The sequence below is a fragment of the Dendropsophus ebraccatus genome, chromosome 11 (assembly GCF_027789765.1).
Source record: "Dendropsophus ebraccatus isolate aDenEbr1 chromosome 11, aDenEbr1.pat, whole genome shotgun sequence".
NCBI lineage: Eukaryota > Metazoa > Chordata > Amphibia > Anura > Hylidae > Dendropsophus > Dendropsophus ebraccatus.
In genome coordinates, this window is record NC_091464.1 from 51,035,204 (window position 1) to 51,144,030 (window position 108,827).

Below are 108,827 nucleotides of genomic sequence, written 5' to 3' on the forward strand. Positions count from 1 at the left end.
TATTCCACGGGCCGAGCAGGGCCCGATCAACGATGTAAACGAGCGCGATCTGCTAGATTAGCGCTCGTTTTTTTGGCCTATTCCACGGCCCAACAATTTTTTAGCGAGGGCTGCAGGGACATTGTTACCGATGTCCTTGCAGCCCTTGTTTAATACATTACCTGTCCAGGCTGCAGGTCTTCTCCTTCTCCCGGTCACGCGCCGCAGCAACTTCGGAGCGGCCTGTCTAAACTGACAGACCACTCGGCGGTCCTGGCCAGTGATTGGCTGAGAGGTCTGTCAGCTCAGACAGGCCGCTTCGAAGCTGCTGCGGCGCTGGACTGGGAGAAGGAGAAGACCTGCAGCCTGGACAGGTAATGTATGATGTTTTGAAATCATCGGTTGCCCGCCGCACACTGCTATTCCACGTAGCGATGCGCATGTGGCAACCGATGATTTTAGGTTTAAACCTAAAAGAACGATCAGTCGATGACTCGATCATCGGCTGATCGTTCTCTCTATTCCACTGAGTGATAATCGGCCGAATTGGGCTGATTCGGCCGATTATCACTCCGTGGAATAGGCCCCTAACTTTGCACCACCCCTCCGTTCCTCCTCCCCACCTTCTTCATCATTAGGAATGCCACTGAAACATTTTCTTCTGTCTGAACATTGCTCAGGTGATTAACAATCCATCCTATGTTCAGTATTCACCCAGCTGACAAATAGGAGACAATCTGCCTGGAGCATTCCTAATTATGAGGAGGGCGGGGAGGAGGGACAGAGAGGTTGTGCCAGCCTAATGCATATGCAATCTAGGCCACGCCCGATGAGCACGGGGCTGCCAGTTTAAAAGTTGATTTTTAGGACAATAACTGCATCACCTGCTGAACGGACCCCAGGAGAGATCTTGGATTAAAAGCAGCTATCCGAGGGTATAAGCAGTTTGGGGGTGGTCAGATTGTGGGTACAGAGTCGCTTTAAGGATTTGAATCTGTATAGTCTGGATGAAACAATGATTGAAACCTTTAAATATGGTAAAGTACTAAATAAAGTTGAGGAGGGAAGTGTTTTTAGAAAAAAAAATGAATTTAAGAACAAGGGGACAAAGTCTGAGGTTAGTTGGGGGAAAGATCAGAAACAACATGAGAAAATATTACTTTACTGAAAGAGTAGTAGATGCCTGGAACAAACTTCCAGTAGATGGTTGGTAAATCTACAATAACAGAATGTAAACCTGCCTGGGATAAACAAATATCTATCCTAACATAAAAAGAAAGAAAATATTAATAGGGCAGACTAAATGGACCAAGTGGTCTTTTTCTGCTGACAATCTTTTATGTTTCTGTATAGAAATATGCCTTTGACACACGCTACTGCATAGACGTATAATAGCCATCACCTATAGAGTTCCCTTATAAAGTTGACAAAATGTATCTCTTATTGATAAAATTTTATAACTGGCCTTACAATGGTTTTCTGGGGGGTTTATATTAATTACCTATCCTTGAGGTTTAGTCTTTAATATGGATGGATGTCTAATTCCTGACGTCCAAGGCAATCCGCTGATGGGGCCATGGGCGCTAGTATGAGTGATGAACCTCTTAATTTCCCAACAGGCACAGCTCCATACACTCAGTACAGTTGTACAACAAATGCCAGGGCCTTGTTAATCAGTTTATTAGCAGAGGTCCTGACAATCAGACCCCCACCAATAGATGATCATCAATGGAAAAGTCCTAGAAAACCCCTTCATTTCTTGGTTATTCGTTTTTAGGGTGCCTTCACATGTACCGTATCGCTGCGTATTTAACGTTGCGTTTTTATTGCTGCGTGTTTGGTGCGATTTTTACATGCGAGTTTTGATTTTCACATGATTTTCATGGGAAAATCAAAACTCGCATGTAAAAATCGCACTAAACACGCAGCGATAAAAACGCAGCGATAAAAACGCAGCGTTTAATACGCAGCGATACGGTACATGTGAAGGCACCCTTAACTGTGTTTTTTTTTAATTTTTTTATTATTATTATTATTATTAGTAAGTAGTTACAAAAAAGAAACAATGTAAGAGATAAATTATAAAAATGCATGTGACAAGGCTGGAATGTAGTACTTGAGCTTGGTTCAAGGTGCCCGTGTGTCTTACTGATCACAATTAGGCCATGGTGACTGCTGAAATGTAAACATATTGAGGGCGATTTATCAAACATGGTGTAAAGTGAAACTGGCTCAGTTGCCCCTAGCAACCAATCAGATCCCACCTTTCATTCCTCACAGACTCTTTAGAAAATGAAAGGTGGAATCTGATTGGTTGCTAGGGGCAACTGAGCCAGTTTCACTTTACATCATGTTTAATAAATCTCCCTCGATATATGTATTACTAGGACAAAAACTAGACTAGATGGTGAGAGCTTACTAAACTAGAATAAAAACCAGACTAGATGGTCCAGCTTTTCAGACCATTTCCCTATATTGCTTGTCATGACTCATTTCAATAACCAGCATAATTTACAGTAAAGCTAAGTGTTGTTTGCTTGACATGCACCACCATGTTGACATTCACTTTATTCTCATAAGCAATGTAAGTGGGTAATACATACCTTTGAACACTTCCTCCTAAACCTAAGAGGAGAATCCCTGATGAATCTAAGCTCATCTTCACGGGATAATGGCTGAATGTTGTTTGGAGAATTTGTTTTGTGATCTTTCATATTGGAATAACCGGTAGGAGCATTAGCCATGGAAACAACAGAAGAGTGGACCTACTCAGGTAGTAATGGTTGGTAAAGCTGCAGTGGTCAACTGCTAAAGCTGCAACTAACATTATTATCTATTATGATGTCATATTGTGATGTCATATAGTAACTGCCAATACTGTGCTTTGTGCATATACAATACACTGTAATGGTAATGCTCTCCTAAACATTGCCCCTACCTCAGTGTTTCTCAACTCCAGTCCTCAAGACCCACCAACAGGTCATGTTTTGCGGATATCCCATACAATGAACAGCTGTGGCAGTTAAAATCAACAGCTGTGGCAGTTACTGGTGCACTGACTCTAATTATATCACATGTGAAATCCTCAAAACATGACCTGTTGGTGGGCCTTGAGGACTGGAGTTGAGAAACACTGACTACCTGGACCGGGCTCTGCACTTACACAGCACTGTGGCATTCACATGGGCAAAGCAGCAACAGATTTTTTTTTTTATATATATCTCTATAGCAAACATGTCACACACTAGAATGTGGTCTAGCACCTCTTTTATCTATAAGTGTGCCCTAATGACAACTACAATTAAAAGACTGCAGGGGAGCTGGGAGTGGGAAGAGAAGATGAGTAGGTTGCTGTTGTTATTTTATTTTTTTAGGTATTCCTACCTACAGGGGGCAAACTACCTAAAGAGGGAAACCATACCTACAGGTGGGTCTCCTATCTACAGGAGGTAAACTACCTATGGAAAACTACCTACAAAAGGAACTACCAACATGGGGTCTTACCGAGAGAGGGCACACAACCAACAGAAGGGCCATATTATGGGTATGTTCACACTGAATTAATCAGGTGGAATTTTGTGGCGGAAAGTTCCGCCTGTCACAGTGTCTCATAGCCTGTCTATTGGAGAGCATGCACTCCTTCACTGTTGTCACTTCTTTGAGCGGAGAGCATGTCTATGGGAGAGGGCGCATTCTCCCATAGACGGGCTATGGCACACTGAGACAGGCGGGATTCCACCTTATTCACTCAGTGTAAACACGCCCTAACAGCTGCTCCTGCCCTAAGCACTAAACCTGAAGACGCCCCAGCTTCATCATGATTTTCTAGTTTCTGAACATCATATTGATATCTTATCAGTCTTAGGCCGCATTCCCAAATTTACTGTACGTCACCACTTGCACCCAAAGCCAGCCCCTTATTCGGTAACCAATAGGCGTATGACCAATAATCCTGGTAACAGCCCATGACTAATAGTAACAAATAAGAAGAAGGCAGGCACTACGACTCCCAAGTGCTCCAACACTAACAGCCTCGGCGTCCCATGTGCAACAACCCTGCTCGCGTGGTGCACGTTGATGAGGTCAACAGTATAGTGTACACTCTTAGCAATAGTAGAGATACAATGGCACTCACCCGGTATGAGCGGAAAGGATTCTTTATTGCAGGGGAAAGATACAAAAAGCAGGTGCGTTACACAGATAAGAGCAACGAACGTTTCGCGCTTACGCGCTTCAACTAGCTCACATAATCTACGTCATGCAACTGGCGCCGCTTTATTAACGGCGTTGATCCTATTCCAGTATGAATAGAATTACGATGTTCCCTAAAACGTATAAAGAGCTGTCTAATAGTTTTACCTATATAGAAGTGACCACAGGGGCACAAGATGGTATAAACTACAAAACTCGATCTACACGTGATCAATTGTCTAACCTGCCACCTTATGCCTCCTATGGTCACCTCTTCACCCTCTTGCATATAACTGCAGAGGGAACAAAAACCGCATCTATGATTCCCCTTCGGGCCCATACTGTCCAACCAGTTACTGTTTTTATTCATATTGTTATTTTTATGTCTGGGATTAGTTAGTAAATCCCTGATGGTGGTGGTCCGTCTATTCACTGGCAATTCTGAACAGGAGGGGGGAGACTAAAAACAAAAACAAAAAAAAGGTGTTTCTTTCCCCCTGCTCCCTGGTGCTGCCCTAGGCACCGAACCACGGGTGCCTAGTGGTAAATACAGCCCTAGTAGTGACAGCGTTAATGGGATGGAGGCATTGTTCAGACCTTATGTAGAGGTACCACTTGTATTATCTTTCTGTGTATATGACACTTAGTTCGGTAATAGTACAGAGACAATATTTAATCAGTGCTAATATTTGCTCCTGGTATATCGATAAAAGGAGTCAATTCCTCTGGTGCCCCTGTCCAATGAGGAATAAGAGTTATTAGGCAAACAATAGAAAAGGTTTGGAACTGGCAGTACAGGGGAGGAAGGTGGATTAGAGTCAGATCTTTAAAGCATATTGTATAATTCCCTCTTCAGTGGGGGTCTCCTTACACCATCTCACGCCACTTTCTTTTTTTTTCTTCACATTTCGGAATACAAAGCTTCTTTCAGCACTGAGCTGCCTCCTAGAATGGCAAGTATGCTGCCTCAAAGAGGATTGTGTGGGACTCACACTGGAGGTGAATGAACGGGAAAGACCTCTGTCAGACTGAAATAATTGGGAAACGACTGACTTTGACCCTTTGAAGAGCCAATCGGTTTGTACGCTGTACAGTAATACATTCATTAGCTATGGTCATTAAAGCTTTATTACTGCTAGTTTGCATGTATGGTTAATTAGCTTCTTTGATAACATGAATGAAGCCCAGTAAGACATTTGTGGTTATTGCAAATCCGTGCATAGATAAGGGAGGAGGCTGCTAACCCCCCCAATTCATTTGCACAATCGTTAACTATTATTGGCTGAAAAAAAAACTTTATCCATTGCAGTTGATTATAAGATATTATACTTTCTAGTATTGGAAAATGACTGCAATAGACCACACAGTTAAATCACATACTCAAAAACCTACAAATTAAGGTTTGGCTAAAACTAAAATATTTACTCAGGAACATAGAAGGGAAAGGCAGCCATCTCATAATATAGACTGCCGCTAATAATAATCATGATTATTATTAGCAGCTGTCTATATTACGAGATGGACGCCTTTCCCTGCTATCATCTTGTAGTGGGAACATAGCCAAGGACTTTCTAAGCTGTGTCTGCCAATCTGTAATGTAAAATTAAAAAGGCAATATCCCATCTAGGAAAAATTCACAGTCTATATATAGAGATAAACCATATAAAATAAAAAAAACTACCATAGAAAAACAACCAATAGCAAAGAATTATGTTGTTCAAAATGTAACTTTTACTATGGACATGTAAAACTGATAATGCACACACCAATTACGCAAAGCCACAAGATCACAGAACTGGTCATCGGTAAAGTGGTCAGACTTGGTATTAAGAATCAAATGCAATGGTAAATTGGCTGTATATGTAAAAGGAGGTTACCAAGACTATTCAATTGATTGCCAGCGGTATGATCCCAAAATTGGGAAATGTATACCCCATCCCTATCAGTCAGAAAATTCCCCTAATGTTATATATATCAACAATATAAGTCATTCGCCTATGTAATGCTACATTTACACGGAACGATAATTCGCCCGATCGTACGATTAACGACTTCGAAGTAACGATTTTTCTTTTATAACGATCAGCGTTTAGACGGAACGCTATATCGTACGGAAAATTCGTTTTGCGATCGCTTAATCCTATCTCGCACATAGGTAAAATAGGTGAACGACTGTTTACACGGAACGATCTGAGAATTTTTTGCGAATGACGAACGACGATTTAAGAACATATTCAAAGATCAAAATGAACGATTTCTCGCTCGTCGTTCGATCATTCCTTGCGTTTACACGTACGATTATCGTTCGAATTCGATCGTTATTGTGCATATTCACACGATAATCGTTCCGTGTAAACGCAGCACTAGAGTGACTGCTCTAAATGCAAACTGCATAAAACATCATATTAGGAAGAAGAAGATAGTAATATATAATGTACACCCAGAGACACAAAATAACTTACCAAGAAAGAGTTGTTGGACTTTAATATAACTGTATGTGTGATGACGATATACAAGCAAAAGTATATGTTTATTGGGAAAACTGTACAATTGAAAGAAGGTTTCCGTACCCTGTTGGGCCACCACTAGTCTGGATACAAGATGAGATATGGTTGGATATTGAGGCATACAGGTTCTGTATGGTCTGCTGTAGGCCTGTAGATCCTGCACACTAGTAGGTTAACAAAAAAAGCTTGATTGGCAAAAAAAATCTGGTGACTAGGCCGGCCAAAGAAATGTTGAAATCTGGTTTCTGCAAAACCTTGCTGTGTGTGGACGAGCATTACCCTGATGAAGTATGCCAAATGGCAACACATGTGGCCACAGGATGCCCTGCTAATATCGTTGGACTGTTAGGGGGAGATTTATCAAAGGGTGTAAAATTTAGACTGGTGCAAACTGCCCACAGCAACCAATCACAGCTCAGCTTTAGGCAGTGCTGAAAGGAAAGCTGAGCTGTGATTGGTTGCTGTGGGCAGTTTGCACCAGTCTAAATTTTACACCCTTTGATAAATCTCCCCCTTAGTGTCTATGAAATCACTACATGGGGTGACCGTCATATGTGATGGCTCCTCAGATCACCACATCAGCAGTTGGGTCTATGCATAATTATTTTTTTTTATTATTTATCATTATTATTATTTATTTTATTAGTGAGTGTGTATAAAGGAGTGGATTCCCTCCAAAGGTTGTTATTGGGTGGATGCTTGAAGCAATTCTGTGTTGGGGTGCCCTGCACTTAAGCAGAGAAAGACCGCACTGTCATTAATTCCCAAGGTTGTATAAGGACACTGCAGGAGAGAGACAGGGTAGAGGAGCAGACCTCCCTGCCATTGAGACACAGTACCAGGAACGTTGAAAAACTATCACTAACAGCACTATCACATTCATCTTAGACACAGTCATCTTAGATGGTAGCTGAAAGGAGTAGGAGTTAGAGAGGTACTCCGGGCATTCATATTTTTTCATATATTGTTGGGGTTGCATAGAAAATAATAAGCAGCCTATTCTCAGCTACCATGCTCCCCTGGGGTTCCTCCTGTCATGTCTTTGGGTCCCTAATAAATACTCCAGCTGCTACTTTCAAGTCAGAGTCCTTTCGGCAGTGACAGCCTGCTCAGCCAATCATGACTGAAGGGGGCAGGAATATGCCTGGTGTACTCCTTTAACTAAAAAAAAAAATGTCCAAGAAGTGACAGACACCTTCCGCAAAGACTGGGGAGTAACAAGGGAGATGCATACAGTACACTTTGTATATTTTCATGTATATAAACTGTTACTATTTTGCTATATCTAGGCCCCCAGCATTACATATAAGCTGCCATTAACTTTCCAATTCTCGGTGATTATATGACTCTCCACATCCTGTGAACAGCAAAGGTACAGAACACAGGAAAGAATAGAATAACTAGGGTGGTCGGAGTGGTCAAAGTTTCAACTGATCCAGTAGTCAAGGGAGATCAAGAAAGTATTTTTCCTCCATTCCACTTATTTTGCCACCTTTGCCTTCTTCCTAACTTTTCCTTCCAATGAATGCCCCGTTTCAATCAAAACACTAAAAAATCTGTATGTTCTAACACATTATGCCTACTGGAGACTAGGCTCTCCACCTCATTGAGCCCCCAGATTCTAGAGCCCACATTTGCCACTGTTAAGCTCAACTCTGTAATGACCCAGTGGTGGCAAGGCAAAGTACAGGAGCCTTCCTAGTACAGTAACAAGACCGAAAAGAATTGAATGTTGCAGGTATGCACTTCATATGAAAACTGCACAGTAGATGGGACACGGAAAACTGGGTTATTGCAAAGAAAGATAGTATTACATAGATTTTTTTTTATTGTATATGTATTACTGTAAAAAAAAAAAAAAAAAAAAAATATATATATATATATATATATATATATATATATTACATTTACTTGTTTACTTAAGCATTTGCTGGAAATGGAGAAATGAGTACTTACATTTTGTGATTCTGTAACACATGAAGTTTCTATGTGACCTGATAACAATATTTCTTTTAATTCCTACATGGAAAAGCATCATGACCTAGAGTACTTCCTGGCGTCTTTGATTTGCTGCCATGGTCAAGGCTATTATTGTTTCTTATGTCTTCACAATAAAGAGGGCATAACCGATCAGGATTTTCTCACCAGGGCACAGGAGACCCTCCGTGAGAATATCGTTCAAGGGTCAGACATGACTAACTACATTGTAGTGAGCTCCCTATAGAGTCTGCACCAGTTTCACAGCTGTCATTAAAAGTAGGTTATAGAACTGTATATATCATAGCAGTAGTAGGAAATCTGATTTTCTCATTCAGTTGCCTGAGCTTGCCTGGTCTGCCAAAATATAACTTTACAATAAAAAGTGTTAGCTCATAGCTATTGGAAAACCTTTTTATGTATTATTAGGGTTAGATTGTTAGATTATTCGCATCAAAAGATTCTTCAGAGGGTCCAAGATCTTGCACAAGAATAGGCCTTAAAGGGGTATTCCAGCCAAAAGCTATATTAAAATACTGTATTGCCCCACAAAAGTTATACAAATGACCAATAGACATTAATCACGAGTTCTGCACATAAAGTGCTTTTTTTCCTGCACTTACTGCCACAGGAAGTATTGTAGTCCATACAAGAATGCTGTCGTTATGGCACACTGTATGCAGGCGCCTTGGGGCCGTGACTTGTGCGGTGGGATGATTTTTCTGTAGGGCCAGCCTGAACGTAGGGGCGTGTAAGGAGCTCCCCGCCCACCTCCCTCTGTCTTGGGGCCGTGACGTAACGGCCCCGTTCTCCATTGGCTGAAATCTATCTCTCACTAACTGGACGCGGGCCTCCTCCCCTTGTGGTCGGCTGCAGCCTGTCTCCCCCCACCTTCCCCGCAATACTGTAACTGCCGATGGCGGTGTGCTGGGCGCCTGTGGTCCTTCCTCCCCTAAGTGGTCTGCTGCCGCCTGTCTCCCCCAACCTTCCCCCAAATACTGTAACTTCCCATGGCGTTGTGCGCCCGTAGTCCATCCTTCCCTAAGTGGTCTGCTGGAGCCAGTCTCTCCCAACGCACCTTCCCTGTAATATCATAACTCATGCTGGCGGTGTGGGCAGCGCCCGAGGTCCCTCCTCCATCCTGTACCAAGCAGAGGTCTGTCTCTCCCCTTCCCTGTAACTCCTGGAGGTACGTCTGTGCGGGCGGCTGCGGTGGTGTCCGGTGCATACATGACAGCTCCGGCATCAGCAGGTAGAAGGAGGACAAGTCACCAGGGTGATGATTATTCACAGGTCACATCACCCTGGTGACATCAACCTGGTGCAGCTCTCATGGACCTCCAGGCTGTGGTGAGTGAGTGGGGTGATCGGGTCGCGCGGGGCCGCCGGGGGGGGGGATTGTGGTTTAATGCGCACTGCATCAAACCGCAACAACCCCCGGCGGCCCCGCGCGACCCGATCATCCCAGCGCGTCCACCAACGACCCGGGCACTCACCACAGCCTGGAAGTCGATGACAGCTGCAGGGTGACGTCGCGAGACCTGACGGGATGTGGAGACAGCGGAGAGCGCGGGCGACGGGACAGGTGAGCGTCCGCTGTCATTTTTGTTAAGTGATACTTAACAAAAATGACAGCAGGGGGGACATAATGCCGCCCCCTGCCGGACCGCAAAATCTGCCGCCTGAGGCGGAAGGCTCATTCCGCTTCATGGCAGAAGCGGGCCTGCTCTACAGCAAGAATGGGGAACCTTTGACCTTCCATCTGCTGCAAAACTAATCACAACGCATTGGCTGTCCAGGCATGATGGGAGTTGTAGTTTTGCAACAGCTGGAGGGCCACAGGTTCCCTATCCTTGCTCTACAGCATGAGACCTCTGTTTGGTATATGATTAGAATGCTATATACTGTATACTATACGGTATATAGCACAGTAATCATATACTCATATAGTCATCTATACTTTATAAGCCTGTTCACTCTACGGAATCGGCTACACAATATTTTGTGGCCCCCCCCATGGACTCTGTGCCAAATCCTTCCTTCTATCAGTTTAAATGGGAGAGCTGAACGGGCCAATAGAGTATAGATGACTCTACAGTATATGAGACCTCTGTTCTGTACATTATTAGATGGGGGAGGGCCACAGATTAAGGGAGGCAAGGAAGTAAGTCAAACTAGAGAGAGAGAGGGGGCGGAGAGTGGGTGGTGACGGAGGGAGCGGGACAGTGCAGTGAAGAATGCTGGGAGTTGTAGGCACTGACAAGAATTCAGACTGTATTTAGAAGCAGCAATCAGCTAGAAGATATCAGGGTGCAGGGGGCACTGACAGCAGCCAGAGCAGGAATAAATTGGACAGAAAGGAAGCCACTACTGATTCCTCAACGTATGAATAGGTTTTATTTTTTAGGGGGGTGGGTGAAGTTCTTCTTTAAAGCGTAACTGTCATTAGAACAAACTTCTGACATGTTATAGCCACATGTCAGAAGTTTGTATTGGTGGTGGTCCGGGTGCTAAAATCCCCCACGGAATTCTAGAACGAAGGGGCAGAAGGGCATATCACAGCGCGCAGTGTTCCTTCATCTCCGCTCTCACTGCTAATGCTGCAATTGACAGAATTATAATGGAGATTATGGAACTATGTGGTGGACAAACCTGACGGCTGCATTTTAATGCTCTAAAGCGCATATCCCTCGGGTCTAGTGTGTGTGTGTGTGTGTGTGGGGGGGGGGGGCGATGTGATTGCTGAGGGGAGATCCCTTTATCTTACCTTGTGCACTGACGCTTGTCCTGGTTCGACAATGCATAGCTCTGGGCTGCAGCAGCCCAGAACAATAAAGCATTAATCTCATCGATCAGTGCTGTATATATATATATATATATATATATATATATATATATATATATATATATATATATATATATATATATATATACACACAGCATTCATCTCTATGAGAGATCAATGTTGTGTATATAGAAGTCCCTCAGGGGGGACTTCTAGTTAATGTAAAAAAATATTAATTAAATTAAATTAATAAAAAATCCCCCCCCCCTAATAAAAGTTAAAATCACCTCCCTTTGCCCATTTTATAAAAATAAATAAACATATTTGGTATTGCTGAACTATTAAATTATCACATTTCTGATCTTGCACGGTAAATGGCGTAAATGCAAAAAAAAGTGCTAAATTTTTGGTCACATCAAATCCAGAAAAATTGTAATAACAAGTGATCAAAAAGTCGCATATACACCAGCAAGGTACCGACAGAAAGTACAGATTGTACAGATCGCACAGCCCTATAGGCCAAAAAATGAAAAGCGTTATAAGGATAGTAATAGAGCAATTTAAAACGCATTTAGTTTTTTTCAAAAAGGTTTAATTTTTTAAAAGCCGTCAAATAAAGTAAAAGTTATACAAGTTGCCTATAATTGTAATCATACCGACTTGAGAAACATAGAGAACATGTCAGTTTTACCATAGGGCAAACAGCGTAAACACGAAACTCCCTGAAATTAAAACTAATTCCTTTTTCTTTTTTTTTTTCAATTTGACAGCGCAAATAATTTTTTCCCGGTTTGACAGCTTATTTTATGGGAAAATCAAGTCTATCGTTGCAAATTACAATTAGTGGCGCAAAAAAGGGCTAATGTGGGTCTGTAGGTAAAAAATGCAAGCGCTGTGGCCTTTTGAACATAAAGAGGAAAAAGCTAAATTTTTTCACCTAGAAACCCACACGAGCCCTTATTTTTTGCGTCACTAATTGTACTTTGCAATGGCAGACTTAATTTTTGCATAAAATATGCTGTGAAACCAGAAAAAAATTATATGCACGATGAAATTGAAAGAAAAAAACACAATTCTTTTTCTTAGTTTTTTTTCGTTTTTACGCCGTTCGTCCTTCGGAAAAACGAACATGTTATTTATGTTCCTCAAGTCGGTACGATTAAAATGATATGCAACTTGCATAACTTTTATATTATTTGATGGCTTTAAAAAAAAAAAAAAACCTTCTACAGAAAACATACGTTCCTTAAAATTGCTCTATTACCATGCTTATAACGCTTTTCCTGGACATCCTATGGCAGCACTTATTGGGTTAAAGTTTCCTCCTAGAAACGAGGCAGAAGACACATTTAATTAGCATGATTAGCAAATGTAGATCAGTCACTTCCCTCTGTAGAGGTGGACAGGAAACACTACAACACTGAGTTTTTTTCTTCTGCACGAGGCGTTAGACATATGGATCCTCTTCATTATTCATCTCTTCCTCTTCATATTTTCAAGAAACACACATGAACTATTCATCTATATGCAGTTACAGTGAGTATCCTGTATAGGGTTCCAGTGTGGTGGCCCTGTGCGGTGAGTTACTCCTGCTATGTCTCACACTGTCCCCGCTGCATGCTTACTATCCGTTATCCGGTGAGTTATTCCCGGTCGGTTATTCACTCCTGTGAAGTCTCCTCCCCTCAGTTCTGCTGCATCACTCACCATGAATCTCTGATGGCATTGCCTACTACTCTGGGTACTGGCTTTAGCACGGAGAGTCGCGGACCGGAAGTGACGCGTGACACGACTACGCGGCCTCCCTCCCCAGCATCCATTGCGGCAATCGTCACCTAAAGTGAAGTGTTCATGAGTCGCGCCAGATGTGGCGCTGTCGGCGTCTATGAAAGATGGCGTTAGTGCACAGACTCGTCCTGCACACTCTGCCAGGCAGCAGAACTTTGTTCCTGTGAAAGTAAGTCACAGTTAATGGGGAGAGATCTTCTAATCAGCGAATTCACTGTTGGGGCTTCTGTTTGCAGTGCTTGTTCTGCACACCAGTTGTTATGCACACAGTCGTTGTTATGCACACTTACTTATAGTGTCTTTTATAGTCTCTTTTATAGATGTTCCAGTCCTCTGACAGCCGTAAGAGGAGCAGGAAATCTAGGCACAGGGACTGTAACCTGTGTCATCAACCACTTCCAGATGATGCTTCTGGTGGAATATGCTCTATCTGTATGCCAACAGAGAAACAGACTCCATTCCAAACAGAAGCTAAAGAATTTTTGGCTGGTTTAAAGCCAAACTATCCAATATTATGGGACCAGTTGCTCCTAAGAAAAAATGCAAACTTCCTACCTCTCAGTTTGTTTCTCAGTCATCCTCATCATCCTCATCATCCTCTGATTCAGAAACAGATTCTGACTCTGACCAAGGGGTCCCTGAGGAATTCTATATATTTAACAAAGATTGTTCTTCTCGATTGGCTAAAGCTGTAAAATCTACTTTAATGACTGATCGGGAATTACAAGCAAAGCCTAAAAGAGAAGTTCTTTATTATTTTCCACATAAAGGTTTTCCTGTCCATCCTCTTTTGAATACCTGGATGCAAAAACAATGGGAGAAGCCTGATTCAAGAGTGGACCCAGGTTCAAGATTTAAGACTCAGAACAGTCTAAGAAATGGATGGCTCACCCAAAGGTTGACAGAGCAGTTGCGAAGCTTTCAAAAAAATCATTCTTTTCTTCTGTGGAAACAACTCTGTTAAAAGACCCTATGGCTAAAAAGACTGAAGTCCTTGAGAAAAAAGTTTATTCATCTTCTGCTCTGATTTGCAAGTCTTCCGTGGCCGCCTTATCCGTTGCAAGAGCTCTTACAGTTTGGCTAAGTCATTTATCCACAGAACTTGAACAAGGTGTCCTCAGAGAAAAAATACTGGATCAAATACCTATGATGAAATCTGCTGCAGAATATCTTTATCATTTTCCTCTGGACTCGCCAAGATTTGCCTCAAAAGGCTTAGCATTGAATAATGCAATAAGAAGATCACTCTGGATGAGACAGTGGTCAGAGGACCTGTCATCAAAACTCAATTTCTGTTCACTACCGTTTCAGCCCGAAGGTCTTTTTGGTCCACAATTAAAAGCTATCTTGAAGGACATTGGAGAAAAGAAAGGATCTTCTTTTCCATCTAAGAAGCAATACAAACCCAAGTCCTTTTGTCAAAAGAAAGGGTCCTCTCCAAAATGTAAAACCTCTTTCAAAGGAAACAGACAGGGAAGATACAGAAAACAGAATTTCACCTCTACCTCTGAATCAAAGAAAAAGTTCAGTGACAAGAAAAAATCTGACCAATGATGCCAGGCCTCAGCCTCTACCAGTTGGAGGCAGATTAAAAGAATTTGCCGATCATTGGTCTCAAGTAAAAACAGATGTCTGGGTACTATCAATAGTCAAAAACGGTTACTCCTTGGAATTAAAAGACAGGCCCAAGGAAAGATTTCTTCTGAACACAGCCTCTCATCTGTTGCCTCTAGTCAATAATTTTCTACAGAAAGGTGCACTGGAAACAGTACCCATGTCCCAAAGGTACCAGGGAATCTATTCCAGGATCTTCAGAGTTCCAAAGTTTCTGAACACCTTTCTTCAGGACAAGAAATTCAAAATGGACAACATGAAGTCAGTCATCTCGGTCATTCAGCCCAATGATTATATGATATCAATAGACCTGTCGGATGCTTATTTACACATGCCAATTGCACTATGTCACAGGAAATATTTGAGAGTAGCTCTACAAGTCGGATCTTCAATATGTCATCTCCAGTTTCCATGTCTGCCATTCGGCCTGTCAGCTGCTCCACAAGTTTTTACCAAGGTGGTCGTTGTCCTAGCTGCATCCCTACGTCTGAAGGGCATTTGTATTATACCATACCTGGACGACTGGCTGGTCAAAGCAAGTTCAGAAGCTCGACTCTTTTATCATTTGACATTGACTCTAGAAAAAAATTGAATCTGATTCCTTCACAATGTGTTCAGTATCTGGGCTTTCTAGTCAATTCAACAAATATGACTGTTTCCCTTTCCTTAGACAGGAGGAAGAAAATTCTTCATCAAGTCCAAACTCTAATTCATCAGCTGTCCTTATCCATCAGGGCACCAATGAGAGTTCTGGGGAGTCTAGTTTCTTCAGTGGACGCAGTGTCATGGACAAAATTCCACATGAGACCATTACAGAAAGAAATACTTTCCGCATGGAACAGGAAAACATCTTCTCTGGACTATCAAATAACAATTTCAAGGAGAACTTGCCAACAGCTCCACTGATGGACTATTCCGATTCATATGGAGAAGGGAAGATCTATGATAGTCCTGAAGAAAATTGTACTGACAAAAGACACTTCTTCAAAATGCTGGGGAGCACATCTCCAACAACATTGGACTCAAAGGAATTGGTCCAAGGAAGAGAACTTCAAGAACTCATTTTCCAATAACACGTTCTAGTCCAGTCGGACAACACAACAACAGTATACTATCTAAACAAACAAGGGGGAACAAAGAGTTCTTCCTTAATGAAAGAATGTGCACAGATTATAACATGGGCCGAGACCAATCTTCAGGGGCTTTCAGCTGTTCACATAAAAGAAACACTCAATTACAAAGCAGATGTTCTGAGCAGATCCCAGCTTCTGCCAGGAGAATGGAGTTGGAATCCCAATATATTCAGTCAAATAATCCAGAAATTTGGAACTCCAGATATAGATGTTTTTGCTACGAAACAAAACACGAAAGTCCAAAAATTTTGCTCTCTTCTTCGCCCAGACAAACCCTATGCCCTGGATGGGCTGTCGATACAGTGGAGCAATCTATTTGTATATGCTTTTCCTCCAGTTCCATTGATACAGAAAACATTGGAGAAAGTCTCCTACTGTCCCTGTCCAACAACTCACTCTGGAAACTTCTGCTCCAGGAGGACCTACTGCTTCAGAAGGGGTTTTACCATCCAGACCCTGCCAGACCGCACCTCACAGCCTGGATGACGAACTAACTCCATTAAAAGACCAAGGTTTTTCAGAAGCGTTGATACAAAAACTCTCTTATTCCAGGAAATATTCAACTAAAAAGACTTAGGGGCCTATTCCACGGAGCAATAATTGGCCGAATCGGCCCGTTTCTGCCGATTATCGCTCGGTGGAATAGAGAAAACGATCAGCCGATGATCGTGTCATCGGCTGATCTTTTATTTAGGCCCAAACCTAAAATCATTGGTCACCCACCGCGCATCGCTTTGTGGAAAAGAGGCGACCGACGATTTGAGAAGCACCATACATTACCTAGCAGGGCTTCTCCTCCGTTCCGTCTTCCTACCCGGGTCCCGCGGCGCAGCATCAGCTTTGGTGCGGCCTGACTGAGCTGTCAGACCGTGCAGCCAATCACTGGCCGGGACCTCCGCAGTCAGTGATTGGCTGAGCAGTCTGACGCCCCTGCAGCCCTCGCTAAACGATCATCAGGCCGTGGAATAGGCCCAGTAAACAAGCGCCGATCTAGCAGATCGGCGCTTGCTTCCACTGTTGAAATAGGGCCCTTACTCTAGAATCTGGAGAATTTTCAAATCTTCACTTCCAGAGTCTTCAGAAATTACTTTAAGGCTGGGTTCACACTACGTATATTTCAGTCAGTATTGTGGTCCTCATATTGCAACCAAAACCAGGAGTGGATTAAAAACACAGAAAGAATCTGTCCACACAATGTTGAAATTGAGTGGATGGCCGTCATTTAATGGCAAATATTTGCTGTTATTTTAAAACAACGGCTGTTATATTGAAATAATGGCAGTTATTTACTGTTATATGGCGGCCATCCACTCAATTTCAACATTGTGTGGACAGAGCCTTTCTGTGTTTTCAATCCACTCCTGGTTTTGGTAGCAATATGAGGACCACCATACTGACTGAAATATACGTAGTGTGAACCCAGCCTAAAAGAAGTTCTTCTTTTTTTGCAAGCTGGTATCCATAAAGGACTAAGCCTTAATACTCTAAAAGTACAATTTACTGCAATCAATTTCTATCTAAATGGAAAATTTTCTAAAAATCCAATGGTCTCCAGATTTTTCAATGATTAAAAAATATACGCCCTACCATACATCGTCCCATTCCATCCTGGGACTTACAACTAGATCTGCTCTTATCTCCATTTGAGTCCTTGCACACTGTGGACCTCAAATATTTATCCTGGAAAATGCTATTTCTTGTAGCAATTGCCTCCGCAAAATGGGTTAGTGAAATACAATACAATACATTCAATACAATACAATACAATACATTCTCTGGTCCTAAGGACGATTCCAGGGTTTCTTCCAAAGGTTTCCTTACCACATAATCTCAGCCAAGAGATAGTCCTCCCGGCTTTTAATGATGCTCAAGAAGATTCTAACTTAGCTCTACTAGATGTTAGAAGAGGAGTGTTTATCTATCTGGACCAAGTACAGTCTTTCAGAACTTCAGAGAACTTTGTTCTTTTTTCTGGTCCATCTAAAGGTTCAAAAGCCAGTAAAACATCTCTCTCTAATTGGATCAAAGCAACTATAGCCTTCTGTTACAATCAAGAAGGTTTATGTGCTCCTGAAGGTGTTAGAGCTCATTCCACCTGAGCAACCACAAAATCCTGGGCAGAATATGGTTATACACCATTAGAAGATATCTGCCGTGCTGCAACTTGGACTTCATCTTCGTCCTTCATAAAGCACTATAGACTGGACGTGGCAGGGGGTTCAGCCTTGGGCACCAGAGTGCTGCAAAAAGCTGTGGACAATACCCCCCCCCCTTATATTGCTTATTATGTCCCAATAAGTGCTGCCATAGGACGTCCAGGAAGGATAAAATTTCTTCCTTACCTGAAATTTTGTTTTCCTGGCGTCCATAGGCAGCACGCTACCCTGCCAATAAAACTTTTGCTGCATAAAAACTCAGTGTTATAGTGTTTTGCATATATGCGACTTTTTGATCGCTTTTAATTACAATTTTTCTGGATTTGATGCGACCAAAAATGCACAATTTTTGCACTTTGGTGGGTATTTGCACTTACGCCATTTACCGTGCAAGATCAGGAATGTGATAAATTAATAGTTCACACGATTACCTACGCAGCGATACCAAACATGTTTATTTATTTATTTATTTTTAATTATAAAATGGGAAAAGGGGGGTGATTCAAACTTTTATTAGGGGAGGGTGCTTTTTATTAATGAAAACACTTTTTTTTGTACATTTACACAGTAATTAGAAGTCCCCCTGGGGGACTTCTATATACACAGCACTGATCTCCCATAGAGATCAGTGTAGCTGTATTACACAGCACCGATCCCTCAGATCGGTGCTCTATTGCTTTGGTCTGCTGCAGACCATTGCAATAGAATACCGAGCCGGGATCAGAGTCATTCCGACGCTGATGCCTGGCCCGGTAAGATGAAGCGATCCCCCCTCCACGATCGCATCGCGGGGGAGGATCCCGCCACTAGACACCAGGAATGGGCTGCATTTAAGACAGTCATGTTTGACTGCTGCATCTAACCGTCTTAATTAGCGGGAGCGGCGATTTACCCTCTCCCGCTAATAGCCGCGGTCCCATGCTGCAGATAGCAGTAGGGATTGCGGCAGTTCAGAGCGGCGGCTTATTGTGGCCTCCCTCTGAACTCCTCTTGCGGACGTATGCCGTACCGGTACGGTATATGTCCTTAAGAGGTTAAAGGGGTAGTGCAATGAAAAACTTTTTTTCACTAAATAACACATATTATAAAGTTATACAACATTGTGATATGTGTCATTTATGTGAATGGCCCCCTTCCCTATGTTTCCACCCCCCCCCCCCCCCCCCCCCGACGCTTAACCCGGAAGTGTAATACTGCATACTCACATAATCACTGTCGACCCCTTCCATCATCAGCTGCTCAGCCGCGATTGGCTGAGCATAACAGAAGATGTCTGGGGCTACAGCCAATCATGTGCACTGGCAGCCTTCTAATTGACTGTAGCCCCAGACATGGACAGCACAATTATATTGGAATTAATAGTTTAGTTACATTCTATTTGTCTATTAATGCAGAAATACATTTAATTTTTGTGCAACTGTATGGTAGCTATATGATAAATACTAAGTGCTAATATGCATGAGAAATCTGTAGGAATCACATGCCATGTGAAATTGTATGAGAATGTAGTGAAACAGCTGATTGGATTTGACCAATCATACAGTGGGATGGCTGTGTGGCGGTGGAATGTCTCTACATGCTTCATAGCTTTCCCTTTAATCCCCCATCAAAATTCACTGGGTTTCTTAATACAACTTTGATTAATGTCCTGTAATAAAGAGTCTCTTTCTTTTACATTCCCGGCAGATCACAGACTAGAAATAGGTCACAGCCTGTGCAAAAGTGGACAATAGGCCTCTTACCCCGGAGGGGTGGAGGGAATAGTAATAATAAAAGACAACAACATGAAAGGCAGAATGACAAATGATGTGGTGGTTGGGGACTAATTGAGAGGAGAGGAATCCTATGGGTCCATTTGCATCACACCACCAAACCACCACAGCAACACTTCCAGCGTCCGCCCCTCCTACCGACAGCTGAGGAGGTGGGTGTACAAGTTTATGAGGTAACTCAAGTTCACAGAGCTCTGGGAAAGAGACCAGCATTGTAGACTAGGACGCGGTCTGCACATTTTATCTGTGAAGCATTAAAATATTTTCACTTACAGTACATTAGTAATGGGAATAGACAAAGCAAGAATACGCATAGGATGCTGAAACATACTGCTATCTTTGGAAAAATATCTATTTCCTGTATACTAGGGGCTACCTGTCCTCGAGCTTTATGTGGCGGCAGAGCTCACTGTGTAGAATAACAGCAAAAATCTCTAGTTCTCAATGTTTAATAGTTATTACTCGCAAAACCTAATATAAAATTAATTAATAAAGTTGTCAAGGGTTAAAAACAGCACACTCTGATTCATAGGTAGAGTCTGGCATGGCAGAATTCATTTAAAGGGGTTATCTTGCATTAGAAAAACACAGCTACTGGTTTGGCGGAACATAATAAAGAAGTCATACTTACCTTTCCTCATGCCCTTTCAGTGTCACTGGCTCGATCTTAGCCTCTGGTCTCTGGTTTCTCCTGACCTTCTGTGACATCATGACCTGGCTGAAGGTACCCAGCCAGTCATTCAGTGACGACAGCAATGTACTGCCTTAGTCACTGAGCCAGCTACAAGAGACCGGCAGGGGGTCAAGAGCAGTGATCCTGTGCTGCAGGGGAACAGGGATAGGTAAGTATAGCTTCTTTATTATCTTCCAAACCCTTGGATTGGAACCTTGATGCAGCCCTAAGGCTGTCTAGCCATAGGACTAGAGCTGCATCCAACTTCTTAAGTCACTAGTAATCAAATGCCAAGAGTTCATGTTAGGATGAACCCGAACATACTCATCTCTAGTTATAGCTTTATATGTGTGATGTATAGTGTTGGATTCACCAGCATGACAAAAAAGTTTTGGTTTGAGATAAAATTGGGTTATGTTTTCATAGTTGTTGGCTAAATCTTTTGATCTCTCCATGCACTTGCATGTTCAGCTGAATCGAACATTCATGTGTTGAGGGACATGACTTTGCCAGACAGCTCAGAAGGCAGGTTATCTCTCTGAGAACAATAGAGTAATACAGTTTAAATCTAATGTCTGATGCACTTCTAAACTCCCATACCCCCATCCCACCTTAACATCATGTGTCATGGTCGAGTCAGGATACCCTAACCAATCCTGCTGAAGTAGATGGGTTTGACCAACTTTCACTAATGTTAGGTATATTTAACAGGAAAACTGCACACAGTCTGTAGAAGAAATCCACAATCCATCGCAGTGATGAAAGTGCTAAATATTTAACGCTTTATTATCCAGGGCATCTGACTGGAACAGAAAATACTCCATTCATAAGCCTTGCTCACAAACTGCTAGCAGATAGATGCTAAATCCTCACCTAAATTATGACAGAATCCTCACCTTGTAAACGGGAATTTGACAGATTCCACCCTAATAATGCCTTGTAAGACAGTGGGCACATTTATACTACCTCCTAAATAGATGCTAGAGCGTTCAGTGTAGAGAAAAGGGCTACCCAGATGGAGAGAAGTGTAAGGGGCATTAAAATTTGTCTTCCTCTGTGATACAAGTAGCACAACTATCTACCTAGTTATGTGTATACCTGAGCACTGAATCCTATAGGTCAGTTGGTCAAGGCAGGGAGGAGTGCATACTGAGGAAGGGAACTTGATTCCCGAAATGCGTCGAAACGGGCATTTTAATAAATCTTCTTTTATCACTTCAACAAAGCTCCTGACCACTTTTTGGGGTAACACTGGCACCCAGTGAGTACATATTTTAGTTCTTTATTTTTATACCTTGCTGAAGCTTGGCACCTCCTACTTGACACCTAAAGAGTCACCTTTAAACTAAACCCTTTAAACTAAATGCTGAATCCAAATCTGTTTTTTCTATCTGTGTTTCATTCCCCCACTGTAAGCCTGCAAATGGGGACTACTTGGATCAATCATATAACTTATTACTACTTAAACACCTATGTTTGCAGGCTTACAGTAGGGGAATGCAAGTGAGTAGAAAGATAATAGTTACAGATTTGGAATAGGCATCTTCTAACCTATTTGCTGGTAACTTTAGGGGGTAGGTTGACAAAGTCTCTTTCGACAAAGGGGTTATCCAGGATAAGAAAAAGCACAGCTAATTTCTTACAAAAACAGCACCACCCCTATCAGGTTGTGTGTGGTATTGCAATTCAGTTCCAGTCACTTCAATAGAATTGAGCTGCAAAAACCACACTTAAACTGAGGACAAGAGTGGTGCTGTTTCTGGAAGAAAGTGCCCGTATTTTTCTAAGCTTTTGTGGTGTCCCACTAAGGGTGTTACAGTTATATACACCCTTCGCGAAAGTCTGTACTTTTTGTATTCTTATCGTGGTAAAAATAGTACTGAAAGTTAGCCACTAGATGTCGCTGTATTATGTATGTATACCTGGAAGCTGCACAGCTGAAGGATTACAAAGGGTTATTGTGTTTGTGTGTCACCAGAATCTGTAGACCAGTAGGATTTCTGCTTTCTTCTTTCCTATCATCTCCCTCCTTTCTTCTTCTATTGCACTCTTTCACCCAATAACAGAGCACCATAAACGCTGTAGAGGGAGTTAGTCCCATGGGTAGGGGAGGAGCATGGGTCTTTCGTTCTGGACTGTTCTAGATAGCTCTCCACAGTGGTCCTATCTGGGCCCTGGCCCTCTGCCTGGTCCCCGTACCTACGGGTCAGTATTAGTCAGTACCCCGCATGGGAAGAACGCAAGACAGCACGTCTCTCGCAACTTCTTCACTAATTACACTCAAAAGCACTATGCATTGTTAAACTCCTCTTAAGAGAGCAGTAGCCAGAGATAACCTCAACCCACTCTATCTCGCAGCACGGGTGTCAGCAGGGGGAACCCTCAACACTCCGCTCATTCCAGGTAACACGGTCTGGGGCCTGTGTCACCCATTAGGAAGGTTCAGCTGAGTCTAGTGGGCATAAGGTGGTGTGAAGACTGAAGTCAAAGGTCAATACACGGGCACAGGTGTTCTTTATCTTCCTCTTCTTCTTCTTACTAGTATTCTACGTCATCCTCCAACATCCCGGCAGAGCACTTTACTACATGGGTTGAGACTCTCACGGCATCCTCCTCTTTGCTACTCTACTTCTTGTTTTACTCAGCACAACTCAACCAACACGACTATATCCTACCCTGCACTTATCCTACAGATCTGGTCGTTCTCTTATCAAGTGTTTATTGGAACTTTGTCAAGTGTATCTCAAAGACTTTTTGTATTACCTGCTGCAAATTTACAAGTAGTAAACCAACTCAACTTTATTTCAAGAGTCTGTGATTATTCACCACCACCGACACAGTACACACACCGCAACCTTGGGACATTCTCCCCTTTCTATGGATTGCAGGTCCTACTATCTGGGAGGGTCTTTATACCACTTTGGCCATCCGTAACTACATCATCCGTGACTACATAACCCCGGTAGCAACCCGACAGGACACTGACCACAGGGGAAAAGGGTTCAGCCGACCTCCTAAACTAAAAGCAGACGTGCTAACATACCTGTGTGCCCACTAGGCATTGGCGTCACGTGACAACATCCTCAGGTCCGGCTGTATCTCAGCCATCCACCAACACCTAGCAAGTGACCGGCCGCTCCTCCGATATAACATCACACCGGGGGTACACCACACCTGGATAACCCCTTTAAGCTCTGAGTATGGTATACCGCAGAGATTCTGATTCTGCAGTAACCATTTGTGGGCTGCAAAACGTTGTGAATAGATTGCAATTAAGTAAATGAAGATCTTTAGCTGATGAACTTAATTGTAATGTAAAGAGACTAACATCTTTTTTTTGCCATGTGTACATTTAACTCAATTTGGATGTAAAAGAGGAATTCCAGCTTTATGAAAGCCACAGGATGATATAGCAGCTCCAGAAATGGCCTTTTAGCTATTCAAGGAGCAGCTTTTAGCTTTCACAAAGCAACAGTTTCCTGATTCAATGGATAAAAAGAGCTGTAACCCCATTTATAGAGAAATAGATATATGTGGGACGGGTAGTCATTTGATCTTCCAGGATAGTAGAAAGAGATTATTTACAATGCCCCAAAACCACAGCGGCAACACATGTTCACTGCTTGTATTGCTGTGTTATAAGGGGTAGATCCTAAGGCTGTATGTGGGGACAGAGAGAAACTACTGACCCACAAGTCCCTCCTCCTACATGTCTGTGCTCAGACCACCTTGTAAAGTCCCCTTATAAAGGCAGTGTGCTCTGGGCTGCTGTCTCCTGATTGTGGTGCTGAACTTGCTGGAGACTTGGGGGGGAGATGCTGGCTCTCTTACTAAGCACCTTTGTCTATGGGGTGTTGGGGGCTTTTTGTGATGGGTATAGTTTTCTTATGCAGGACTGTGCCCTGGTGTCCTTTAAGGATAACTTTATTCATTACAAGGTGACTGATGGTGCAGAGCTGGTGACTTCCTTATGGGACCCTTCCAGGCAGCTGGTGACATGCTCTTTGAATGAAGATGCTGCGACTGTCAGCAGTTTTCTCTCCCATTGCCGGAGTACAAGACAGGTTGATGTGTGGGATTATGGCTTTGGACGATTTGCTGAAGCCAGGATGACATGCGCAATCTTCCTGGGTGCAGACACCCCCAAAAAAGGTGGATACCCAACAGGACGGCGAGTCAAGAGGGGCTTCACCTACCCAGGAACCCTCTGGTGTGGGGTTGGGAACAATGCTGCAACATTAAGTGATCTAGGTAAGAAAACTGGATTAAATGCTTTATACTATGCAGTGACATTATGCAGCTATCCTACCAAGCTCCAAAGTAACTTTATTGTGTAGAAGCCAGTGGATTTTGTTAGTAGCCCAAAGGTGGACAATATGCAAAGACAATCAATTACATATGTACCATGTTTGCATCAATAACGTTTAGTAACTTTCTATAAAATATATTGCAGATTTAAAAAGAATTCTCCAGTGCAACGCAGTCCAGTAATCCTACTGTAAGAATCAGTAGCAGCCTTAATCTCGCTCTTAAGGGGTATCCAGGTTTAGAAAAACATAGCTGCATTTTTGTGTCACTCTTGTCCTCAGTTATTGTCTGGTATTGCAGCTCAGTTCCTTAAAGTGAGTGGAGCTGAGTTGTAATACCACACACAGCCTGAGGACAGTGGTGGCGCTGTTTTTCTTTTCTTTTTTTTCTTTTTTTAAGAAAACAGCTATGTTATTTTAATCATAGATAACAGCTAATACTCAGCTGTCCTGCAACTATCTAGACTATGGAAAATCAGTCTGATCCTTGGTGGAGCTACATTGTTACACAACTTGTAGAAGTATAGTACTAAACCAATGCTAATTACTATAAGGCGTTGGGTATAGAAGTATAATGTGAACTGTATGCTCTCTGTGTTTTTCTGTTTTTGTGTTTGTATTTCAGCCATGGCAGCATGCACCTGCAAAGTATGAATAGTGGTATTGGATGTGCTGACCATTTTTTTTAGTTTGTCTGGAATAGACTAATACTTCACAAAACAGATAATAGTGGGTTATTGGGGAGGGGCGAGTAATCTGTTTTACCAGAGTGAATGACCAAATATATGCATCAGTAGACAAAACAGTGAATACAGAGGGAACTGGAGAAAGTAGGTGAAAGAAGAAGAGGCATCCTCCCAGACAGCGTGATAAGTAGCTCTATAGAATCATTCTGGTGACAGCTGCTTCCTCATTGTTCGCAGTACCCCAGACGTATGCTAATATATTATACATGGATAGTGAGTAGAGCTCTTAATTTATTGCTGTTTATGTGGAATCCCCATTCCAGTTAAAGTCTGGTGAATTCACATGTTACAGAGATTCATGCAATTAAAATTATTCCCATTCATCTGAATAGGGTTATTTTGTTGACAAGCACACGGATTTCTGCAAGCCTGCCTGCATTTTTGCTTTTAGGTTGATTGAGTCCACTTCATGGTGTCACTTAAAGGAAAGATACACAACATGTATAATTGCTTTGATGTTCGCTATGTTTATAGTTACTAAAGACATATCCCCCAACATTACAAAATGAGAAATAAGTGCCCCTCTTGGTGGATAAAAAAAAAAATTAGGCAGAAAATTTACATGACACCTAGTACCTAGTTTTTTGTTTTTTTCTGGTGCCAATGTTTCTGACCACATATGCTTCCATACCAGTGTGTCAGCTGCTGGTGTGCCCCCAGGGGCGGATTAACTTTACCATAGGCCCTGGGCTGTTCACCAAGCCTGGCCCCCCCACCCCCACCCCCACCACACTGTCACTGCTATGGGACCCGCTGTATCAGGGGGCCCCCATGGCCCACTCCTGTTATACTTTGGGCCCCCTGAGCTGTCATCATTTGCAGCACCCAGTAGCCAAGTGGGCATTCTGGGTTTTGCAAATGTCTCTTTAACTGCAAACACTTTTTTTTTGTTGCTGCAGAAAGCCCTGTCAGTGCACACTGTGAAGCGAGCAGCTGCGGCCGCAAGCTTCACAGTGTGCTGTGGGGAGTTCTGATGCGGGCGCGCGCTGAACGGAACGGCCGGTCTCTTACGCTATGTGAACATGGCCCAATACAGTGAGCATGAATGCTCAATAAGATATCCAGATTTACACAGAAGAAATTTTCATAAAGTGACTAGGATTATATATAGACTATAAAATGTTGTGGGCTCTTCTTTAAATATCCCATTTATCTCATCCCAATATAGGTGAGCATCAAGAGACAGACTCATGTTGTAGGACACATGACCACTGTGAACATGTCATCCATCCATTTACCTACAACTACGGCTACAGGAACTACCTCTGGCATACCATCAGTCACTGTGAGTGTGACAATAGGTAAGTTTCTCACTGTACTTAACCCGGCGGGACCCCCCCCAAAAAAAAAACCACAGACACACACAGACACCATACTCACCATCCCTCCGGTGACGATCGCCACTCCATTCGCCCGCCGTCCGCCTCACCGTCACCTGCGTCCGCCGTCCAGCGATGTCTCCTTCTTCCGGGTCCATGAGAGAGAAAAGGCTGCCAGCGCGCTTGCGCACCGGCAGCCTTTTCATTGGCTGGAGCGCATCACATGGCTTCCAGCAAGCTCAGCCAATCAGGGCTGAGCAAGCTGGAAGCCATGTGATGCGCTCCAGCCAATGAAAAGGCTGCTGGTGCGCATGTGCACCAGCAGCCTTTACTCTCCCATTCACTCTCAATGAAGACACCGAGGAGGAAGAAGACCCGGACCGCCCCCAGCTCTGACATCACCCGACACCAGAGAAGAGGACCGTGACGACCGTAATAGGTAATGTATATATTCTTTAACTTCCGGGGTGGGGGGTCGGGGGTCGGAAAGTGGGGGAAGGGGGCCAGACCGGGTATTTAACCACATTACAAAGTTATATAACTTTGTAATGTGTGTTAAATAAGCCAAAAAAAATTTTCGCCGGAGTTGTCCTTTAAAGCTTTCAGCAAAGTAATGGTGCATTAAACATATATTTCATCAAGGGCCAAATTACAAGAGTAAGGGCACCTTCTGATGTTTCTTTGTGACATACAGTGCTGTGCAACGTTTTAGGCAGGTGTGAAAAAAAAGTATGAGGTCTCTATAGGAGCCTGATAGGCTCCAAATTCTTATTCTGAAGCCGAACAATAACCCCAAACATCCAGTCAATGTCGGTAAGAACTATCTTCATTATAAAGAAGAACAAGGAGTCCTGGAAGTGATGATATGGCCCTAGAGGTGGATTAACTTTACCATAGGCCCCGGGCTGTTCACCAGGCCTGGCCCCCTACCCCATTGTAACTATGGCCGTACTAGATAGTACGGGATAGATAATGTCATAATGCTCTGATCTGTGCAAAATTGTGGGAAAAAAGCAGTGATTTTTGCAAACATGGCACAACTGTAGCCAGGAGACAATACACCACTGAAAATATGTCCTTTTGGGTGGCCACGGGCCCCCCAGGAGCTCAGGACCCCGGGCTACTGCCCAAAACGGACCTGTTATAATTCGCTACTGTATGGCCCTACTGAGCTCTGATCTCATCATCATCCAGTCTGTCTGGGATTACATGAACTGAGAGAAGGATCTGCTACTTCTCCATGATGATGGAACAGCCTCCCTGATGAGTACCTTCAGACAATGGATATAAGTTTCCTAAAAGAACTATTGCTGAAGGCAAAGGGTGGTCACACCAAATATTCTTTGGATTGCTGTTCATTCGCCTTGCATTTTAATTGATGAAAATAAACTATTATCACTTCTATTTCTGAAAGCATTCATACTTAACAGCATTTTTTCCCACCTGCCTAAAATTCTGTACAGTATTGTATGTGCAGGATGCTGCACAAACAGTACTGGAATCCATCACATATGCCTGTGCACAGAATTTAAAGGGGTTATCTGGTATTAGGAATTTTTTTTATATAATGTTATCCTGTTGGAAGACATAAAAAACATCTAATGCTTACCTCTCCCCTGCTCCACTGGTGTCCTCTTACACCCTCAGGTGTCCCCCACTGACTGTAGCCGACAAACAAGTGTCGGAAGTGACAGCCTGCTCAGCCAAGCACTAACAGCAATAGGACATTGCCGTGATCAGTGACTGGCTAATTGGGCTCTCACTCCCATTAGTCACTCACTTTTACTTTTCTTCTCCATTCGGCCTGGGCCATCATGGGGACTTCTCCCAGCCATTACTCGTCTCTACGTAATCTCCCAGACAAACATTTTAGACTCCTTATTCATGCAGCAACGTCATCCTCCACATCTGTATCTCCCCCTCTGTACCCACACATAGTTGTTAGGCTCCCCTGTCTCCATTTAGTTTTTAGCCACTTCTGTGACCCCATATAGTAGTTAGGTCTCTGTGCACCCCTACAACCACTCTGTCTCTCCATATACCAGTTAGGTCCCTCTCTGCCCTCCATATAGTAGTTAAGCCTCTCTGTGCATCTATATTACAGGTATTGCTCTCTTTACAGGTGTATGCAAAAGAGGAGTCCGTGGAGCCTCATTGAAGAGTCTCAAAACACAGGACTAGCCAGATATCCCTCCGGGAAGGACCCAGCCAAGTGGCAGCTCCTGTTATGAAACCACCAAATCCACCATATTAAGTGGCTTCACGGACTCCTCTTTTGCATACTCATGTTTCCCAGGGGGCAATGCACCTAGGACTTCACTGCATTAAGCGCTTTCATTAGCAGCCGGCAGTGTTGTCATTTGGCTGTTCTCCCTGAGTTCAGAAATCTGTTTCTCTTATGGCTCTACTAGGCATTGCTCCCACCTAGCCAGAATCCTGCTCCACACTGATGAGGGGCAACACCCCGAAACAGCTGTCTGTGGATGGTTACCTAGCCTTGGTTTATCCCTTGTCATTACACTGACTTATAGGGCCACTTAATATGGTGGATTTGGTGGTTTCATAACAGGAGCTGCCACTTGGCTGGGTCCTTCCCGGAGGGATATCTGGCTAGTCCTGTGTTTTGAGACTCTTCAATGAGGCTCCACGGACTCCTCTTTTGCATACTCATGTTTCCCAGGGGACAATGCACCTAGGACTTCACTGCATTGAGCGCTTTCATTAGCAGCCGGCAGTGTTGTCATTTGGCTGTTCTCCCTGAGTTCAGCAATCTGTATCTCTGTACAGGTATAACCCCAAGTAGGCAGCCTCACCTATGTTACCAATTGGGGAGGTATTTGTATGTATTTTGAGGAGTCCATCAAATATAACGATGACAGGAATCTCAGGTGTCTAGAATTTAGTTTCTTTTTCAGAAAAAAAGTCTTTATTGACTCCTGTGGAAATGAGATTTTGCAAAGCACTTTCGAAGTTGTTAGTAGGAGCAAAAGTTATTTTTTCTGATTATTTAAGGTGTTGAGTAAACTATTCTCATAGTTTTTTTGTTAAGTATTACACCCCCCCCCCCCCCCCCCCCCCCCCCCCCCTTATTGGCATTTCTGATGCATTTCCAGCAAATTCCTTGATCACTGCTCAATGTTTGGGGGGGTAACCTTTATTACTCTTCTGTTTACTATTGTATAACTTGACCACATCCCTCTCTACTGTACTTTGGAACATGTCCACATATTTGTTTCTTGTGCCTATAAGGTAAAATTGGGGATTACTTGTTTCCACAGCTACATGATCCGTTTCAGTGTTACTACAAAGATTGGTGACAGACAATAAAGCACATTGTTCTGGGAATGTAAGATTATTGCATTCATCGTCTACATGCCCGCTAACTACAGTACATGCAATTTTTGTTCCTATTCTATATTAACAGATCTGAAATATTTTTTCACTACAAGTGCTCTTACCATTCCATTGATGTCAAGGATCGTTTCACAAATATCGAAATGTTTTGCAGGCATAAAATTAAGACCCCTGGACAAGATTTCCTGTTGTTCCACTGTTAAGTTATAAGAGGATAAATTTATTATATTATAAATCTAGGCACCATATATTAAATGAATTTTTAGAACAAGGAGATGAGCTGGCTCTGTCCTCTCCAGGCGTTGACCTGGTATTGCAGTGCTTCCATGTTAAGTGCACAAAAAAAAAAAAAATCCAGTATTTCACCTGTTACATCTAAATTTCCCCCCTGTTCTTGGCTAGATGACCTTTTGCTTTTGTGCTTGTGCTTCCTTCCTGCCCTCCTTTTCTGTTTTTCTGCTATTTTTTGTTGTTGACTATGATGTCCCTTTGGTGCACCTCCCCATGTTGTAGGGTTTGACTCTCTCCCCCTCCTCTATTTCTCTATTCAAAGTGGCTTGGTCTCAGTCAGCTGGATCAGAAGACTCTGCCTCCGTGGTTGAAAAGGTTTCATGCGTTTTGTATTTCTTGTTAGGATCTGCATCTATGTGTTTCTTGTTCGTCTTTTCAATTGTAAACCATGTAATCATTCTGATCACAAACAAACTTGGACTTTTTAATGCCCACCATTGTGTCCTCTAATGTTTTGAGGGACTCCTGCATTCTATGTTGTAGGTCTTCATAGCACTGTGTGGGTTGGAAGGGTACTGGATCCTTTCATGTTTGATCTTATTCCTTTTTAATCTCTTCTAATCTAATTTCTTCAAATTCCACTATAAGTGTCATAATTTTAATACAGCATTCCATATGAGCCTCCTCTCATCTTTTGATAAAAATATCAAACACAAAGGTGGGTTTATTTCTAAGTCTGGGACCCAGAGGTATCATGTATTTACTCAAATACTGTCTCAAAGAATTTGCATCCCACCAAGTTCTGAAGTCTGATATTGACATCTTTTCAAGTTTTTTAGATACATTTTTCATAGTGCTAATTGCCTGATTGTCAACAGAATTATAAACTTCTGCCCTTCTCAGGTTCCTCTGTGCATAGGAGACAGCTTGTGTCCCATCGCCCGGAGGAATTTACATTGGTACAAGACTATATTACAATAAAAAAAATAGGTTTAACACTACCTATTAATAAAAAATAATGACTATGTAACAATGGTTTTAAAAGACAAGCATAATCTATTAACTGCAATATGGTATATATGAAATGTATGCAAAATTTTCAAAAATCCACAATTATAAATATCCTTAGACTGTCCATATACCAATACAGTCCTTTTTCCAGAATAAAGGGTGCATGGCCTTATCCAAAATGGATAAAAAAAAATATGGGTAGATCTGACCCTTAAAGTGGCATCAGTAGGTTCTGCCCAATGAACCTGCTGATATGCCCCAGGAGCTGGTTACCTTCTCCCTGCATTGCTCCTAATCATTACTTTCTTTGGTTCCGCATTGTGGTGATTTTCCCTAATTGCTGATATGCTAATCCGGGGCTTAGAAGAATTTGGGGCATCCCCTGTCCGCCCGGAGCACCCCCCTTCACCTGCCTATCCAGCCCACTATGCATATTCATATATGCAAAGTAAGGCCTCTATCGCTCATTTGCAGGGAAGATGTCCCGTCGAAGACGTGCTGCTTCCCGCGCGTGTGTGATTCTGCCTGGCCCCCTGATTGACTCGGCGAGAAGAATACTGCGGTAGCAACGTTTTCAGCATCTTTTTCATCAATAAAAAATCCTATCCCATAATAAAAGTTTGAATCACCCCCCTTTTCCTACTTTATAAATATAAATAAATGAATAAAGAAATAAACATATTTGTTATAGCCGCATGCAGAATTATGGTTTACCTGATCTTGCATGGTAAATGGCGTAAGGCCAATCAAATACTAAAGAGCAAAATTGCAGATTTTTGGTCACATGAAATCCAGAAAAATTGTAATGAAAAGCTGAATATACACAAGAAAGCTACTGATAGAAAGTACAGATTATGATGCAAAAATGACACCTCACACAGCTCAATAGACCAAAAAATAACAGTGTTATAAGGATAGGAATAGAGTAATTTTAAGAACATTTAGTTAAAAAAAAAAAGTATTTAATTTTTAAAAGCAGTGAAATAAAATAAAAGTTGTATACATTGCCTATCGTTGTAATCGTACTGCCCTGAGTTTTGCCATAGGGCGAACGGTGTAAACACCAACCCCCCCACCCACACACACACAAAAAAAAAAAAATTATTATTTTTTTTTTTAAAAGTGTAGATCACTTACCTACAGACAAGCTAGGGGCATCATATGGTCCTAAGATAGAATGAAAGATTCGACCAATCAATATGGGCATCTCACCAGAAAACCCCTGCATTACTGAACTGACTGTTTGGCTGCCTAGAAGCATCCCTCCACAGAAGTCTATGGTACCACACTGTACTGTTCTTTACCTGTGCCAGGATGACGGCTACTTTGGGCACCTCGGTTTTATTTTTTTTGTACACTGGACCTTAACTAATAAACAGTCCAAAATTGTTAGATATTTATCACACTGTTATGGTTAAGTTATGGTCTCAAAATGCATTATTTTGAAGCTGCAATGGTAGTCCCAGAGCTAACTAATAAGGTGGGGGTGCTGTCTTATGGATATTGTCTTAGTATCAGGTAGTATGTTTAATAGGACATGTTTTCTAGATCTGCTGCAGTATTTAGTGTAGATGGAGGCTCCAGTCATGTTACCTTGGTTTCTACTTATCAGTGGAATGCAATGATTAACCACTAGGCCACAACACAAGGACAAGATCAGGAGACATATGGGGCAACATGATAAAGGACCGTGTCCTTGCCTGGGAGAATTGTGTCTAGTATAAAGCATATAGAATGTATTCAAGTTGTTTACTTTGGTGGAAAGGGACTGGACACTGAAGAGGAAAAGTGAAAAATATCTGATTAAGGTTAAGGGAGGATAGTAAGGTGAAAAAAATCTAAAGTGTTATAAAAACATCATGTCTAATCTTGACTGTGAGAAAAAGTCTAGACAGACCCTGAATTGGGTCAGTGGAAGCCAAACTAGAAAATAAGGCCAGTGTATTGTGTCCCATTGCCATCATGTTATTCACAAGCATTATAATATGAAGAAAAACTTCTCAATTGGTAAGGTAACTCCATCCATAAATGTGGAGTAGGAAATAAGCTATTCATAGAAATGCTGAACAGATCGGTGTATTACATACATCATTTTCTTCAGCCGTTCTCCTAATATGCAGGTGAATAGGATTCTTGCCACACCCCTCCCCCCGCTCTCCAGCTGCTGATTGACAGGTGATTGCCTATACACAGCATGGACAGATAACTTCCAATCAGCAGCTGGTGGGCAAAGTTTTCTGCTTCTCATGAACACTGAGGACTACTGGGCTCACACACATAATGGAGAGGACTACTTATTGTCCATGTTATTCAGAAAGATATAATTCGATCGGTTGTACAGAACAATGTAAATGAAACATCATTCTGTTCAGCTTCTCATTCACTACGGTAGTTTATGCTGTGCTACCCTAAGATAGGACAGCATAAACATGCTGGCAGAGTCTCTTTAAGTATTGGAATATTGAATAAACTTTGAAGATTTTTCTATAACTGAATGCTGTTGGACTTTGTCAAGTTTTCATAATGCATAGCGTTCAGCTTGTTGACTTTCCAACTGTGTTGGATCAGCATTAGTGATGAGCGAATACTAATCGATCGAATAGATATTTGATCGAATAGTAAGGTATTCGATCAAATATTATCTAATAGTTCGCCGACTATTCGATAAATATTCGATAAGCGTTCAAATCCCCCAGCTTCCGTTTTTTACCTCCAAGTGGTCAAATAGATGTTTTTCAATAATCGAATACTTGTTCCCATTGACTTTAAAGGGATTGAATATTCGATCGAATATTCGGGAGATATTTGTACGAATATCGAATATTTCACTATTCGCTCATCACTAATCAGCATGCATCCTTCTTACTACTTGAACTAACAAACTACTATATACGGTTCTGTTGGACCCTTTACTATGTATTTCACAAAGACATGTCAAAAGTATTGATTGTCCAGGGTCTGAATGTTCAACCCCATCCACTAATTGGTAGATAAAGCTGGGAGAAGTTCTCTGTAAAGCACTGAGCTAAGCGCCATAGACATACCATAGCTGCAAGCCCTGGCCTGACCACAACTCTAATGACCCAAACTGACAGCATTATCAATCCCATAGTGTCTTGTTTAAGTGAACAAGGTCTGCGGACATTCATGCAGTTGCTGCAGAAACAGCCCTATTTAGATTAATGATTTTCATTGAGATTTCTGAAAGCACATCTGCCACAAGTAAATTTACCATTAAGAGGCAGGGGCAAATGAGACATGTTCTTCTATCTTATCTATCTTATCTATCAATCACAGCCAAAGTTGGCTGCTGTGCAGTAAACTGAGTTGATTGGATTGTTACTTGAAAAACTATCAGGACTGTGTTATAAAGTTTAGAACATACAACAATCTTCTTTCAGTAATTTTATGTTCTGTTATTTTTGTTCTTTAGATTTAAAAACTGCCTCCGAAGGGTGAACGATACAGCCTCCCGCGTAGTAGGACAGGCTTTTTTTAACGTCATCCAGGTGCAATGCTTTGAGTTCACATCACAGGAGCTGTGTGTGGAGAGGCATTGGTATGGTTGGTAAGTAACACAAAAAGGGCATAATCTAAACGGTCACCACTCTGTGCCACCACAAAGACACTTGTAAGCCAGTGCTAGTATTTATAGATACATGTGTAGCCATATAGATCAATGCAGAGCAACGATCACTAATGTAAACGAGTGCCGATCTGCTCGTTTACTGAACCAATTATACGGATCTATAATTGTGCAGCCAGGGCGGCAGCGACATCGTTAGCGATGTCCATGCAGCCCTTGCTTTATATAGTAAATAATAAAGTTTACACATACCTCCCGGTGTTCTTCTCGCATCTACCCACAGCCACGCCTGGAACTTCAGAGAGTCTATGAAGTGACAGGCCGCTCAGCCAATCACCGGCCGAGATAGGACTGTATTGTGGCCAGTGATTAACTGTCACTTCAAAGACTAATGTAGAAGTTTCAGCGGTGGCAGTGAGCGGGCAAAAGCTAGGAGAACACCAGGGGGCATGAACAGGTATGTATAATTTTAATTTTTTTTACAATCAATTATTTTCTATATTCTGTAATAGATATGGGGAAGAGCTCTTGCAAAGAGAGTCCGTCACATGCATTACTAGGATAGTCCACCTTTTTAAATAAAAACAGATAAATCTCCCTTAGTGGTGTCAAAGCTGCGTCCTTCCAGCTGTAGCAAAACTACAATTCCCATCATGCCTGGACAGCTAAAGTTGGAGGGAGCCAGAGTTGACACATATAGCAGTATACCTGTAATCAGCCTATCATTATGGGACCCTTATACCAAAAAATGGCTGATGAAAGCATACAATTCATTTAAAGAGTGGCCATCAATACCCAACGTTCACCTAAAATACCAGCATGAAGAATAAATAAGGGGTGGGTAAAAGTAGACAGCTATACACAGTTTATGTACTACAGTAGCCCTTGGATATAGTAATTTTACTGCTTTCATTTCAGGTGTAAAAGGTACAAAAATGAAACAGTTGCTGTCCTAAGAGAGTCTGGACTTTATGACTATGGAGGAAATATTATAGATGATCCAGTAAAGTCTACGGAGGAAGACTCTAGTCAACTGCCATCTTTAGAGCTACCACCAGGACAACCTACAATAGGACAAGTCATGCAAGCTACTGAGGATCTCCTGAAGATCATGATGACAATCAGTCCAACCACTTCTCCAGATCAGACCACAACGGAGAAAGCTACAAAGAAGAAGAAAGACAAAACAAAGCAGAAAGAGAGAAAGAACAAAAAAGGAAAGGGTCTCAAAGGTAAAAGGAAGAATCGACTTAATAAAGAAAATAAGAAATCTCCCTCAAAAGATATCTGGGGTGAGGAGAGGGGATCGATGGCAAACACTCCACTAGACTCCATACTGGATATAGGACACAAGCAGGATCCATTCAATGATATCCTTAATGACGAACCTATGAGGAACGTAGATACTACTAAAACTACTATTGCCCCTACCATCAAGCAAGAAGCACTGAAAAGTATGACAACATCACTTCCACAAGAACTGAGACCCTGTGCTGAAAAGCCGAAAAGGAAAAACAGAAAGGAAGGAAAGGATAGACGAGAAAGAAGGAAGAAACACAGGCCAGCGCCCTGTATTCCAGCAGGCATATAGAGCGCAATGATTTGCCATGTATTTCATTTATTCTGTCAGTGTTCATGTTAATAGAGTTCAATGTGTAAAATATAATGTGCAAAATTATGATGTTAACAACCCTGCTGCTAAACATGTGTTGTATACTTCCATGCATCACATGAGAGCATTCAATGCATATCTGCTGCTTGCTTATGGTAACATATAAATTAAGATTTTGTCAATGAGTTGGGGCTGCAGCGTTTCATTCCAGAATATTGCAAGGAGCCCATACAGAGGGCAACAAAGAAAAAAGTAACTACAACCACTAGACATCACACTGGGGGAACTCATGAGGGTGGTTTATAAAGAACGGACACATAGCAAAGGTTGTATGCATGTATATAGCCTGTAATAACAGCACCCACTTGGATCAGCTGTTCAGCATCTCCTCTACGCAGTGAAATGAGCCAGAAAAAGTTATGAATCAGTGAATGCGGACAACTGCAGCTCAGCTTCCATTCAGGTGAATGGACCTGAGCTGCAATAACCAGGTCCAGACACTGCACAGTGAACAGAGCAAGCGTCTTCCAAGCACTATGTAGTGTGGGTGCTGGACAGCTGATAAGAAGCCGATCTGATCTGCACCTCCACGATCAGGATAGCTTACGCATCTGTTTTGCCCACATAAAGTGAAAAACTGTAAATTATGCTCACCGATAATTCCTTTTCTACAAGGTCTCCACAATAGCACACCCGAGATTGACAACTCCTGATCAGTGAGAGGAAAATCACTTGAGAGGTTAAAAATTCCTTCCTCCTATGACCAGTGTATTACAGTAAACACTGAAAGGAAAATTTAAAGGACAAGTGCCATGAAAAACTTTTTCCCAGTAATTGAAGCACATTACAAAGTTATATAACTCTGTAATATGCTTCAATCACCTATCTGCCCCCCTTCTCTGTCTTTTCCCCCCTCCACCCCCCACCAGGAAGTGTCCTAACTCACACAGACCTAATGACTGCCATCACAGTCACCAGGCAGCTCCTTCTTGTGAGGATGAGTCACCAGCAGGAGGTTCTGTTACAGCAGACCCCCCTCCCCAATCCAAGTGATGGCTTGCAGTTGTTCAGCCAATGGGAGCTGACCAAGCTGAGTCATCTGACAAGGCAGGGGGGGGGGGCTGCTGTAACAGGAGAAGGAGCTGAGAGAAGAGCTTGGTGACGGTGACGACAGTAATCAGGTCTGTGTGAGTTAGGACACTTCCTGGTGGGGGGTGGAGGAGGGAAAAGACAGGGAAGGGAGGCAGATAGGTGATTGAAGCATATTACAGAGTTATATAACTTTGTAATGTGCTTCAATTACTGGGAAAAAGTTTTTCATGACACTTGTCTAAGTGAAATAATTAATATAAAAATAACCATATCCAAGAATAAAGGGTAGGTTGTAAGGGTGCTGTCGTCGAGACTTCGTAGAAAATAAATGATCAATGAGAATACCATATTTTCTGGCGTATAAGACAACTCTTTAACCCCGAAAATTCTTAGAAGTCTGGGGTCGTCCCATACGGTGGGGGAAGCTAAAAAATGGCCACATCCCTACCGTATGGGGCAACCAGTATTAAAAAAAAAAAAAGTTAACCCACCTGTGGCCCGTCCCTGGCCCGTTCCCAGCGCATGCAGTGTGACATACACTGACTGCGCCGGGGATCCCCAAAGATCTCCCGAGCAGCCGAGCATCTCATTGAAAGAGCTTGAAGATGCTCAGCTGCCGGGAGAATGACAGAGCCTCCGGAAGTACCCGAAGCCTCTGTCATTCTTCGGAAGCTCTCCCGGCAGCCGAGCGGCTCCAATATGACGCTCAGCTGTCCGGGAGAGCTTCGGGAATCCCCGGCGCAATCAGTGTATGTCACACTGCCTGTGCTGAGAACAGGCCAGAAGATGGGCGGAGGCCGGGGACGGGCCCCAGGTGAGTTAACTGTTGGTTTTTCTTTTATTTAGCTGCAGTTAACCCCTGCCTGACCGCAGCAGGTCTGTGGTCAGGCAGGGGTTAACATTTTCCTGCGTATAAGCCGAACCCCTGACAATCTTCTTAAAAGTCAGGGGTCGTCTTATAAGCCGGAAAATACAGTAATTCACTGTTTCCCCTTTCGTCTACACGACAGCACAGTTGACAACTATCAGAGAAACACCTAGGGTGGGACAACAGCACTAAGGCCTCATTCATATAGTTTAAATAAAGTTCAGGTTAAAAAAAAAAAAAAAAAAATTATGTAACCAGTTTGCCTATTGCACATATGCATTGTTTTGACCCGGAGAGGAAGACAGAGCTACACATAAACAATGACATTGACCTACATGGACTAGAAACGTTCTTGTCATATTACCAGTAACTATGAGTGGATGTGGGTTGAGCTCCTCACATAACTTGTTATTGTGGAAATCAGCCATGGTCCCAGATGACAGAATTTCCCAATATATCCATAACATAGCAAGAGAGCAGTCAAAAGATCCTTCCATTTATCCATTTGCATATTTATTTGTAATAATTAAGGGCCCAATTACGAGGGGATATTATTGGCCAAACAGGCCCAAATTCGCCCTTTCTAACAGGCCAAAGATCAGCAGACAAAAGCAAGCACAAGTCTCCCTGTACAATAGGGAATTGTTTGCTCTGACCGGAACCACTGATAGAGCCTTCTAAAGGCTAAATGATAACAAGTTCCTTGTCTCTGTGCTCTTACAGTGAATAGCCTCTTAATATAGTCCTAGCAATATTTTTGGATGAAATTACTTATATTACATGTGGCAGCATGAAGAATTTAATGTGTTGGCAGTATGTAAAGAACACCTGTCACTTTTTGTTTGTAGTACTGCGTTTCTCTACACTCCACCACAAATATGCACGGTCCGCATGTTTATATCAGTTAGGCAAGGGGAATAAGTAAAAAAAAACAAAAAAAAACATGCCTGATCTCTTGTTCGCCGTCATCTACTGATTGCTTGGAGGATCTCATACACATAGGAGGAGTTTCATCAAACCTTGTGCAAAGGAACAGTACAGCAGTTGTCCATAGCGACCAATCAGATTGCTTTAACCCTTTGAGGACCAGGCCCAAAATGACCCAGTGAACCGCGCAAATTTTGATCTTAGTGTTTTCGTTTTTCCCTCCTCCCCTTCTAAGAGCTCCAGCACTCTCAGTTTTCTATCTACAGGCCATGTAAGTGCTTGTTTTTTACAGTAATAGTTGTACTGTGTAATGGCGTCATTCATTTTACCATAACATGTATGATGGAATTCCAAATATATTATTTATGAAGATATAAATAGGTGAAATCGTAAAAAAGAATGCAATATGGTAACGTTTGGGGGGTTCCTGTGTCTACGTAATACACTATATGGTAAAAGCGACATGATACTATTATTCTATAGGTCAGTCCGAACACAACCATATGCAGGTTACACAGATTCTCTAATGTTATATATGTATTTTTTTTATGAAATCCTTTTTTTGGCAATTAAATATTAATACAATGGGCCTATTGTGACGCTTATAACGGTTTTAGTTTTTCACCTACGGGGCTGTATGGGGGGTGTCATTTTTTCCGCCATGATCTCTAGTTTTTATTAATACCATATTTGTGAAGATCGGACGTTTTGATCACTTTTTATTGATTTTTTTTAAATATATAATGTAACATAAAATCGGTAATCCGTGCACTTTTTTCCCTCTTTTCGTGTACGCCGTTTACCGTTCGCAATGACGCTTGTTATATTTTAATAGATCGGACAATTACGCACGCTACGGTATATTACATGTTTATCTATTTATTTATTTTTATATGTTTTATTTATATAATGGGAAAGGGGGGTGATTTAGACTTTTATTGGGGGAGGGGCTTTGGGGTAGTGTGTTAGTGATTTTAACTTTTTTTTTTTTACACTTTTGAAGTCCGTTTGGGGGACTTTTACATACAGTACTTTGATTTATACACTGATGATTGCTATGCCATAGGCATAGCATTGATCAGTGTTATCGGCGATCTGCTCATTGAGCCTGCCTGTGCAGGCTTAGTGCAGCAGATTGCCGATCGGACCGCACAGAGGCAGGTGAGACACCTCCGGCAGTCCGTTTTACCGATCGGGACCCCCGCAGTCACACTGGGGGGGTCCCGATCGGTAAGTGACAGAGGACTCCCCCTGTCACTTACACTTAAACGCCGCGGTCGCGCCGCGATGGCGGCGTTTAAGGGGTTAATGACACGCGGCAGAGCGATCGCTGCAGCGTGTCATTACCGGTGAGGTCCCGGCTGCTGTTTGCAGCCGGCCCCCACCTGCTTTCATAGCGGGAGAAACACCCAGGACGTAAGGTTACGTCATGGGTCGTCTGGGGACAGACTTCCATGACGTAACCCTACGTCCAGGGTTGTCTAGGGGTTAAGATTTGATAAATCTTCCCTATAGATCGCTAGTTAGCTTACTGCAACAAAATAGTAAAGTTTGCTAATCTTTTATGCACAAGAACATCCAACGTTCACTCTGTGTGTGTATATATATCAAGGTGCTATGTTTCGAACAAACTGCTGACTGGCAGGGATAATGGGTATTGGCCTTCAGATACTAATGGTGCGTTTACACAGACAGATTTATCTGACAGATTTGTAAAGCCAAGAGCAGACTATAACCAGTGAACAGCTCATAAAAGGAAAGACTAAGATTTACCCTCTTTTGCAATCCATTCCTGGCTTTGGCTTAAAAAATCTGTCAGATAAATCTCTCTCTGTGTAAACGCATCCTTATGCTGCGTTTACACAGACAGATTTATCTGACAGATTTTTTAAGCCAAACCAGGGAATGGATTAGAAAAGAGGAGAAATCTCAGTCTTTCCTTTATAACCTGTTCTCTGTTTATAGTCTGTTCCTGGTTTTGGCTTCCAAGATCTGTCAGATAAATCTGTCTGTGTAAACGCACCATTAGGCTAGGTTATTAGTATCAGAAATCAGAGAAGCACTCCTTAAGGATGTACAACAAAAAAAACACCAAAGTCATTTTTGTTCCAGACCATTTATTTGCCTGCTGAAAAAAAAAAAAAAATAAAAAAAAAAAATAAAATAAAAACATCTATGGATGCCAGCAGAACTCCAAGACACCTCCACACTGCAATGTCAAAGGTTAAAAGAAAACAAAACGCTATGATTTATCACATACGTATGCAAAGAGTGTGAAGGATACAGCCGCAAACTTACGGTTAGCTGTTCACAGCAGTGGGAATCAGAGCACAGGCGAAAAATAATAAATACATTTACCCAAATGTCTCCAACCAAATAATAAGTTTGTTACTGTATGAAGCCAGTTGGTTGCTACAGAAAAGCATCCCTTTGGCCAAGGAGCCCATAAAAGCTACCTCAGGCAAATTATGATTTTTTACAGACAATTGCCCTCAGCCCTTTTTCTTCCCTAAGTGTCTTTATACAGTAGATCGGCTCCAGCATCTCCAATTGTTCAGCACATACAGGAGTAGAGCGAGATCTTTGCTTCAGATCTCTCTTTATATTGCATTCTTTGGCAGAATATGCAATTTTAAATAAAAGTGAAGCCCATTCTATGTTTAAAACATAGGTCATAAAAACAGGTAGCATACAGATTTTTTTTTTTGCTTTACCCCAATGAGGCAAATATTACCTCTAATCTTAGAAGTGAAGGAATACTTTAACACCAAACAATAGGATATCGACGCTTGCGCTAGAGATATGATTCCTCCGGTACTGATCAAGTAAATTCAGGCTTCACATGGGAGGGTCCAATCTTTTCATGTACAGCTATGCGCATATTGGCCTAGAAATTATAAACATGCTCTGATTAGAGCAATTTATACACTTGCTAAGATTGGGAGCATGGCTGTTCCACCTGGCCGTTAAAAAGTTCATTTTCACGCGTACTTTTTCATCGGTCCATTTCATCTAGTAGTGGTGTGGCGTCCCCTGCAATTGACATGGGTGTACTTTCAATCATGGGACTTGGTGAAGGACGAGGAGTTAAGCGCTGCTTCTGTTTTCGCCTCTCTGCCTCTTTTTCATGCAGCCACTTCTCTGCCATTTTCCCCCAGTCAATAGGTGTTTGACTGCTTGGTCTGGTGGGGGGGGAAAAAAAAGGAAATTATTATGTGAAGAAATGATAAAGAGCCTACCGATAAACTGTTCATAGCTGAAACAAGATGTAATGTAAACATGGATAAAGTTACATGAAGTCATGGGAATAGCCCATTAAAGCCTGTAAAACAATATAGCATATAACAATATAATATTAAACAGTATAGTCCAATGAACACAATGACTAATGCCTTTATTTGTTTTTCCAACAACAACCAATTACAGCTCAGTATTCTTTTCTCAGATTGCTCTGATAAAACAAAAGAGGAGTTGCGTTTGGTTGCTGTGGGAAAACCAGACAGTATCAGTCCTCAGATAAATCTGGGCCAGTGACTTGGGCTGGAAAACAGGTCATGTGGCCTAAGAATGGCATGTTGCACTGCCTAAAATATGCAGCTTCCCAGCTTATAATAGAAGGGAGGGCTCACACGGAAACCCACAAATTGCTGCAACTGAAGAGCCATCTAAGGGTCGATTAACCCTTCAGTATATTTTTCGCTTTGCAAATTTGAGTTTGCCATTTTTCATCAGCAATCCCCAAATTGCCATCAGCATTTTTTGCTGTTTCGCAAAAAAAAAAAAAAAAAAAAAAAAAAAAAAGTGGTTAACAATAATCTAGTAACCATTTGCAGATTCTTATTTTTGCGGATTGCACCTGCACAAATACGGATCCCATAGGGTTCAATTGGTGTGTCTGTGGAGGAATTTCAGTCCGCACTAGGGCCTGTCCTATTTGTTGCGGTACGGGTCAAGGCCTTGTACGCACCTACGGATGTGTGAAGGGGGCCATTGAAATACATTGATCCTATTTTCTGTGCAAAACTGCAGACAGAATTGTAGACGTGTGAATAGGGCCTTAAGAGTTATTATGTCAACTTGTGGTTTACAATGCTACCACATTCATTTTCTTTAGTTGCAACACAGATTTTTGACCCATGTCCCAGTCTACAATAGGTAGAAGACAGCCATACCCATCAGATAAAAGGATACAGATTCTAATGACAAGCTAAGGTGAATGGCCTACTTTTATTTTTATATCCCTGAACCTTTGGCTCTGCAAGAGTCAGCAAAGATATGAAGCAGTTGCTTGTCACCCTTTCTTCTATTGAATAAACAGTGCCAATGCAGGTCTGATTGAGCAGAATCTTGAACTCATGTATAGTCAGCATTAGGGGTAAGAAGGTTGTACTCACTTAGACTGTTGCCTGTGCCGGGAACTTGAACTGCTTTGTGAATGGGAGGATTGGGGAGTAGGTGCTGGGGTAGGTGTGGCACTTGGTGGCAGCTGATGGTACTGTGGTGTAGCAATAGGCTGACTAGGAGTGGCATAGGAATAGCTTGGGGTCATCAGAGGAGTAGCCACAGGTTGCTGAGCAGGAGTTGTGAACACCTATAAGCAAAAACAGAACAATTAGTACACCAAAACATATGTACACAAAAAAGTATGATATCTTAAGCATACATTACCAATTGAACTAAAACTTTTTAAAGGGGTACCTGCCAGCACAGCTGTTGTCGGATTAGCGGCAATTTAAACTCTTAGTCTGGAAGTTCAGGTATCCATGGTTAGGAACCATGCGTAGAAGAAATGCCTGCAACCTCCAATAAATCAAAATGTAGGTCATACCTATTTCCGTCATGAGTGGTTTGTAACCAAGGATATCCGAACTTCCGGATTATGAGTTAATTCACCACTGATCCGGCAGCAGCTGAGCTGACATGCACTGTTTAAAGCTTAGTAAAATATGTAATTCCCTAATACGCTCTTAAAAAAAAAAAAAAAAAAAAATAACAACAACATTTAGGCTTACAAAAGTTACAAACATCTAAATATTGCTATAGTGGCTTCAGCATTTTAGAGACATAAAATTTTGCTGGTTTTGCTACGTGTGAACGGGGCTTTAATGGTGCTGTGTATCACCATTCTATAAGAATTATATAATATATTATATATATATACACACACACACATCAACTGCAAACAGCAGTAACCATTCCGCATAGGTACAGCTGCTACAAAAATAAGTCAATTTTCTTGCTTGTTTGTCTAAAAAGACACTTACATGATATGCACTGCTCCCACCACCACTGCCTCCACCATAACCATACTGGCTGGATGCCCACTGGGCAGGTGTAGCATTAGGGTTTTGCCCATGTTGTCCAGTGACTGCAGCAATTGCATTAAACATCTGTGAAGTCATGTTTTGAGGCAGGGCATTGACAGCACGAGTGAGATCTGCAAAAACATAAATAAAAAATTATAAAATTTTCTTAACAAGTAATAAGAACAATTTAACCAGACATTTCACCAGATATAGGCACTTGCCTGCAAGATTAATATTGGCAGGGGTGGCACTCATGGAGGCCGGAGTTCTTGTTCTGCTGCTACTGCTAGGAGTAATACCTGATAAACGAAAGCAAACAGTCACTTATGTCCATTTGGCTAAATGCTAAATAATATCCTGGAGCATGCACTACAAAATATCAAGAGATAAACTTACTAAAGGCACAATAAATGCTGCATAGGACATACCTGGCACAGGATCCTGGTAGTGGTCTTTAAACCACCTGAAGAGTCCATTGACTGTAGGGAATATTTGGCCACGATATCTGAAGCCTTCAGGTGTTACTGTAACATATTCCACTCTAAGCCAAAAAACACAATGTAAAATGGTTGAATTTGAGGAGCTATATACATACACTTTTTTTATTCTATTCTCAATAGGCTGAAAGATTCCAGCTACCTGTGCCCTTACCTTGGTTTTGCTCGTGGTTGATACCCCAGTAAAAATTTCCCAGGAAGCTCTTTACAGGCAGATATGAAATATGGAATGAACGTAGGTTTTTCCTTCTTCGTTTTTATTAAAAGCTCTTCTAGTTTCTGTTCACATACAAAACAAATGAGATGTTATCTAAATAGCAACACAAACTTTATTAAGGGTATGTTCACATGTGGCAGATGTGCAACCAACTTGTTGAGGATTTTTCCAAATAAAATGTGAACAAATCCTAAGGAAGTGTTCCTAAAATCCACTCCTGAGAAATGACAACAGGTTGTACATGGGTGACACTTACCTTCTTGTCGCCATTGTTACAGTCCTGGTAGTACTTGTGATTGATTAGATCTCTTGCAAAAGAAGCCATTGGCTGGACAAATCGAGCTATGATTTCATCCAGGTCCTCAAATTCCTAAACAAAATTGTATGAACAAAAAAAAAATATATATATATTTTAGTTCCAATATTAAGTTATATTCAAAAAGTGACACTGTCACCCCCATTTTGGATTATGACGTCTGTACACAGGTGTAAAGGGTACATTTTGCAGTTTTCATACCTAATTTTGTATCATAAGTCATGGTGTTTGTTCCAGTAAGAAGTGATCTTTTATCATCTGTGGATTGAGCTACCTAGGCGAGGCTTCATAAACACAGCACCAATTAGCCCCGCCCATATTGCCACCGTAGCGCGCACCAACCAAGAGGGGGTGGGGCCTACACCTTTCCAATGGCTGTTGAGGGGGTGGGGAAGATGACGCGGAGGGGCGGGGCTACGTGGCCCTGCGGCCATGAAGCCCCGCCAAGGTAGCACAATCCACAGATGATAGATCACTTTTTACCGAAACAAGCCACATGACGTATGATATAAACGAAGGTGTGAAAACTGCAAAATTTATCCTTCACACCTGTGTAGAGACGTGGTCACTTCAAGAGGAATTTGTCAGCTGCAATATTAAAGGGAACCTGTCACCCCCCGTACCGGGGTGACAGGCTCCCGACCCCCCGTTAGAGACCCCTATACTTACCTCATCCCGCCGGGTCCCGCTTCTGGATTCGGTCGGGTCCCGGAGATCTCAGCCGCTGCAGCCCGGCGCGCGCGCTGAGAGATGAGTCCAACACCCATAGAGAATGACAGGAGAGTCCAGCGCTCCGTCATTCTCTATGAGCATTGGACTCATCGGTCAGCGCGCGCGCCGGGCTGCAGCGGCTGAGATCTCCGGGACCCGACCGAATCAAGAAGCGGGACCCGGCGGGATGAGGTAAGTATAGGGGTCTCTAACGGGGGGTCGGGAGCCTGTCACCCCGGCACGGGGGGTGACAGGTTCCCTTTAAGTCCCAATAGGTAGACACTGTTAGATAACTGTTGGGGTAAACAGACATGTGGTACCTTTCATATATCTGTCCATGCTTCCAGAACGTAGAAGATTTATTTCATTCTCCTGTGCAAAGTGCCAAAGAGGTGTTCTAAAACTCCACAAGTTTCAAGGCCTGTAATGTCTCCTTGCTCCACCTCCCATATGTATCCTTGCTGGGGACTCAGCTTCCAGCTGTTACTCAAGCAAAGATAGGGAGCAATGAAGGTTTTCTAGTTTGCGGTAGATTAGGAGCTTTGAAATGCCTTTGACACTTTGCACAACAGTATAAAAACATATGGATATATACAAGGTACCATGTGTCTCCTTGACCTAACAGATATCTAACCGTGTCAGCAGTTTGAAATGTGAATTGCAGATGACAGATTCAATTTATTAAGCAGTATTATCAATTCCCTTTTTATGTCAAGTAGAGCAAATTCTCTGTTTAATCCCTGTGTGTCAGAAAAACTCCTGGTGCACTGACAAGTTTTAGGATCGTCAGCAATCACCTAATATACCCTGCAATAAGCCTTAAGTTGGTTCTGACGAAAACTCTACGAGGTAATATTTCTAACCTACATTATTTACACTTGCAAAAAAAGTCAGTTACCCATTCTTCAGCATACCTCAGTATTAATCCAGAGCGTGGAACCCAAGCTGAAGGCATTTTCCTTTCCTTCCTCTCGTACATCAACATGCTGGTAGATTCCCTCGCTGACCTTCCAGGTGACGGTTAGATGATTTTCTCCTTTACTGCTTGGTCGGATGATAACATCTCCCTGATCCATTGTCTCCATCATCTTCTCTGCTTGCTTAAAGTTTATATTGTGGAAAGATGGATGTGCAATGACTCGCTTGATATAAGCTACAAGTAAAAACATTTAACATTAATAAAAGCCATTTCCTGAGTTTCTGCAACTAAGTGCTGCTAGAATGATAAAGCAGACCCAGTCTCCAATACATTTACAGACCACTAGAACAGATGACACCTAACACAAGTATATCAAAATAAAATAGGGCAGGTTACATTTTATTAATTTATTAAACTGAAATTCTGTTTACTTTAGAACTACTGCAGAGGCAAAAGACAGAGCTCTGGGTGCTACAATTGTTTTGAACCTTGACAATGTTGCAGTTTTTGGGGGTGTGCTGGTCAAGCTGTAGTTTTCATAAGTATCACTTTGTGCTGCATATGATTTTAAGATCTCTTTAGTGTCTTCATAGGGGACACTGCCTTCCTTATTCTCACTAAGGGAGTCGACCATGCAATTATTTGATGCCTGATATCTGTATGAGGCCTAGCACTTTAAAGCCAACAAACAACCTTTTATCTGCCAAGATGCTGTGGACACTATTGAGTTCTCTGATTATTACAGCAGAATGTAAGGGAAAGTTCCTGTGCCTGCATCATTACATATCACAGAGCCTTGGACAAAGAGTGTATCTGCAGCACAGTAGTTGTAAGGCGAATACTGACCATCTGTAAGCTAAAACTGATTAGCTCAGAGCCAGTGGGCAGTTGTTTTTTTTTTTTTTTTTTTAACTTCCTAGTCACTGCAGCCTATTCCTCCAGTCTCCTGCATTCCCCCCCCCCCAAAGAAAGGACAGAGAATTGTGGCACATAACATAAAATATACTAAAACCTCTTCAAGCACTGTAAACGGACTAACTTCATGACAGCCTAAACAAATTGATCCATCATGACTTACTTGTCCGCTGTTGTTTCTTCTTTAGGTCCTCCTCTTGTTTTTGATGTGCAGACTCTGTATCAAAGTCATAATAAGTGTCTTTGGGTAATTTCCACTCATTGTTCTTATCCATCAGATCAGATGTACGACAGGTCATGTCTACACTGAATTTTTCTATGTTGATTTTCATTATTCTGCAATGAACAGTCATGCCAACCTATAATGATGAAACATATAGGTCTATTAGTCATGCCTTCACCAACACAACTGGTGTGACTATCAGATACACAACAGATCTCATGCAATGCATACCTTTACACGTTCTTCTGGCCTCTTCACTACTTTATCACTTATGAACTTGGTTGGAATGAATCCAGTTACACCATTGTCCAGCCTGGTTTTAACACCAACTGCTTGACCAGGACAAGAGCCACTGTCAAAATGGTTCCATACCTGTAGCAGAGATAATAGCAATTAATTCTGTTAAAAATTTATTAGCAGTGATAAAAGCTTCATGTGTTTCTTTTATCTACCTCACTGAGCTCTGGAAAGTTATCTTGCTGACAGAATGGACACTGCCAAAGACCTGTCTCATCATTCCTGATTGCCTGGTCATAACTTTCTCCTTGAGGTCGTCTGTGTGCAATTCCAGTCACATTACATGTGATAAGTTTACCTGAAAGGAGATTAAGTGTGCCTTAAAGAGAAGCTAATATCTCAGGAAAAAAAATGCACAACAATAGAGAGATTAGATTGAAATAGATAAATCAGAATCCCATCAGTGGCTAACTCAAGACAAAAAGTTGCTTTTGGCTAGACTTTTACTTGCTCCAAAGATATCTTACCGTACATTACTGGGTCTAAACTTTAGTTGGCAATGACAACTTAACACCATTTTCATAGGCAACTTAAAGGGGTAGTGCGGCGCTAAACAATTATTCACAAAATAACACACATTACGGTGAGTATAATGCACCACACTTCCGAGTCTAGTGTGGGTGGGGGGAAATGGCCCCCTTCCCCGTGTTTCCCCCCACCCACACTAGACTCGGAAGTGTGGTGCATTATACTCACCGCATCTCTTGTCGACCCCCGTCCGGCATCTTGGGACAATGACTTAAGTCTTCGGGAGGCCGGCCGAACCGCTCCATCTGTCCCTCATGCCGGCCTCCCTCTGCCGCATCATAACTGTGCTCAGCCGCGATTGGCTGAGCACAGTTATGCTCAGCCAATCGCGGCTGAGCTGCTGATAGCGCGGCAGAGGGGACCGGCATGAGGGACGGAAGAAGCGGTTCGACCGGCCTCCCGAAAACTACGTCATTGTCCCAAGATGGCGGACGGGGGTCGACACGAGATGTGGTGAATATAATGCACCACACTTCCGGGTCTAGCTTGGATGAGGGGAAACACAGGGAAGGGGGCCATTCACATACATAACACACATTACAAAGTTGTATAACTTTGTAATGTGTTATTTTGTGAATAATTGTTTAGCGCCGCACTACCCCTTTAAGAAACTGAATGACAATATGATAATTGTGTTTCGCCATCATCAGCCACAGGTATTTGTATTGAACTGTAAGAAATACTCCAATTGACACTGGTAGTGACCACAGATATTAACCAACTTTGCCATAGGCTACTTGAGGTTTTAAGGTGGCGAACTACATAAGTTCAGATATTTTCTTTGAAGAAATGTAATAAAACACTTTTGTGAGTTGTAAAACCATATGAAAGTTATGGTCCATACATTTAACACTTATAAGAAAATACTTCCGCACATCAGTGGCTTAGTAACATTTAGTCTGATTACCATTTGCCTAGTTTTTGTAGATGTTACAACAAGAGTTTTGCAAACTGAACCAATGTATTTACCTATGTAGAAAGTCTCTGGCGTTTCTCTGGTCAGCATGTTGAATACTTCTTCAGGATTTGAGGACCGATATGGAGTCCTAAGGTCTTTGTATCTACAGCTGAGCTCCGCACGAATATCATACAATGTAATATGTTTATCACCATAACCCTGTAAGGAACAATTTTACATTTTATTACACAACAGAGATAACAGAGCACAAGCAGAACCAACCAGAGATTGTCACCTAATTATCAAGCATCTATTTGCTTTACTTAAAAAATCTTTTTATAAAAAAAAAAAACGAAAAAAACACAACAAAACAAAACTGCACTAGACTAAATCCCCCAAGGAATTAGATTTGTATAAAACAAACCTGTCTCTCGAGTTCCTCGGCAAAAGCATCCAGATCAAGATCTTTCAACCTTTCAGGATTTTCTAGAATTTCTTCAAGTGCCCCAGCTGGGTTTGCGTCTTCAGCAGACTCATCATACTCTAAGGCATCTACTGCCATTTTACGAGCCCACTCATATGTTTCTGGATGCACTCGTGAGCCATCCAGGACTTCAATGTAGGAATCCGTACTAAAAGTGTAAAAATATTAAAAAGTTAAGAGCTACATAGTTAAGCAGATCTGTAATGTGGTTAATAATGTTAACTTGAAAGTAAAACCAACCTGTCGCCAAGAGAATTTGTGTCAATCTTAATGAAGCCAGCACAGTTGATAAAAACTTTGGGACCCATGTGACACATGGTGACCAGCTGGGTGCGATTTTCCAACCGTGTATTATTCTGCTTAAGAATCTGTAAATAACCACGACATTAAGATAACTTTAGTCTACTGTAGGCAATAAAAGTGTGGAATACCACCAAGTCAAAAGTAGAAGATGGGCCACTTGCCTTTAACAGGTGAGTGCCTTTACGTGGTCCAAGTCCACAGACGTACTGAATGAGCGACTGTGTGTATGGATGAGCTATAGCCCTGTTGACATCCACACCCACTTCATTTACTCGGTTGATAAATTCACAATACAGGGAATTAAGCAACTCTTCTTTTACTACATGGTCCTAGATTGACAAATAAAAAAAATCAAATATAAATACAAGATGGAGTTATAAAAGAAAACAGTGTGAAAGCATTAAGAGACACTTACTTGTAATGGATGCAATTTCAGGCACAAGATATCATTATCAGTGCTGCAGACCTGTGAAAATTCTATCAAAGGATCCTGGATGCGCCGTGCAATAGAAACAGCTTGGCGTAAAATTGGAGGGTAATCTCGGAAGTCACTCTGTAAATGAAGCAAACATCTAAGAGAGTTGTACTAGAATAGGAATTGGGAAATAACATCTATGTTAACCAAAGATGACAAACAAATACATCTAGACAATTTTTAGATAACGTTTTTAATTAAAAAATTTTCACTAAAGTGCATCTGTCACATGGTTTGACAGTATGAAACCAACAACATAGTCAAATCATGTTAATAATAGGATAAGCCAAACCTTTACTGTATACCTGCTGGGCATACTTTTATTGTCTGCCGCCCCCCCCCCCCCCCAAAAAAAAACAAAAAACAAAAAACACACTTATGGGGGGCCCAAAGAGTCACAACGCCTCTCTGCTGTGATGTCCTGCCTGCTCGCTGTTTGATGGGTACACAGGGATTGGCTGCCAGCACCAAGCACTGTGGTAAACCACTGCATGGGCCATACCCAAACTGCAATCCACATTCATGGCACATGCACGTAATTACCACAGGGGTGAAAGCTGGCAGATGATTCCTGTGTGTATCAAATGGGGAGAAAACGGGACATTACAACTGAGAGGTAATATGGCTCAGGAGTACAAAAGACCTTGAACCACATCTCTGACACTCTACACCTGTGGGGGGCGGGGGGTGGTGGTGGGGGGGATTAGGCGCAAAAAAAAGCAGTCATATAAGATATCCTTTTACTAACAATTTGACTGTGTTGCCAGTTTCTTAATGATAAACTATGCGACAGATGCAATATAAACCACAATCTGTATTTAGCAAACATCTTACTTCAGATTTTTTGCTGTTCATATACAAAACTGCTAATTCATTGTCCACCAGTTCCACTCCAATAGAAGACATCTGCTGGGCTTGCTCAAGATCGTGAACTATGCGTTTAACGTCATCAACCATCATTTGTGCATCTCTGCAATAAACACAAATAATAGAAGACAATGTTTATATAGTAACTATTCAAAGCATTCAACTAGACTGGTAACACATTTTTTATATATTTTTTTATTGTGTTATGAAAGGTCATAAAACCATTCTTCTGTGGGAATCTGACTGTTGGGACCCTCACTAATCCTGAGAATGGCAGCCTGTAGATCCAGAACTTAAAGGGGATTAATGATTGCTTGTGCTCACTCCACTGACATGGATGGACATTAACCCCTAGACGACCCTGGACGTAGGGTTACATCATGGAAGTCTGTCCCCAGACGACCCATGATGTAACTGTACGCCCTGGGTGTTTCTCCCGCTATGAAGCGCGCTCCGGAGCGGAGTGCGCTTCATAGGAGGTGGGGGCCGGCTGCAGTGAGCAGCCGGGACCTCACCGGTAATGACACGCTGCAGCGATCGCGCTGCCGTGTGTCATTAAACCCTTAAACGCCGCGACCGCGGTGTTTAAGGCTCTATTCATACGTCCTGTTCATGTCCTTAATTGCGGATCCGCAATAATATAGGACCAATGTATTTCAATGGACCTATACACACATCCGTGTTGTGTACTGGGCTGCAATCCGTTTCGCAAAAAAAAAAAAGGACAGACCCTAGTACGGACAGTAACTGACACATCCAATACAACTCTATGGGGTCTGTATTTTACTGAAGCAATACGGATGCAATACGGATGCAATACGGACTGAATTTGCGGATTGTATACTGACTGAAATTTGCGGATTGGAAAAATATACTGACGTGTGAATAGACCCTAAGTGTAAGTGACAGGGGGGGTCCCCTGTCACTTACCGATCAGGACCCCCGCAGTGTGACTGCGGGGGTCCCGATCGGTAAAACGGACTGCCGGAGGTCTCTCACCTTCCTCCGTGCGGTCCGATCGGTGATCTGCTACACTGAGCCTGCACAGGCAGGCTCAATGAGCAGATCGCCGATAACACTGATCAATGCTATGCCTATGGCATAGCAATCATCAGTGTAGAAATCAAACTAGTGTATGTAAAAGTCCCCCAAAGGGACTTCAAATGTGTAAAAAAACAAAAAGTTCAAAACACTATTACACTACCCCAAAACCCCTCCCCCAATAAAAGTTGAAATAACCCCCCCTATCCTATTATATAAATAAAACATATAAAAATAAATAGATAAACATATAATATACCGTAGTGTGCGTAATTGTCCGATCTATTAAAATATAACAAGAGTCATTGTGATCGGTGAACGGCGTACACGAAAAGAGGGGAAAAAGTGCGCGGATTACCGATTTTATGTTACATTATATATATAAAAAAATCTATAAAAAGTGATCAAAACGTCCGATCTTCACAAATATGGTATTAATAAAAACTAGAGATCATGGCGAAAAAAATAACACCCCATACAGCCCCGTAGGTGAAAAAATAAAACCGTTATAAGCGTCACAATGGGCCCATTTTATTAATATTTAATTGCCAAAAAAAAGGATTTAATAAAAAAAATACATATATAACATTAGAGAATCTGTGTAACTTGCATATGGTTGTGTTCGGACTGACCTATAGAATAATAGTATCATGTCGCTGTTACCATATAGTGTATTACGTAGACACAGGAACCCCCCAAATGTTACCATATTGCATTCTTTTTTACGATTTCACCTATTTATATCTTCATAAATAATATATTTGGAATTCCATCATACATGTTATGGTAAAATGAATGACGCCATTACACAGTACAACTATTCCTGTAAAAAACAAGCACTTACATGGCTTGTAGATAGAAAACAGAGTGCTAGAGCTCTTAGAAGGGGAGGAGGGAAAAACGAAAACACTAACATCAAAATTTGCGCGGTCCACTGGGTCATTTTGGGCCTGTTCCTCAAAGGGTTAAAAAAACTATTTTATACTTTTTTGAGAATATAGCTTAGCAATTGACTTTTAAGAATATATCCATAAAACTGTAGAATGTCTTTATTAGGAATTCCCATCCATTCTATTATATCCAGTTCCAATCCCAAAAAGCATATGTACACTACACTGAGCTAGGAATACTAGAGCAAGGGTCAGAGGAAAGAACTGAGGGAGTGAGAAGCTGTAAAATGTACAATTCAAAGGGCCTGAAGACATACAGTGAGGGTGGGAGTGTGTGCAATGTTATGCACTATACATTGGAAGAGGAATGAAGAATGCTACTGTGAGGGTAGAAGGTGTAGAGTCTCAGCTGAACAGTATGCAAGCACCTGTAGTTAATTTGCAGAGCGATACTGAAGTCAATGAGTAAAACAATGGGGTTTTATGGGAAATTGGACATTGACAAAACTGCAGATTCAGTGTCTCACTAGAAAAGATATACCCTTGCATCCCTGATAAGACCAGGCTCAGACAGCAGAGAAACTGAGCATGCACATACATAAAGGTAGATGTAGTAATGAGTAAAATGCTAAAAGGTGTAGGTGCCACTACAGCAAGTTTACAAACTGCAAACACTCTGATATATGCTGTCATGTTCCTGTTAATATTGGATAAATGTAATACAAAGCTAGAAAATATTATATGAATCACATTCACCCAAAAGATGTGTTTTGTAAGCAGCTAGAGGACCTACCTGTTCTCTCCAGATATGGCAACCACATGAGGTTTTTTGCTTATCAAAAACTTTTTGAGTGTCTCCATGTCTTGAGTCTATGAAAAGTAAACGGAAATTTCAGTGTTTCAATTCAGTATATTTACAATATGAGGTAAGGAATATGACTGTAGAACTAACCTTTCTCTCTCTTTCTTCTTCCCGCCAAGCATTCTTTCTTTTGGTAAAGTATGGTAAGCGCAGAAAATCTGTCACTTCACCTTCTCCATTAATCAGGGAGCAAAACACAGGATGATCTCTGTAAAGCAGAACAGGAAAAAACATACATACGTGATGAGTACCAATACGTGACAGATCATAGAAACTAAATTAAAGTGTCTATGTATTTTGTTTTTTTTAAAAGAAAAGTAGTTTTTCCAATTAAGTCTCAAGACTTACCTAGCAGAGGAGAAGGCCATGCCTAGTACACGTATTCCTTTGCCTTGGTTCTCCTCCATGAAGTCATCATCTTCTTCTACTTGTTGGTCAGGGCGGTATGGCGCCACCTTCAGCCAGTTGTACAGTTTACGGCTACAAGACTTAAAAATGAAAAATAAAAATAAAATATAGCAATAGGAATAAATTCACTCATTAGATCAACACATGACAATGGTTTCAACCCAACATTAGGCATGACACTTTTCCAGGCACAGTTTAAATGTTGCCAATTGAAACTAGATTTAAGATCTTATTTTCCAGTGTATGTTACAATATAGTTCTCACCTTTATAACAAATTCTTTAGCCTCTAGTATGAGTTTACTCTTTAACTCTTTTCCCATTTGGGGGTAGAGAAACTGTTTCAAGGCCCGCTCAATAGCCAGTGTTCTCTGCCTGTTCCACTCTTGTACTTGATGACTGAACTCATCTCTATAGTAAAATTGCTTGATCTCTTCAAAATAGGTCTGCTCGTTGCCATAACTGAAAAAAAAAAAAAAGTGCTTAATACTATAGCTGTTTCCTAAAGCGATTGTACCATCATGAATGGATTGGCACAGTCGTAAGGAGGCCAGTGCCACAATCCTTTTTTTGAACCGCACCCAGTTTCTGTGCACAGCGCCGGTCTAGTCCCAGGCACCGACCTGGCATGAAGCACTGGGGGCAATCCCGCCAGCTCCCAGTGTGACGAAACCCTCTTCCCTTTGTGATGCAGCTCCACTGATTTTAATGGAGCCGCAGCAGAGGGGAGGGAAGATCATCACACTGGGGCGGGCACCATGTGTCGGTTCCAAAAAAAAAAAGGACCGCGGCACCAGCACTGATCCATTCATGTACAAAACTTAAAGCAATGTACCTGATGGTACATTCGCTTTAAACAACAATCTGTAAACATATTAGGGCAAATCTTCTAAAAATACAATGACAGTGGTTCATGCTGATTGATATAATTGGTGCATCCATAAGCTGTCTAGTCTAAGCACACCCCTTTGTCATAACGCCACAAACACTTAAAATAAGACGCAAAAAGCACCTAAAACACATAATACATGAAAAGCAAGGCATGTATGCTCACTTGTGACTACATTTGTAATAGTACATAGCTGCTGGCATAATAATGGCACAAATGAATACTACTTACCCCTCAACATCTTTCATATCGATCGAGATCTCAATAGTGATCAGACCTTCTTCTTCTGCAATGCACATCTTAAGAAACTGGTCATCCCTGAGCTCTTTAACAGGTTTGTTCTTCAGGTATTTGAATGCATAGGCAAAATGGGCTTCATCTACTTCCTGGATGTGCATAAAAAATACAATGAGCATACACTATTTTACATAATCTAATAGAATTATAACAGGCTGATGGTCACCTTTTATTGCAATCAGAAAATAAAAACTCATGCTTTAGTAACAAGAAAAAGAAGCCTTGCAGGCATTATTCATTAGACTTTATTTAAATATATAAAAAACAATTACCTTTCTGCCTTTCTTGGTTGGGACAATGTTAATCTTTCCCCTTTCTTGGAAAGTCTGCCTAAGAACCTGCCTGACCAATGGTTCCCTAGCAATCTGCAGAGCGACCATATACCGGGCTCCTTCCAACACGGCCTCAGGTGTGGTGAACTGACTAAAAAAAAATATTTTTCGTTTTTAAAAAAGTTCAAACCATAAGTGTTAGCACAAACTATAATGTGAATCACAAACTTACTTGCATACATAATCTTTAGCAAGTTCCAGAGGTTCTGCCGGAAACTGCTCAGTCTCATGCCGCTGGTAACTATCTCTCAAATTCTCACCAAATTGTTCTGGCGTCAACCCAAACTTTTTTGCCAATCCATCTAAAAAAGCATGAACACATATCAGCGTAGGTTGTGAATTTTATTCCTGACTGCATATCACACTTCATGGTCAATGGGGGTAAGGGCTCCCTGTTCATGGAAATGAAGGGGATGAACTGCTGGTTTAGCACACTGCACTCCCTTTTAAAATCTCTCTCTGCACGACTGTGCTCCAGACCACAATGCTTAACAGATTGAACTGAACTTAACTAAACTCCAAACAGTAACAATAAATCGGTGGGGATATGGTAGAATTATTACAAAAAGTAGACATGGGACAAGACAGAGAGGGAAAGGACACAAAGGAAATTGCAAAGCAATCAAGAACATCTCCAGCAATGAGGCGGTATAGAGGGGTTGGGAGAGTTTAATAAGGAAGGGGTATGGTACCAATAGGAGATAATTTGATACTGAGTAACCTAGTAGAGGGGACAGCCTATATTAGTTTCTCAATTATCCATGTAATAATGACAAAGTGGCACTTTTTGGGGAAAATAGTAGAAGTTGGAAACAAGCAACAGCAACTATGCAATTCTAAGGTGTTTGTAAAGAAAGTAATGTGTAAAAAAAAAAAAAAGCTTTATGAATTACATAAAACATTAAATTAAATATGCGAAACCACTCACCTAGACCAGCACACTGACAGATAGAATACATATCTCTACGTGAAGCCTGCTTCAGCTCAGGACCTTTATGCTCCTCATCTTCAGGTTCAGCAGCTTCTGCACCTAGAATATAAAGTAAATTAAACATTAAAACGTCTACATAAAAAAAGGAGTCATTGCGCTATAAAATACACAAAAAGTTACTTTCATTAAATATACAAAAGGTCAATTTGAAGGATTAAGATGAATTTCTTAACAGCCAAGCCTCCTGACTTCCACACATACTTTAGTAGCCAGAGACAAACAAACTGTGCACAGTACAGGACATTTTTTTTTTCTTTTATGGTATATAGGAATTCACAAACCTTCCTCCTCCCCCTCCTCTGGGATTCGCTTCAGTTTCTTCTGGCTGGACTTAGCGGCATTCTGCATTTTTGGAATATCTCTTCCATAGTACAGTAAAAAGTGATTATAGACATCCCTGAGTTCATCCATTGAGCGGACGTCTTTTAGTCTATGTAGGTAAGAGTGCATTTATAGTTAATTACTTCATAAATAACGTTTTAATGTTGCTTAATGGTGCGTTCACACCTACAGGATCTGCAGCTGATTTTCTGCAGCAGATTTCATTTAAATAACTGAACACAGCATCAAATCTGCTGCAGATCCTGCTGCAGATCCTGTAGGTGTGAACGCACCCTAAACAAATATTTTTTAATCACAACAGTCACCTTTCCATATCTGTGGTATCCAAGGGCCTTATTTCATCAGCTAGTGGCTTGTCAGGGTCAGCAGAAATCTGTTCATACTGATAGGCCTGCATCTTCTGAAACAGACGCATCAAGTTTTGCTTCCTCATCCTCAGCTGGGTCCACTATGAAGCAAAGAAAACAGTATATCAGTTGGTCCAACATCCTTCTTTTATCAGAACTGACGATAACTGTTGTCACAAAAATGCATACGTTGTCATCAGGAGTCCTATCCTTTTTTCAATAACCAACATTTTTGGAGACACTGGAAGGAAGAACACTGCAAGATGTAAGCTTGTGTCCTTAGTGTCCAGCGTCCAGACTGAATGATCAGTTCAAACATCAGTTGACCTCCAATGCTTTGCTACTGTGCTAGTACAACGGACCAATTGCACAACCAAATTTATAAATGGATAAAAAATGAAAAAAAAAAAAAAAAAGAATGAAATTACTTTGCATTTACTCAGGTGTTTTAGCCAATTGACAGGAGTCAGAATTGGCAGTATGATCTATCTGCAGCAAGTTATGATGACGTACTGTGTGTTTCATACATTGCCACTTTTGTAGGATTGACTCAGATCTAGTATTCACTTTACATGCATCAAGAAGCCTTGGGTGTCTACAACCCATCACAGGTTCAATAATTTTGGCAGTTCCTAACCAAATTGGTTGGTCTTGTGAGGTTCTCCCTGTATGCCTTGGATATGTACTAACCCAGTTATGTAGCAGTCATAATAAGTCCTGGGCAAACTCGCTCTGATAGTTACATGTTTGGTTGCACCATTTTGGCTGCTTGTATTAGAACTTTAATAGAACTGACCATTAACCTACTGCCCATTTTTCCTTAACCGTTGATGATTTACCAATGTTATTCAATGATGCATATTTCTTTATAAGAAAATGATGATTTACCTTCTCATCCCACTGCCAGACACGCCACAAATCATTGATGTTTAGCTCTGGTTCCACATACTCTTTTCTATAAAATGCAATAAAGGGCACCTGGAACAGAGAATTATCATCAACAGGACGTTCTATTTAAAAGAACACCACCATTTAAGTACATGTGGTCATATGAGTTCAGATTGTTTGGTCGACATCTGTGGTTATAAATCACATACCTCGAAGTGTTGATTTCTCATGAAATTTAGAGCGTCTCTGATTTTCTGTATGGTGCTTGGTCCCTTGCGGCTGAAGCTGCTACCAACTTGACCACGTTCCAAATAATCACAGCTCTCCTGTTATAGGAAGTCAGCAAGTGTGTTATTAGGAGCCACGGAATTCAAACATCAAGTGTTAAGTCCTTTAGCTGCTTTACATATAAGACAGCTAGCAGCAATCAGATTTTATGCTCTACATTTGGTAGCACATGGCTTCCTAAATATATAATCTGGTGATGAATCCATGGAGCAGAGTACAAATAAAGTCTACATGCTGCTTGTAATTAGCTTGATGTCATCAAAGTGCCATTGAATGAAACTTGAATGAAAAAATGTAAGTATCTAAATGATTACAATGCAAAATAGAATTATAGGACAGGAATACATAAATAGTTATAAAAATAAGAAAAGACTTGCTCTAGTGCCAGACAGAAGATGTTGTTACAATATTAAAACTACCTGTTGAGAGATGGTTAGTGTTGAAAATGCATTCCGGTAGATCCAGTCAGCCTCTTCTTCCAGCTCATCATCTTCAGCAGATTTAACTGGTATAGTTCGAAGCTGCATTAAAAATTAAGAGTTATGTCCTCACTATAAAAATCGAAATAAAAATGGTAGACCACTAACTGAGCGGTAACGGTAAAATGAATCCTGGCACCAACACCTTCAAGTTTCATGGTTAATATACCTGGAATCTTTCTGGCAGATCTGTGGTCCGGATCTCATTGTCTTGATCAGTTAAGTGACTGCTTTCCAGTTCACTTGGCTCATAAATTTCAAAGATGCTGCGCCGGCTCACACGCTTCTTAGCAGTCTTCTTGGGTCTGACACGAGTTTCGCCATCTGCTTCTTCATCCTCATATTCATACTCTTCCATTTCCTCATCATCTTCATTGTATTTTTCAAACTCTTCATAATCAAAATCAACACCGAATATCTCCTGAGCTTCCTGCAAAGCACTGAAGAAAAAAAATATAAAAAAAATTATAGGAGCAAACATAAATTTAAAATAAATCAATCAATCTCTATTTTCAGGTAATACTTCACCCCTTAAAAACTAGAGGGCATTTTGATGCCTTTTGAATGCCACCTCATAAGTAAGGTTTGATAGAAAGGCCCGGATTAATCAATCTGAGACAAAAATCTGACACACTGTAGATAGACAGTGACCAACAGACAATTCTGTGCAATAAAAGCGGAGCTGTTATTGTTTGCTATTTGTCTGAGGCAAAAACTGTGTCGGATTTTTGTCTCAGATTGATAAATGTTGCACAAAGTGTTTTACAGAAAAAAGCACTTAAATCTATTACTTACGCATCTGCATATCCTGGAAGCTTTTTTCTCCATTTGGGTTTTTTTAATGGTTGTCCATCATCATCAACAATGAAGTCATCAATGTCTGCAATGTACAAGGATGTTTTTCAGTCCTGGTCTCAGATTTTATATTAAAAAACTAACAAAGCATTAATGGAAATGCTTACCAGATTCCTCATCCTCCTCCTCTTCATCTTCCTCAGCAGCAATAGGTGGCTGATCACCCAAGTCATGTCTATCCTCATCCTCACCATCTTGGAAGATTTCCTCAGCAATTGCTTCTTTTTCATGCTCCTCTTTTCCAGCATCTTCCTCTTCGTCTTCATCATCTGACATTTTCTTCACTCGTCTGAATTTTTGCTGTATTAGGAAATGTCAAGAAGGAAAAGTCAAGAACTTGCACTTAGATACATATGCATAGAAGTACTCTTTTGCACTTACACATTCAATGTCACCTAACAAAATGCAGTAAAAGGGATTGCCTTATGACAACGATTCCTTCTTAATGGTGCGTTCACACCTACAGGATCTGCAGCTGATTTTCTGCAGCAGATTTCATTTAAATAACTGAACACATCATCAAATCTGCTGCAGATCCTGTAGGTGTGAATGCATCCTTAAAGATAGCTATTGGCCATACTGGACACAGCAGGGGAAATGTACCATTATAAGCCAACCATTAGAAATGTCTACAAGCCCTATTAGAACAAATAGAAAAAAGTGGTCTTTACGAGACTACCACTATACAGCAGCATGCTCTTCCCTAGGACTATGGTGGCATTAAAAATATATTAACTTCTTAAATCTAAAAATAAATGAATAAACTCTATACTTACACGCTTCACTTTAACACCCAAGTTTTCTTCAATGAGATCAAAGTCATCATCTTCCAGTCTGTCATCAAATGCTAATTGTACATGGAAGCAAAAAAAAGTGCAACTTAATCAGATGACATTTTTACAGAAGATTATTCTGCAATCTTTACATCTTTATAATACTTACTGCGCTTTCTATTTTTGTGGCCAATTTCATCGTCTGAGCCTCCAGATTCACTCCCAGCTTCTTCCTCTTCCTCCTCTTCTTCCTCATCATCGTCGTCATTGATAAAATCTTTTAAATTTCCTTGTTCATCCTGCTCATCTGGATTTTCATCCTCCTCTTCTTCATCTGAACAAAGTAAAAAAAAAAAAGAGGATTTTTTACTCACCGTAAAATCTCTTTCTCGTAGTCTTCATTGGGGGACACAGATACCATGGGGTATAGGCTGCTGCCACTAGGAGGCGCTGACACTAAGAGAAACAAAGAAAGTGACTCCTCCTGAGCAGGATATACCCGCCCACAGGCACTGAGCTAAACCAGTTTGTACAAGAGCAGTAGGAGAAGTCAAGAACAGGTAAAGTAGAAATAACACCAAAAACGGAGAAAACTACCATACCGAGGAAAAACCCCAAAAGAAAATGGGTGGGTGCTGTGTCCCCCAATGAAGACTACGAGAAAGAGATTTTACGGTGAGTAAAAAATCCTCTTTTCTCGTGCGTCTTATTGGGGGACACAGATACCATGGGACGTCCAAAAGCAGTCCATGGGGTGGGAAAGATAACCGCTAGACAAGAGCGCTTGGCGAGAAGGCACAGAATAGCACCAACACAACCATCAACTAGGAATAGAGCAAGGGATGATGCTGAATGCGTCAGAGAAAACCCCGACAGGTCCGCGGCAAAGGAAAGCAGGTCTAGTCCCTGGAGCAACGTGCTGCACTGCAGAGTGGGTTGTGGCCTTCCTGGAAGCCAGCAACATGATTTAACATTGAGTCCAACAGAACTAGTAGGCTAGATGTGGGGAAAAAAGCAGACGCCCAGCCAAGTAGGCGACCACAGGCGGCAGGGACTTACTCTGAGGTAGAACAGAAAAAAGGCAAATACAACCATGACGGGAGAGACTGGAAAGTGTTTCGTGGCACCTAGAGGCCTAAGGCGTCAAATAAAGGAGAAAGGACTGAGAGTCTCTCATAGAAGGTGCCACATGAGATGCAGGAGAAGCTGCGTCCCTGACTATGGAGCAGGGAAGAATGGCCAGGCTGAAAGCTCCATAGGCCTAGTAGTACAGTCTTCACTGAGAAGAGAAAGCCATGGCCTATGACATGAGTTACCCCATCTGAGAAACACATACATGTTAATAAGAATAAAGCTTTCCAAGCGTAATGCAGTCCAGGGAAAGAAGGAGAGGGAGAAAAGAAAACCATGATCTGAATCTTGAGCAAGTTGTCCTGAAAAGAGTACAGTAGTACCAGGTACCCCGCAGTGTCCGACAGAAAAGATGAGCAGAGGAAGCTGGTAGGCCGGGAAAAAACCAACTCCATGGGCTGTTAAAGCCTTAGAAAGGAGGTCGATTATATAAAACACTCCGCTCCAAGGAAGCCTAGAGGTACTCGAGAGCATGGAGTCAAAGAAGAAAACCGTTGAGGGAGGTCGAGGTAAGGCTGATGGGCACAGGAGTTGTCACAGGACAATGGGAACAACAGTTAATACATAGACTAGAGTCCATATGTAGACTAGATCTAGAAACCAACGCCTCAAAGGGTGAGCAGAGACATTGCTTGAGAAAGGAACCTTATACGGGATCCAATGGCCACATTGAAGATATTAGCGGATCAACCAGCTCAACCGGATCCCTAGGCAATTGGAAAGGCGAGAGCCAGATGCATTCTGGTGGACAGAGCAACAGGAAAACAAGGGGACTTTAATGGTGAATGAGAAAAGATGATCGAGAATTGGCAACTTGCCGAACAAATGAAGCCTGGCCAGAATGCAATAGGTTCGGAGACGATAGAGCCTTAGGTAGGGCCAGACATAGGCCAGTGAACAACCCTGTTTGCAAGTAGAGGAAATCTTTAAGGGAGAAGTTCTCGAGGACTCCACATGGGAGACAAGATTAGGGAGGGGGACCGGGAGTCCCATCTGGAGAGCATGGCAGGTCAACAAGAAGACCAAGGACAAGCAAGTCAAGCAGGAGTGCTCATAGAGGCCAATGAGGGCCGAAAACCCACACCTGCCTGTCGGAAGAAGCAATCTCGGAATAACAGTCCTCTGGAGGACTGTAGGATACCTATTATACTAAATATTCCATCCTCACGGAGGAGAGAAGGACTGCTTGAAGATTTCCTGACTGAGTAGTAAAAAACCAAACCTAGGATAGGGGGGTCATGCACAACAGTGTGCTACTCCAGAGCGTAGGAATAACTGTGTATGCGGGAGCACTGCAAAACCCTGAACTGAGAACAACAATGCTTCATAGTCCATATGGCCAAAAAAGGACACTTGGAGAAGCTAGACCACAAAGGGACCATACACCTAGGCTTAGGACGGTAGAGAAACAGTACAGGCAGTAAACAGGAATCCTTACCCTGTGAGACTGCAGCTGCCTAAGAGAGAGAAGACTAAATACTTGCCATGTTGGCCATAGGCAGATGCAGAAGAAGACGTCCTAAAGCAGCACTGTGAGTCATGTAGGCAGTCGATGTCCTACATACACCAGGGGTAGAAGAAACCCTTACTGTTTTACCTGAGGAACCGAGAGGCCTCACTTCACCCAGATCAAAGAGAAGAGGCAATGTGGCTGGTGCTGACCAAGGACAGCTTCCTGAAGTAGAGCACCATGAGACAATAAGAACAAACCTCGCTGAGGGCCATCCGCAGTATAGCAGAGGGGACGGTCTAAGCAATACAATACTACTACTGTTACTAAGCCATACTACTGGGTAACAGCCAGTGAAACAAATGCCAAAACATGGTAGTTATGCCCAGATGAAGGACAGAAGAACCACCCTGACAGTACCAGGATGAAATAGTGACTGTACCTATATGCTGCCGGCCACTCAGAGGACCAGAGTATGACAGTACAACAGTCCGGGGGCAGGTAAAGCGAGGGGTTCTGTACCTTGTGTAGTGGGACACGTAGCAGGATGCTCGGGCTTTAGAAAGGATACGGCCCGAGAGGAATAAACCAAGGTTACACTGCCCGAGAGCAGGTAATGAGACTTGCTAGTGGAAACATACAGAAGACGAAATGGTGTGGTAACAAGTTACCCTATGATGATCCCCTGAAGTGACAGGCACCGATCATGGGAGTCCTACGAGGATGAAAGGTAATATAGGGTAACACGAGCAGACTAGCTGCAAGCAGTAAGTAACCAAGGACCAGCATTCAAGAGATACAAATCCCTGGACTGGAAGCAGGTAATGTGCCTGGTCAGACCTGTAAACTAGACAAGCAAACAGAAGCCTACAGGGTGTGCTCTGGGAGCAGGGAAGAGAAGAGGACTGAGTCCCAATGTAAACGAGAACTGGACACGAGAAATGCCAAGCATCACCACTATAATGCACTATAATGAGTGGACCTGAAGAAGGTGTATTACATCGTGTAACAGAATACCACAATCTGTGCACACCGAACTACAGGTAATGTAGTTGGAGCCATATCATGCAGCAGAGGGCAGAGCTCTGAATAACCTTGTACCACCACCTGGGAGGGGGTAACATGTCCAGTTCTATGTCCGTGACATCATGTAGTAAAGGAATCTATGTCATGAAGATGAGAGGCAGGTCTGAAGCACCGCCCGCTAATGGGTGATGTGAATGACAGGACATGTGTTGTGCTTGTGACATCCTGTAGCATAGGGGGTAGCTCTGAGTAACACAGGAACAATGATTGGCAATGGGTGATGTGTCTGGTCCCATAACCTGTATGACCAACCATGTAGCAGACGGTTCTCCTGGTTGGGAAACCGTGTAGCAGAGGGTTCTGCTCAAAGCCCAGATACACCGCCTGGAAACAGATAACGTGTCTGGATCCGTGTCCTGCTCGTGGCACCATGTAGCAGAGGGTTCTGCTCAGAGCACATACACCGCCTGGATAGTGGCTAACGTGTCTGGTTCCATGTACTTCTCGAGACACCATGTAGCAGAGGGTTCTCAGAGTACAGATACACCACCTGGACAGTGGGTAACGTGTCTGGTTCCATGAACTTCTTGTGACACCATGTAGCAGAGGGTTCTGCTCAGAGCACAAATACACCACCTGGATAGCGGGTAACGTGTCTGGTTCCATGTACTTCTCGTGACACCATGTAGCAGAGGGTTCTGCTCAGAGCACAGATACACCACCTGGATAGTGGGTAACGTGTCTGGTTCCATGTACTTCTCGTGACACCATGTAGCAGAGGGTTCTGCTCAGAGCACAGTAAACTGTCTAGTAGTGAGTAACGTGTCTGGTGCAGTGTCCTACTTGTGACACCATGGAGCAGAAGGATCTCACTGAGGGCACAGAAACACCGTATGGTGATGGGGAATGTGTCTGTGCGTATGTGGTTGGAGGGGAACCAGAATGTGTATATATGTATTAATGTAATCTTAAATATATAAAATCTGACACAGAGGGGTCAACCAGCACCAAAAATGCTGGATCTGCAGACCAAGGGTTGCTGGAACATTATATGGAACATTGGCCATAAGAAAATTTGATGCAAGCCATTCTTATATATGTAATGGTGTAATAACCACTTCCACCAGTAGGTGGCAGGAGAAGCTGCTGGGAATAGAACAGTGTGTGTGGTAGCTCTCCCGGGAGACCACACACACGTGGCAGGGGGGAGCAACATCCCTCAGTGTAGGCTCAGTGTAGCCACAATCCTAATAAAAAGGCAGGATGCTGCAGCCCGCAGCACCCGAAAAGGGGCGGGGCAACCCGGGAGGGGGCGGGGCATCACAGTGAAGGCTCCACAGAGTTAAAAAGATAACAAAAATGGTGATGCTGCAGGCCCTTACAGCATCCGAAAGGGGCGGGGCCTAACGGGAGGGGGCGGGGCATCACACAGTAAGTCCCAGCAACTTAAGAAAAATGTTGGGATGCTGTGGGCTGCGCGGCTCCCGAAGGGGGCGGGGCCTAACGGGAGGGGGCGGAGCATCCCACGGTGCAGAATCAGCCACATAAGATACAGGGCTGGATGCTGTGGCCCACGCTGCACCCGAAAGGGGGCGGAGCCTAACGGGAGGGGCGGGGCATCCACAGTGCAGTAGTGCAGGCTCAGCAACCTAAGAAAAATGGCGGGATGCTGCGGCCGACAGGGGGCGGGGCCTAACGGAGGAGGCGGAGCATCCTCCAGAGCAGGTACTCCAGGCATAGCCACAATAGGGAAAAAAGGCGGGAAACTGCAGCCTGCACAGCACTGACAGGAGTGGGAGACCCCTCACTGTACACCCCATGGCACCCAGAGAGAGAGGCACAAGTACAAAATAAAATGGAGGAGGGGGCTGGCCTGTTACTGACTGAGGAGAGAGCCACAGAGGTACAGTGACCCTGAGGGAGTGGAGCATGGGGAGATGAAGAAATCCCTGTGTGAGGAAAGCATGGCCCGGGGGTTGTCTATAAGAATACAATGGTGGCCTGGGAGGGAGGGCAGGGGGAATATACTCACCAGGTAGGAGCCCATACTCACCATTGCCGTCTTCAGCCGGTGGGTGCCTCACCTTACGCGCCAAGCTCTGGGGGGCGAGGCGGGAAGGGGCTGTGCGGATATAGAGTCCGCAGAAAAGGCGACCAGACAGTCAGACTGATTTGGTGCCATGGTGTCACGTTGCCGGCCGGTGGCAACCGAGGGTAGACAGTCCATCTATATTTATGGTCTGTTCCCTGGTCGCATAGTGAGGGGATCAGGGTGGGTCTAGATTACCCACCGTGCCCAAGAATCCATAGGACCTAGAAGGAAAAAGAAAATCTAACTAACTAAACATAAAGGAAGAAACTGGTCTGGAGAACCCAGACCTGTGTCTGCCTCCTACTGACACTAAGCTAAACTGGTTTAGCTCAGTGCCTGTGGGCGGGTATATCCTGCTCAGGAGGAGTCACTTTCTTTGTTTCTCTTAGTGTCAGCGCCTCCTAGTGGCAGCAGCCTATACCCCATGGTATCTGTGTCCCCCAATAAGACGCACGAGAAAAAACAATATTTTAGAAAATATGTGATCTGGATAAATCTGATGATAATCCATAAGCAATAACAAGGATGGGGTTCCTGAAGCTCAAACGTGGTGGGTGCCAACAGCTACAACTTAATGGTACTTTTTCCACATTCAGGATTTGGCTATAAAAGTGTTTTTAAAAAGCAGATATTACCCCAATTTTACTGCATGTGAACAGAGCCTTATTAGTACATCATTAACAGTGTTGGGCTCAAAGCCCAACTTCACCAAGTGCAGATTTTTCTATGTAATATTTGCCTCTAGCTACCTACAACTATGCACACAGGTGCATATTTATTCTGTATCGAGGAGAGAAGTCCATCGTCTGTGCTAGGCCTGGATTCTAGTTTTAGGATAAAACATTAAAAGCGGTTTGGAAATGAGAAGTATTTAATCTATTCAACTTACCATCATCATCTTCAACAAACTTCTTAGTGGATCTTTGTACTACCTCCCCCTCATTGTTGTATTCTTCCTCAGATTCCTCTGCTTCACTTTCCACAAAGTCAGACATGTTTATTCTGTGACGATAAAATGTAGAGTGTTACTGTCATTCTTACACCAACCTAGACTGCCATTTGTAGAACTGTCTTATACAATACAATGTCCAGTCATTTTCTACAACCTTGTAGATTTTTAAAAAACATTAAGTCAAGGTTCCCAACTTTGTGGCTCATCAGCAACATGAGGCTTTTTGGCTCTCTGCATATGGCTAGGTTAGAAACGCGTTGGGAGATGCCATATGAAGTTTTGGGTTTTGGTTTTTTTTTAAGGGAATTCAATAAAGTTTAGACAATTTTATTCGAAGTGCTAGACAACTCTCTCTTCTTCATAAATAACTTGTGTAAGGCTAGGGTCACACTGCGTTTTTGCAATTGAAAAAAAGCATGCATTTGTGTGTTGTTTTTTTTTTTTTTTTTTACAGACACAAAAGTACTGTCAGCTACGTTTTTGTGTTCGTCAAAAAAACACGGATCCGTTTCTCTTTTTTTTTTACAATGTAAGTCAATGTAAAAACAGATGCAGACAAATGCATCCAGTTTTTTTCTTCAAAAAACGGATTGCAAAAACGCATTATGAACCTAGCCTAAGTGGTTATCATGCAGGCAATGATAGCTTTAGAATGTGTACATACTTGTCACGTGTTTTTAATAAAATGCAAAGTGAGAACTGAAACAGAACCCATATAGCATCTCAAGCATATCCTGCATTTCACGCTGGATATTTCTAATAAAATATGTCACTGTTACTCATCTAAATTACATGTATGACTGGCAGTTTGTCATTCACTGTGTGCAAAGTTCTTTTTCGAAAGTGTTTTCACAAGCCCAATATGAAACATTTCAGTTTCACATGATGAATTTCTCTAAATGAAAACACGCAACTACTTGCAGGGGTTATGCAAAGATTAAAAAGGACCAACAAAAAGTTTATATATTGCTAGAGGAGGCCTGAAAAAAAAAAATACATACTTAAATCTTCTGGTTGCCCCCTCCCATCACTCTTCTTCCTACTTCAGTAACTCGTTTTAGCAGGGACAGCCCACTCTGCCAATATCATGCCCCCCAACCAGTGATTATCAATGGAGGGGGCCAACCAGATCAGTGCTCAAGGGCAGTAGGCCCCTCCCCAGTACTCCTTGTGGCTTACAAGGCAGAGGCCTTCACAGCTAAAAGGGAACGGCGCAGAGGGTGAAAGTAACGGACTTACCTTCATCCCCAGCACGCCATGCCCACTAGGGAGCTATGGGCAGGTTAGATTAATCTAAACTGCTGATAGTTCCCCTTTAAAGCGACTCCGTTCAGCAGGTGACGCAGTTATTGTCCTAAAAAATTACTTTTAAACTTGCAGCCCTGTGTCAAACTGCCGTGGCCTAGAGTGTCTGTGCCCTAATTTTGCACCACCCCTCCGTCCCTCCTCCCCACCCTCTTCATCATTAGGAATGCCACTGGCAGGATTTTTCCTATTCCTCTGCAGTGAACACTGCACAGGTGCCTTACAATCCAGCCCATGTGCCGTGTTCTCACAGCTGATGAATAATACAAAATCTGCCTGGGCCATTGCTAATGACGAAGAGGGTGGGGAGGAGGGACGGAGAAGTTGTGCCAGCCTAATGCATAGTCACTCTAGGCCACGCCAGTTTGGCACAGGGCTGCAAGTTTAAAAGTTGTTTTTTAGGACAATAACTGCATCATCTGCCGAACAGACCCCAGGACAGATCTTGGATTAAAAGCAGCTATCCGAAGGTACAAGTGGTTTGGGGGGGTCATATTGTGGGTACAGAGTCACTTTAATGCTACAAGCAAGAGTCAGAAAGGCGGGCCTAGGGTCACACTGCCCTAGTGCCCGAAAATTCTCGTCTTCTCGCACTTTGGTGTACATGCATATCACAGAATGGAAATTAAAATATAACAATATACAGTATTCTCATAAAATTACTGACATGAATCAGAAAGCACTAATCCAAAAATTATAAAAATCAATGCAATTCCACTGTATCAACATAAGCCAGTGGGCTCCACTGTGTCCCGATGATAAACCTGTGGTATATGCCAACTCCAGTATAACTTACACCTCCCTATATCTCCTCCCTCATCTCTGTCTACCGCCCTACCCATGCCTTACGCTCCTCTAATGACTTAAGACTAACATCCACCTTGATCCGCACCTCTCACTTCCGTCTCCAGGACTTCACCCGAGCTGCACCAGTTCTATGGAATGCATTACCCAAGACTGTCAGACTCACCTCCAATACACAAAGCTTCAAACGTGCCCTCAAAACTCATCTAATCAAGCAGGCTTACCAGGTTCCCTAATTTTTACTGCTACCCTCAAACCCCCCCCCCCCCTTCCCCCCGCACACACACCTACCTCCGCCACACACACACAAACCAAGCATTTAAGCACCTAGACCTGTGCATGCAGGCATTGGCTGGTGACAGGTTCATCCACCCTTACCTGCACTGCCGGACCATAAGAACAATGATGCACTTTGCCCCTCTGCCATTCTGTCTCGCACCCCCTCCTGATAGTGTGTAAGCTGATGCATGCGAGCAGGGCCCTCACTTCTCATGTATGGATAATTATATGTATATCTTTGTAATGTCTATTTTTTGTCTATGTATGTACCCCCAGAATTGTAAAGTGCTGCAGAATCTGTTGGCGCTATAAAAATTATTATTATTATTATTATCATCTTACATCTACATCACAATTCATACAGCACAAACAGTATAACTACACCTGGAGATCCCTTACAGTTGTTGTGTACAGGCTATGTGTGATGTGAACCGGATGTTGAGATTATGATTAAAGACAATATAAACTCCACAGGGAAACTGAATAATAAAGAGTTAGTGATGTGGGTAATATATAAACCCTCACACTTTATAACTATCCTGCCCAAGGCGGAGTGTACACCCTAATAAGGATGACTGTGCACTGGAACCTAACCCTTTCTCCTACAAGCTCCTGTAAACTACTGCGATAACTATCTCACTAAGGGCCCATGCACATAGGAAAAGTGGCAGAATTTACAAGAGGCTTTACACGGTGGATTCTGCCTGTCCTATTGGTTCAGTGGGATTTCTTGTGCGCCTCTGCTCTCCCCACAAAGAATAAACATGTTGATTCTTTCAGCGGAGAGCTGAGGCGCATGATATATCCCATTAAAGCAATAGGGCAGAAAGAATTTTGCACGGACTCCGATCCTAAGTGCCGCCTCTTTTCCTCAGTGTGCACGGGCCCTAATAGGAATCTATACTAGCTATAATGTGCTAGTGACCCCCTGCTACAATAAACATAGATGTTGGCCCAAATAGGCAGGTGAAAACTCAATACATCATATGTACCTTGTATATAGCAAATGGCTAAACAGTGCAATGTATCAATGATTATATACATATAAGTAGCTGTATCAACTTGATCTCCATACTATTCAATTTAACTGAATCCCTTAAAAAAAAAACTGCAACATGTTTTTTACCTGTTTCTATTTCCTAATTGTAATTTTTACAAGTTATAATTGGACAGCCATCTTAGCGTTACATTCAGAGATATTCTTTAAAGCAATGGATAGGAACTGTCCCACATGAATGGGAAATAGAAGTTAGTACTCTCTGTGACCTTTGCACTTTAACAACCCATACAATCTGTAAGGTGGGTAAACTTGGGCAAGAAACTGACTGAGCTAACACCCACTAACACTGCCCATAGCATACTCTGTTACTATTTTCTCTGAAAATAAGACCTACCCTGAAAATAAACCCTGGATTCATTTTGCAGGCCTTTTGAAGAAGGCTTTAACTATAGGCCCTACTCCAAAATAAGCCCTAGTTACAGTCAGCTGACCAGATCCCTTACACTGGGTGGCTGAGCATCAGCCAATCAGTGCCAGTTATTATGCTCCACCCCCACCTGCTCAATACAAGCTGCAGGGGAGGCAGGAGGGCAAAAGGCCCTATTCCATGGGCCGACAGTGAAAAGCAAATGAGCACTGAGAGCGTTCATTTGCTCCTCGTTCCCCGCTGCCACTATTACACGCGGCAGCAGCGAGTGGGTGAGCTGCCCGGGTGAACGCTAGACCGTCCGGGCAGCCCATAGGATATAACGGCGGCAGCAGATCATTGCTATAGAAGTTGCTTGTCTTTCAACATGTTGAAAGACAGACGACTTCAACGATCAGCCGACATGATCGATGTATACAGTATGGGGGAAAGGTATACAGAATAGGGCACCTTACTGCAGAGGAGGAAAGGGAGGTTTACAATAAGGGGGAAAGGTATACAGTATATGGCACCTTACAGCAGAGGAGGGAGGGATGTATACAGTATGGGGGAAAGGTATACAGTGTAGGGCACCTTACTGCGGAGGGGGGGTATACCGTGTGCGTACACAACGACAGAGGGGGGAGGGAGGTATACGGCATGAAGACTAACTACAGGGGAAATTACAGTATGGGAGCCTAACGATACAGCATACAGTATGGCGGCATACCATGTTTCTCAGGAAATAAGCCCTGACCCTTCCTTAAGAGGAATTTTTTTCCCCCAGAGGAATACAGTATCATTCTCCATCCCATAGCTGGGGGAGCGGTGAGAGTCCCAGAGGTTGGACCACAACAGATAATCCTCCGTTATTATAAGAGAGGAATTGCCCTTTAAATCCCCGGATCTCTATGGGAGCCGATAAGCCAGCTATGGTTTGGATGGCACAGGCCTGGGTGTATGGCTTCTCGGGCTCCTCACACAGCTGATCACACTAGCCATCATGGCTGATGAGGGATCCTAGGCCATCACACATAGAGAAGGCGCCAGTGCTGTACACCAGAGCCGCACAGCTGTGACATGGAGCTTACTTGTCTCGTCCCCACACACCGTCCCTCCAATACAATAGTCTATACCGCAGCCTCAGACCCCGGAAAGACTGTGGCCTATACAACGGGCCGGCCTCCCTCCGAGGCACAGGCCCAAGTCGTAGCAGAACCTGAGAAAGATAAACAAGTCTCACCTTAGTTACCGAGCGTCTCCTCTCCCTGCACACGAAGACTACGACACGGTCTCGGTACCGCGCGAAGATGGAAGCCCCTTTCCTGAGTGCGAGACCAACGGAGGAGTGAAAAAAACACTCAGCAAACCAACGTGACGCAACTTCCCGCAGCTACCCACACAGCGCATGCGCCGTTGGTAGAGCGTGCCCATGGACGAGGAACGGCGCATGCGCGAGAGGTTGCCAGGTTCTACGGGTAAAAGCATGCTGCGCACGCGCGAACTCCGAGCTCCCGTAAGCTATTTGGGGCGCATGCTCAGTAGCGTTTTTTTTTTTTTCAGAATTTGTTGCGTAACCCCGGTCTCGGAATTAATTGCGTGGTTTAAGGTATTTAAAGATCATGTACGAAACATAGGCGAGATATACATGTAAACGAGGCAAAGTATTGGAAGTATTAGTATAGACTGAAAGGTTTTTTTTATTCATTTGCCAACGTGTAAGATGGCGAACAGAGACTTCCGGTTTATGTTACCAAGGGTGCATTTCCGGTGGAGTCTGCTGGCGTTTCCGGTGCGTGCCCAGCCGGTTGGTGAGTGATGATGAAGCCCCAGGACGGAGCGGGCTCTTTCCTGCTCTTCATCACGCCTCTGCTGTTCCCTTATGGCCGGGCCTCCGAGCTCTCCGTGGTGACGTGCGGCTCCGTGCTGAAGCTGCTCAACACCAAGCACAACGTCCGCCTCCACTCCCATGACGTCAGATACGGATCAGGTAACCGGGGTCAGAGCCTGTGGCGTGGCAGATTGTGATGTCACTGATCGGAATGGGAATGCAGACCTACTGATATATCCATTGTACACCAGTGGTTCCAAGGGATCTTAGGGACATACTAAGAAGAAAAAGAATGAACATTATTTCCTATGGGGAAACATGTAAAATACGGTTTTACATGGTTTTATTAGTTAGACCCGGTATGTACACCATTTTTCTGTAGTGCTCAGTGGACTGAGAGTATATGTATACGCATAGAAACCGATGTGTGATACCTTACCTGTGCAAGGTACACCTGGAATAAATGGGATAAGTAGTGAAATGAGGGCATGTTCTATAGAGAAAGAAGTGTATTTCTTTCCCCAGGCAAGATAGACCCGGAATGAAAGGATTTTTCTTTAGTGCTCAGTGGACGGAGCGTTTATACCATAGAAACTGATGTGTTATATCTTACCTGTGCAAGGTATACCTGGAATAAATGGGATATATAGGTAGTGAAATGGGGGAATTTTCCATAGAGAAAGAGGTGTAGTTCTTTCCCTGTGCAATAGAGACCAGAAATGAACAGCATTTTTGTGTAATGCTCAGTAGACTGAGAGTATACGGATAGAAACAATGTGTGATACCCAACCTGTGCGAGGTACACCTGTAATGAATGGGATATATATTTAGGGAAATTAGCGCATATTCCATAGAAAAAAAGGTGTAGTTCTTTCCCTGTGCAAGATAGACCTGGAATGAACAACATTTTTCTGTAGTACTCATTGGACTGAGGGTTTATACCATAGATACCGATGTGTGTTACCCAACCTGTGCAAGGTACGCCTGAGAACTACAGAAAAGTCCTGTTCATTCTGGGTCTATCTTGCACAGGGAAAGAACTACACCTCTCTTTCTATGGAATATGCCCTCATTTCCCTAAATATATATCCCATTCATTACAGGTGTACCTTGCACACGTAGGGTATCACACATTGTTTCTATGCATATACTCTCAGTCCACTGAGCTCTACAGAAAAATGCTGTTCATTCCGGGTTCATCTAACTAATAAATCCAATTAAAACCATATTTTACACATTTTACCATAGGAAATAATGTTAATTCTTTTTCTTCATTCTTTTTTTTTTTTTTTTTCATTCTTTTTAATATGTCCCGGGATCTTATGTAGTCACAATTATTGCATTGTCTCTTTTATGATCAGTCATTGTCAGGCTGCCTTAAAGTCCAATCTAAGATATGGGGGAGCTCACCATAATGTTACATAACAAAGGGGTGCAGCTAAGTGTCCAAAAAGACAGCCTTATGAACAATTGAAGAAAGAAAGCTGGACACTGTAATACAGCGCACACCACTAAATCCAAAGATATACAAAGTTTATTAGGACCCTGACGAAGTCACTGTGTGTGACGACACGCGTTGGGTCTGTACCAGGGTTTCTGCTCCTATGTAATTTATTCCATGTGGCATATATGGTTGGGCATTGTTTGTTATATTAGTGGTTCATATTGGTGTTTACAATAATTATATGACTTATTTATTCACTTGCACTATAGCACTTTGGATCCTTTATATGGTATATTGCGTTGTATTTATAGATTTGTTTTCCTTTCATGTTGCCGGCCATTCTTATGCACTCTATGAATTTTATATTTAATCATGTGGAGCATTACTAATATGTTTGTTTCCTTGGTAAAGTAGGAGAGTATATTGTCCTCCTGCCTAGTTTTTCATATACCTTTGTGGTTTTTTAATTGATTTTATTGTTGCTTTTTGTGGTGTTTTTTGTTTGTCCTAATAAACTTTGTATATCTTTGGATTTAGTGGTGTGCGCTGTATTACAGTGTCCAGCTTTCTTTCTTCAATTGTTCATAAGGCTGCCTTAAAGTGTCCCTGTCATTATAATTTTAAAAACCTAAATTAAAGGACAACTCCGGCCAAAACTATTTTTTAATATGTTATTACTTATGGAAAGTTAGACAAATTTCTAATGTACATTAATTATGGGAAATGCAATAGGGCTATTTCCCTTAATTTAGATGATCAGAAAGACTTCAGATTCTCTAAAAAACCGTGATGTCACGAACCGGGGGTGTAATTACAATGGAGTACCATTGACTTCTATATATAGTGCGCCCCTGCTGGACACTCCATTGGAATTACAATGGATGTGTATGGGAATGTACTCTACAGTATGTTTTTGACTGAATACATTTATGGAATACTTTGGGGAGCAAGTGTCCTTGCTCCCCAAAGTAATCCATAAATGTATTTAACTAGTACGTTTGAAGGGCACCGAGCAGGGAGGGAGAGAAGTGCATCTACCTCCCCCCTTCCTCCCTGCTCGGTGCTGCTGCTGCTGCCGCCACATATGCACAGTACTACTCCCCCATTATCTGTTCATATTATGAACAGATAATGGGGGAGTAGTACCTGTACTATTCCCATAACAAACGCCGCCGCACAGCTTCTTGTCCCAGCACTTCAGCATGCACCCTCCCCCGCTCCCCCTCCTCCTCCCAGCTAACAAGTTGTAACTATAGCGCCGCTCATCGCTGCTGCTTACTGCTTCTATCCACTGCTGCTTACTGCCTTTCTCCGCCGTCTCTCTGCTGGCACATACCGCTTCCCGGTCCGCACTGCATGCTGGTCGGGGACAGGAAGCACCTCACCCCGCAGGGAGCACGGCGCTCCCGGTGCTTCCTGTCCCCGGCCGGCATGCAGTGCGGACCGGGAAGCAGTATGTGCCAGCAGAGAGAGGCGGCGATGATCGGTGCTATGGTTACAACTTGTTAGCTGGGAGGAGGAGGGGGAGTGGCGGAGGTGGCATGCTGAAGTGCTGGGACAAGCAGCTGTGCGGCGGCAGCGGCGTTCATTATCAGATTAGCACAGGTACTACTCCCCCATTATCTGTTCATAATATGAACAGATAATGGGGGAGTAGTACTGTGCATATGTGGCAGCAGCAGCACCGAGCAGGGAGGGAGGGGGTAGGTAGATACACTTCTCTCCCTCCCTGCTTGGTGCCCTCCAAACGTACTGGTTAAATACATTTATTTATTACTTTGGGGAGCAAGGACACTTGCTCCCCAAAGTATTCTATAAATGTATTCAATCAAAAACATACTGTATAGTACATTCCCATACACATCCATTGTGATTCCAATGGAGTGTCCAGTAGGGGGCGCACTATATATAGAAGTCAATGGTACTCATTAACTTCTATATATAGTGCGCCCCTGCTGGACACTCTATTTTAATTACACCCCCGTTTTTTTAGAGAATCTGAAGTCTCCCATATCTACTAAATTAAGGGAAATAGCCCTATATGTGCATTTCCTATAATTAATGTACATTAAAAATTTGCCTAACTTTACATAAGTAATAACATATTAATAAATAGTTTTGGCCGGACTTCTCCTTTAAAGGGCAACTCTGGATAAGAAAAACTTGTTTTCCAATAAAAGTACATTAAAAGTTATATAGATGTGTGTGTGTGTGTGTATAATGTATTACTGTATCTGTACGGTGCTGCCACACTGGTAGCTGTTTGACATACAGGAAGTAAAAAAAAATGGCACTTGTGCCAATTCACATTGTCTCCTGCTCCTTCTGCTATCCCCCTTAGGAGACAAATATCCCATGCCTCTGTCTCACATTGTGTGTGTCACCTAAGTGATTCACCATCTCTAAATGGCCAGAAGCAGCATTAATTTTACTGATTGTGATAGGTGGGGGACTGTGATGATCAGCTGAGGGAAAGCATTGCATTCTGGGAACTGCTCAACCAGGAAGGATAGAAACACAATACAGAACAAAAAAAACCCAAATAAATGGATTTTTGGTAGTTTCAAAACTGGGATAAACAGGTAAGTAATGCTATATGCTTCTGCAGAAGTTAATTTTTTTTTTTTAACCTCCTACCTGGAATTCCCTTTTAAAGAAACTGTACCACCAGGCCCAGGCTGAAGCACTGGAGGCTGGCCGACCCACCCCCAGTGGGAAGAGACCCCAGCCCCTCCATGATGTGACTCCATTAGAATCAATGGAACCCTATCATGGAGTGGCTAGGGTTTCCTCCCACTAAGGGTGGGTGGGCCCGCCTCCAGTGCTTCAGCCTGGGCCTGGTGATACAGTCACTTTAACACTAAATGTGATATAAAGAAAGTTTACAATTTACATTTGTTATTTTTTTCTAGTTATCATGGAAAACACGGCCCTTCCTATGTTTAATAAGCCATAGAGTCCCATGCCTCCCATGCCATACAATACACTGTGTGAGTGCAATCCTATACCAAGTTGCTAGTCCCAGTAATGCAATATTTAAACACCATATAAAGCAGGACGTACACAAGTTTTAATAGAAAATGCTTCTTTGTTTAGAAAACTTTGCACAGTACAATGAATATATTTAACATACAAAGTCACATCACGACAAGAGGTTTGGTCTTCGTTTTGCAGCGCTCTTTGAGTCCTCTAGTCCATGGGGACTCTCACCCCAGGAATTTACGAAAAAACGCTACATTTCGGGGAATCCCTGCTTCACAAAGGGGATTTCCGGAAATATAGTGTTTGTCGTCACTTCCATTTTAACCTGGAGAGTGAGTGTCCCCATGGACTAGAAGACTCGAAGAGAGCTGCAGCGCGAAGACCGGACCTCTTGTCTACAGCACTGTGGGGATGTTACTTTGTATGCTGAATATATTCATTGTATTGTGCAAAGTTTTGTAAACAAAGAAGCATTTTATATCGAAACTTGTGTACTTCCTGTGTTTAAACTTTTTTTTTCCAACGAGTCTAAACACAGGAAGTCTTTTCCCAGACCATCTGAGCTCTCACAGAGAGAAGGCAGTCTTTTGACTGATGGACACATTGAGCCGTGAAACTCTGTACTGGGCCGGGACTTCATCTGTTTAGTCTCTTTTTTTTTTTTTTTTTTTTTTTTTTTTTCAACCAGCACAATACTAAAAATCTGCCTTCAGGAGACTGGACCTGGATTTCTGATAAGTATAGCATGATAAAACACACCAAAAAAATAATGACTGTATATTGCAAGTTTGCTTTAGTTTACATCTACTGTTGATTTAGGTTTTGAAAGTTATAACGACGGGGGCAATTTAATTATTTCTTACCTATTGTATTTTCTTTTACTGTAGGCCCCCACATATGACAGATGCCACTATGTTGTATTTATCATGGTCATACAGTAGACATATATTTTAGTGACTCTCCCCAAGGTACACGTCTAACGGACATTATCGATCTGGCCTAGAGTTGTCTGAGGTCACTGACTGACAAAATCAATTGCACTGATGACCATGTAGGGGCACACCCTGTTGAGAAGCAGTATGGTAACCCCCAATCATGAATTTGCACATAGTTAGCCAGGAGGAGTAACAGAGGATTAGCAAATTAATTGTAGTAGTGAAATAAAAACTGTCCCTGGACTGGTATTAACTGAAGAATGCAAATACGAGCCATATGACTGGAGAGAGCAGGTTCTTCCTAAAGGCATGCACCCCTTCTATAGGATAACTGCTGTGGGAAGTCCCATAGACTGTGAAGACTCCAACCTATCAAAACATTGATGTATCTGTGCAACAGTATCACTTTAAAGCGATTGACTTGTCGCTAGTCAGGAGTTTTCATCTGTCATGGTCCAGGTGCTAAGACAGCCATCGATCTCTAAAATGAAAAGAGCAGAAGTGCTAAGCTGAGTCCTTAGAGCGCTTACTGCATGGTATACGGATCCATGAAAATTTCTGTGAATTTATACACTATGGCCCAGGCCTTTGGGCTCAGCTTCCTAAGGAGGGTTGGGTTGGTCAGAATTAAAGGAGCACACCCCTTGATTTAGTAATAGGTTGGGGTCTGAGTGTTGATAAAGCTTGACAAGAGCCACAGTTGGGGAGTAAAGGGAAGCTGAGGTTATGTATTTCTATGAAGCCTGAGTGACTCCTGCTGGTATAGCAGAGCCACATGAGATGGAGAGATGTATGGCACCACTGGGTCACGCAGTGGCAGAGCCTCGTTATAGTTAGTGCTTCACCAGTACATCTTATTGTTGTATCCCTTCAGTAAAATGTGTCTGTAAAAAGTGAAATACAAGTTATTCTTGCAGAACAGGAAATAGTCGTTACTATTAATAGTTTAATCATTCAGATGAACTTTGTGGTTTCTTGATTCACACAAGGCTGGCATACGCAGGTGGCACAGCCTCACTACCTGCTCCTCTTAATAAAACTTGTTTCCACTGGTAAATCTATTTACACCTGATAGCCCCCCCTCCCCCCCCAAAAAAAAAAAACACAAAAAAACAAAACTGTAATTATACCGATTTTACAGGTTTTTTTTTTTATCAAAGTCACCGGGCAGCAGATTGGTTAGAAAGGTTTTAAAAAACACTGCCAGGAGGCAATTCCAGCTGTACCCACAGGAGTGTGGCTGCAGGTGGTCCCCTTTTGTACCCATAAGTCTAAGTCATGTATGAAGCTGTCTACTTGTGGCAGTGTTATGGTCCGTTTACACGAAGCGGTAAGTCGCCCAATCGATCCTTTAACTTTTTTGAAGCAACGATTTTGTTTTTATAACGATCAGCGTTTAGACAAATTGTTAAAAAATTGTTACGAAAAATCGTCTGTTTTAAGGTCGCTTAAGCCCATCTAACACACAGCACCATTTCACACACATCTTTGAAAGACTGTTTACACGAAGCGATCTGTGAATTTTTAGCGAGCGTCCAACGACGATTTGAGAACATATTGAAAGATCACAATGAACGATTTCTCGCTCGTCGCTTGATTGTTCGCTGTGTTTACACGAGCCGATTATCGCTCAAATGTGATTGTTATTGCAAAGGTTCGACCGATAATCGTTCCGTGTAAACGCACCATACCTCTGTATGTGACCATGGTGGCTCTGGCAAATAACCGATTGGTGGGGTGCCAGGTGTCAAACCCCCACAGACATATATGGCCTGTCCTGAGGAAAAGTTCAGTTTATAATCTGAATTGACACATAAGCTTTTCTTGTAGAAACGTAGCACCTGGACTACTAGGCAGCTGTCAGTGTGACAGTACTGCAGGTATCCTAAATTCTTGTTGTTATTGCTCCAGGCTTGCAAGTTATGTAAGTTACCGATCAGTTTACTATTAAAAGGTAATTTCATTTTTGCCCTCCAACCATCTGCAGTTTTACAGCTGAAGCTGCACATTAGTCTTCTGTAAACCACCGCAAACAGCTGATAATGCTGGGTGAAGTCTTGATAGATGGCTACACTAGCATATGGTTTCTCTGCAGGTGGACACAGGTGTGAGGAAAAGGGAGTATGGTTCATCAATATATTGATATAACTATATATCAATATAGCCCATGGCTCACTATCTGCCAGGAAGCCATACTCCGCAGGGGGGTCTAGTGTCCAGAGCCCTCCAGGTCCCTAAGTGTGAAAAGTATCACTCTGAGAGGCCAACAGGCATCCAAAGCCCTGATAACAGATTCCCCTACCTAGATCAGAGCAAATATCTCCAGACTGAGTGGCACCATGATTCCATAATGAGTTATGGAATTTCCGTGCGGCCTAGCCATATGGAAAGTATATGGAACGTCCCTCTGTGTCTCACTCCTCTCTGGGACCCCGGGATAGGGAGATACGGAGAACTGGTAGACCGAGCTGGGTAAAGGAGTCGTGTTTGGTCTCCAAACGTTCGAGGGGCCCAGCCGGACCTAGTGGTACCAGAACCATCTCCCTATGACCCGATGTTAGGAACATATGACCCACTTTGGGGTTATAGGGGTTTTGGGCTGTAAGCCCAAGGGGGAGTAGCTGAGACCAGCCCACACCTGGGAGGGGGGCGTGGCGGCCAGGTGTATATATCCCAGGGGCTAGCTAGGACCCATTGTTCTTTGTCCGGGGAGGCCATGACGATAGGTCGGAGAAGTTCCTGAAAACCAACGCAGCAAGCACACGCCTCCCATGCTTCGCTTTACCACCCAAATTACGGTAACGACCAGTTGCTAAAACTGTCTGTGCTACCACCTGTACTTTGTCTCTGACCACTGTATATATTATCCTGTGTATATTGTGTGTTGTTTAGTGCGCCCTTAAGGCAATTAAATATCCTATTTAATCTGTGGCTGTTCTTTTGTCTCGATCAACGTACGCACACGCCCTTGTTCGCAAGCTAACGCTATCACTCGGGGCTGGCTTCTGGCCCGATATAGTATTATTATATCTTAACAAGAAGCTGGTGGCAGCTTTGCCAGTCTTCCTGTGCCCACGTGGACAGGGTGGCGGTGTAAATCAATACCCAGCTGACCTCCCGTACTCCTGGTGGAGTGTGGGACGTCACAACAGGTTTCACATATCAATTTTCAGACAAGACTCATGCTGGTATGGTTTTAGGCCTAACTTTAACCACTATGTGGCTGTTTATTTGCCATACAGTTGCTGCCACAGGGCAAACAGTGTTAAACACTAGCTATTAAAATACAAAAAAGCCAACCAAGGTAGGTACCTTGTCTATCAGTGTGAGAGCAGCGATTTTTCATCAGGATAATATAGAGTTACCCCAAATAGGGCCACTTCTTGACTGTTTTCTGGACACTGCATGTGGAAATGGGTTAGAACACTATTTAAAGGATCATCATATTGGTGATCAGTCCTAGTAATGCATGGATGTTCAGAGTCCTCCAGAGCAGAATGCGGTCTTTGTAATTGCTCTCCATATTAAGTGAGGGACCTATCATGGTTTAAATGTTTTTTTTTTGTTTTGTTTTGTTTTTAAACCATACAATCCCTTTAACCATCTTGTCACCACAGGCAGTGGGCAGCAGTCGGTGACTGGAGTTACGGCTGCAGATGATGGGAACAGTTATTGGCGAATCCGTGGAAAGACATCAACGGTTTGTGAAAGAGGAACATTGATAAAATGTGGACAATCTATCCGCCTCACACATGTTAACACTGGACGAAATCTACACAGCCATCACTTCACATCTCCTTTATCAGGAAACCAGGTGAGTTCCCATGAGATTTGTTTTTTTTTTTATTCTTTTTTTTCCAAATTTTTATTTAAAATGCCTGTACCTAAAAACCCTGCATTCTACATTGGGTCTCTCAAATGTACAAAGATGGCTGTGGAAGTAAGGATCAGTCTTTTTGGGCTGCACTTAAATGGGTGTAACAATTAAAACCTACTTGTCCTATGGATAGGGGACAAGGAAGACATTGTGGTTGGTCTTACCTTCCTGCCCTCCTGCAATCTCCAGATAGGCCCCCCGGCGCCTCTGTTTTTAACACAGCAGCGGGTTGGCATGTAACCCATGTCTCTATTCATTCTCTATGGAGTCACCAGAGAGCCAAGTACAGCAGTCAGCTCTTCCCAGCGGCTCCATAGCGGATGAATGGAGCCGCTGTTAATGTGGCCACCCGCCGCTGTCTTTAAAACAAAGGACCCAGGGGGCACAATCCGCAATCTCTTTCTTGTCCTCTATCCTGTGGATAGAGGACAAGTATGTTTAAATTAGAGAATTCCTTCAATAAGGGAGAAAACAACAAAGGTACATGGACTCCAACCCTTTTTAAAGTATAATACAACATGGAGAGAAAGGAGCTGTTGCACATCACACCTATGGCTGACACTAATGCCTCTCGGCCACATTTAAAAAACAACGCCAGGATGTTGGTATATAATCAAACCATATTGCCCCATGTACCACGTGCTGGTCTCCTGGTTCACATGGGTCCCTCCTTTTTATAGTATGGTGAAGGTCCTGGGATTTGTGTTTCCACCACATGTGGTAAGCCTCATGTTATAATAGAGTACATGTCTGTGATCTGTAGAGTTGTCCCTGACACATTTCTGTCTTGTTAATTGAGCAGGAGGTCAGTGCATTTGGAGATGATGGGGAAGGAGATATCTTAGACGACTGGACTGTACTATGTAATGGGGAATTCTGGCAGCGGAATGAAGAGGTGAGATTCAAGCATGTGTCAACAAACGTACTGCTGTCTGTCACAGGAGAACAATACGGCCGTCCCATAAACGGACAGAAAGAAGTGCATGGCATGACTTACGCAAGTCAGCATAACTACTGGAAGGTAATGGAAGGCATCTTCATGAAACCTAGTGAACCTCCACGAACTGACTTTACTCACTCAGAGTTATGATAGCCGGACACAGACTGTTTTAAAGTCCTATGGTCTTCTTTTCTTAAACCGTACAGTGTTGACCTCCCTGAGGAATTCTCCAGGATCCTACAAAGTTCACTTTGAAGAACTTATAACAGTGAATCATGGGGCACAGTTTGTATGTTGCACCTTTGTGTCGGTATTATTATTTCATATTTTTATGTAATGGCAGCAAAGGGCCGGATTGATCCCTGAGCATGACTCTGCAGTAGAAAAAAAATAATGTATTATCTCTGCAGCAAATGGTTTTTAAATTTAAAAAATCTCATTGTGGTTTTCATTTGTTTGGGTTGTGTTTTTTTTTAGTTAAGGTTGAAAGAAGACAAGTCCATCAGGTTCAATCTAGGGAAACCCTATTGTATGGACCCAGGGGAAGGCAAAAACCCCTTTGAGACAGATGACAATTGCCCCATCACAGGGAGAAAATTCCTTCCCGACTCCAATTGCAATTAAAATAATCCCTGGATCAACGTATTACATGACCTCTAACTTGGTTATACAGCGAACATCCGCCCAGAGTGACTCTGTCAGCTCTGTATCTTCGTCAAATATTCTATACTTTTGTCAGCCATACCTGCCACTGGCTGTGGGTTTACCTGGATGATGTAGGTGGAGATGGGGTCCGAAGTCATGGAAAATCACTGCCTGACCCCTTTACTCTGGGAGAGAAAAGCTGCAGTCAGAGCTGTCTGGTTGCGGCTTAACCCTATTTTCCCCATAAAGAATACTGGATCGATTGCTTGCTCAGTTCTTGTGTTTGGGGAGGACGAGGGCCAGATGGGAGAGATAACTGTGGCTGAATGATCATTCTTCCATTATTAAAGGTGTATGCCCACCTTTATTCTAAACTGCTGATGGAGAAGACAACTAATACTACTTAAGTGTCTATGTGCAAAGTTTTTTAGTTTTTTTTTTCAGGCTCAAGTGTAGAGGTAGTGTTGAGCTGCAGGATGCATGCCACTACCCTGCATAATTGATGTCTAGGATTTAGATTACTGTGCTGAGCCTTGTACTTAAAAGAGAAGGCCCACAAAACGTAAAAATCACTTTGTTAGGGCCACGGCGGCGTCCCGTGCTCCGGACCGCCGCCGCACCCTCTCTCCCACTTCTGCAGCAGCCGGTGTCCATATGCAGGGACCCGACGCTGCTGTTGCTTAGTCCCCGGGGGGCGCCTCACCTCACCGCGATCCTGCCCGTCGCTGTGCCGGCTGGCGCGCGTCCCCGCCTCCTAGGGTGCGCGCTCGCCGGCTGTCTCAGATTTAAAGGGGCAGTGCGCTCCTAATTGGCTTGAATGTTAATCACTCCCCTATAAGTTCCAGCCCTGCCCCCTTCCAGGTGTAGGAGCCTCTACATGCTTCCCATAGCGTTTGGCCCAGCTCCCTGTTGTTCCTGATTCCTGTGCGCTACCTGGTCCCTAGTCCTTGTTCCTGATTCCTGTCCGCTACCTGGTCCCTAGTCCTTGTTCCTGGTTCCTGCTCCTCTGTCACACTATTGCTCCTGTGTTCAGCCTGTCACCTGCGGTTACGCCTACAGACCTCTGCCAGCACCATCTCCTGCCTACTGCTCCTGCCTCGCCTCGCCTGCTGTCACTAGCAACCAAACCAGGGGTAGCGACCTGGGGGTCGCCTGCCGCAGCAAGCCCATCCCGCCTTGCGGCGGGCTCTTGTGAAAACCAGCAGCCCCTTAGATTCCGCTCCTTGGTGCGGTTTAGTGCCATCGCTAGTGTCGGCCCAGTGGATCCACTACTCCAGGCGTTACAGTAGGCTCCAACCATGGATCCCGGCGAGGTGCCTGATATCCGTAAAGTAGCCCGAGTGGTCGCCCTAGAGGCTCAACAGATCCAGCAACAGTCACAGCTGATCCAACAACTGACTGCAGCCGTACAGCAGCATACCACAGCTCAGCATTCATCACCTCCTGCAGCCTCTTCAAAACTACGACTGGCTCTCCCAAGTAAATGGAGGTGACCCCAAGTTGTGCAGAGGATTCCAGACCCAATGCACTATGCATATTGAACTTCTAAGCAGTCAGTTTGCCACCGAGCGCTCTAAAGTGGCTTTCATCATCAGCCTATTGAAAGGTAGAGCTCTGGCCTGGGCCACACCGCTGTGGGACCGTGATGACCCTGTTGCTGCTAATCTCCGAACCTTCCTGGCCGAGTTCCGCTCTGTCTTTGAGGAACCTGCCCGTGAGTCTTCGGCTGAGACTGCTATCCTCAATCTATCTCAAGGAACATCCTCCGTTGGTGATTACGCCATCCAGTTCCGCACCCTGGCTGCAGAACTAGACTGGAATGAGGCCGCCCTAATTGCCACCTTTAAAAAAGGCCTGTCCAGTCGAGTGAAAGATGTGCTCGCTGCCCGAGACCTTCCTACCTCCTTGAACGAACTCATTCTACTGGCTACCAGAGTCTACACCAGGTTTTCCGAGAGAGAGGAGGAGGTCCGGCAAGAACGGCGTTTGAGTCTGCCCCGTCGCCATCCCCGGCTGGCACCGGTGTTCCAGAATCCCGTTGCTCTCATTCCCCAGTCGTCTCCAGAAGTTCCTATGCAGGTGGAACGAGCTCGCCTAACGACTGATGAGAGGGCCCATCGACTGGAGCTGAATCTCTGCCTCTATTGCGGTGGCGCTGATCACTACCGGCAGAGATGTCCCCAACGTCCTCAGCGTCCGGGAAACGCTCGCACCTAGGTCCGGTGGGAGAGGCCTCCCTAGGTGTGAATGCCACCTCTCCAAGGTTGACTATGCCAATCTCCATCCAGACACCCTCAGGGCAAGTTACCCAGACTACTGCCCTCATCGACTCTGGCGCTGCTGGCAGTTTCATTTCAGCTTAGTTGGTCCAAAGATGGCGGCTACCCGTGATCCAGCTAGCCCAACCCCGGTCTATCTCTTCGGTCACGGGCGAGATTCTTACCGAAGCTGTGCACTGCCAGACTGCACCTCTAGTCCTCCAGGTGGGCGCCTTACATCAGGAGAGGATCTCCTTCTACGTCTTGCGCCATTCCTCTTCCAACATCCTGCTGGGTCTCCCTTGGCTGCAATTACATACCCCTAAGCTGGACTGGAGAACTGGGGAGGTTCTCAGCTGGGGTCAGGACTGCCCAAATCGGTGTCTGAGGTCTCCTCAACCCAAGTGCTCTACGAGGTCACCTGCTTACGCCAAGCCTCTATCCAGACTACCGGAGGAATACCAAGGCTTCGTTGATGTCTTCTCGGCCAAGGAGGCGGACTCTTTACCACCTCATCGGCCCTATGATTGCCCTATAGACCTTCCAGGAACTTCTCCTCCACGTGGTCGAGTATACCCTCTCTCTGTGCCCGAGACTGAAGCCATGTCCTCCTACACCTGGGAGGACTTACAGAAGGGCTTCATCCGTAAATCCATGTCTCCCGCTGGCGCTGGATTTTTCTTTGTGCAGAAGAAGGACGGTTCCCTCCGCCCATGCATAGACTACCGGGGCTTAAATAAGGTGACTGTCAAGAACCGCTATCCTTTTCCGCTAATCCCCGAACTATTCGACCGTCTCTGTGGAGCTAGGATCTTCTCCAAGCTGGATCTCAGGGGAGCGTATAACTTGATCCGTATTCGTGAAGGAGACGAATGGAAGACCGCTTTCAACACTAGAGATGGGCACTACGAATATCTGGTCATGCCATTCGGCTTATACAACGCCCCAGCGGTCTTCCAGGAATTCGTGAATGATATATTCCGCGATCTCCTCTATGTCTGCGTCATTGTCTATCTTGACGACATCCTGGTCTTCTCCCACGACCAGCAGACCCACGTGTCCCATGTACGGCAGGTTCTACGAAGACTATGGGCCAACCATTTGTATGCCAAGCTGGAGAAGTGCGTTTTCCATCAGCGCAGCCTGCCGTTTCTTGGATACATTGTCTCCGACCAGGGCCTACAGATGGATCCAGCCAAGCTCTCAGCTGTTCTCCAGTGGCCACGTCCTGTGGGACTTAGAGCTATCCAACGTTTCCTTGGATTTGCCAACTACTATCGGCAGTTCATCCCTCACTTCTCTACCCTGGTCGCACCCATAGTGGCTCCCACCAAGAAGAAGGTGGATCCCAGATGTTGGCCTCCAGAGGCCGAACAAGCCTTCAACAGCCTAAAGTCTGGCTTTGCCTCTGCTCCTGCTCTAGTCCGTCCGGATGTCTCCAAGCCGTTTTCTCTTGAAGTCGATGCATTTTCTGTGGGCGCAGGAGCCATCCTCTCGCAAAGGGACACATCAGGCAAGACCAGAACCTGCGGGTTGTTTTCTAAGACTTTCTCCCCTGCCGAGAGGAACTATACGATTGGAGACCGTGAACTGCTGGCTATTAAGTTGACATTGGAGGAGTGGCGTCATCTCCTAGAGGGGGCTAGACATCCCGTTAACATCTACACGGACCACAAGAACCTCCTCTACCTCCAATCGGCTCAACACCTCAATCCCCGGCAGGCCAGGTGGTCCCTCTTCTTCTCACGGTTCAACTTTACTATTCATTTCCGTCCAGCCGAGAAGAATATAAAAGCCGATGCATTATCCCGAGCATCCGATGTCATGGGGCAAGAGGAATCCCCTCGTCACATAATACCTCCCGATCGCCTAGTACCAGTTGCCACTTCTACTCTGCAGAGGCTGCCTCCCCATAAGACTTATGTGCGCCCCGCACTCCAAAAACACATCTTGAAGTGGGGTCATTCCTCTTTGGTGGCCGGGCATCCGGGAGCTCAAAAGACCGGGCAATTGATCTCCCGTTACTACTGGTGGCCCAATCTCCTTCAGGATGTCAAGGACTTTGTGGCTTCCTGCGCAGTCTGTGCCAGGAACAAGTCACCCCGTCAAAGACCTGCCGGCCTACTTTTGCCTTTGCCAGTCCCGGACCGTCCCTGGCACCATATAGGGATGGACGTCATCACGGACCTACCTCCATCCGCGGGCAATACAGTCATTTGGGTGGTGACTGACCGCTTCACTAAAATGGCTCACTTCGTGGCCCTTCCTGGACTACCCTCTGCTCCCCGTCTGGCTCAGTTGTTCTTCCGACACATCTTCCGCCTGCATGGACTTGCTCTTCACATTGTGTCCGACCGAGGCTCTTAATTTGTCTCCAAGTTTTGGCGTGCCCTCTGCTCGCAGCTCCAAGTGAAGCTGGACTTCTCATCTGCCTATCATCCCCAGACCAACGGGCAAGTGGAGAGAGTCAATCAGATCTTGGGTAACTACCTACGTCATTTTGTTTCCAGCCGCCAAGACAACTGGTCTGATCTACTTCCAGAGTTTTCTTATAACCATCTGGACTCGAGTTCCACAGGCAAGTCTCCTTTCTATGTGGTCTACGGGCATCACCCTCGTCCTCCTCTGCCTCTCTCTCCATCATCTGAGGTTCCTGCCGTGGAGGAATTGATCTCTGACCTTCAGTCGATCTGGGAACAGACTCGACAGTCCTCACTCAAAGCCTCTGAACGCATGAAGGACCAGGCAGATAAGGAGACCTGCCACAAACTTTCTCCCAGGTGACAAAGTCTGGCTCTCGGCCAAGTATGTCCGTCTCAAGATTTCCAGCTACAAGTTGGGTCCTCGATTTCTTGGTCCTTTCTCAGTGCTAAAACGCATTAACCCAGTCACCTACAAACTCCGTCTACCCCCCTACTATGCGAATCCCGAACTCCTTCCATGTCTCCCTCTTGAAGCCAGTGGTCCTCAACCGATTCTCCAGTAAAGCTTCGTCCTCCACTCCACAAGCAGTCTCTGACGACTTATACATTGTTGAAGACATCCTAGCGATGAAAACTGTCAGAGGAAGACGTTTCTTCCTAGTGGACTGGAGAGGTTTTGGTCCTGAGGAGAGATCCTGGGAACCCGAATCTAATATCCTGGATCGGGATCTCATCAAGGAATTTTTGCAGACCAGAAAGAGGGGGAGGCCAAAGGGGGGGGGGTACTGTTAGGGATACGGCGGCGTCCCATGCTCCGGACCGCCGCCGCACCCTCTCTCCTACTTCTGCAGCAGCCGGTGTCCATATGCGCTGCTGTTGCTTCGTCCCCGGGGGGCACCTCACCACGCTCCTGCCCGTCGCTGTGACGGCCGGCTGTTTCAGATTTAAAGGGGCAGTGCGCTCCTAACTGGCTTGAATGTTAATCACTCCCCTATAAGTTCCAGCCCTGCCCCCTTCCAGGTGTTGGAGCCTCTACATGCTTCCCATAGCGTTTGGCCCAGCTCCCTGTTGTTCCTGATTCCTGTGTGCTACCTGGTCCCTAGTCCTTGTTCCTGATTCCTGTCCGCTACCTGGTCCCTAGTCCTTGTTCCTGGTTCCTGCTCCTCTGTCACACTATTGCTCCTGTGTTCAGCCTGTCACCTGTGGTTACGCCTACAGACCTCTGCCAGCACCATCTCCTGCCTACTGCTCCTGCCTCGCCTCGCCTGCTGTCACTAGCAACGAAACCAGGGGTAGCGACCTGGGGGTCGCCTGCCGCAGCAAGCCCATCCCACCTTGGCTCTGGTGAAAACCAGCGGCCCCTTAGACTCCGCTCCCTGGTGCGGTTTAGTGCCATCGCTAGTGTCGGCCCAGTGGATCCACTACTCCAGGCGTTACACACTTGAAGGCAGGGGGTGCGGGAACATAATTAAAGAAAGTATACTTGACCATCCCTGTAGCACTGTCTTACTGGTTTTAGACAGCCGCCAGCCTCCTGCAGCTTGTGCTGTTGAAACATCATGTACTCAGTTGATTGCCCGCTCAGCCAATCAGGGTCTGGGGCGGGACTCCACTGCAGTCACTGAGTGACTGGATGGGCAATTAGTCAGCAGGGCTGTGATGTTTCAGCATGTGACATACCCAGATACCAGGCAAAAATGAGGTTGGGTGGCTGTCAGAGAGACTGCAGAGCAGTGCTACAGAGGCACAGGGATGGGTAAGGGTACTTAATTATGTTCCTGCACCCCCTGCCTGCCTGTCATTTTTAAGTTTTGTGGAACTCTAAAATATGCAGTTAAAGTGACTCCGTACCCACAATCTAACACCACTTGTACCTTCAGATAGCTGCTTTTAATCCAAGATCTGTCCTGGGGTCCGTTCGGCAGGGGATGCAGTTATAGTGATAAAAACAACTTTTAATCTCGCAGCGCTGTGTCTAACGGCCGGGGCTTACATTTGTATATGCATTAGGCTGGCACAACCTCTCTGTCCTTCCTCCCCACCCTCCTCATCATTAGGAAAGCTCCAGGCAGATTGCTTCCTATTCCCCACCTGTGGCAGCCCGGCACATGGGCTGGATCGTTAATACACCTGTGCAAAGCTCAAACAGCAGTAAATGTTCCTGTATCATTCCTAATAAGGAGGACGGTGGGGAGGAAGGATATAGAGGTGGTGCCAGCCTAATGCATATACAAATGTAAGCCCCGGCCATTAGACACAGCGCTTCCGGATTAAAAGTTGTTTTTATGACAATAACTGCATCCCCTGCCGAACGGACCCAGGACAGATCTTGGATTAAAAGCAGCTATCTGAAGGTACAAATGGTTTGGTGGGGACAGATTGTGGGTACAGAGTCGCTTTAATGAGAGGTGGGTGGCTCAGCATGACCTGAGCCTAAAAGAAAAATATTATTTCATGACTTTACTAACGTCTACCATCAGCTAAAAGACAGGTGTATATCTGCCGATGCCTGCCCCTTCGAGCATGATTTACAGCTAATATATTTAATTTCAAAGCAGTTATCCAGGATTAGAAAAAGGACAGCTACTTTCTTGCACAAACAGTGCCACACCTGTATACTGGTTGTGTGTGATATTACAGTTAAACTCCGTTCACCTCCATTTAATGGAATTGAGCTGCGAAACCCACACCCAAACTGAAGACAAGAGCCATTCTGTTTATGGAAGAAAACAGCTATATTTTTAGAAAACACCTTTAAAGGGGTCATGCAAGCGTGCCACTGTTTAATCAGTATAGGAACAGAAGAGGCAAGTATATGTTTTTTTTTTTAATTTTACAGGGACATAGGCCTAATTTTTATTTCATTTAAAAAGAAATTACCAGCTGGAGTACCACTTTAAACAAACTTTTATTCCTTGGATGTGGGATGTGTCAAATTTCTTCAATGCTAAGTCTCTGTTAACACTGCACTGGTATTTGGGTGTATGTTAATTTTTGATATTTTAGCTTCTCCATGATATATAACAAATACTACAGATACACTGATGTGTAATAACTAGAGATGAGAGAAACATTTCATTACACTCTGTGATCAGCTTGTCAGCCAACTGCCTTTAAACTCCGCTACAGGTGCATGGAAAAGTTTGATGCAGTCCAGGACTGCATCCAGCTGTTCCCCCTTCGACATTACAGCACCACCAGCGAGAGGGACTCTGCCCCAAGGGATAGGAAACCTTGTGCGATAAAAGAAAAAGCCCTCCTCACCGGCTTCCTGTACCTGCGGGAAGCCTCGAGTGGGACCTAACTGTCCTGGTGTTTTTGTTATTTTAATCGGGGTTCTTCCTTCTCCCTGGGGCTGCTCCCAATCTTGATAGCTGAAGGGGATTGCCCGTAGGACCACAGTTGTGGTCCAAGACCATCTCACCACCAATGCTGGGATTGTCTTCTCCCGTAGAGCTCACCAGGCTTGAGCTCACACGGGCTTGCCGTGAGCACTTCCTCTTCTGGTTTGGCCATATTACTCCCCTAATGTGGCACAGCGAAGGAGCCCTGAGATCTCCACTTGATGGAAGTGACTTGGAATGCCGTGAGCTCTTCAGTGACAAGCTGCTTGGCAATATTCGAACAAGTGCACTCGAAGAAGGTGGTCGAGTAGGCTGGTGTTTTGTTCAAGTGGGAGAAGCTTCAAGTGCAAGTTCAAGTGCAGAAAGGAGTATAAGTGGAAACGGCAAGAAAAAGGCTTGGGGCCCAGCAGCTCCTGAAACATTCAGGGTACTTATAAGGCCCCCCTACCCCCAGTGGGGATGGTGAGCCACAACCAAGTGTTTCTTTTTTCTTTGCTTATGCTATGATTAATTGCCTTTCTTTAATGTATTATTAGGAAGATGAGTCTAAGGTTGCATTTACAAAGATTTGTCTGACAGATTTTTTTTTAAGCCAAAGCCAGGAAAAGACTATAAACCGAGAACAGGTTATAAAACAAATATTGCGATTTCTCCTCTTTTCAGATCCATTTTTGGCTTTGGCTTAAAAAAGCTGTAGGATAAATCTGTGTGTGTAAATGCAGCCTAAGGCCATGTTCACACTGTATAACACCGGCTGGCGTTACTAAAGATCATCCTGTCCCATACTGCAGTACTGACCGGATGATCTTCAATTCTGGTGAATTTGCATGCGGGTGCATCAGTGTGCGCTCGCATCCAAATTCCCCGCTACACACAATGGAGCATTCGGGCTGAGCCGCACGCTCTATTGTGTGAACTGACAGGTTCAGTGAATAGCGGCCACAGAAAACTGACATGTTTTTTGCGCGGCCGTATGGAATCCTGGCCGGAGTGTGAACTATGTGTATACGCTCCAGTCGGGATTCCATTCTTTCACATTAAGACGTAGGTGTTGTATAAATCACGGCCGTTGTTGCAAATTGCATTTACACAGACAGATTTATCTAATAGAATCTTGAAGCCAAAGCCAGGAATGGGTCTGAAAAGAGGAGAAATCGCAGTCATTCCTTTATGACCGGTTTCCTGTTCATAGTCTGTTCCTGGCTTTGGCTTCAAAAATCTCCAAAAAATCTGTCTGTGCAAATGCACCATAAGAGATGCTCATCTCTTAGGATGAGTCTCAAAGATGTAGAATTTGCAAGGGCAGATTATCTTCTGATTATGTTCGTGCTACTTGTGAGGCGTACATTGCTAAGATGGTGGTGGCAGAGGTTTCATGGTGACTATTTGGTCCTCCATGGAGTGAGAATTGTGTATTTCCTTGTGTAATCGGTTGCTTTTGATAATAGTTGCAGAAGGCTATAACCACACAGATATATAGAAAAATAAGGTATTTAACACAAAAAACAGTACTTAGCTACGGTAACAGATGGTACAGGTGCATAGTTGTTTCATCCACAATGAAATGGGGAGCTCCATTGTATATTATGCACTAATATACCCCATCTCCCTCGATGACCACCAGGGTGCTGGCACCTTCCTTCCATGGTCCCCGCTGAGGCTGGCTAAAAGCTACAAACCCCAGACTTTTATAGTAAGTTTGGGTGGGGGTGATGTGCTTCTAGGTCTATGTAGACCATGAAAGGAAGTTTCCCCGGCCTTGTACATATTTGTTAAGCACAATGGGTACACGGTTTCACAATTACGGCTACAAGGTCTGACAACAACAGTAACAAATAAAACCAGTCCTACCTACACAGCCAGCTAAGATAGATATTAACAAATAAGACATTAAAACACTACATCATTCCTTCTCATCACATCAATAAGACACTTTAATATTCTGAAATAAACCCATCCGGTTACACTCCACCCCTTGTCTTATTGATGTGATCTAAGGAAAATACAAAACATTATTTGTGATGCCATTTACACATTCTTCTTTTATCATCCTCATTTAAACATGTAATTGTTCACTTCCTATTCTCTCTTCATAGTGTCCAGACTCCATCACATTCTCATACCAAACCTTTTTCCTCATACAGATACATGTACGCAATGTCACACTATATGCTAATAATCAGAGACAGTCCTTTCAGAATCTATTTCTCAATGCAACCTGGTGTTGTACTAAGTAAAAGTTTCACAGATGTCTGCTTGTATTACCTCATGTTAAAGAATAGAATGGCCACTTCTAATCCTTAAGAGGACAATACACACACAATGGGGCAATGCACAGATTAATCCTAAAGTAATGATATGAGGTTTTCTTGTTTAGATGATACTATGCCTTGCACTATATTCTGTAGAATCAGTCAGGCTGGTTAAACGTTCTTTTAGCTCTGCAAACTATCTCCATTGAATCAGTAAAAGCCTTCTTCAAACTTGTTGGATGGTCTAGAAGTGTCGTGTATACAGTCATCTGGATTATCCATCAGTGAAGGACCTTTAAAGATGTGAAATGGAGACTGACACACAAAATGGCGTCCAATATACTTCAAATAGCCACATTCTAGTCCTAGCATTACAATCCACCACTGGGCTATTTGAAGTCATACAATCATCTCTTTAAAATATTTTTCACCCCAAATATTATATGATTTGTTTCACTAAACACTTCACCATCTACCTCTTACATTGGTCGGTTGCTACAAACAGAAACTGGAACAGTCACAGCTGGGCTTAAAAACAAAAAGAATGATAGAATTATCAAATGTCCAGTAACACAAATTACAATGTCCATTCTGGTGTGAATCTTCTTTCTGCTGATCTTCTTAGACCCTAATCTCTGGTGCAGGGAAGCAAGGGGATTATTGTGCCCTCGCCAAAAGGGCCTATTGCCCAGGTAACATCACTACTTCCATGGTTGGCCAAAGAACAGACCCTCAGTAGGCATCTGCCCCCGTCCTTTACAAGTTTAGAAGTCTGTCTCATTTCTCCCCTCTGTATCTCTGGTGATGGGTCAGGGGGGGTTGAAGGTATGGCTGGAGGTGCAGACAGTAGACCCCCTTTAGCAGTGCTGGGCCAGGTACAGGGTCTTTCTTCACTCATGCATGATCTTGGCACCTTTTAAAGACACTGTAGATCTTGGGATGTCAGCTCTTCAGGCTCTCTGCACTTGCTGAGACAGACTTAACAAGGGTCAATATCCAAATAGGAATGAATCAATGAATTCACAGCAGATGGCAAGCATGGTGGAGCTGTGTAACACAAACATGGTAGCTCTGATCTTAGTCACACACGAGAACTCACAAAGTCCTGTACATTTTCATGGTGGTCGCTCTTCACTGCTCCTTTATCAAATGGATAACACAAAAATAAAAATCCAAATGTCTTTCTTAGACATTTGGATTAGACACCCCCTTGATCACGGATAAGTATACATGCAGAGTAACTGCAGGGATATATATGCTGCTCATGTCTAATTGCAACCTGGAAAGGAACCGCCCACTGTCAGGTGAGACAAACACCTGATAAAAGATCTCTATGTCAGGTGAAGTGTTAGTACCACACTGGGAAAATACATGTGTCATAATATAACCAATACATGCAAGATACAATCCTTAATATGATAAGCAAGATCAGTTTTGAAATTTAAACCTTTCACTGTCCTGGTATCAATATGAAGTATCCAAAAGGCTTCGCGTTTGATGAGAAGGCGGACCTAGTCCCCTCATCTCTGGGGCTTAAACACTTTTTTTTTCTATGGGAATTGATCCGTAGGTGGTGGTCAAAGAAATGGCGTGTCAAGCCTCTGCAGGGAGTGAATCTTATAGCAGCTGTAGCATCAGGCACATGTTCCATGATTCTCTGCTTCAGCTTGTGTTTTGTACTACCTATGTATTGTACCTTGCAAACGGAGCACCAAGCAAGGTACACAACAAATGATGTATTACAATTTGACAAATGAATGTATATTAACCCCTTCAAGACCAAGCCTATTTGCACCTAAAAGACCAGGCTCATTTTTCAAAATCTGACCTATCTCACTTTATGCGCTTATAGCTCAGTGATGCTTTAACGTATGCTAGCGATTCTGAGATTGTTTTTTCGTCACATATGGCACTTTGTATTAGTGGCAAAATTTGGTCACTACTTTGTGTGTTTTTTGTGAAAAACATCAAAATATCATGAAAAATTGAAAAAATTTGCATTTTATGAACTTTGAAATTCTCTGCTTCTAAAAAAAGAAAGTTGTATTACATAAATTAGTTACTAAGTCACATTACCAATATGTCCTCTTTATTCTGGCTTCATTTCATAAACATATTTTACTTTTTTAGGGTGTTACGGGGCTTAGAAATTTATCAGCAAATTACCACATTTTCGTGAAAGTTTCCAAAACTGATTTTGTTCTTATTTTAAGTTGATTTAGGAGATTTGTATACTGGAAACCCCCATAAGTGACCCCATTTTGGAAACTAGACACCTTAAAGAATTAATCTAGGGGTATAATGAGCATTTTAACCCTACAGGGGCTGGAGGAAAGTATTCACCATTAGGCCGTAAAAAAATTAAAAATTAAAATTTTCCAATACATACATACATACATTTAGAATAAAGTTTCTCATTTTCAAAAGGAACATGAGAGAAAAAGCACCCCAAAATTTGTAACACGGGTTCTCTTGAGTACTACGGTACCCCATATGTGGGCGTAAACCACTGCATGGGTACACAGCGGGGCTCAGAAGGGAAGGAGCGCCAATTAGCTTTTCCATTGCAGATTTTGCTGAAGAAGTTTCCGAGCGCCAGGTGCATTTGCAGAGCCCCTGTAGTGTCAGCAGAGAGAAAAAAACCCATAAGTCACCCCATTTTGGAAAGTACACCCCTCAAAGAATTCATCTTCGGGTAGGATGAGCAATTTGACCCCACAGGTGTTAGAGGAAAGTATTCAAAATTAGACAGTAAAAATGAAAAACTAAAATTTTTTCCAATAATATGTTCGTTTAGTTTGAAATTTTTCAATTTCACGAGGAAAAAGAGAAAAAAAGTACCCCTAAATTTGTAACGCAGGTTCTCCTGAGTAAAAAGGTACCTCATATGTGAGCATAAACCACTGCATGGGCACACAGCAGGGCTCAGAAGGAAAGGAGCGCCAATTAGCTTTTTCAATGCAGATTTTGCTGAAGAAGTTTCTGAGCGCCAGGTGTGTTTGCAGAGCCCCTGTAGTGCCAGCGGAGTAAAATCTTGCCATATGTCACCCCATTTTGGAAAGTGCACCCCTCAAAGAATTCATTTTGTGGTGTGGTGAGCATTTTGACCCCACAGGTATTAGAGGAAAGTATTCAAAAGTAGACAGTAAAAATGAAAAACTCAAATTTTTCCAATAATATGTTCCTTTAGTTTGAAATTTCTCAATTTCACGAGGAACAAGAGAAAAAAAGTACCCCAAAATTTGTAACGCAGGTTCTCCTGAGTAAAAAGGTACCTCATATGTCGGTATAAACCACTGTATGGGCACACATCAGGGCTCAGAAGGGAAGGAGCGCCAATTAGCTTTTTCAATGCAGATTTTGCTGAAGAAGTTTCTGAGCGCCAGGTGGGTTTGCAGTGCCCCTGTAGTGCCAGCGGAGTAAAATCTCGCCATAAGTCACCCCATTTTGGAAAGTGCACCCCTCAAAGAATTCATCTTGGTGTGTGGTGAGCATTTTGACCAAACAGGTATTAAAGGAAAGTATTCAAAAGTAGACAGTAAAAATGAAAAACTCGAATTTTTCCAATAATATGTTCCTTTAGTTTGAAATTTCTCAATTTCACGAGGAACAGGAGAGAAAATTCACCCCAAAAATCTGTAACGCAGCTTCTCCTGAGTAGAACGGTACCCCATATGTGGGCATAAACCACTGTATGGGCACACAGCGGGGCTCAGAAGGGAAGGAGCGCCAATTAGCATTTTCTCTGCAGATTTTTCTGAAGAAGTTTTTGAGCACCAGGTGCGTTTGCAGAGCCCCTGTAATGTCTACAGAATAGAATCCCCCCATAAGTCACCCCATTTCGGAAAGTACACCCCTCAAAGAATTCATCTTGGGGTAGGATGAGCATTTTGGCCCCACAGGTATTAGAGGAAAGTATTCAAAATTGGCCAGTAAAAATGAAAAACTTGAATTTTTCCAAAAATATGTTGGTTTAGTTTGAAATTTCTAAATTTCACAAGGAACAGGAGAAAAAATGTACCCCAAAATCTGTAACGCAGGTTCTCCTGAGTACAACGGTACCCCATATGTGGGCATAAACCACTGTATGGGCACACAGCAGGGCTCAGAAGGGAAGGAGCGCCAATTTGCTGGAGCAAAACCGCAGCTAGAAACAGTTATTAGAATAGCGCAGTTACTAAAATACAATAAAAAAAATTAGATTACAGGTAATGTGGGGTGGTTACGGGCAGTCTGAGGTGGTTACGGGCAGTCTGGGGTGGTTACGGGCAGTCTGAGGTGGCTACGGGTAATCTGGGGTGGTTACGGATAATCTGGGGTGGATACGGTCAACATGGGGTGGTCACAGGCAACCTGCTGTGGTTACGACAACCTGGGGTGGTTACAGGCAACCTGGTGTGGTTACGGGCAACGTGGGGTGAATACGGACAACCTGCTGTGGTTACAGACAATCTGGTATGGTTACAGGCAACCTGCTGTGGTTACGGACAATCTGGGGTGGTTACGGGCAACCTGGGGTGGTTACAGGCAACGTGGGGTGGTTACGGACAATCTGGGGTGGTTACGGACAATCTGGGGTGGTTACAGGCAACCTGCTGTGGTTACGGATAAACTGAAGTGCTAATAGGTAATCAGAGGTGGGTACCTGTAATCTGGCGTGGTTATGGGCAATCTGGAGGGGGTCACTGGCAATTTGGGGTGGTTAGAGGCAAGGTGCAGTGTTCAGAGGCAAGGTGCAGTGGTCAGATGCAAGGTGCGGTGGTCATAGGCGACGTGCAGTGGTCATAGGCGACGTGCGGTGGTCAGAGGCGACGGGTTACAGACAATCTAGAATTGTTACGGATAGAGTGAAGTGCTTATAGCTAATCTGGGGTGGTTACATCTAATTTGGGGTGGTTGCAGGCAATCTGGGGTGATTACGGACAATCTGGAGGGGGTCACTGGCAACGTGCGGTGGTTACTGGCAACGTGCGGTGGTTACGGGCAACGTGCAGTGGTTACGGGCAACGTGCGGTGGTTACGGGTAATCTGGGGGGTTACGTGCAATCTGACGTGATTACGGACAACCTGGGGTGGTTATGGGCAACGTGCGGTGGTTACGGGTAATCTGGGGGGGGTTAGGGGTAATTTGGGAGTAAACTGCAATTATTACTATAATAAAAAGTGTGTGTTTTATTTTTTTGTATGTTTGTCACTTTTTGTACTTTATACATTCATGTTCACTGTATTACTATGATTACTGTGATATTTTCTAACACAGTAATCATAGTTCAGTGACAGAGACCAAATTGGTCTCTGTCACTTTAAATTTTCAGAGCTTGGCTGGTTGTGGAGCGCATGCGCACTTCATAACCAGCCAGGACATGGAAGAGGAAGGAGCTCCAGGAGCAGGTGAGTATATGGGGAAGGGGGGGGGGGTGACTGGGGGACCGGGGTGACAGGGGGGGTGGGGGCGACTTGGGGGGTGGGGGGGACATCACTTTTTATCCCCTGTCACCAATCATTCATGGTGACAGGGGATAAAAAGTGCCGGCGGCACATGGCACAAGCGATCAGCGGTATATAGTATATACCGCTGATCGCTTGTACCGGGACCCCACAGGGCGGGTCCCGATGACTTCCCCATGCTCTCCGCTACCTCCGGTGGCGGAGAGCATGGGGCTTTCATTCATTTTTCTTTTTGGATCACTGTGAACAGACATTAGTCTGTTCACAGTGATCGCGGCGGCCATCTTGGATCCGATGGCCGCCGCGGGAGGGGGGGTTAGTGACTGGGGCACTAGGGGGCTGATCTGGGGTCTGATTTTTACTTATTTCATCTCCCCCCTCCGTGGATTCATGCCGTTTCGGCGGTCACTAAGGGGTTAATGGGGGTCAGCTGCGGAATTGCAGCTGATCCTCATTATCTCCGGTGCTGTACACAGATGAGAGCGGGATCGCTGTCCCTGCAGCGATCCCGTTCTCATCACAAAGCCCCTGTCAGTCAGGAACGTATATGTACATTCCTACTGCACGGGGCATGTGCAATAGGAACGTATATATACAGATGGCTGACGTGAAGGGGTTAAAGACCTGTCCTGTACTTGCTGATGCAAAGGTGGAAGATTTCTGAATGTAACTGCATAATCTGCACCTGGGTATGGCGCATTTGTGAGAGCCACGAATGGTTAACCAATTCTCTTTATGTTCCTCCTGATGTTGAATAACAATCGGGGACAAAATGTTACTTAGTGTTTTGCCCCTTCTGGCAACAAATCGCACACCTGGGGACAAGATGGCTTCACATTTATTGTCCTGGATTAGAATAGGGACATATTTGAGAATGTTTTCAATTTCTGTGAACTGTGAGCTGAAAGGTGTAGAAAACGTAACAGGAGAGGGCATGGTAGAAAAAGAAGAAGTATTAGTTTTTTCCTATCTCTGATGTGATATGTCCTGTCTCTACTCTCGGCTATTCTTCTGGCTCTCTGAATGGTATGCTGGTGGTATCCCCGGGTGAGGAGTCTATGTTCCAAGTCATCACAAGCACATTCGCATGAGATGGAATTTGAACAAGCTCTAATAAACTCACCAATTGGTAGATTTCTAATTACGTGTGCTTAATGATGGCTATGTGCATGTAGGAGCCCATTGCCAGCCAAGGGTTTCCTGAAGAGACTAGTCTGTATCCTGCCGTTCTGAAAACACAAAAGACTGTCCAAATATGAAATTTGTGTGGGCTCATATTGATGTGTGAACCTCAAATTCAAATTATTAGAATTAACATAATGAACAAAATCTTGAGCTAGAAGGGGCCCCCCCATCCATATTCGGAGGAGATCATCGATGTACCTCCCGAACCACCTGATGGAATCGTGGTAGGGATTGGCAGGATTGTACATGACGACCTCCTCCCAATATGCCATGTACAAATTGGCTAGGGATGGGGAGAACTTGTGGCCCAGAGGGCAACCAACTGCCTGTAAATAAAATGTGTCACAAAATTTAATGAAATTATGTGAAAGCAAAAACTGGGTAATGAGAATGATGTATTCTTTAAGGCACTCTCCATAATTGCAGTATTTTTCTAAATGATATTTTAAAGCTGTGATGGCCTTGTCGTGAGGGATGCAGGCATATAATGCGGTTACATCCAGAGACAGCCAGGAGCTGGAAGAATCACATGGTAAATTGTCTATTTGTGCTAGCAGACTTTTGCTGTCACGTATATACCCTGAGCATCTGGTTTCTAGGGGCTGCATGAGACTATCCAACTAGGCACAGGTATGTTCAACCAGGGACCCAACGCCTGACACTATCGGGCGTAATGGGGGAGGAAAGGTGCCTTTGTGTCTTTGGGAAGGCATGGAAGAAAGGTGTCAAAGGATGTTCTACCAAAAGGTACTAGTAGAGTATTGTACCGTGTTAGCCATAGAAATCAGTAGAATAGAGAAGAAATCAGGCGATACCTTTTGGAGGCTGAGTATATTTGATTGTAAGCTTTCGAGAGTCTAGCTCCCTTTGTCAGACATGATGTTATACAAAACTGAAAAAATCACAGACTTATACACACACTAGAAGGATTTCATCAAAGGATTTTAGAAACTTTAAAAATAACAAAATGCAATACACAGGGTCTGCTATTTACAACCGGTCAATAAACTAAAGCTCGTGAGGATGGTAAGCTCTTGTTGCTATCTGATTGTTAGATTAATGGCCTGATAGCAATTAATGGTCTTCATAGCCAGAACTGGTCACACATAGGCCGACATGAAGCTGGCATGGATATTGAGACCATGTTGCAAAGTTTTAAATTTGAGCATTAGTTTATATTCCCATTCCCTTCTTACTCTTTGTGTCTTAAAATGTCCCATTAAGACCGTAACCCGCAGGTCTTCTACTGTGTGTCCCTCTCCAGAGAAATGTGCAGCCACAGGGAGATCTGTCTGGCCGTTTTTAATAGTAAAGCGGTGTGAATTTATATGTTGACTAAGTCTCTGCCCTGTTTCCCCCACATAGAGGCCTATAGTGGGGCATCGCACACACATGATCAGATACACCACATTGGAAGATCTGCAAGAAAATGTTCCCTTGATTCTGTGTACCTCCTGTGACTGTGGGACTGGTACACTGTCAGAGGTTTTGCACTGGTTTTGTAGGCAGGGAGAAGTGCCATTATCCGTTGGGGCCTTAAGAGCACTGCAGACAATGATTTGTCGCAGGTTTGGTTGTTGACGAAATAAAAACAGTGGGGGGACTGGGAATATTTCTTTTAGTCTGCTATCCTTGTGTAGCACAGATTGGAGTTCCCTAGAAATCTTTCGTAGGATCTCCAGCTGTGAATTGTAGGTGACAACTAGGGGCACTCGGGGTTCATCATGGGCCTCCTTGTATGTGAGGAGAGTGTGCCTGTTGATGGCTGCTGCTTGGCTGATCTGTTTGTCCGTCATGTTTGGTTTGCAGCCCAATTGGAGGAATTCAGTCCTAAGATTAAGGAGGTGCTGGTCCAGGTCTGCTTTTTCTGAGCAGATACGGTTGTACTGAATAGCCTGGCTGTATATAATAGATTGTTTTGTATGTTTAGGATGGAAGCTGTCGCTTCTCAGGTAAGCAGTTCGGTCTGTCGGTTTGCGGTATATTGATGTAAGTATCCAGTGGTCTTTAATGCATATAGTTGTGTCTAAAAAGTTGATTTCACCAGGGGAATGGCTTAGTTTGAGGTTTATGGTGGAAGTCTTCATGAAATTTAAGCAAGTCCTCCTCACCTGCAGTCCAGATAATCAGCATATCGTCAATGTATCGAAGGTAAGTCATAGGTTTCATGGTGCATGTGGATAGGTATGCTCCTTCCAGTTCTGCTATAAAAAGATTTGCATACTGTGGTGCACATCTTGAGCCCATTGATGTCCCCTACAGGGACCAATTTGTCAGGGACATGCGCGCCAGCCTGTGACAAGGGGGAGGGGAGACCTTAAACAAGGACCAAAGAGGGGAGAAGGACAAGACAAGGAGATCAGAGGAATTTGGGAGCTCTAGGTTCACCTGGGTTGCACTAGCCCTACAGGTCGATTCACCTCACACACTCACGCTTTAGGCCATGCTCTCGGGTCGTAACTCGAGCGTAAATCGCCGCCTTCCGCACACCCAGACACCAGACACCCACTTGGCCACAAACACTGCCTGCTCACTGGCCAACACATCTGTATCTGGACCCACCAATCACTGTCATACATGTGACCCACTGACCGCTGCTGAACACACATCCACGAAGCACGCACACGGAACTTTGCTATGTTGGGACCCACGGGCTGTTGTCATACACGTGACCCACCAGCCGCTGCCAGACACCCAAACACAACATACATACACAACTTTGCTGCCACCACCCTATCTATTACGTTACTGGGGAGACAGGGAACCCTAAGAGTGTTCCACTCACAAGCAGGCACACCCACACGGTAGAGTAAGACACCCGGTCATACAATATATGGTTGCACACCGCACATGCACTCTTCCTGGAGCTAACTAGATTTGTTTAGGCTACAAGAAAAACCATCAAACTTTTAGGTTTAATGCATTAAAATGGACAGTACTTGGTAACAAAAAGATGGTTAAAAAAAAGACATACAGACACTGCAAACAATAAAAACAAAAAGGATAAAATAAGAAAGTTCTAATACTTAGCACAGGGATGCGTTGTATAGACTCTTCCTTCCCTGGGGATTTGGGCTTAGAAAGTGGTGCACAAACCAATTCGATTGGATCCCCAACTATTCAGTTAGCCTCCAAAAGGTATCGCCTGATTTCTTCTCTATTCTACTACCAAAAGATAATCTTTTGTTTTATTGTCTAAGATACCCATGTTGACCCCCATCTCTAAAATGCAAGCTTTTTCTTACATAAGATATTGGGTTCACTTGACAATTGTTTGTATGTCGTAGTGTCCTTAAGGAGTGTCAGGGCTTCCACGACGTACAGAGCCTTATCTTTTTTGTGCAAGTATGAGGTTATGTTTTTTGTTTACCTGTTTACCACCTTCAGTTGAAAAGTGTCCATCAGAGGGACACGTGAGTTCAGTGGATAAAAATAGGGGTTAGGTGTCCGTGTCCTGTTAATGGTAGTTTCTACCGTATCGTATCATCGTCTGACCGTGATGAGACTGTAGGTCAAGAAGTGAGTGTACCGCCACCTGTTCGGAAAAAAAAATGTTCAGTGGTATATGACCCAGACCTACATCATTCAAATCTGGAAGCATATTATTGGCATTACAGGTGGTAACAGCATTATCCATTTCAAAGAAATGTCTCTTAGTAGTCAAAAATCTGACGAATCTATTGACATCCTGCAAGGTTTGATATAAACCAAAATCGCAGTCCTGCACAAACGATAATCCATATTTTAGAACTTCCTGCTGTGTCTAGGCTAAAACGCAGGCTAAAAGGTTGTATACTTCATGTGTCTCAGCTCTGCTCACATTCTGCATCTGTTCTGTTTTTTTCCTCCATGGCCGGTGTTTCCTGCCAGCCCTCCTTGTGCGTTTTTTGGAGGTTGGTTATTATAGGCTGTGTCAGGGATGAGGGGCTTTAGTATAATTTTAGGACACAGAGAGGATAGTGTTAATATGATTCTCAATAACACATGATTTACAAAATGCTGATGTTGTTCATCAGGTTGGGTCACTCTGACCCATCCTCAGGACACTTATCTATGTTCTGGTCTACAGAACATTGATAGAGAGCTACAGAGACATCATAATTGAAGATAACTTGATTGAATAAACAGTAACAAACTGATTAGCAGGGAATCGATCGATACCAACCTTTAACCAACCACGATTGGATGTTATTCTTATTAATTTCCCTTACGCTGCAAATAAGATATTTACTCATATTGATCACATTGCGCATGACCGGATATAATCACATGACTTCATCTATGGAAAATACCTAAAGATTCTTGGTTAATGTTTAATGAGGTGTACACCCCGCAAGGGGTATAAAAGATGATGACTTTGTTGCAATAAACATGCTGCTACTCAGAACCATCTCGAGTTGTCTGCATGCTTCTTGGCCAAGATGCCCCTTCAATCTGGCTACCATCCAATATACCTGAAGGTCTTACCTGAAGACCACCCTAACAGCTGCTTGATCCTCCAAAGATTGGTAAGAGCTCGTATTTGGGCGTTGTGTTTTCCAGGTAGATGTTTTTTTTAATCTATTTTTATTTTTATTGTTTTTACCTGCTATGCGGGGAGGTGATGTAATTTGTTTTTCTGACTCTGATACCTCAGTTTGGGTATCTGTGGTATCCCCTTCCGTGACACTAAACGTTGTAGACCTGTACGATGTCTCCCCCTCTGTGTTTTTATTTTTTAAAATAGAGCCGGGGGATCGTTACATTCTGCGTTTATCTTGACATGTGTAAACACTGTTTGAGAGAGTTTTTTTTTTTTACTATCGAGGCCTTAAATAGGCCTAGATTAAAGTAACACAAAAAAAATTGTATACAGCCTTGGAGCAATAAGGAAATAAAAAGAAAAGAAAGGATTAAAGTTCACCTTAAACTTGGTGATAAGAATTATTTGGCATAGGGTGAAAAGGTCCATGGTTCTCAGTATCTTATAACTTTCGAGATAGAGTTAGATACAGGTGAAAAAAAAATTTAATGTGCACATTGTAGGTTTACTTGATTAATTACTTCAGAAATTGAAGGAGGATTGGGCGATTTCCATGCTTGAGCCAATGCTAGTCTAGCTGCAATGAGTAAATGGTGAATAATCGTTCTTAAGGAAATAGGGAATGATACTAGATTGTTATCTGGAATAGCTAAGGCTGGATCAAGTTGACAAGTATTAAAAGTGATGCTGGAGAGTAAATAAAACACATCTTTCCAATATTTCGAAATGTTTGGACAAGACCACTACATGTGTAATTGATTAGCTATTTGGCCACAACCTCTCCAACAAAGAGATAGTCATTATGATCCCAGTTGAATTTAGTTTATAGGTTTTTTGTACATTTTGTCCCCTACTGTTATTAAACATCAGGAGGAACGTAAAGAGAATTAATAACCATTCGTAGCTCTCACGAATGCGCCATGCCCATTAGGAGTCTTCCTATTCTCCCCATAGAAATCCCAGCTTGCGTTCAAGTGGGGAGCCCCCTCGTGATTTCTGTCCAGCCAGGAGGCTTTGTCAGCTTTTCCACATCTGTCCCCATTTCAAGATCTTGCCCCTCCCCTTTCCGATTTGCATGATTTATTCCACTTCGGTACAGTGTAGAACCAGCGGTAGGTGTCATCCTATTCTCCCCGTAGAAATCCCAACGTGCGTTCAAGTCAGGAGCCCCCTCTTGCTTCCTGACGAATCTTCTGAAATGCTTTCGCCAAGAGAGCTGGAGCTGTTGTCTCCACCTTCACTCTCCCTAATGTGGAGAGAGCCACCAGCGGCGCGGTATATATTTCACAGGGGTCTCCCTTTCCACCGTGCTCGCTTCTGCAGCACATATACTAAAATTGGAACGATACAGAGAAGATTAGCATGGCCCCTGCGCAAGGATGACACGCAAATTCGTGAAGCGTTCCATATTTTGTTCCGCTCGCGTTTTCCAGGGACCTTTGTTCGAGGTTGGCTTCGTGATTTCTGTGCAGCCAGGAGGCTTTGTCAGCTTTTCCACATCTGTCCGCATTTCAAGACCTTGCCCCTCCCCTTTGCGATTTGCATGATTTATTCCACTTCGGTACGGTGTAGAACCAGCGGTAGGAGTCGTCCTATTCTCCCCATAGAAATCCCAGCGTGCGTTAATGTCGGGAGCCCCCTCTTGCTTCTTGACGAATCTTCTGAAATGCTTCCGCCAAGAGAGCTAGAGCTGTCGTCTCCACCTTCACTCTCCCTAATGTGGAGAGAGCCACCAGTGGCGCGGTATATATTTCACAGGGGTCTCCCTATCCACCGTGCTCGCTTCGGCAGCACATATACAAAAATTGGAACGATACAGAGAAAATTAGCATGGCCCCTGCGCAAGGATTAGGGAGAGTGAAGGTGGAGACGACAGCTCTAGCTCTCTTGGCGAAAGCATTTCAGAAGATTCGTCAGGAAGCAAGAGGGGGCTCCCGACTTGAACGCACGCTGGGATTTCTACGGGGAGAATAGGACGACTCCTACCGCTGGTTCTACACCGTACCGAAGTGGAATAAATCATGCAAATCGG

The 108,827-nt window shown here is 43.4% G+C and overlaps 3 protein-coding genes, 1 non-coding gene and 1 pseudogene across 4 annotated transcripts; 4 read left to right on the top strand and 1 right to left on the bottom strand.

Annotated features, from left to right (window-relative positions):
* The first annotated feature begins 24,390 nt into the window (after nucleotides 1-24,390).
* Nucleotides 24,391-36,821, top strand: PROCA1 (protein interacting with cyclin A1). Its single transcript, XM_069944893.1, has 4 exons — nucleotides 24,391-24,826; nucleotides 26,797-26,929; nucleotides 34,977-35,111; nucleotides 36,048-36,821. Exons 1-4 carry the CDS (start codon nucleotides 24,391-24,393, stop codon nucleotides 36,718-36,720), a joined length of 1,377 nt encoding a protein of 458 aa, XP_069800994.1. The 3' UTR covers nucleotides 36,721-36,821.
* Nucleotides 36,822-41,739: 4,918 nt separating this feature from the next.
* Nucleotides 41,740-74,132, bottom strand: SUPT6H (SPT6 homolog, histone chaperone and transcription elongation factor). The gene is made up of 37 exons (XM_069946072.1): nucleotides 73,953-74,132; nucleotides 68,853-68,965; nucleotides 62,434-62,598; nucleotides 62,268-62,338; nucleotides 61,599-61,791; nucleotides 61,432-61,516; nucleotides 60,806-61,076; nucleotides 60,577-60,678; nucleotides 60,079-60,195; nucleotides 59,870-59,959; nucleotides 58,940-59,082; nucleotides 58,574-58,722; nucleotides 58,230-58,331; nucleotides 57,474-57,603; nucleotides 57,242-57,392; nucleotides 56,904-57,058; nucleotides 56,050-56,245; nucleotides 55,726-55,865; nucleotides 55,468-55,585; nucleotides 55,309-55,385; nucleotides 52,552-52,687; nucleotides 51,658-51,795; nucleotides 51,404-51,571; nucleotides 51,180-51,307; nucleotides 50,880-51,087; nucleotides 50,527-50,674; nucleotides 49,185-49,327; nucleotides 48,964-49,104; nucleotides 48,673-48,868; nucleotides 47,590-47,828; nucleotides 45,905-46,018; nucleotides 45,586-45,710; nucleotides 45,363-45,475; nucleotides 45,156-45,233; nucleotides 44,893-45,065; nucleotides 44,023-44,219; nucleotides 41,740-42,810 (listed from the first exon to the last, which is right to left on the bottom strand). Exons 2-37 carry the CDS (start codon nucleotides 68,956-68,958, stop codon nucleotides 42,624-42,626), a joined length of 5,193 nt encoding a protein of 1,730 aa, XP_069802173.1. The 5' UTR covers nucleotides 68,959-68,965; nucleotides 73,953-74,132; the 3' UTR covers nucleotides 41,740-42,623.
* A 340-nt stretch (nucleotides 74,133-74,472) lies between these two features.
* Nucleotides 74,473-85,169, top strand: SDF2 (stromal cell derived factor 2). Its single transcript, XM_069946073.1, has 3 exons — nucleotides 74,473-74,699; nucleotides 83,519-83,715; nucleotides 84,581-85,169. Exons 1-3 carry the CDS (start codon nucleotides 74,528-74,530, stop codon nucleotides 84,866-84,868), a joined length of 657 nt encoding a protein of 218 aa, XP_069802174.1. The 5' UTR covers nucleotides 74,473-74,527; the 3' UTR covers nucleotides 84,869-85,169.
* A 22,933-nt stretch (nucleotides 85,170-108,102) lies between these two features.
* Nucleotides 108,103-108,209, top strand: LOC138768482 (U6 spliceosomal RNA). Its single transcript, XR_011359129.1, has one exon. It is a non-coding gene; the product is annotated as a U6 spliceosomal RNA (small nuclear RNA).
* Nucleotides 108,210-108,570: 361 nt separating this feature from the next.
* Nucleotides 108,571-108,644, top strand: LOC138768500 (U6 spliceosomal RNA; annotated as a pseudogene).
* Nucleotides 108,645-108,827: the final 183 nt, after the last annotated feature.

Coding starts and splice junctions, on each gene's coding strand:
- SDF2 (XM_069946073.1), top strand. CDS start 74,528: ATGATGAAGCCCCAGGACGGAGCGGGCTCTTTCCTGCTCTTCATCACG. Junction 74,700..83,518: donor TGACGTCAGATACGGATCAG/GTAACCGGGGTC, acceptor TTGTCACCACAG/GCAGTGGGCAGCAGTCGGTG. Junction 83,716..84,580: donor CTCCTTTATCAGGAAACCAG/GTGAGTTCCCAT, acceptor TTAATTGAGCAG/GAGGTCAGTGCATTTGGAGA.
- SUPT6H (XM_069946072.1), bottom strand. CDS start 68,958: ATGTCTGACTTTGTGGAAAGTGAAGCAGAGGAATCTGAGGAAGAATAC. Junction 55,866..56,049: donor CTAAAGAATTTGTTATAAAG/GTGAGAACTATA, acceptor TTCATTTTTAAG/TCTTGTAGCCGTAAACTGTA. Junction 46,019..47,589: donor CGCTCTGGATTAATACTGAG/GTATGCTGAAGA, acceptor AATTTTGTTTAG/GAATTTGAGGACCTGGATGA.
- PROCA1 (XM_069944893.1), top strand. CDS start 24,391: ATGCTGGCTCTCTTACTAAGCACCTTTGTCTATGGGGTGTTGGGGGCT. Junction 24,827..26,796: donor TGCAACATTAAGTGATCTAG/GTAAGAAAACTG, acceptor ATCCCAATATAG/GTGAGCATCAAGAGACAGAC. Junction 26,930..34,976: donor CACTGTGAGTGTGACAATAG/GTAAGTTTCTCA, acceptor TTTGTTCTTTAG/ATTTAAAAACTGCCTCCGAA.